The 142,919-nt window shown below is 51.0% G+C and overlaps 1 protein-coding gene across 2 annotated transcripts; it reads right to left on the reverse strand.

The window, feature by feature from the left end:
* Positions 1-17,160: 17,160 nt before the first annotated feature.
* TP63 (tumor protein p63) lies at positions 17,161-114,320 on the reverse strand. Of its 2 annotated transcripts, XM_088131715.1 has the most exons (13): positions 114,247-114,320; positions 112,784-112,916; positions 78,346-78,600; positions 42,341-42,527; positions 41,072-41,187; positions 40,017-40,126; positions 39,346-39,482; positions 36,631-36,713; positions 35,708-35,850; positions 22,077-22,234; positions 19,821-19,965; positions 18,250-18,343; positions 17,161-17,457 (listed from the first exon to the last, which is right to left on the reverse strand). In XM_088131715.1, the coding sequence occupies exons 1-13, from the start codon at positions 114,318-114,320 to the stop codon at positions 17,161-17,163; spliced, it is 1,932 nt and encodes a 643-aa protein (XP_087987841.1). The 2 variants fall into 2 exon arrangements, with proteins under 2 accessions (XP_087987841.1, XP_087987842.1); XM_088131716.1 differs by lacking the exons at positions 112,784-112,916; positions 114,247-114,320 and having other exon boundaries at positions 39,358-39,482.
* Positions 114,321-142,919: the final 28,599 nt, after the last annotated feature.

The raw sequence follows: 142,919 nt of genomic DNA on the forward strand, positions 1-142,919 counted from the left end.
ATGAAGGATTTTTGTTGGCCTTTATTATATCTTTTCTTGAGCCTATGCAAATAGTTCTGAGTTTTGCTTCTGTCTTCTAGACTGAGCTATCCCACACATCTGAGCTATCCCTCCCTTGCGGCTGAAGTCAGATGGGCTTTTGCGGCACTTCATGACTTATGAGTAGATATAGGCAGTTTCTTGAACATCATTAGCAGGATTTCCATCCCTTTTCCTGCTAGACAGACCCAAAGCCCTCCCACTTTAGACTCATAGCCACCCACCCAAAGTCAAGGTGAGCCTGTTTTTCTCCATACCCCACCAAGGCTTGTGCTCAGGTCACTAAGCGTGGACCAACTACAAATGCTTAGCATCTCACCTGGGAAAGGGTCTCACCTGGTGAAAGGATAAAACTAGCCACCATGATGTGGCCACTAAGGTTGGAGTTTGAGCCAAGCTGGTGGGATCTCATATGGAGTCCTGGGAACCACTCAAGATTTCTCCATAATGTTCCTGGATCTTATCTTGGTTCCAGGGAACTGGGAGGAGAAATGAACGTTGCCATTCCCTATGGTAGAGCTATCTATTTAGAGCAGCAGCCCCCCCCCCCCTTTCTGCTTCCTCCCTTCTGGCCTTGGCACAGCGAGAGGGGAGGAGAGCAGTCCTGGCAAAGGCTGTCTCAATGGTGCCAACTCTGGGGTTTTCTTTGCCCTGATTCATAGATTAAACTGGGTGCTGGCTGGGTGGAGGCCAACATTTCCCATTTTCTTCTTGATGTCCTGGTGGAGTTGGCCTTTGTCTATGTTCTCAGAAGAAAGCTTTGCTTTGGGTGTGAAGGAGGGCAGGGCTCGTGGTTCGCATGTCTGTCTTGCTCCTCTGGGATCCTTCAAGAGCTTGCAAGCAGCTGTTGTGCCAAGGGCCAAGCTAAGTCTGTGCTCTGCACTGCCAGGGACGTGGCCACCCACTGGCTGAGGTTGTGTGGTGGGTTTTCGCTTTGTTAACTTGCCCCAAACGCTGAAAGCGTCCAAACAGACGTTTTGGCGCAGCTGCTGATCCTTCTGCGTGGCTACCCTCTTAAGCCCCTTTTCTCCCAGACAAACACAGGCTGCCTCTCTTCTCTGGGGGTTCGCTTGCTATGTGAGCAAATGCAACATTTTCGCCCTAGTATCCACCTCGATCTTAAAGCCAAAAGTACTGACTTTGCTTTCTGTCTGTTTCTGGCAACCTCGCCCCTTTGATGGTTTCCTGCACTGGTTGCAAACACGTCTGCGTCGCTTTTCTTAATGTGCTTCTTTTCCATTGAATTTATTTGTCATGAAGAGCCCAGCTCTAGTTATTTAAGAAGTAGCATTTTGCCCCTTTTTGACTCTAGGCAGCTTGCAAGGAAGTTGTTAGTTGCTTCCACTGCAACTAAAGTGATCCTGCCCAGCCTCATTCTTCAGAGAGTTAGCCAAAATACAAATTAGACACTTAAATCCTAAGAGTGACATTTCTCACCGGCTAACAATAAGTTCACGGTGCAGCTTGGAGTTGAGGATCTGTTGGTTTAAAGCAGTGTTTTTCAAACCTGGCAACTTTAAGATGGGTGGACTTCAACTCCCAGAATAGTTGAAGTCCACACATCCTGGCTGGGGAATTCTGGGAGTTGAAGTCCCCACATTTTAAAGTTGCCAGGTTTGAAAAACACTGCTTATACTTTAAAGCAGTATTTTTCAAACCTGGCAACTTCCTACCTTCCTTGCCCTCTAGTTTGGTCTCAGTTTATTTCATGTTTTTTTAAATCAAATTCTGAAGAGCCATTCAAATATATATAAATATATTCCTAGTTTTCATTCCAAAAAGATGGTCCCTGTCCTACATCAGGCAGAAGGATCACAAGGAGTTGAGGCCAAGTCTAGCAAACGCTATCAATGGAAAGGATTAATGGCTGACTTACCTCACCTGATTGATCGGTGGGCATGACTTGTAGCCTGGTGAGAACTTTTGGGAAGCTACGCCTACGTTGGCAAATGTGCTGGCATTGGGACATCAGCAATGTCAAAGTGCAGCAAAGCTATGTAAGACCTCAGAGCCCGCACATCATGTGCCTAATTACCATGGATGGAGAAATAGGAGCTTCTGGAAAAGGTGGAGGAGACTGCTTTTATGTTTTTAAGCTTGAATTAGGTCACTGGTGACTCCAAGCCATGAGTCCTTGTGTGTCAGCCCTGGCAGGGCACCCAGTTCATGAAGGTTATTTGAGCCTGCCAACTGCAAATTGCTTGGGGAGCCTATTCCAGCAGACAAAGGGGATGTTGAGTTGCCTTTAATTAGTGTGTTTCCCCCTCCAGCAAAACTGTTATGCCTTAATCAGCCTCTTCTGGTGGTTGAATGCGATGAGGTCAGATGAGTTTGTGATAGGAGTGTTTGTGGGCCTATGTCACCTCCCCCCTTTGGCAAAGGAAGGGTGTTATGCCCCCTCCTGCGCCCAATTCACATTTCCACACTTCAGCACAATCCTTTGGTAATGAGTCACAATTGCTATAGGGGACAGGAGTCCTTGGCACCCCACCCGGCTGCCATTTTGTCTTTCATGGAAAAGTGTTTCTTTGGGAGAGGAGAGGAACCTTTTTTCAGGATCTCAGGACTGTCAGGGCCAGACTGGAGCTCGATGGTCCCTGAGAGAAGATGTGGAGAACAGCAAGAGACGGGAGCAAAGGCAACAGGGATGGGCTCGGCATGCAGGGAAGGACAATGGCCAGACAAACAGACACCTCTACTATCCGTCTGTCTAGAGATAGGGAAGTGGGTACAGGCAGGCGGAGAGGAGAAGATGGGCGGATGGATGGATGGATGGATGGACATAGGAAAGGTGGGTTGGTTATATAGGTAGATAAGCAGGTAGATAGGTAGACAGGAGACATACAAATTGACAGACAGACAGATGGCATAGAGTGGATGGAGAAGAGGGTAGGTGACGGCTGGCTGGTTGGTCGGTTGGCTGGATAGAGGACACTGGATGGCTTGTGATGTGGCCGGGTGGTTAGAAATTGAGTAGATAAGGAGTAGGTGGGACAAATAATAATTAAATGGAGCCGTTTTGTAATTTTTACCTTCAAATATCATAACCTTTTCTACAACTAATTGGTGCCTGCATACAATTAGGGCCACCACAGAAAATTCCATTTTATCCACGTTGCTGGGACAGTGCTAATGAATTCAGGGAGTTTCAAATGGGAAAGGCAGAATGGACACAGTCTTATTCCTTCCCTTCCCCTTAAAACCGGGGATAGCAAAAAGAATTATGTTACTTCCAGCAGAAAAGCCATCAGTCAATAGCAGGGCTGGTGAACATTTTCAGGAAAGCCACAAAGCAAATTTTGTGCAGCTTGGCAAAAAACAAGAATCAGGGAAAGTGGGCAGGATCTGGCCAGATGGAGCGGTGCCACTGAAATGAATGGGCAGTGGAGTGAACAGACATCCAGAGTGAAATGTGAGTCACTGTCCAGTGTCCATGAGAAATCTGTCCCCATCACAGCCACTCTGACAGATAGCAAATATTCCTGAGTTAACTAAATGGCAATCCATCCATTACATGCACCGCATTGACAAGTCCATTTATAAGGCTGTAGAAGTGCATTTCTAATTTATTTATTTATTTATTATTAAACTCCTTTATTTACACACACCCACACACGGGGAACATCTACAGAGTTTCGAAGCCCCTGCTTAAGGAATCAGGCGCTGTTCCTTTGTATACCGTTGTGTGTGTGTGTGTGTGTCCCTGGGTGTGTTTATAACTTGTGATTTGGAAGGACCAAGCTCTAAATAATCTTGCTGTAGAAACCAGTACTTGTAGCCTGATCATCCAGCTATTTTGAATGCTTCTAATTAAAGGATAAGGGAAATTTTGCATACTTCAGATATTTTCCACACACACAGGGTTTGGGGTCTTCTGGAAATGTTGAGATGAAATGTAATTTAAAGTGTCATATTCTTGACTGTCCACGATGGCTGAGTACCCATAATACGTTCACTATAAACTGACTGAACAGGTCAGGCTCACACACCACACTAAGCCACAGAAAACCTAACCAAGGTGAAGCTTCACCCAGCTTAGCTTGTGGTGTAGATACAGCTGTGAGATCTTGGCCTCACCTGGTCAAGCGTGTTGGGAGAACACAGCCAACAGGTCGCACTTGTGCGCCATGCAGCTCTCTTCTGGGCCACAGCCCTCTCTGACACCGCAGGGTCTGCAGTCTCCTTGCTGGGGTGTGGTTCCAACCTCATCCCTCTTCCCAATCTGGGGAACTGCCATGATGCTGGAGAGCCTTCTGTATGCATTGGTTCCAGTGACCCAATTCCTCAGCTCTCGCAAAGAACTGCCCCAGACCACGGCCGGCAGATTGTTCCAAAAGGAGGCCTTCAGAGCAGTTATGCCTTGCGTCTTCCAGCTTCTAGGCCCAGGCATGATGGACTCAACATATTGCAGAAGGGAAGCACTTGCTCAATGGGATCCTGGGCTGGAAACGTCAGGCGCCAGCAATAATTTGGCATTGATTCTCCGGAATCATAAACTAGGTAGCCAGATCAGCAGTTTGCCCTCTGCATCTCGGCTATCCTTGAATGCCGTATCCCTTGCCTGTATACAGTCCTTGCACTTTGACAAAAATACCTCACTTTTCCTCTAAAAGTTCAAGTTTCTCATCAAAGCAGCTGGTTTTTCAACCGCCCCCCCCCCTCTGTCTCACACGCAGACGTTTTTGTGTGTATACATAGACACATACCTAGAGAACACCACTTGGAGGATGCAACATTATGCAAAATGCAGAAAAGGAGTTTAAAAAAACAACAGGCAGGGGATAAAAGGAAATATAGCTGAGCCTAGTTTACACCAATGCTATTTTGCACTGCTTCTCCATATCTTTCTCCCCTTGCAAGCCATCCTTGCTTCCATCATGTCTACCCACCATTTACTACGTTGACTTTGTTCTTTAAACTTCTCACCTCTTTCTGTTTTTCAGGATCTCATCCACCCCCCCAACCCCAACTTTCTCACCATTTCCCTTTCTCTCTTCACTCCATCGATACTCATTTTGCAATTTGATTTTCCTTTATTCTTCTATATGGTCAAATCACTTGAAGGTGCTTCTTTTCTACGAATCCCTTTGCTATTTGATGCATGCTGTGAGCACCCATTCATTAGGGACGTCATCTCTTCCTGTTTTCCCACACACCTTTCTTAAGTACCCTTTTCCCACTGCGTTCAGCCTGCCCTTCCATGTAATGAAGTGGGCAGAAACACGCTCTTTCGCACAGCCCGTTTTACTTTTTATGATATTCATGACTCCCAATAGACCACAGAGTTTTCACTACCTTTCTATCAGCATTTGCACATCTTAAAATATCTTCATTTCCCCACTTGCAGCACACATTCCACTAAGAAACACAAATTCATCTACTTGCTCCAAATGTTTTGCCATGCTGGTATAATTTGCAATTGTTCACTCCATTTTTTCTCTGTTGGACACAATTATCTTGGTCTGTAGTATATTAATTTTTAATCCATGCCCACTGCTGCATCATACAATCGACCTGATGTTTGCTGCAAATCGCTCAGGTCCTCGGCCAACAGCATGGCATCATTTGCACCAAAATATACCCATCCCCAACCCACACCCCTCTGCCATCACCGGAAGCATCTCCTATATTTATCCGTGAATGCAGTAAACCATCAAGGGGATATCGTGCTCTCACTCCCTGCTCTACGTCGAACCATTTCCATGCTTCGCTTCCAGCATCTACAGCTGTTAACACATTCCGCAACTAATCTTTAACTCGACACTTGTGCAAAACAGCCCATAATTCAAGCCAATTCGCTCTATTTAACATGCCATTAACTTCTTTCTCATATCTCAACAACTTGCCAAAGGCAAAAATGTGGTTTGCACACTCTCTGCTGAGCGTTGTCATCCCGAATTGTGTTCGCTGTCACCGGTTGTTTTGCTTCAGTCAGAATTTTGTTTCCCAGGCATCTTCCTGGGCACACTTCACTGACGATAATGGCATTTTTCCAGCCCTCGGGCACAGATGCAGCCTTTGGACAACACCTTAAACAAGTCGCGTAACGGTTTCTCCAAGCATTCCCTCACTTCAGTTTCATCCCAAATCGTTCCATCGTCTTTACCTACATTCTATTCACTCGGCTTGCTTAGCCTTCTTCACCCTCTCCCAAAACAGTTTTTATTTCTATCAAAATCCTCCTGCTGTATTTTGTCTGTTTAGAAATTTAACTATTCCTTGCTCCTTTTGACCGCATTTTTGCAACAAACTTTTTTTTGCTCTACACGCTTTACATCTTTCTCTCAACTCTCATTTTTTGCAGCAGCCCTTCTCTTTTAGGACTGTTATTGTCATCCACAGCCTCTTTCATTTCATCATTCCACCAAATTTTCTTTCGCGTACTTCCCGTTAGTGCAGTGTTGTGCAAACTTGGCCACTTTAAGATGAGTGGACTTCAACTCCCAGAATTCCCCAGCCAGCCATGGGAGTTGAAGTCCACTCATCTTAAAGTGGCCAAGTTTGGACAACACTGCGTTAGTGTAACACTTTGGGGTGTATCAATTCTGTCCACGAGCAGCTCCCACGCCCGTCCATTCATTCTCTTGGGAGATAAATCAGCCTACTAATCTTTCACATGAGATGCAGACTTTCTGTTCCTGAAGTTGCTCTCCTTTCCCTGCCATTTCTTTCAGTTTCCTTTTCTTGAAGGAGGAGAGACAGGTGAGTCGGTGGGGCAAAGAATCAGGAGGATCCGGGAGCACCTTTTCCAACTAACAATGTTTATTCCAAGGCTTAAACTTTCCTGAGCTGAAGCTCTGTGCATTTGTAATTAAACTGATTAAAGCTTTTGTTTTCGAATAAAACATGTTGGGTAGAAAAGATGCCACTCGCCCCTTTCTCATTTTTTCCTCTGCCTTTTCTACCCATTTTTTCCAAAGATGCTGTCAAAAAATGATTTGCCCCAAGGGTTTGTAGGAACTTCTCGTCAGCCTTGCATTCTTTGCTGATGCTCTCAACCTTTCGCCATAACCCACCAAACCAAAATCAAACATACTCCTGGACTAGATTTATTCCTTTGTCCTGTGCACATACAAAGAGATTTATGCTTAAGCCCTGTATTGGAAACCAAACATTGTTTCCTCATCCGAAGCTCTTCTAAGAGTCCCCGTTTGGACGAGATCTCCAAACCGCCCCGCCAGATTTGCTGTACAATTTCATTTTACTCTTATCCACCCATTCAGCTCATCTAACAGGATCATCTTCCCCCGTGCTGCATTCATCCAGAATGCGTTCAAGAAATTATCCTCTTTAACTAAGGCTGAGTTTGCACTGACACATTGACTAGTGGCCATATTTGTGTCTGGTGTGTAACATGAACCCAGCCTGTGCAGCTAGTTTGTAGCTGAGGGTCATATCTGCCCCCAACTGGATTAAGCTTATAAATCCCAGTTAAGTGAATAGTGGAGTGTGTGCATCATGTGTGCACCGCCAGGGGCAAGTAGGCATCCCAAAGCACATTTCTGTGAGTGCATTAACCACATTGTTACCTGCGCTTCTGAAGTCTTGGCAGCAGAGATGTTGCCTGTCAGCTCTTCTGAGCCATGTGCTGAAAGCCCAATCTTGTGCGTGGCAGCAGGTACAGACCACACCCTGGGCGTTGCCGACCAAACACAAGTTTTCCAGGAGCATTTATTACATGGATGTCATGCTCGAGGCATGAGTAAATCCCTCCCCGTCTTTATTGAATTCCCACCACTTAGCTGCTTCCTTAAGGGCATCTGTTGCTCCACAGAAGAGCTGATGATTGGCTGATGGCTTCCCAAGAGATGCAGGCCTGAAGACCAAACATGGAATTGAAGCGATGGTTGGCTTGAGGACAAAAAAGCTCCAATATCTGGTTCTCCGCCCGGGGGAGCCAGAACAGGCAATCCTTGGGGGAGAAGGGAGTGTCAAAGCTTCAGTCAGAAGAGCTGGTTCTGGACAAGCAACGCATCCAGGAAGATGAAGAGGGTGAACCGGCTACTTGAAAATGTTGTTCATCGATGAGTTGGATTTTTCAATCAAGGAGGCTTTGAGTGGACTTTGCAGGGGGAGAGCCGTGCTTGTCTGTGGCAGCAGAACATCAGAAAGACCCTGGGAGCATTTTTCCAACTCACTAGTTTTATTCCAAGGCAGAAGCTTTCATGAATTTTGGAATAAAATTGGTGAGTCGGAAAAGGGGCTCCCAGGCTCTTTCTGATGTTTTTGAACAAACTTGTCAATGAAAGTCCATCTTTCTGTCTTTCTCAAGAGCAGTGTTAGCTTTTCCCAAACTTGAATATGGAAGACTCCAGTTGGTTTGCTTTCCTGAATAAAAATTGGAGTTGGAGAACCCACAGCTTACTCAAAGAGATGGATATCTGCCTTTTCTCCCACAACAGCTGTCCACCCTTCCACGGCTGGAGATTCCAATACTATTGCATTGACCAGCTCTTCTCCTGTAACCTTCCACCCCAGCACTCAGGAGATCCTGAGGTTCTTTATGCCTGGGGTCCCTGCCCAAAAGACTGGCCAAAGGGAGGGGGTGCAGCACTGCATGAACCCCTCTGGGCCAAGAGAAGAAGGGGGCTGGCAATCATGGAGGTAAGCTACAGGGTGCCTTTGTTTTTCATGGCCCACCGCAGAATTTTCTCAGGTGCTTGGGTGTTGGGTTGCAACATGAGGTGCCGCTCTTTGGGTGTCCTTTTCCTTTCGAGCTCTCAACTTTTTGAAAACCAGGAATGATGGCCATTGCCCACTGACCCAGATGAGAGAAGAAAAGGGGAAATGGTTTGTAGGTGTGTGTGGGGTTTGCATGATCCCAAGCCAAACGCGAGAGGAGACACCTCTGTTCAAGGCTGGTGCAGTGGGAACCAAATGTCAATCAGATATGCGGATATATTGCTATGTGGTTTTATTTCTCACCAATCCTCCTGCAGCTTAAGGTGGAGTGTTTAGCTGTCCTTCCTTCCTTCCTTCCTTCCTTCCTTCCTTCCTTCCTTCCTTCCTTCCTTCCTTCCTTCCTTCCTTCCTTCCTTCCTTCCTTCCTTCCCTCCCTCCCTCCCTGTCAACAGTCCTGTGAAGCAGGCTGGGCTGAGAGTGTCACCCACAGAGCTTCCCATCCAGGACCTTAACCACTGCACTGAACCAACAATATGCTTTTAGACTTCATAACATGAGTAACTCTCTCTCCATGTCAACAGTGCTCAAGGGCAATGGGATGACTTTGATGTTTAATCTACAGTTCATCCATAGATGCAAATTATGACCCTGGGAAAGTTCTCGGGCAGCTTTATCCAAATGGGATGCACTCCAGAGTGCTGGGAACGCAACACCCATATGGTAAAAGAAGGCAGTCCTAGAAGGATGGAAAATATATAGGATTCCACCCAAGTCTGTCCTAAACAAAGTAAGAAAATGGCTCTTTTGTGGGTCATGCCAGAAAAAAGAGGATATTTATTGGAGCTGTTCTTCCAAGTCGACACCAACTTGATGGCATATAATCAATCATCAGCCACTCTTCCAAGTGGTCCCCTGCTCAGAAACTCCTAGAGCCTACAGAATTGATGGTGGGAGCCCTGGGCCCCTTGTGGAACATGTAACCAGGCACAGCTCTCACCAAGCTCCTTCAGGTCCAAAGGGACAGTGAGGCCACCTAAGATCAAGGAGGGTAGGAAGGCAGGTTGTGTGAATTCAGATGACCCCTTGAAAGCTGCATCTGCAGCTAAATAACAAGATCTTCTTCATGGGATCTCTGTGAGTCACACACACACACACACACACACACAGGTGAGCAACAAACTTCTTAAGTTGGAGGAGGTGGTGGTCTTCATAAGGTGACAGAAGAAAAGGAGGACAGTCCTTGCAAAGATGGCCCTAACTGTAGTTCTAGGTGGAGGTGGAGGGCCAAGCACACATGGCTGCTTAGCGCAACTCCAATAGGAAGACTGCTAATACTCCCGTTGGTCTTTTGGAATGAACGAGGATCAGAAAGAGGCATGGCTGATTCTCCAGGTCATGGCGGAGCTTGATAGTTGACAAGACCACTTGGAGACACTGGGGGAAGAGCATGCCCTTCACATGACCTTTGAAAGGCCAGAAATAAACAGTCAAGCAAAGCCACATGGTGTAGACATGAATGAAAGCATCCAAAATATGAATGTTCCCAATGCCAAAGTATGAAGACTTTTCTCGTGAGATGGGCAGTGTCCAAATTTGAAATATAAATACATTAAATAAACAAATAAATAAATGTTCCCAATGGTGCTGAGAGATTGGGAAAACAGGAATGTTTTGGTTCAAACTGAAGGGTGATTTTGGAAGGGAGGAAGGAAATACCTTCTACTTTGTCACTACAAGAAATAAGAAAGGGACAATCCTAGGATCATCTAGTTTAAACTTCTGCAACTTGCAGGAAAACCAACTAAATCATCTTCAGGAGGTGACTCTCCAGCTTCTTCTTAAAAACCACCAGGGAAAGAGAGCACACACAACCTCCATAGGTAGATTGTTCCACTGTTGGACAGATCTTGCCATGAATGTTATTTTCATTAAATTCTAGATAGCTGCAACTTATCCCTGCTATTTCTGGTCCTAGTTTCTGTGGCCATAGAAAAAAGGTCTTCACCATCTTCCCCGTAGCTTCTATTATATCTCTGAACCCAGCTATCGTGTCTTTGCCTTTTCTCCAGACCGAACATCCCCAGTTCCTTTAGCTTGTCTTCATAAGGAAGATCTCTTCATAAGTTGTTAATTCTTCAGCTCAAGAACTTAACATTATCTGGCTATTATGAGAGGAAGTGAATCAAGATGGTAGCCATGGGCATGAAGTGCTTGAGCTTTAATCTTGAAAGAACAAAGGAGAGACTCCAGGCTGGAAGTGGCAGAGACAACAGAAAATAAAGATGTGTTAGACCTTTCATGAAATGCTTCACTAGCAGGCAAAAAAAGGAGAGATTTGCCTCCCAACAAAGGAAGAAAGGAGATTATGGCCACTAGGTACACTCTTGTTTGAGAGCCCAGCCTCACTGTTTTAGATGCAGAAGAAAGGCCCAAAAAGGGATGGATCTCATACTGCATGGAATAAAGCTGCAGATCCTGAGCAAATGGATTTCCAACTATTGATACAGGAAGTTGTATGGAAGGTTTCTGAGAAGTCACCAAGATCTGTGCTACCTCCTCCCAGAGGGACACCTAAACTGGGTCCTCCACACTGTCACAGAGGGAAATGAGGTCTAGATAGAAGACCTACCCATGATAGATGGAGAAGTGGTCAAGTTGTCTTGGTAGAGGAACCCCCAACAAGGGAGCCAGAACAACAGGGTGTACCATGGTTGCTGAGGACACCAAGTGTGATGACAATGCAGTCGGTCAAATTCCGGTTGATCTTCACCAGGACCTTGTGCAAAATAGGAGTCCCCTCTAAGAAAAAAATGTTGTCCTATGATTGGGTTTTCCCAGATTTTAATAATGTAATGGTATGTGGGAAAGACCTTGGGAGACTGTGCAAAGAGATGCTGCCAAGGTAACAGTCAGATAAGAGATAGCATAGCCCCCAGCTGGATAATGGGTGGGGCAGGAGGCTCAGAAGGGACCCTCCCTAGTTTCTCGGGGGCAAAGGAGATGGAGGAGAATTATACTTTCAGACTTGCAAGATTGATGTCAGCCTCCTGGGGTAAACCAGATAGGAATCACAACCAGATGAGCTAATTCTACTTTATTGTAAAGCGACATTGATAGAATCTTGCAAGTATGAAAGTACAATTCTCCCCATCTCCTTTACAGCCCGAGAAACTAGGGTGGGTCTCTTCTGAGCCCCTTGCCCTGCCCACTATCCAGCTGGGGGCTATGCCATCTCTTATCTGACCACTCCCTTGGCAGCATCTCTTGGCCCCATCTCCCAAGGTCTTTCCCACATATCATTACAAATAAGGATCACCACGAACAGAAAAACCTACTTCCCAAACTGAGCACTGGGTGATGATGTTGAAGGAGACACTGAACAGACTGAAGATTCAGCAGAGGCATCGTCATCATCGTCGTCGTCATCGTCATCAGGTTGACATTGCTGAGGATGAGCTCCACTACAGGATGAACAAAATGGGTCCTCTGGGTAGATGACAGGGGACAAATCCTGAGACCAAATGCAGGCCTCACCGATTGAGGGAAGACTAAGGAATTTGGGCAGGTGGCTTTCCGAGGCCAGATCTGCCTTGAAAGGGTATCATGGAGGAGAAATGAATCCTAAAGGTAAGAGACTCACTGCTGCAAGAGCTGTCAGGTGATCTGATGGCTTGGGGAGATGTAGACCTTCAATAAGTGGACTAGCCTGCCATGCTGCAACTTCAGTTGTTGCAGGAAATCCACCGATTGATGAAAAGAGAGCCAGTGACCCTTCCTAGAAGGGGAGGACAGACTGGTCCTATCTGCTGGCCTAGGACCATAATAAAATTGACTTATTTGAGGGGTCTAATTGGGGAGAAATGTCCCTTAGAAAAAGAATAGGTATGAGGGGACCAATTATAATTATGTAATCTTGAGACAGACTGTCTGTTTCGACTATCCTCATGGGCAAGATGGCAGCATGGAGGAATGGATCTTCAGGAGGATCTGTCCTGAATCTTCCCTTCCAAGATCCACTCCCATGTCTGAAGAGGAGCATGAAGGACAGGAGAGATTGGAGAGCCAATCAAAACAGGGCTGGCCAAAGTAGAGATGGCAGTTGTTAAGGGAAGGAACAACTCCACAACTTCAGCTCCATCAGTTGTTGACGCTGACGGAGCTGGAGCTGTGGCGGAGACATGGCATTTATCCTGCTTCATGCCATACCACTGAAAAACTGGGAGTTGTGAAATGGGGCCCTTAGAGCAGTAATTCAACAGAAGAATTACCCAGATAAACAACTCAAGGTGGTGTAAGGGGTTGAGCAAAGAAAGGAAAAATAAGGACACTTGATAAGCAGAAGGAAGATCAACCCAAAACAAATGTCCTAGCACTGTGATGTAGGCATCCTAGGTGACTAAATGCCATGCCTCCCAAATGACTTTAATCTGAAGTCATTTGGCAAGCATGGCATTTAGTCACCTAGTATGCCCACAGGCTGTCTCCCATCACATGTAAGTTCTGGGAGGTTTAAACAGGACTCTGCACAGGCCCATAATCCATGCGTGCAAATCACAGAGACCAGAGAAGAACTTCCATCGTTCTAGGCTGGGGTCAGGTTTGAACTGCTTTGTTCAGAATTGAGATGTTAGGATTCCCTGCTGTCAAGCTCTGTGAGGCTGGCCAACCTGGAACAAGAACCACCTGGATTTCTGGAAGATCTGTATTGGTAGTACGGTATCCAACAAGATCTTGAAAACTTGTGAGAGCAATTCTCCAGGTCAACTTATACCTAGCATAATTAAGGTGGAGTTACTGAGCCTTTTTTTCACATTTCCCCCCTTCCCTGGGCTAAGGACTCTCTCCAACTCCCCCTTGTAATGGTCTGGCTCCCTCCTCAGTGTTCCTGGTGTCTGTTAGACATTCATCCTTCTAACATTGGAGGGAGCTACGATGCAAACCTCAGATGGCGCATAACTACATGCAAGCAACATCTTGCTCTGTGATGTGCTGGCAGAAGCTCTTGAACCTTTTTGTCCTCCTTGGTGTTCCAGCTGCAGTTATGGTCCCCCAGGAACTAGCTTGGGCAATTTATGCAGTTGCGACCAATCCAGCATAGAGAGTGAGATGACATGTGCCTTAAAAGTTCTACAATTATGCCAACTTTGTCACAAGTCTGCTGCAAACAATCCTTTTTGTTTGTTTGTGGATGCAACTTTCCAAGTCTTGGAAAATGATGATGAGATGGAGCCTGCAGAGGCAACAAATATCACAGGAGACTTTTTGTCCTAATTGTGGGTTCTCAGAAGTATCTGCTTGGCTAATATTGGAAGCAGAAGATGGACCTTCAGTCTGACTCAGAAGAGCTGACCTTATGAGCTTTTATTTCTGATGCAGTTTGGAAGGCTCAGGTTAGCACAAACTGCTCTCTTTAAAAGCATTTTGGGGAGTGCCACCCACTGTGGGCCAGAATGGTGCTCCTCAGCTAAAGCCTGTGTTTTCTATCTAATTAGACAATTGCTGAAAAGCTCACTGGTTCTTTCTCCATTTTATGCAACTGGATTAATAGTCCAAAAAGTCACTGCTTTTGGGGGGTGAAGGCGGGGGGGGGGGGGAATTCCTGGCCTAGTGCTGTCTGATGGTCAGCTCAAAATGTCTCCTTTTTGTTCCTGGAAATGAACATTGCAGAAGGTCCAACACGATGAAAGAGAGTTTTTGTAGAAGACCTGTGCTCTTTCCTCCAAAGGGACAGAGCAAGAGAGCCTCCAGCCTCCATAAAAGTTGAGCTCCTCTTCCCTCCTCTACTAGGAGTGCTCACTTGACAGTTTCTGAGCCCCCGCAAATCGCAAATCAGTTTTCCCCACCATTAGGAGGTACAAAATATATGAAAACTGTAGCAGAAGCCTTGAATTAGGCTTGAGAGTGTTTTTCCAAGTCCCAGCCCCAGCCTGCCCATCCCCCTCCACAAGCTCCTGCAGGCATTAAGTGTACCCACCCCCCAAAATAAAATGACCATCTCAAACACTAGGAATATTTAATGTGGCTTTTATAACGTGGTTTATTTACACTGGCATTGACAACAGAGTGGCTTTTGTCAAAAACTTCTTACAAGTCACGAATAACCTGTAGATACAGTAGTTTGAGCTGAACAAATAAAATTACTTTGAAATCTAGGACTCTTGAAGTCAAGTCAACCCTCCCCTTCCCTTTTCTTTCCCTTCCCCTCCTTTGGGGTGGGGTTGTACTCATTTCTCTCTCCTGATCATGTTTTCATTATGGCAGAGACAGTGCTAAGATGTCCATCCATAGCAGTTTGCAAACAAGCCTTTCCCATAAAAACAATTTAATAAAAAAAATGCAAACGAAACTGTGGTTCTGAGAGGCCCCCAAATCCCAAAGAGAGACAATAACAATACAAAAAGGAATCGATGTATGAAGGGCATTACCAAAAAAAAAAATAATAATACATAGAACACAAATCTCTACTTACAAAACTTTACATCGCACTGACAACATGTGAAGGACCTAGGTAGGCAGACCTTGTGGAGAACTGACGGGCACACTGTTTGGCAGCAGGCAATGGGAATGGCAGGGTGAGGGCATCACTGCAAGGCTGGCAGCTAGAGAAATGCCAAGGAAGTGGACAGTCAATGCAGAATTTAGGGAAGACATGAGCACGGAGGAGCGGAAGGCAGAAAGTGCAGGCTGAACAGGAAGTTGGACACCACATTTTTCAGAGCCGATATACAGTATTTTCTTTCACAACGCCCCTGATGTTCACAACCAACCTACAACTGAACATTCAATCTTGGAAGGAAGGAAGGAAGGAAGGAAGGAAGGAAGGAAGGAAGGAAGGAAGGAAGGAAGGAAGGAAGGAAGGAAGGAAGGAAGGAAGGAAGGAAGGCAGGGAAAAAGGAAGGAAGGAAGGAAGGAAGGAAGGAAGGAAGGAAGGAAGGAAGGAAGGAAGGAAGGAAGGAAGGAAGGAAGGAAGGAAGGAAGGAAGGAAGGAAGGAAGGGTGGGTGATGGGGCTGTTTTGCTGGAATCCAAGCTCAGCAGCAGCCAGAGCGTCTTTGTGTCTTTGAAACGCTGCCCACAAAGGAGCAACACCAGAAAGAAAACAGAAAGAGGGCCAGTAGTGGAAAAGAAGGCTCGGTCTGGCTCAAAGACCCCCCATTGAAATGGTCCGGGGAAGCCAAGGAGGATGCAGCTGGTGGTGGGTCCCCCGGCTTCGAAGGAAGATCTGGTGGGTTGAGGTTTGGGGCCGTTTTAAACGGAAGGAGAGGAACCAAGCCCCCCATCTAGGCCACCGTCCTGTTGGGCCACAACTCCTTATCCCCCACCCAGGAAATACAACATGACCTTAAACTCAGAAATGGTGCCAGGCCAGAGAAGAGGAACGGGGAGAGCTGATGCGAAGGGACCGTGACTGTCCCTCCCACCCAAGCAAGACCAACGGAAGGGCAGAGTGCTCTCCGGGAACATCGAGCATTTCCGGACAACTTGGGAGATTCTGGGCCACTGCGAAAAGCGCCTTCCCACCAGGCGTGGGCTGCCTGACATTGTCCCCAGTGATACCGGCCATCCGGAGTGGGCATCGAACATCTCACCCCTGCACTGGTACTAGGTGGGTATTGCTACTAAGGTAAAAAAGAAGCAGAACACCCCATTTTTCTGGTGCACAGCAGAAATAAGAGGGATTGCAGGAGCTGAACAAAACTGGACGCACATCTTGCATCTGCGCCCCTCGCTTTTCAGCTGCCCAGCTCCCAGCAAGTTCAGGCGGGAGCCTCCTTAATGCGCAGAAGGGACCATCCTACCCATGCGGCTGCCACCAAAGGTACCAGGGAGCTGCTAAATCGCCTGCCAGGTGCGATGCACGCCCCACCCCGCCATCTCATCTGGCAAGTCCTCGTCCTCGAATCCTGTAACTCTCAAAAACGAAGCATCGCCAAGCACAGGTTGCTTGAGGCCCTAAGCGTTGGCGGCCAGAAGCGAGGATCCCAAAGGCACCGGAGACCGACCGATCAGCAAGGCGTTCACCGAAATGTTCTGGGAGAGGTCTGGCCACAGCTACATGTGGTGCGTGAAAACAACCAAAAAGACCCAAACTAGAAGGCACGCATCTCCCACGAAACGTGCACTCAGGTCAGCAGAAGAGTGGTCAAGGGCCAGAAATGTGGAAAGCCGTAATTTGCCAGACATACAATCTCTTTTTCAGGGTGCCTGTCTTACTGGACGCAACCATAAAAAGCCACACAGCTCGCTCGCTCACACACACACACACACACACACCCCAGCTGTGATTTACAAGAGGAAACACAAGGGCCACCCTTCAGCCAAAGCAGAGAAGCCGCAGACCCCAGTCGGCAGAGATCCCCCTGCTAGGTGCAGCCGTGGGACGTGAGTCTGTGCCGTGCCCCCTTGCTTTCCCTCTTTCCCCCCCACCGTGTCGGGGTCACAAGGGAAATCAGAGCCGCGGGGAGTGCCTGGGGGTCGCTGGGGCGGGGGGGCGGGGGGGCTCACTCCCCTTCTTCTTTGATGCGCTGCTGCTTGTTGCGACGGGCGTCCAGGTCGAAGTTGAAGTCGCTCCACTCGTCCCGGGGAGGGAAGGAGATGGTCTGGCGCAGCGTGAAGCGCACCGCGTCGATCACGCGCTCCCCGCGGGTTTCGCTGGACCCCACGCTGACGGTGGAGGCGCCGCTGGGCGTGCGCAGGAGGTGGGGAGGGGAGGAGAAGTCGTGCAGCTGCCGGTGGTCCATGATGCCTTTCCAAATGGCGTGGCGGAATTGCTCTGGGATCTTGAGGCTCACCAGATCCTGGGATGCAAGGAAAGAGGGGGAGCAAGAGAGATTCAGCGTGAGGAGGAGCCGCGGGGGAACTAACGCACGTGCTTCCTAGCGCTGGCGGCTGTTTCCCGCGTGGCCAGGGCTCCCCTCCCACGGACCGACAGCCACGAGCAAGAGCATCTCAGCCAGAGCCAGGGAGGAAGCGCAGAGACCGTCAGGCTGACAGGCGCGCCCAGGCTGAGCCCCAAGACACCCCCCAGCAGCAGAGTCCCAGCCAAGCAAGCGATTTCAAGGGGAAAGTTGCAGAGGCACAAAGGAGTAGGGGGTGGGCAGGAAGGGCTGCAGGCCGGCCACTCTCCGTCTCTGTTGCTGCTGCGTTTGCAAGGCAGGGCACTTCCAAGGGCTCCCGAGCAGGGCAACGCTGTGTCTCAAGGCCCCCCGAAGTTCTGCCCTGACTCCGACAGGACCTTCCCTCCCCTCTAAGAGCAAGCTCAGTGCTCTGCTGCGGCTGGGATGGGGACCGGCGGCCGCACTGCGGCCTTGCCCGGGACGGCCTGCTCAACTCCACTGCCTGAGGTCCAGACCCACTTCTTCCGAAGCACCCTACCGCTACACAAGCTGCTCTGGAGAAGGAAGAGGCTTCCGTGGATGGTCCCCGGCAGGTGAGGGGCCGTGCTCCGTGCCCTCCGCCCCACACGTCTCCCCTCTTGAGGACGTCTGCAAGGCCAGCAGGGCTCTGCGACCCACGCCTGCTGCCCCATCTTGGAGATCCAGGGGTCCCCCAGCCCAGGAAGCGAAAGGGAGCGTCGGTTGGTTACTTACATCCATGGAGTAGTGTTCAATCTGATAGATGTTGGTCAGCCCTTGCGCCGTGAAATAATCCACACAGGAGGAGCAGCCCAGCCTCGCTAAAAAACTGCAGGGGGACGGAGGATGGACAAAGAGAGGAAGAGGAACAAGGAGGAAGAGGAGGAGGAGGAGGAGGAGGAGAGAAAGGGAGAAGGAGAAATTGAGATGAGGAGGTCACCCAGAGCGCAGAGCCCAAACGTGGCAAGATCCGCACCAGGCACTCTGCTAGGTAAAAGCAGAGGTGGGGAGGGGTGGGGGTGGGGGCGCTTCCTGGTGGCCTCATCAGTCGGCAGCAGGGAAACTGGAGAGACCCAGCAAGGGGGGCAGAGGCTCTCCCCAATCGGTGGCCTCCCCTGCCCCTCTCCAGAGATTGTGGAATCAGCAGGCAAAGTGGTGGGGCTGCAGACTGTCCCCACAGATCCACTGAATGGAAGGGGGGGTCTCCCCGGAAAGAGGTAGCCTGAAGAACGAATCAGTGCTGCTCAAAGGGTGGGGGCTTTCCTTGGACCAGCTGCCCAGTGGAGTCCCTTTGCCGGAGCCCCGAAGGCTGCCTTCCCCAAGCTCCAAGCAGCACAGAAGCGAGGCCACAGCCTGCCCCCTGGAAAAACCAGCCGAACCAAACCCCGGATGCAGAAATCGGAGCCGCGAAAGCAGAACCACCGCCTTTTTTCCAAGAAGAGGTGCAACGGCGTCGGGGGAAAGACACCCTGACCACGCAGAGGAGGAGGAGGAGAACTCCTGGCCCTGGCCGCGGGGCCCTCCGGAGCCAGCGCTCCTGCCGCAGCAGTCCCGCTTGGGCGAGGGGCGCGTCCCTCGTCTCTAGAGGAGGCCGCGGAGCGAGGCCGAGTGCCGAGAGGGAGGTCCGTGTCCGGAGTCTTGCGGGCAGAGACCGTCTCCGAGGCCTCAACCCTGAGCGAGGCCAAAGGGTGAGAACTAGTTCCTTCAAGGGGACGTTGACGCTTATCCGCAACCGAGACCCAGGCGCTTCACTTGTGACCAATGCGCTATCTCCAAGGGCCGCCCCACAGACCGAGAATTACAGCAGTCAATCCCGGAGTTCAATAGCCCAACTCAGCAAAGCAAGATCCTTTTCCCCTCCGAACAAGGCAAACAAGGCAGCTGAGGTCCAAATCCGAGACCAAGCTCAAAGTCACTGCTAGGCCCAGGGGGGTCCCCAGGATGTGGTCAAGAAAGTCAAGATGGTACGGGCAATGCACCTAACAACCAGGCGAAGCTTGGGTCCCACCGACCTTTTTGACCACACCCTGCGGATACCCCTGTGCCTAAACAGGTGAGCAGGTCCCCTCCCTTCTCCTGCAACCCTCCTGCCCTCCTCCGTCCCCTGCTAGAACGTGTGTCCGCAGATAGGTCGGCCCCGCGAAAGCGACGGGCTGAAGGCCAAAGGAAACAGGCAGGTTGCTAAGCCAGCGGAAGACACTGCTTCCACGCAGGACGCAGCACCGGATTCAGGACGGAGCCGAATCTCTCCCCCACCCCGTGCCAGGCAAGCCGGGGGCGGAGGACTCTCTTGCTCGCTCACTCACCTGACGATGCTGCAGTCTGTGGGGTAGGGCGGAGGCGGGGTGCAGTGGGATGTCGACGGCATGGAGAGAGGAGGGGGCAGGGTCTGGGTGGGGCTGAGCCCGTTCATGTCGCCCGCCATGGTCATGTGGCCTCCCATCATGGGAACTGGACGGAAGGAGGGAAGAAGTGGCAGGTCAAGGAAATGCAAGAATGCCATATTTTCACTTTGGTTCACAGCCAGAACGATGGGAGAAACTCGTTATCATTTATTTATGTCAGTGTTTCTCAACCTTGGCAGCTTGAAGATGGGTGGACTTCAACTCCCAGAATTCCCCAGCCAGCTAGGAGCTGAAGTCCACCCATCTTCAGGCTGCCAAGGTTGAGAAACACTGATTTATTCCACTGATTTACGTAGCTGCCCATCTTAGTACATAACCCTGGGCGGCTCACAACATTAAAACAAATAAAAATATATACCAATGCAAAAGGAGCCTGGGGGCGTCTTTTCCAACTCGCCCATTTTATGCCAAGGCAGAAGCTTTCGTGAGCTGTAGCTCCCTTCCTCAGCTGCAACGGAGGAGCTGGGCTGGTGCAGGATTTCAACTGTTCTTATATTTTGCTCCCCTGATTGTCCTTTTGGAATAAGAGTTCCTAATGGTTTTGCAAACATCAGGAGGAGTCTGGGGGCAGGATTTAAACCGGGGCGAGGGAGAGTTGGTGAAACGGATTACGCGTGAGACAGATTACAAGTACCTTATCAATGAACCACTGTCAGGTTTTTGCTGGATATTTGCAAGATCTACAGCTTTAAGAGAGTTAACTGTAGAGTTAACAAGAGATTGCTTTTTGGCTGTGAACATCACTGAATCAGGTGGCGAACTCTGTATAAGAGACGTATTCTTCTTCTTCTTACTTGTTCTGCCTTTTCTGATTTTTCCTTTTAGGCTCACTGCTTAATTCCCTGCTGTCTTGGTATATTTGTATTATGTTATTTATTTGTTTGTTGTTACTTTTATGTATCGTTGAAGATATATTTTATGCCTAATTTTTCTCTTTTGTATATTTTGAAATAGATATAAAGGTTGATATTTATATTTCTTGTCTTCTCTTAATCTTATTACCCAACAGTTTTAAGAATCCACTAAGAGACCTTCTGAGGTATCTTTGTAGGAGGACAGCTGTGTTGGTCTCCTGCACCCAAAAACTAGGAGTCTGGTGGCACTTTTGCCAAGTCCCAAATTTTACTGAAAGTCTGAAACCTTCCGTTGTATGAGTTCGGCAACTCTCGCTCAGTTTAATTTATCTGATTTGATATAGCCACCCACTCCAGAAGATCCTGGGCAGCTCACCAAATCCAGAAAAAGCAGCAAAACATTTAAGACATATAAAATGCGCCCGACCAGGCCAGCCAGACTAAAGCAACTAGAACAAATTACGCTTTTAAAAAGTCAAACTGTTTGTTGAATTCTTGCATTCAACTGGATTGGATCCTAACAATGCTGTAGTGTGGTGTTTCTCAAACTTGGCAACTTTAAGCATGCTGGCTGGGGGATTCTGGGAGTTGACGTCCGCACATCTTAAAGTTGCCAAGTTTGAGAAACAATGCAAGTCTGATGTCACAGAAGATTGTGTCTGATTTTGTGTGATTCCTTAAAGTCTTCCAGAAACACATTCTGTAGCTTTGCACAGGATACACAAACACACGAGCCCCCCCACACATGCAGTGCCAACTATCAAGACAACCCAAAACCCACTCTGAAAAATAACAATACTGTACATTATTTTATGCCTGGAGCCAGACCTCAAGAAGAGTGAAAAAAACCCTCTAATGTTTGTATCATTTAGACTCCAGATTTCCAAAAATGTTAAGGTTGCAGGTGGCCTTCCAAAATCTGTTTGTTTGTGGAAGAATTACTAAGTCAGAATAGATGCACGTACCAAATGCTTCGCAGTCCAATTTTAAGGTTTAATTTGCCTCCCCAAAACCACCAATTTGCCAAAAGGTTTGGGGATGTGATCTCAAACCTCACCACTATGCCCTGGCTGTATTTAAGAATCCACCTGGCACCCTCTCCCCTGTTTTCCTCAACAGGGAAGTGTGAAAATCCTGGGATTTGAACTCCACAGTACTAAGATTGGAAAAGGCCCGTGTAATCCATGCAACAACCTTGCTTCCAACTGTGGTGGGTGGGCTATTTTGTAAAAACTGGGTCTCCATTCGTAACTGTTGATTTGCAGACTAGAAGGAGAGAGTTGGGAAGGAAAATATGCCTTACTGTTGGCTCCCATGCTGTCAGGAATGCTGGTGGGTGTCAAGGTGTTGCGCTGCTGAGGGTTGATGAGTTGACTGACTGAGGGCAGCTTGTTCATGCCGCTGATCTTCCCGAGCGGAGGAGAACTCGACCCATAGGATGGCTGAGTCTGGATGGAGTTTCTGGAAACAGACGACAGAGAAGTCAAGGATACGCTAGAAAGGAACACACGGATGCCAGTTTCAGAACCAGGGTAGGAAGGCCGGTGGAGTTTCCTCCGTGGAGGCTAGGGTCTAAGTCAGGCTTGATCCGAGGCTCCACTGGGCCAGGGAGCACGGGACCAACACACACACCACCTCGTCATTGAACTAGCCAATTCTGCCCAACTAAACTGCATAAAGCAGTGTTGTCCAAACTTGGCCGCTTTAAGACGAGTGGACTTCAACTCCCAGAATTCCCCAGCCAGCATGATGTTAACCCTAGCCAAGCTTAGCACATAGATGTATAGCTTTCGGGTCTTTATTGGGGTGCGACAGCCACCTGCTTCTCTGTTTCACACTTTGTCTGGGTTCATACAACATAGCAGACTAAGTTAGAATAGAGTTGGGCAGTCACGTGCCGTGAAACCCAGCCATGGTCCTCACGCGTTCCTGACGGAGGTGGGTCTCCAAGCGAGGGGTCCCGGTGTGGACCCAAGAGCTCTTCTGCACTGTGGCCGATGCAACCGCTTGCCACATTCTCCTCCCCTCGGCCTTGGCTGCCGGCAACCAGACCGGAAAGCCGCCTCCATCAGGAATTTCAGAAGCCTTCAGCTGGGGCATCCAAGCAGGGGGGTGGCAGGTCCCAGCTTGAGCCAAGGTGCCCCTTAACAAGCCAATCTTCCACCCGCCTGGTGGGAGGGGAAGCCCCATCTCCTGCTGCCCGTGCTGTAACCCGCAGGTCTTCTGAAGGCAGCCCACCCGCTGTTGCCAAGCGCATCTTGCCCCTTCCCGCTGACACCACCCCACCCTCTGGCCACAGCGAGGCAGAGGAGCGCAGCACAGAGCCCGGGCTGGACACGCTCCAAAGTGGACCCAGAAGAACCCTTTTGCAGCACCGCCCGGCTCTGTCTTCAAGCCGCCTGGCCCTCTTTGACTTGGCTGAAGACCTGCTTCGAGACCTCCTTTATCTCCCTTAAAGCAGCAGCGTTTTTCTTTTGGGCTTGCACCGATGCCGAAGAAAAGCCGCTGCGCTGAGAGGCGCAGTGCTCACACGCCCCGAGCCCCAGGTCTTTCTAAAGCCCTGGTAGGAACCCAGAGTCAAGCCAGGTCCTGCCCACGAAGCTGCGGGGCTGCAACCACTGGTCCATCTCGCCTGACCAGTGACCTTTGAACTTTGCACATCATTTGGCTGGATAGCTAGGGCTTGTGGGAGCTGAAGTCCCACCCACCTAGAGTGCCCAAGATGAGAAGGAAGGGGGAGGTTATTCTCTGGCTGTTGCCAACCCCAAGCCAGGTGCCCAAGATCAATATCCTGACCCTGGTTTCTGTTTTTTAAGGGCTGCGTGGGCTTCATGGAGACAATCTTCACAACCTGTCCAGGACCTTTGAATTATATCCCATGGGTCTTGTCTGGGGATGGTGGTTCTTTGGACCTGGCAGTCAAGCCCACAGCCCTGAGATTTTGGGGGGCCATGGAATCCTAGAACTGCACAGTTGGAAGGGACCCCAAAGGTCATCTCGCCCAACCCTCTGCAATGTGCAGGAAAACCCAGGAAATCATCCTTGGGAGGTGGCTCTTCTTGTACGCCTCCACAGATGGAGGACCCACCACCTTGGTAGGCAGGTTGTTTCCCTGCCAGACAGTTTTTACGATGAAGAAGTTTTTCCTTCTGCTTAAAAGAGATCCGCACGGCTGCGACTTCTGTCTGTCTCTCTTCGAGGGCTGACTGGGCCTGATCCTGCTTAGCTTTCTGCGCCTGACGTACCGCCGTCGCTTCCTCGATGAGCAGCAGCCAAGTGGGGGGGCTGGCAAGGGTCTTCCCCCGGGAGTTCCCAAAACCACCAGAGGGAAACGGAGAAAGCAGGGAAAGCCTTGGGCCGTCTACATGTCTTGAGGAAGATGAGGGGGCAGCTCCGTCTCCGAGTCTCCAGTGAAAACAAGGTTCTGGTGGGGCCTTGAGAGGGACCCCTGCCCTCGGGCTGTTGAGCCTCTGGAAGGAAGAAGGAAGCACCAAGTGCTCCAGGACTTCTCGATGGCTGCGTTCACACACAACAGCCTCAACCAGCTTGGATGAAGATAAGGGGCCACGGGCACCCCATACGCCAAGCGCGATTCCTTTACGCTGCGTGGCACGGTTTGTGGCTCGTTGCGATGCAGGAACAGAGTCTGCTTGGTTACTATAAGGCTCCCCGTATTGTGCAATGCCAAGATGTGGGCAAGTTCCCTAAGTAGGTTCGGTGTATGGTGTGAATGCAGCCAGGGCGGCCTTTGCAGAGTCACTGGGGGGGGGGGCTTTGCTGGCTTGAGAGATGCGGGAGGCCCCGGGGCCTTCCTGCCAGGTTCCCCCAAATCAGCCGGGCTCAGGGTGTTCAAAGGCATTAAAGCGACCGGCCTGAGCCAACTCGGGAAAAGGGGCAAAACTGCGGGTGGGCCTGCGGGGGTCTGCAGAGGAAAACAAAGGTGCTGCTGAGGACAGGAAGAAGAATTTTTGGCAAGAGGAGGAGGAGGAAAAGACACGGAGTGACACGGAGAGCAAAGCCAAGAGGAAAAAGTTTATTGAAAACCTGGCACCACGCTTTGGGGAAGGAAGACAAGCGAAGGGAGGGACTTTTCTGCCCGAGTCTGTTCCCAGTTGCTCCAGTTCCCCCAGCACACCCAGCGGCGCCCTGCTGGCTAATGGGCTCCAAGGAAGACGAAGCGGCGGAACGGCTCACCCTCCGGACGGGCTCCTGGTGGCTCCGTCCCTCCGTCCCGGGGGGCTGGGGAGACGGCTCCCTGTGAGGCCAGCGCGGGGAGGGGCACACCAGGTCGGGACAAGGACTTGACCCGGGACCAAGGGAGGCCCTGGCACCGTTCCCTGAGCAAAGCGACACGAGCGGGACGGGGGGATTTCAGCCCCAATCTGTATTTCGGGGCTGGGGTTCCCCAGCTCGTAGCAAACCCGCTTGGTAGGTTGGTTTACTGGAAGGGGGGAGCAGAGGAGAAAATGCCACACCTCAGCAGCCCCCTCGCTCCAAACGCAGGGCGCCTTGGGATCGGGGGCAGCCCAAGCCCAAGCCGCAAATTCCTTCATTCTCGCATCACCCCGACTCGTTCCCAGGGCCAGCGCTACCTGATTTATGCTGGCTGATGGCATTAGCCACTTCTCTCTGGCCTCTTCTATTCAGCCCAGCACACATCACCTGGGCAAGGCATGTGCCAGTCTCCCCATATTAGTCTCGTTTCCTCTGGGCTTACCTCTAAGTGCGGCACGAGCCTCACGGCACCACCACCTGGTGAGGTAGGTTGGGTTGAGAGGCAGAGGGACCCAGGGCCCGAGGTCGGCAGGAAGCTTCCATGCCCGGGGGGGGGACTAGAACCCTGCTCCCCGGCCAGCACCTTCGCCACTGCACCCCACTGATTCTTGGGGACTGATGTTTTGGCTATGTTGACCCTCTGGAGAATCATTCAATGCAGCCGAGAAGAGGCGTCCCCTCTTGTACAAACACAGCTTTCCTCGGTTGCAAACCCTTCCTCCGTCTGAAACAGGCCCTTAATCTCTCCGTGCTATTCTGTCCCCAAACGAGAGACTCACTGGCCCATTTTTCCAAATTACCGATTGGACTTACGGGGGCTGAGAAGTCATACTGGCCAAGGACGGAAAGCAAAATGGTCACTCGTAGATCTGCCCCGCTTGCCCCCAAAGTCTGAATTAAACATACAGAGGACAGCATCACAACCCATCTTACTGCCCAGGCCAGAATCCAGACCCATCCCTCCAACTTCCATGATGCATTTTTAGGGCTGAAAATGATCTGGAAGAGATGCATGAGAAGTGCCTCGCCCCTTTAAAGCAGCAGGTTCCAATGAGCCCCAAAGCAGATGCGGGCCATTAAAGACACAGCTGTTTTAATGAGATGGCTCATTAAAACTGCTGTGCTTTTTTTTCAGGCTTGTGTGGAAGTCTAAGAGGCGTGGCTGTTTTAAAAAGAGGTGTTGCACTTGTGCTACAAAGCTCCCTTCTGAACCATTTTTGAAGCATGCACAGCCTTAATATTTTGGTAGCTCTACAATGTTTTTGTAGCTCCAGGGGGTTCTCCTGATCACTAAAGACCACATCCAAAGCATAGCAGGGCAGAACTTCTCTTCTCTCTCCTGAGAATTACAGCTTTCCCCTCCCACCCCCCAGGTTCAAAGCTCTTTACTCATTCTGGAGTGGGCAGTTGGCTTCAGAACCCAGATCATCAGGAATAAGGTTCTCCAGTAAGGACCAGGATGCAATCTGGGGGCGACAGCTTAATCTTTTCTATATTTGCGCCCACTGCCAGCTGAAGGGCTCTCCACCCATCCAGACCAGTAGAATGTCCATGGTCGATCCCTCTCCTGCCTCTGTTCCCAGTCTCTGCCACGCCCTTGACTTTCCTCCAAGCTGGTAGGTGGCAAAGCCTAACAGGTTCTCCCCACCTTGGGGCTACCACTGGATGGTGTCTGAGGAAGAGGGAAGGTAGGACTAACACCAGTAAAGCTAAGGATGACTGAAGCCTGTTTCCCTCTGAGGCTGGGGATGAGATGAAGCATTGTGGCGATGTGGCAGAAGGCAGGCATTGCCAGGGCGAGTTTGTCTCCTGGTCGGGTCCCACTGGGGAGAGACCCTGGGCCACCATTTCTATGATATGGCTCTGGCCCTGAAAGAAAATGAATTCTGACCCTTCAACGCTGCAGGAGCGTATGCAATCCTGACTTCTCTCTGGATTTAGGGAGCTGAACATCTTTATTTTGTTTCACAACCAATGCCTCAGCGATCAGAAACACTGTGCAAATTCTGAACTCTACCGCAAAAGGTGTTCTAGGCGTGGCAGCACATTGGGGAAAAAAATGCCATGACAGCACATCGAAAGCCATTTCTCAAATTTACTGCAGCACCAAGTCTATGAAGTTGAAACCTTCAAAGGACACCTTTGGTTCGCTGTCATAATCTCGCTGCCTTGGAGGGGCTGCTAAGACTGGAGGCCAACTGTTGACGGCAGGAACATCCCGCGTCCAAACCCAAGACGGGTCTGCAAAAGCTCTTTGCCAGCAAGGCAGAAGAGCTGCGAATTGCGCGCAAGAAGCCACCAGAGACGCCGAGAGAGAAATTTCTCTCTCTCTCTCTCTCATGCTTCCATTTGTCTGCCAGCAGAAACGGTATCTCAACATTATATATATTAGCAGGCTCTGACCAGCATTTCACCCGTGTACAGATTTACAATCCAAGTTTCCATTCCGATGGTGTTTCTCAAGTCCCGTTTTAAAGAGTTCTGTGAAACTGAGTCCCGCTCAGAGAAAACTCGTTGGAGTCGTCACGCATCTAGCAAAAGGAGTTTACGTCGTGGGATGAAGACAGGGCCGATCCAGATCTCGTGTTACTGAAACTACCGACGCAGAAGCAAAACAGGTACTGGGACTCCGCGAAGGCACCGCTGGCCGTCTGCCCAGACTCAATCTGCCACTTTGCTTTGCTACACCCCAAACTTTCTTTTTTGTCCCCCTGTACGAGCAAAGAGTCGGACAAAAAACCTCCCCCCCAGCAGGACGGCTTAGGAATGGACCGCAGAGTCGGGGGGGCTGGAATGTCGGAAAGTGGCTTCACTTCTTTTGGGGAGCTCCCTCCTGGTTTCTGACCCTCTGCTCCTGAAGCAGGCGGAGAGGAGACTGCAAGGAAGGAATCGGAGAAGAGACAGGAGTGAAAACGAAGCCGGGAAAAGCACAGAGAGGAGAAACCGCAGCGTGATCACCGGGAGCTGGCGGGGCCGCGTCTCGGCTTCGAAGCCGTTCCTGAAATCGCTGCTGGAAAAGGCAGGAATGGCTGAAAGGCCACCTTTTCCGTTGCAATTGGGGGGAGCTAATGCTAAAAACACATTTCCATCACACCCAGAACCCCGAAGACACATCCATCTCCTTCTTTGGAAAGAGAGAAGTTAGTTAAATCTAGCAGAGTTCTATCAGCTTTGGATAAAAAAACCGGGATCTGACTCAGTTCTTGGGTGACCGCAGGGTCACGATACAGACACAGGGCGCCACTGCTTTCTTCTGGGGTCTTTCCTCACATCTCATTCCACTGTACAACCCTGGGATCTCCTAGTGGTCTCCCATCCGAGTGCTAAGTCCGCCTCATCCTGCTTAGTTTTTTTTGAGATCAGCCAAACATGAGAGTTTAGGCATCACTGGGGGGGGGCGGGGGGGCGGGGAAGAGTTTCAGGGGATGCCTACAGGAATCTGTCCTGTAAGTCTGTGGCGATGCAGAGAGATGATGTTACGTTCAAAGTCTCTGTGGGTGAGAAAAGAGGCAATATCTCTTCTTCCAACCCTGGGGTATCTGCAGGGTATGGTCCAAAAGTCAAGATGGTGACCGTGACAGTGCAATCGAAGCTCTGCCTGTTTTTTATGTAAGTCCCATGTCTGATGCACATAAAAAGCAGGTGGAGCTTTGACCACACCACATGGCACCATCTTGACTTTTTTGACCACACCCCTGTGGACACCTCTGCTCTAACCTGTAGCTAATTTGGAGCGGGGACATTATTTGGCACTCTGAGCTGAGTCTGAAGCCATAATTCAGGCTTGCAAGAGCCTGGAACCATCTAGCAATCCTATACTGGCTTAGTTCCACCTTGCCAAAACATGTTATTTGGGTTCAGGACGGGATCCAGAACCAGAAGGGCCCCAATGCCAGGATTATCCCAGGCTCGGTCAGCAAGGAAGGGCTGACGGAAGCTGTTGACCCCTTTCAGAAACGAAAAGATTTCCAAATATGTCCCTGGTTCAGGCTGGCACCTGGGTTTGTGATTCTTGCAGGCCAGCGGGGTTTCCACGCAGCCCCATTTCGGTCCTGGTCAAGGGACTGGACTGGCCCAATCAGCCAAGCCCCCTCAGCCATGGAAACTCAGCGCCAGTCCCTTTGTTAGGGTGGCTGGGTTGGGGAAAAACAGGAGGAGGAACCACTAAGTCCGTGTAAAACTCTCCAAGAATGCCAAGAAAGGAGTTCATTTTCAGCTGCCTGCGTCAGTTGCAGCACGGATGCCCCACTGAAGCCCCCTTGGATGGCCTGAAGCCTGGGAAAGGGATGTTCTGCTCCCCCCTCCGTGCAGCCCTGGGCAGCTGAGGGGGCCCTGCTCCCCGGGAAAGACAGTGGCACCCCAATCCTGCCCCTGGATGTTATACCAGCAAAAGGGAGACCCCCCAATGGGGTGAAAAGCGTTCCTGCGGATGTCCCCTGATGGAAGCAGGGTCTGTGCTGAAATACGAGTGATTTGCCTTTGGCTCCCGGTGATCATGGAGGTATCGGAGGTGGAAAGAGTCAGGAAGAGAAAACCGAGAGAGAAACGGGCCCAAACCCACCAACGTCAACTGCTCGTTAGGAACGTTAGTGCCCAAAACGCTTGGACAGAGAGCTTTGTTTTTTCACCCCAAAGCGAGCATCAAAGTGCACAGACGCAGGGAAGCGTCTTCCAAACGCCTCGCTTCCCCCATGCACAGGCCTTGCATGCAGGAGAACATCACCTTCACAACACTCGCACGATGCCACTCCATGCCAACTGCCCAAACAGATGCCGCAGACAACAGCAAGCCATTTGCAAGGTCGGTTACCTGCCTGGAGCTCGGGGGCATGCTCAATATTTCCATGGAGAAGAAAGTCCCAGGGAACGGAAGGGAGCTCTCCTCTCGGGCTTCAGAGCGACCTGGATGACCAAGAGGGGGCAGCTGAGAGCTTCCCGGACCTTTCTGGCCACCATCTAGTGATGGTTTGGAGTCTTGCAGCCCAGATCGGGCAGCCTTATGGGAAGTGGGCGCAGGAAGCCTTCCCCAACTCGGCGCATTTCACATGTGCTGGCACATAATGTGCCAATGCAGCCTTTTTCATGATCTCAAGCTTTTGCACCAGCACATCTGAAGAGAACCAGGCTGGAGGACAGGACAGCGACCGACCTACTACAGACAGACCCGTCACACGGTTACCTGTCAGGGGAGAGACGTGACGCACCGGGCTGAACGGAAACACGGCCAAAGCAACCCAAGGAGTGAGTTGAGGGGAGGAAGCAGAGCTAAAACTAGTTCACAGCCACCCCATTCACTCCATGTTTTGCTCTCTTGGCAGACCATCCTTGCCTCTGCCGTGTCCATCCCCCAATTCACACACTGCCTTTGGTACTTTAAACTTCTCCTCTTTGGCTTTTTGAGGATTTCGTCAACCCCGTCCACCAGGCACAACTGTCTTCACCTTCACCTTCCCCTCCCTCTCAACGCCTTCACTTTTCTTGCAAATGTTTGTTTTGTGATTCAACTTTCATTCCTTCTCTCTACATCAGTGTTTCTCAACCTTGGCAGCTTGAAGATAGGTGGACTTCAACTGGCTGGCTGGGGAATTCTGGGAGTTGAAGTCCACCCATCTTCAAGTTGCCAAGGTTGAGAAACACTGCTCTCTAGGACCAAACCACCTCAAGGCATCTCTTTTGTCACAATTACACCCTTTTGTTTTCAAACCATGTTCCTTCACTCTTAACTCTCTTTTCTTGTTTGCCACACCACACATTCCCACTGCACTCAACTTATACCCTCTTCTATGCAGTCAGTATTCATTCTGCTCAACAGACCACATCTAACTCTCTACTTTTTACCAGCTTTTACAAAGCTTAAATTTCTCCATCGAGTTCCCATTTTATCAAGGACCACGTTCAAGCCCACGGCTGCCCATTTCCACAAAGTCATATTGTCCAATACTTTTCTTTAACAAGATTTATTGATTTATTTATGGATGGGGGGGGGAAGATTAGAATCCAATTGATCTCCCAGGTTTCTGGGGCTGAGGCCTTTGCATGGCCTCTGAGTCAACCAGGGAGGAGGCTCTTCTCTTAACTGATAAGCAAGGAATGTCCAGGTGGCCAGAAGGTGAATCAGGCTCTGAGCATACAGTATAGTACAAAAATTCATCAACTTCCTCTAGTTGTTCACCATTTATGTATAAATGCAATTGTTCGTTTTCCTGTCAAAACCCAGCTACCCAGGCCTTCAACACATTCATTTTCAGATCCATACCCCTCGTTGCATCACACAGTATGTCCCATCCATCCATCCATCCATCCATCCATCCATCCATCCATCCATCCAATCTACCTATCTTCCTTCCTTCCTTCCTTCCTTCCTTCCTTCCTTCCTTCCTTCCTTCCTTCCTTCCTTCCTTCCTTCCTTCCTTCCTTCCTTCCTTCCTTCCCTCCCTCCCTCCCTCCCTCCCATCATCTATCCATCTATCATCTATTCATCCATCATATCTACCATCCATCCATCCATCCATCCATCCACCCACCCACCCACCCACCCACCCACCCACCCACATTCTGCAACCAACCTTCAACTCCCTATTCATACAAGACGTTCCATAATTCAGGCCTGTTCACTTTACCATACACTTTCTCTAAAGCCACAAATGTACCACAAATGGTCTCGTTTTCATGCCTTTCTCAGTGAAGAGCAACAAGCCAGTCTGCACATTCCCTGCCTGCATGAGGCTGTGCTGCACATTTCAAATTTTGCTCACTGCCCCTCCTTCTGAATGGTGCAAAGCACCTTCCCAGGCTCCCTTACCAAGCACATGCCTCTAGAGAAGGTAGAATAAGAAAGCAGTTTCCGCATTCATTCTTGCCCCTCTTCCCTTTGCTGAGGAACAAGCACAGCGTTCTCCCAATGACCAGGCCCAGATTCTGCCTTCACACAGCCACCCTGTCAGCAAACTACATCCATATTTTAGCATTTGCACCACCTGCAGCCTATCCTTTTTTAAACATTGTCACAGCATTTATGACTTCCTTTTCTTGGAGACCGATGTTTCGAGCATTTGAAAACATTCCTCTCTTCAGCCATTGGCTTCCATCCCCACACAAAGCTCTAACGCATGCCCTCCAGCTGTCCCCCACTTCAGCTGAATCCCAAATCATCCATTTAGCAGACCATTTGGAAGGAGGGGTCTCTGTTACCCCTGAATGCGTATTGAATGTACATCATTTGCCTCGATTTACACCATTAATTTGACGACAGTAATGTTGATCTCCTTGACCCACTGGGGCTACTTCAGATACAACGGACGCTGTCCTTCTGAAGTGGTATCTGGGCACACATTTTGTCCTCTGCATCTGAAGTCCATTACACTGAAGCTTCCTTGCCAAGACACCAGTTCTACTTGGCTGCAATGCTCACCCTTCTCCATGGGCCCTGGGGTTCCTTGTCCATGGCTCAAGATCTACACGAGACCCTACAAAACTCGGTCTAGGTGGCCTTCCCTAATCTGTTGTCACTGATATAAAATGGATCCCCTTACTCTCTCTGTAATACCTTCATCCGTTACTCTACTTGCCAAAGGCATCCTTCTGTTATGCTCCCTCTGAATCCTGCTCCCTCTCCTACTATGCCTCCTCCTCCACCTCCTGGCCAGAAAGGGGAGCCAAGAGAAGAGCAAGCTAGACCACAGCCAGCCCCATTCGGAGCTGATCGATGCAAGAGAGGAAACGTCCCTCCATCTGGAGTGCCCAGCTGGTGCTAATAAAGAAGGCTTCATTTTTGTCGGAAAGGAACCGAAAGCGCCAAGCGAGGGGGAAACCGCCAGGCTGGGATTATGTGTGACCTGACACGGATTGTGAGAACCAGCCCAGGGCAAGGAGGAAGCTGGCTTTGCCCCCAAAGAGCTCCTTGGCATCTCCGGGTCCCTTGACTCCCCCTCAGCAAAGGGCGCCTTCTTCCCTCCTTCCTTTTTCCTTCAGGTAGGGCTATTCTGGGGGTAGGAATAGGTCTGTCTGCAGGGTCTGTTCTCATGAAATACAGGTAGTCCTCGAGTTATGACTGCAAATGGGACTAGGATTGCCATTGCTAAGCAATGCGGTCGTAAAGCGCAATGTCACGTGACTGCATCACTTAGTGACAGCAATCCTGGCAGTCTCAGTTGTCATGGTAACCCAAGACATATGGGTTCTTAAGCAGGAAGCAGAGGGAGCCCCAGGTAAGCAGCATTCCAGGTAAGGAGCACGGGGGTGCCACAGGGGATGGGGGAGAGCCTGGGAGCCCTGGCGCAGGCCACTGGGGAGGGGGGCTCACTGCAGCATGAGCTCAGAGAGGCTGGGGAATGAGGGTGCTGAGTGTGCATGTGCAAGCACAGGGAGGCCGAGGAAAGAGGGTGTGAGGTATGTGTGACCGAAGGGGAGAAGGAGGGCAGGGTGTGGGAGAGTGAAGAAAGCTTCTGAGGGTCTGAGGAGCTCAGACATCAAAACAGTTTCCCTCTTTTCAGTTACAAGGGCCTCCTTGTGCCATTGCAGCAGAAAACAAACGAAGCATTCACCAGACTGCTAATGTTAGCCCTGCAAGGTAGTCCAGACCAGAAGCACAACCAGGAGTATCAGCTCTATCTTTATTGTAAGGTGATATTATCTGGCAAGACTGAAAGTCTTTCTCCCGCCTTTCCTTTTACTCTCCTGAAAACGAAGGAGGGCCCCTTCTGAGATGCTCCCCCCACCCCTTTTCCTTCTGTGGGCTGAGCTGCCTCTTATCAGACCATTGCCCCAGCTGTGGCTCTCCCTCCTGTCTCCCAAGGCCGTTCCCACAGACCACTACATCTAAACCAGGACTGGCAGGCATTTGCAAAGCTCTGCATGAACCCAGGCACATTTATCACACCCGTGTTTTTACGACAAACGGGAGCTCCCTCACCTTTTGCTGCTGGTGCTCTGGTTCTGAATCGTATCCTCCTCCCCTTTATCAGTTGCAGGTGCTTAGCCGGAGTGGCTAGTCAGGGGGGTAGGGTGGGGTGTTAACATTTTTGTGCCCTTTGAGAGGGTGGGGAAACCTTTGGACCCCCCCTTCTCAGAAAAAAGTATGTAAATGGCAAAATAAAGCAAGGTTCTAAGGTTAATCAAGGAGGGGGTTGAGGCAAGGGCTCCCATGAGCTGGGCTTAACTCCTGGTGACTTCAGGAATGTGACTATGTTGTTTTCTTGGCAACAAGAAGAGGGTGTGGAGTTATGCTCCATACAGGTGGTCCTCACTTAACAACCACACTTGGGACTGGCAACTGTCACTAAGCGAGACATCACGTGACCACACCTGACTTATAACGTTGCTTTTCACCATGGTTGCTAAGTGAGACATTATGTGACTGTGACTTGTGACTTCCTGCCAGCTTCCCCATTGACTTTGCTTGTTGAAAGCTGGCAGTGAAGCTCGCGGAGGGCAATCACATGACCACGGGATTCTGTGACAGTCATAAATGCACACTGGTTGCAAAGTGCCTGTATCTCAATCACGTGACTGTGGGACCCTGCGACCGTTATAAGTGCAGGGACTGGTCGTAAAGTTACTTTTTCAGCACTGTTATAACTTCGAATGGTCGCTGAACAGGGCAGTTGTTAAGTGAGGACTATCTGTAGTGCTAGAGGGTAGGACAAGAACTAATGGGTAGACGCTTTACAGAAGGAGATCCAAACTCAAAACAAGCAGGAATTTCTTGATTATGAGAACTATTTAGCAGGGAAACGGCCTCCCTCCTGGAGTCATGGGGGCTCCATCGCTGGCAGTTTCAAGCCAAAGTTGGACAGTCATTTGTCTGGGATGGTCTGAGGATTCCTGCACTGGACAGGGGGTTGGACCCAGAAGATCTCCAGGCCCCTTCCAACTCTAAGGATTCTACAGATCTCAGACAGAAGTTCTTTGCTTCTGTCTTCTTCCAAGATGCTTTCCCAAATTCCTAGTCTAGCGTACGGCTTTAAGGTCTCCTGGTGGTTTCTCATTAACTAGGCCTGACTCAGCTCAGCAGGAATAAACAAGGTTGCTACTCAACCAGTGCACCTTTGCATACGACAGGCTCTTGCCCTAATTTCAAGCCAGTGGTGATGGGGGGGGGGCGGAAGTCACACAACATCAGCTGTGGATACACGCACCTGTTCCACACAACCCAGATGGCAAAAATAAAGGTTTGGGTTGTCTTGGGGGAACCAACTGCTCACCATAAAGGAACAGTTCAGTTAAATATGGCTCTGTAGGAAAGCATTTGCCTGGCCCTGTGGAAGGGTCCTGATTTTTCCCGGTGCCTTGAAGCTAAGAAAGACCCAGAGAGCGGATCAGACCAAACAGATGGAAGCGCAGATCAGCTGAGCAAACCCAACTTTCCTCAACAGATGCTGAAAAAGTAACCTATTTCTTCAGGCTGAAGACCCAACAGCTGAAAAGCAGCCTGTTCCGGGCCACTTCCCCGCCCACATGCATGGACGTGACCTCAGTGGATCTCAGCCACACACAAGCAAGGGAAGTGGGACCCTCTAGCATCTCCCTTCCAGGAAGGATAAATACATCACCAACAACAAGCACATTCCATCAACCCCCGCTTCAAGCCACTGCTAGTAAGGGAAGGGTGGTCCTCGTGCAGGGGAGGAGTAGCATGAGAGTCGCAGCTCCAAGACTCACTGTTTCTGCATCAAGTGCTGGTGCTGTTGCTGCTGCTGCTGCTGCTGCCGGTACGTCTCAATCGTGTGCTGGGGGAGGAACTGCATGAGCTCCAGGGATTCCTTGATCTTCAGCAGCATCTCGTAGGTCTCCCGGCCTCGCACCTGAGCCAAGAGGAGAGGAAACACATGAGTGAGGAGCTCAGGGACACCAGAGCAGTCAGACTGCAGAAGGGCAAAGTTCAACCCTGTCTTCCTGACCACACACTAGTCTTCCCCAACATGGTGTCCTCCAGACTTCAAGGGGCATAGTTCTTTTAAGGGGGACTGGCAACGATACTAGGAACAGAGGTGGAGGGTACTACGTGGAAGAAAAGAGCTGCAAACAGATCCTTCAATTTGAGCTTAATTCCTGGTGACCTCAGGTCCACATCTATGTTGTCTGCTTGGTGGACTTATGGAAATGGTTCTCCACTGCCTTCTTCAAGGACGTTCTTTAGACTTCCCCAACATACTCACAGCCCTAAGATTTCCTTATCTCCTGTCCGAATATTAACCAGATGTGGCCCTGATTAGCTCTTGAGAGCAGGCAAGTTTAGCCAGCTGTGTCCAAAAGTTCAGAAGACAGCATTCTAATTCAACAGCCAAAACCTGTGGTTCCCACTAATCTTCATTCCTCCTTCCCTTCAAATTCTCTAGCCAGGAAAGAGGTATGCCACATTCTGGAGACCCCAAGCATGGAAGGAGCTCTTGCTCCCAACCTTCCTGAATTCTGGGCACAAACTGGCTCAGAAGCACAGGAGAAGTTCTCACTCTTTCTGAGGGCTGTCAGGCTGACCCCTCCCCCTGTTTCGCCAATGCCAAAAACCTCACTGGAAGTCAAGCTGTCCAACCAGAAGTAAGTGAGAATCCCCACCTTTTTGCCCAGGTCCTGGACCTACTTACTGGGAGATACAAGAGCTCATCATCTGGGGTGCGCCTCTTCTTGACAGAGGTCATCTGAATGCCATGTGTGCTCTGCCGGAAAGCTGCCAACGAAGGAAAAAATGGATGAATGTCACAACAGCCCCAAGGAACCACTTGGCCAGCTTACATCTCAATTCAGAGAATCTGTTCCAATTCCGAGTCCATATCTGGAGGCCCAGCCAAGAGAAGACTTGGGGTCTTGGCCAACTGAAAGGCAATCAGGAAAGAAGGACTCATCTTGGCCCAGATGGGGCTCATTCTTCCCCAAGGACTTAAGATGCTCCAGGCTTCTCTGTAGCAAGAGATTCCAGCTGGAGCGAGCCTTTGGAGAAGACATCTGGAGACAAGAGCACAGCCCACCCAGTCTAGCAGACCCAACTGCCATTGCTGCACCGATCCCCAGCCTGAAGGGCGGAAAACACCTGATCTGTGTTTCTTGACCTTCTTTAGATTGGTAGAGGAGTATACCAAGTCCTGCTCGACAACCATTTTGGCATTGTCAGGATACCACTTCAAGACATAAATGAACCCTGCAAGAAGTATTACCATCTGCAACTGCAGATGGTGGACAACTTCCAAATGTGTCCACAGCTGATTATCATAACACAGTTACTTCAGGCATCACTTTGCTGCCCATTGGTGAGGAAATCTTGTAAGAGCTGTGAAGAATGACCCCCCGCCTCTGAAATGAGCAGCACGTGGTCAAGACCACAGGCCTTCTTTGGGGTGGCCCCCACATTCCTGAGATCCTTCCCCCGGGATCTGTAAACGTCCCTCTCTCATGGTTGGAAAATCTTTAAAGACAGATTTGTTCGGCCAGGCCTTCAACCTGAATTAAGTTTTGCTGCCCTCCATCTTCGAGATGGCTTGATTACTTCTTCCTGTTTTTTTTAAAAAATAGTTTGATTCCTTTGTATCATTGCTTTTATACTTTTAACATGCTGTAATCTGCCAAGAATCTTTTGATTTGGGCTATAAAAAAATTAAAATTAAATTAAAATGGAAAGTAAAAGTGAAATGAAATGTAAATGAAAAATGAAGTGAAATGAAATGAAATGAAATGAATCTGGGGGACTTCTCAGCTGCCCTGATGTTCTCGACAAAGTACACATTTTCAGCAGACCACCAGAAATTGTCACCCCTGCGTAGCCAGAACCTGCCCTTTGTGATGGAAAGATGCGTAACCTAATTGTGGCTGGTGACCTCCTGCCAGGAGAGGGTCAGAGGTTGCTCCCCCGCACCCAGTGCGCCCAGACTTGTAGCTGAAGTCTGAAGGCCATCGTAAAGGGGGGGGGGGGCTCATTCAGGATTCCCAGGGGAAAAGACGCTTTGGGGCGCTTTGCAGCTGCAGGGCAAACCCAGGAAAAGCCGGGTTGGGATGAAGGAGCCGCGGAAGGGTGCTGCGGACCCCTTTTGCCCTCCGGCCCACCGCACGGCCCCACCAGCGGGAGAAGTGAAGGGAGGGCGCAAAGGCTGAGCGAGAGCCGGAATCCCCAGAGTCAAAGCCGGGAGCCGCATCCATGTGAAGGAGAAGGCGATTCCACAACTCTCTGGAAACCTCCCCAGGCCAACCCAGGTGGTGGGATTGGGAAAAGGTTCCAGGGGGCTTGCGTGCCGTCGGGAAGCGTCCGTGTTACAAACACGGGAGCAGCTCGGCTGCCTTCTGCTCCTGATCTACTTGATCCCCGGTGCTCAACTGGGGGGCTTGCTCCTGGCTACGTGAAAGTAAGGCTGCTCCACCCGGTTGCCAATGTGGGCTGCCGCAAGATCAGGAAGTCCGTATTTCCTCCACCTGGGAGCACATTTCTTAACTCTGAGAAGGCTTACCTCTCCTTTCACCAGCCAGACACTTCTAGGAAGCCCAGAAAGGTGGCAATTAACCCTGCAACTGGTAATAAGCGGTAGACTGCCCTGACCATGGAGGCTCCATTAACGTTGCCAGCCCTATTTGTCCCCATAGTCTGTCTTTTTCAAAGCCCATTTCAAACCACAGGTATTTTTTTCTTCTGACAAGGAAGTTGGCTCTATTATGAACAGGAAGATGGAATTATTTACATTCCCCTGATCGAGTCTGTCATCCGGCGTTTAACTTCTAGTTATTGTTTCTGGTTCCACTTCAGTGCGCACAATCCGACAAGTCTAAATGGGTGGGGACCTTCTATCTCCATCAGGCTACAATGCCGACACCCCAGTGGCATTCACATAGCATGCTTAACCTGGTTAGGGAATTGCTCTGTTTTCTATTTTTGCAAAATACGCTGGACAATTCAAGCGGGCGAGGTTCGCCCAACATGAAGCCATTCAAAACTTAACCAGGCTCAGCAGGTTGCACGAATCCAGCTGTTGGGGACCAACCCGACCTGGTCAAGCAGGTCGTGCGAACCAGCCACAAAACCTGCTTGCAACTAGGTTTCTCAGGGATGGTGAGATGGGGCAATCCATGTTGGTGAAGTCTGCTTGGCCAATCTGACGTTCCCCTAAAGCAGTGTTTTTCAAACTTGGCAACTTTAAGATGTGCGGACTTCGACTCCCAGAATTCCCCAGCCAGCATGGCTGGCTGGGGAATTCTGGGAGTTGAAGTCCGCACATCTTAAAGTTGCCAAGTTTGAAAAACGCTGCTGTAAAGGCTACCAAAATCACGTTTGCAGTGTTTCCAGCCAGAGGCTTGAGCGGCACCTGCTTCTGGCTACTTACGGCGCTTCGTACCATCACCGTTCTTTGTGCCCTCGGAGACCTGCTGTTTCCGAATACTGTCTTCGTCCGCTTTGCGGTCCCGGCCCGGGCAGGCGCAGATCCGAGCCTCAAAGCATCGACGGCCGAGGACTTGCCCGCTGCGGAGTGAAGAAAACGGAAACCCGTGAGCTCTTCCTACAACGGATGTGCCCACTCATCGGTTCGAGAGGGCACAAACATGGGTCACCTGGCCAAGCCACCTTCAAAACAGGGATTCACGCTGGTGGGGCAAGTGAAGTCTTCAAGTTAGTGTGTTGCATGAAAGCCAATCTGTACGTTGCATGAACCAGGTCATATTATGATTGATTCACCCAGGGGATGTCTTTACAGGACAAACCCCAGCATCTGTGCTTTGTTAACCTGGGTTTACCAAGTTGTGTGAATCCAGCCAGTGGGAAGGATGTCATACACTCCAGAAGGTGAAAGGCAATGTGCCAGAAACCCTGACATGGAGTGGATGATGCTCAAAACAAGACAGACGTGGATGTAGCAAACATCCAAGATTTGACAGCCCCAAAAGAAGCAGGGTGCAAATAGAGGCTAAATTTAGGGTTCGGTGGCCTTAGTTTTGTTTGCAATCCGTTGTCAGATCTTCCCAAACGTTACGGGGACCTCCCGCCGTTGTTACTTACTCTCTGGCTTCGAGGGTCACGATGATGAGGATGGGGCGCCTGTTCATGCCCCCGACACAGCTGCTGTTGCACATGAAATTGTACAGGACGGTGGTGAACTCTGTGCCAACCTGGTTGCACGAGAAAGAAGACTGTTTTGGCTGAACTCTGAGTTACCTAGGAATCTCAGCTGTAGGTCCCATAATTGTTGGGTGTTGCGAATGCTGATACAAGACACAAAGAAGGTGGTTTATCTCTTCCCCACCCCATCCTGCTTTCCACGGGCTCCTGGGGTTCTCCCCTCCTCAGCCGCCTTGCACCAAACCAGGCCCTTGTTCTAGCTAGCCCAATACTGACGACTGGTGAATTTGCAACCTTACAATTCAGCTGCTTCCTAATCTTTTCACTTGGCAGCGGCAGAGATGGGAATTTGGAATTTCTGCAAGACTCTTGCAGCTGAAATAAGCTACTTCTTTCCAACCGGGAAACAGGCATTACGACCACACACGGGGGCAAAAACATCTCTCTCACACCTTCCAACTTATCTCTGGAAATCTTTAAAATCTTATCAGCCTGACTTATGGGGTTGCAATACTACAGTGAGCAAACACTTCTGGATCATTTAAGAATCAGCTTCCCATTGAGTAGGCCTCTTGAAAAAAATCAAAACCCTGTTATGTATATAAATATATACACATTTAAGGATTCTCTCTTTACAGTTTACTTATCTGAACAATATTCTGCTTTGTGCCAAATGCTCAAAATGCTTCTGCTAAGACGTGTTTCAGACACTTAAAACAAGGCACGGTGCATTTTTTTTTAAGCAGCTGTATCACAGATACATATCGAATGACAATCCTGTTTAAAATCTGTTTGTGAACACAGGGTGCTTCAGGACAGACCCCAGAGAATCTGTCCTGCGTGACTCCATGACGCACCTCGCATTTTAGACGGCACTTTTCGCTTCCGCTTTGCAACAAGCCTGTTTCCCTGATGCATGGAGGAGGTTTTTGGGTGGCCTCTGAAAGGAACTGGCAGCGACACTTACAAAGCCCCCACCTGCCCTCCCAGCTCACCTGGGGTGGTTCGTAAGGAACAAGGACGCTCTGTCTCCCAGTGATGGGATCTTCCACGTATTGAGCGTGACTGTTTCCTTCAACTCGGATGAGATGACTCGGAGGAGCAATTTGGCCTGCAAAAGCATATGGAGATCAGTCAACGACTCAATATCCATGCCCTAAAAAAGGGACTCGAAGAAATTCCCTTTTTGCAAAGCTTTTCTCCAGCCTTGAGGTGAACTGGGACTGGACGCCGGCCAGAATTCAAGGAGGGTTGGACCAGGTTATGCTGCTTTCGGCGAATTTCTCAGAGCTTTTAAGATTCCCTGTCAATCTCCAGCTGAGGAAGTATCTCTTAAACCAGTGTTGTCCGAACTTGGCCACTTTAAGATGAGTGGACTTCAACTCCCAGAATTCCCCAGCCATTCTGGGAGTTGAAGTCCACTCATCTTAAAGTGGCCAAGTTTGGACAACACTGTCTTAAACCAATGCTTCTCAGCCTTGGCCACTTTAAGAAGGGTGGACTTCAACTCCCAGAATTCCCCAGCCAGCATGGGAGTTGGGACTTCTGGGAGTTGAAGTCCACAGGTCTTAAAGTGGCCAAGGTTGAGAAACACCGTCTTAAACCAATGAAGCGAGCACCTGACACGCTTATTTGTGTGTAAGCTTGTTGCAGCAATAAATCTGTTCGTCTCCACCATGAGACGAGTTTGTTTGTGCTGCAAAAGATCAATGCAGATGTTCCTCCTCTGGAAATGACTCTGTTGGGAATTGGAGCCAGCCCCTTCACCTAGTCACAGTACTTAAGAATAAAAATCATTACCCATCGATCATGAACTGCACAACTGATCCAAGAGCAAGTGAACGTGTCCCTCAAAATCCTACGCTTGGGACTGACGAGAATGCTGGGAATTTAAGCCATTGCTAAGGAATCAATGAAAACTTTTGGGGTGCCTAAACATTCCTAAGACTGTCCAAGGGAAGCTGAACCTTTAGACCAGTGTTCCTCAACCTCAGCCATTTTAAGATGGGTGGACTTCAACTTCCCCAGAGCTGGCTGGGGAATTCTGGGAGTTGAAGTCCACCCATCTTAAAATGGCTGAGGTTGAGGAACACTGCTTTAGAGACTGCTGAGATACACCTGTACAAAGCATTTAAAGAGATCCCCAAAGACTCAAGGCCATCGCCCAGCGACATCAGAGAGGTTCATGCCGCAGAGATCCAACCCTTCCCACTCCCAAATTCTCATAGCTGAACCTTAGCAAAGTGCCCCAGCCGAGGACTCACCCTCGTTAAATTCCCGGCTGAGTTCGTGATTGGGGCAGCGTTTTACCACCTCGGTGACGTGTTCGGCTTTCTTGTAGACCGGCATGGCCCGGATGACGGCCCCTTGGGGTGGGGGGGTCATCACCTTGATCTGAATGGGGCAGGTCTTGGCGATTTGGCAGTAGAGCTTCTTCAGTTCGGTGGAATACTGTGCAAAGAGAGGATAAAATGGGGGGGGGGGTCAGCCACCCGAGGGCCATGGACAGGGCGAGTCTCAGGCTGGCCTGGTTGCCCCCCCCCCCGGGAGCCCGTTCACACAACGCGGGATTTTGCATCCACACCCAGGATCCCAAGGTATTCATTCACACTGCATTCATGGCGCACAAGTGGAGGTCTCCCCCCAGGGCAAGGCTTTGCAAACGCTTCTGTTTTTATGGAATTTGAAAAGAAGTACTTAAATATCCCAACAGCCAAAGATCGCTGGGCAGTTCACAATATCACACTGTTAAAAGGTACACAATGAAGCCCAATAAAGCGGAAAGCAAAGACCCCATTCTTCCACTTGGGCAGCCAGAGCAGAGCAGGGTCTGGAACCACCACAGCCCTCCTGGGGCACAGAGGCTGTAAAGCTGAACAGTCAAGAGGAACCCATGGCTACGCACACGGCTACGAGAGGGGCGGAGGGGGAAATGGCACAGAGGGGGGCTGTTTCGCAATCCTGGTGGGATTCCTGAGTGGGAAGGAGTAGCTCATTGCCCAGAGAAGCTGCAAACGTTGCTGGACAATTGCAAATCCAAGGAAGGAAGGAAGGAAGGAAGGAAGGAAGGAAGGAAGGAAGGAAGGAAGGAAGGAAGGAAGGAAGGAAGGAAGGGAGGGAGGGAGGGAGGGAGGGAGGGAGGGAGGGAGGGAGGGAGGGAAGAGAAGGGGTGGGGTGGGGTGGGGTGGGGTGGGGAGGAGGAGGAGGAGGAGGAGGAGGAGGAGGAGGAGGAGGAGAAGGAGAAGGAGGAGGAGGAGGAGGAGGAGGAGGAAGAGTGGAGGAGAAGGGGTGGTGGTGCTGAAGAAAGAGGAAAAGGATGGTGGGGCAGAAGAGGAGAAAGAAGAAAAAGGAGGAGGAATAGGAAGAAGCAGCCCCAACAGCACTTTATCTCAGTATTTTGAGTATCAAAGGTTTTCTGCACTTGTGGAAGGTTTCAAACCTGGCCATACAGAACGGGAGTTCTGCATTTCACAAACATGCCCTCCGCCCACCCCCTACAGACGATGCCAAGCGTTTGGAAAGCCCCTGGCCCCGCACCCTCCAACTAGCTGGCATGCGCTGCCTTTCAGCCAGCTGGGCCTTTCAGAGAACGCCGTGTCTGTTTGCTCAAGGATGCCAGTCCCAGACCAGACGCTGGAACAAAAGGGCCTGCAGGAACGCACATGCCGCCCAGCCAAATGGGCCCCGGGCATCCTGTCCAGGTAACATCCCTTGGCAGGAGTTGGAGTGGGTGGAAAAGTGGCACGGAGAGGGATTAGGGATGGCTAGGGAAGCAGGGAAAGCTTCGCCCCATGCCAGGGGTTTTGGAAAAGTGGGGGGGTGTCCTTGAAATGACAGAAGAACCCCCCCCAAATAAGCGCCCCTTGCTTACCTCCCCATGAAAAATCCCCCCACACCTTTCTTTCCCAAAGTTTGAGGGCGTGGCTGGCAAAGGCCCACGTCTCCCCCTCCCCAAAGCCTTAAACCCTCTTTTTAGTGTGACAATGTCGGATTGTGCAATCTCCTCTTGTGTGTCGTGCCCGCAGGCTAAGGATTTATGCACACAAAGGATTTACACAGCCTGCGGAAACAGGAGCGTGCCAGGCAAGGCGATTCAGAGGAAAAAAACCCAAGAAAACGAAGAACGGGGGAAAAACAAAGATGATTGCGACACGAAGAGGAAGCTGTTTCCAGAAAGTGCTTTCTGAAGACGTCGGTTCTCGGAGGGTCCTCCTTAAAAAGTGAATTGATAAGAGTGAATACGAACGTGGGTGACGTTTGAGGAGCTCGAGTTGGCAGAAACGGCAATGCTCGTTTTGTCTTTAAAAAAAAGCATACGATGCCCCACTGTTTGGTACGAAAGGAATATGACCAGGTAGCCTGTGGTTAAAAAAAATTAAAAATAAAAAGCAAAGCCAGATGCCGGGTGGAAGGATTGGTTAGGTCTGTGCTCCCAGAGAATACTTTGATTTCTCTGTGCCCTTGTCACTTAGGGAGCTGGGTTCGTCTACGGTTATACCAACTATATTTTCTTGGAAAAAATAAAGGGCAAACCTGAAAAAGGGGCAAATCTGAAAGAGATTCATAGAAATATAAAAAAAAAAGTTTATGTTTATAACTTTGGCTTTACAAAGGAAAATTCAAGAGCAAAACCAAGAAAAACTTCACAAAAACATATATTCTAATAAAAATATCTAAACTCAAACAGGAGATGTAAGTTGATTTTAAAAAGACCATTCCGTTTCCATTACATTTTCCACGTGAATGTGAAAGGCTGTGCCTTCAGGGTTACCATTTGTATGGGTAAAAATTAAATAAACAAAATAAAGGGCAAAGGTGAGTTTTTGAAAAATATATCTAAAGGACAGCTTTCTGAATTAAAGGACCATGCATTCAGATGGTCACTGCATCTATGGTGGCTAAAAATCAGAAGAAACCAGCAGCTCATGAAAGCTTCTACCTTGGAATAAAATTGGTGAGCTGCAAATGGTGCTACCAGGTTTTTGATTTTTTTTCACCATTAAGACACCCCCAGACCCAAAGCTACCTAAAGGAAAACTTACACAGATCTCTAAATTGTGCACTTCCTCCCACAGAGTCACTACCAGCTGCTGCACCAGGAAACTGGTCTGTGGATTAGGGCTTGAGGTGTGGCGTGGTGGAGAAGGGGTTGCACTCCAATGGGGGACACCAAGGCTGCAGTCCACCCACTGCCGGAGAAGCTCCTGGGGTGGGTGGGTGGGCTTTGGGCCAGTCCCTCCCTCTCTCTCTGCCTGACCTATCCCACAGGGTTGTTGTGGGAGGGGGGATGTGAGGAGAGGTCTCTATGTGTGCTCCTTGGAAGTCAGGCGGGATGACCACCTCACCAACCACCCTTCAAAGCTTGATTCTACTGCTTCCCAGGTCCAACTTCATTGTTGGATTAAAACCTCCTGACAAGACCTCCACCCTGGACCTTCCCCACGTCGTGTTTTGGGGTTCAGAGGAGCTTCAAGGGCTCAGCAGGGGAGAAGCAGAGACATCGGGGATGTTCGTCCGCAAAGGGACGGCTGGCTCCCTCCGGCCGGTATTCAGACGAACAGCGCCAGCCAGGTGTCTGTTTCATGCAAGCTGGGGGGGGGGGGGACACAGTTGGAGGGGGCGGCCAAAAGCCACCTTGCACATCGGGGGAAGTCAGGGGCTGCAAGAGACGAACACTGATTTTCTGGGCTTCCCCAACTGGAACTTGGTTCCCCAAGGGCTCTAGTTTCCCGACCACCCAACACACCTAACCAACTTGGCTGGTCATCAGGAAAACTAGCCAAGCTGAGCCTGTGTGAAAACAGCCCCTTGTGCATGACACAAATGCAACCCTGCAGTGCCCTCTTTGCACCCAAACCTCTTTTGCCCCAGAACAATTTAGTCCAAAGAGCCCAACTAACTCCAACAACAGATGCGGTAACACACCCCAAAGCTGGTCCTGTTCTGGAAAAGTGGAGGCTGTTTCTTTTATCTTCTACGAAGGCACACTTTTACGGTTCGGTGTGACAGATCTGCACGCTCATTTAAACACCAACCCCCCAACAATACTCCCAGTTTGTACACAGCTTTGCCCCAATATCATAGGGAGAAGACAAAATAGGAGATTTAAAATTCCTTTCCAGGGTTAGAAGTGAATCTGATTCTAAAAGCACTGGACTGAGAAGATACGCTATCCTGGGGCCATTCAAAGAGGGTCTGTCTAGACAACAGGATCTGAAGCTACCCATGCAGATGTTTATGGTTGATCCTCCAGCTGAGTAAAATCTCAGGGCTGCAGCCAGTCAGAGCAGATCACAAGGAGAAAAGAAGGCCGTGAGCGTTCTCTATAGAAAACTGGCCGTGGGAAAATGTCCCAAGTATATTTGGAACCATACAGCTGGAAGACACCACTAAGGTCATCCAGTTCACCCCACTGCCCAAGTCAAGCATCCCAAAGAGATGCTGGAACACGTCCAGCCAAGGGACCCCCCCCCCCCAAAGAGGAGTCTTTGCTCCTCTTGTCCAACTGCTCTTTGTCTTAGGAAGACCTTCACTGAGACTCCACCTTCCTGGGTCTCCCTCCCTCCATGTCCTTCACCCTGGAAGGAGAGAGAAGAGGTCTTGAGCATCTTCAGATATCTGAAGAGAGCTCTCTTAAACCATCTCTTCTCCAGGCTGAACCTTTCCTAGGACTTAGTGTCTTCTCCCCTGACCATCCTCCTTGCACCGCTCTGGACCCCTTCCTGCATCTCTCAATCCTCCTCCAAGGACGCTGCCCAGAGGTGGACCCAGGACTCCAGGTCAGCTCTCACCTCTGAAGAGGAGAATGGAAACATCTGTCATCCACCTCTACACCCCACTCAGGGGTGTCCGTAGGGTATAGTCCAAAAATGTGCCTTGCACATTAAAAAAAAACAACAGGTGTGCTTCAATCACACCACCACAGCTGCCATCTTGACCGCTTTGACCACAGCCTGCAGACACCCCTGCTAGGCGGGAGGGGTCTTTGGCCCGATCCAGCACCAATCTCCTTTACAGGACAGGAAGCTTTCAAGAAACCTCTCCCATGGATGGGAAATAGATCCATGGCAGAGAAAGCCAACAGTGGGGCAGTCAGATGACAAGGGGACAGCAGCTCTTTGGGCAAGGCGTGCAAAAAATGGACAGAAAGAAGAGATTCCCCCCCCCCCCCGCCCTGTTCCCTTCCACCCTGTGAGTTTGGAGAGAGGGTAAACTCTGGCCTCTATCAGAGGCCTCTGCAATCTTTTCGAGCCCTCGGTAAATATTTCCACCCTGACCCTGATGTTGCAAGACTTTTGCAATAAAAAGGCCTCTGCAATCTTGGACGTGTCAAGCGGGGAAGCTGAGCCCACCACATCACCCAGGAACAGGCCCCTGTGAGCAAGGCTGGTGGTGCGTTTGCCAGAGGAGACAGGACACACCTGGCGTGCAAGAAGAATCACAGCCTCTAGGACAGGGCTTCTCAAGCTTGGCAGCTTTCAGAGGGGTGGGCTTCAACTCCCAGAATTCACCAGCCAGCCAATTCACCTGGCTGGCTGGTGAATTCTGGGAGTTGAAGCCCACCCCTCTGAAAGCTGCCAAGCTTGAGAAGCCCTGTCCTAGGAACACATCCCTTTCCTTGCAGGGCCCGGTGCTCATGAACCGTGAGAATTTTTAGGAAACACGTATGCCCAACGGGTCAGAGGTAGTACAGAGTTTCTCCCAACTATAAGACATATTGCGTCCAGAACTGCAAAGAGACCAAGCAGGTGGCCCCTCTAGCAACAGATGCCACTGGGGTCGTCCGCCTGATGCAAAACCCTGCACACCACAAAGTGGCGTGCGCCATCTCCACTGCGAGGAAAGCGAGCCTCCAGAAGCAATTAAGAACTTAACGCAGCCTGACGCAACAGGACGGGATCTGCCGTGTGCTCCTCCGAGAAACTTCTCCCAAGCCTTTGGCTGTTGCAGAAAGCCTGTCCCGTTATTGCTCAGATGCTTACCGTAACTATGGGTGGAAAGTGTCGCCTTGCAAGACGGGATGACTAAATCGCTGGGTGGTTTCCTTTCTCCGTGTGGAATGCGGCCGGGCTGGCTTGCTAGAGCTACTGACAGTTGGCAAGCAGGGAGAGAGGAAGATCTCGCTCCTTTGGATCTGCAGAAAAAACTGCAGCTCGCGGCACACTGCATCCCAACCCATGTTGGCCAGGGCTTCTGCGAACTGCAGCCAGATGATATCTAAGATGCCACCCTTGCTATGTAACTCCATTCTGACAACTCTGACTATCTTGGAAAAGAAGTGGGGTGGGGGGTGCTTTGCTGCCCACATTACAATTCAACAATCCTAACTGGGTTCACACGAGCACTTCCCCTATTCTCACAGAGGGCATGCTAAGCTTGGAGAGTTTGAACATGGTTTGAAGTTGTTGGGTTTTTTGCAGCTGAGCATGTGGCATGCGCAACCCCCCCCCCCCCCGCAATTTGGCTGGTGAACGGGTGCAATGTCTTACACAAACTATAAAAAAAATCTGGGGGAGGCAGGTAACTTTTCTAACACGTTTTATTAAGGCTCACAGAAACTTATGCCTCGTGATAAAACGCCTTCGCCCAAAAAGATGCATTTCCTGCCTCCCTTGAGGTCTCTCGGGAATCTCCCACCCCAATGTGGACCAGAGCCAACTCCGCCTCACTTTTTTTCCGAGACCATCAAGACTGGAGAGATGCCCAGCGAGGCCCCCACAAATACAGCTTTTTCCAGGCTGGCGCCTAAGAAGGGATCACCCGCAGCCTGCTTGGCTAATTACGTTCTCCAGGAGACGACACCCACGTGCCACCGCTCAGCCACTGTGCCCTCCCCACCTGCTGGGGGAGACAGGCCACGTCACATTCTCTTGGCACCCCGGCAAGTCCCGCAGCCGCTCAATGCGCACGTCGCAGGCCCACTGCCCTCGTCTCACACCTGCCGGCTTTCTCAGCAAGCCGCCCCTTCCTTCCTTCCTTCCTTCCTTCCTTCCTTCCTTCCTTCCTTCCTTCCTTCCTTCCTTCCTTCCTTCCTTCCTTCCTTCCTTCCTTCCTTCCTTCCTTCCTTCCTTCCTTCCTTCCTTCCTCCCTCCCTCCCTCCCTCCCCTCCCCTCCCCTCCCCTCCCCTCCCCTCCCCTCCCCACCCACCCTTCTCCCCACGGCCTGTTGACCAAAGTTTGGAAAACTCACACTCAGGGCAACTCTAGGGATTAAAAGCCCAACCGAGCGGGAGAGGCGGTCAAGAAAGCCAGGCTGGCGCGGAGCTCTCCGAAAGACGGGGAGGGAAAAGGGTCGCCTGGGAGGAAGGGATCGGAGGCGGCCACGGAGCAACCGTGATCCTGCCAAGGGATCTGGATCAGTTTTGCAAATGACTTCGTTTGTGCGGGTGGTGAGGCCACCCCGTTCAAAGCAACTCCGAAACCACAAAGTGCCCCCCAAACATCTGTCCAAGGGAAGCCGGACATCCTCCGTGTGAATTGCAGCAGTGTCTCCTGCCTTGGGGAAAAAGCCACGGATCCCAGTGGGAGCATTCGCACCCAGGGAAAGGGCCCCCCACCACAAGAGGACAACAAGCAGCACCCCGGATGCCTTTCCATGCCCCCCTCCCTGGCATCAGAAAGGTCCTGTTGGCCCAGGCCTGGAGGGTCCCTCTGGATCACACCTGCCCCCAAAGAATTGCACAGAGTCCCCAGCCAGCCTCCTACCCCAAGAGTCTTCCAATACCCGGGGGGGGGGGGGACAAGGAGGCGGCAGGTCTTCTGCAGCCTCAGAGGTGGGCATGGCCAATGGTCAGTATGGTGGCTTCTTCCCTCTGCGCCCGGCAGGCTTTCTGCCTTGGGGAGAAGTCCTCCAGCTGCAGGAGAAGACAAGAGCCACCCCATCATCTCTGATGAAGAGACAACCATTTTGGGGCCTCTCTTCTCCCCACAGGGTTTCCAGCCAGGACTGGAACTGTTGCCCCAATTTGCTTTTTTCCTTCTCCCTCCACACCTGTTTTTCCTTTGGTGTCATATCTTCACAACTGGAAGGACACCCAGACCAGGACTCTGCTGAAAGACAGCTGTTGTTGCATCCCCGCCCCCGCCCCCATGCCATCCAACATTGAACTCAATTACTGAATTAACCCACATTCTAGGTTTGAACATTATCTTGAATGGTCAGCTAACCAATCCAGCTGGGTTCACCTCATGCTAAGCCACCCCCTGGCCCCTCAAACCTCAGATCTACACTAAAAAAAACTTCCCCAGCCTTGGGGATCTGCTTGCATCAAAGTTCAATACGCCCCCTGAAATGAATTTAAATATACATTTACCCCATAAAATAAAGGTCCAACCCAGCTTGGAATACCAGAAAGGGGCCAGAAGGTGAATGGAAACTTCCCCAAACTTATAGACCAGTGTTTCTCAACCTTGGGAATTTTAAGAGGGGTGGACTTCAACTCCCAGAATTCCCCAGCCAGCCATGTTGGCTGGGGAATTCTGGGGGTTGAAGTTGACCCCTCTTAAAGTTCCCAAGCTTGAGAAACACTGATTTAGACATTGTAGGAGGAGAGCTGCATTAAGTCTTGTTAATCAAAATTTGCAAGTCAGAAAAGGGGCTCCAGAAGTCCTGATTTCTGCAATTTCTTCTTAACTCTCCCGGCTCCGGTTCCCCGCAAGCCTTGGGGGCTCCAGGCAAGCGCGCGGCCCAAGCCCCCTCTGGGTCAGCTCAGGAGCCGCCTTTCCAACGCCTCAGCCCCCCTTGCAACGCCACCCTTCCTGCAGCTTCCGCGCAGGCCCACCCCCAACGCCGCCTGTTGCCACCTGTCAGTTGTGGGGATTAATTACCTGGCGAGAGCTGGGAGCGGCGCATTCCTCCCCCGGCCGCGCCCAGCCGAGATGCTGACATCAGGCCTGGGGGCCCCGGCATTCGAGCCACCGCAGATGGGGGGGCTGGAGCTGGGGTGGAAGCCCGGAGCCGGAGCCGGAGCCGGAGCCAGGAAAGGCGTCCGGGGCAAGAGCAGGGCGCAAGCAGGGCGCACGGCTTCTGCATGGGCGAGGGACTCGGGCAAGGGGGCGGCTGCAGAAAGGGGGCTGGGGAGGTGGGTGGCGAAGCGGCGCTCGCTCGGAGGCAGCAATTTAGACATCAGTTCCTTTGGACTCTACCACATCCCCCCCCACCAAAAATAATAATAATAATAATCTACCCAGAAGCCTCTTTCGGCCCCTTGCTGCTAAGGCTCTTTACTCCGAGTAGAATCGAGGAGAAGTGTAAATTAGAAGCCAATTAGGATCAAGAGGCTTAGCGAGTCTCCTCGGCACACTGGATCTCTTTTAATCAAGGCCAAGAAGCCCCCCCCCCATTGCCCCCATGCAGATCTTCAGACAGGAATTCGCTCCTGTTCTTGGTCTGCGCTTCCTTAAGGGGGGGGGGAGAACAGTGCGCCGCACCAACGCGAGCGCGCTTCCCTCCGCGTTTCAGCCAGCCCCTGCAAATCTCAAAAACGGGTCGATGCGTTATCACCCAGGTTCAGGGTGACGTGCAGACGCAGCCACGAAGAGGGGCTTTAGTAAGGAAGGAGGGCTCGAGCTGCGTGTGCCCCGACTGAGCAGTCTGAGCCCGACCTCAATGACAGTATTATGCGGAGTCTTAAATCGGGGAAGCCCGAGTGCGCCACAGAAGGTCACCCACAGGGCAAGACGGAAATATTTATGCCCTGATCTGTTTCCAGCCTGTGAGGAGCTCTGCTCCTCGGGCCATTATGCCGAGGGCTGACCACAGGCAGCGTTCGCCATGCCTCCGCTTAATCCTCTGCCAAGCCCCACGCTCACGGCCGTGCCCAGGATCCCCCGGGCCTCGTCCGACGCCAGAAGTGTGAGTCGAGGGCAAAATGGGAGCGAGACCAACCCGGGCGGTCCAGCAAGAGGGGGACCGTCCTTGGATCTGAAGCGGCTGGGTCCAAGCTCTGCGCCCTTCCCTTCCCGCGCAACCACTTCCGCGCATCAAATCTCCTCCCTTCGAAAGCCACAAACGCGCACCAGCTTCTCCCAGGAGGGGGGTCTTCGGAAGAAAAGGTTACGGCCCACCCGACAGCTTTGTGCAAGCGGTAAGGATGTGCTCACGCCACACGGCTTCCCCAGATCAGCCAGAACTTGGGTTTCTGGATGCACAACAGGCCAAACTTGGTTCTCCTTGTAGCCAATGTGCTGTGCAAACCCAGAATGTAGGGCAATTCATTAACCAGGTTAAAGATGCTGCACAAATGCAGACAGGCGATTCCTTATTCCAGGTAGCCCTCCAGTTCTTCCATGGAGGATACATGGAGGGGGGGGGGAGTTAGCAATAAACAGCTGTTACTTTTCCTCGCTCCCATTTCTTGCTTTGCACACCTAAAGTCCATTTTATCCCATTCTGCACCAGAATTATGCGTGGAAAATCGTACAGAGAGTTCAAGAACAATCACTAAAATTGTTCCCGAACTCTCTATATGCTTTTCCATGCATAATTCTCCCCATGAAACTTTGCCGAAGTATATTCTCTGGCACCGTTTCCTAGTGTCATGCGCTGTTGAACATTATTTCCACTAACATATGCAATTTACACATGTGTTTACTACAGGAAGTAAACACATGTGTAAATTGCGTATGTTAGTGGACATAATGTTCAACAGCGCAAACACACAACTGATTTTGCAAAAACAAAAAGACACTAGAAAATCTGGAGATGCACCAATACTGAAAAATAAGTATATTTCAGCTCAATGAACTGTTTTCCGAAACGTGATTCAGGCCGAATTTTGTTCTATCCCAGTAAAATAATATATAAACAATCCATGTGTGTGGTTTTCTTTTTTTTTTTACAGGACTTCTTCATCATGTTTTATATGCACTGCCCTACAGAGAGATGAATCATTGTACATTGACGCCTGACTGCAAGGCATTGGGGGGGGGGGCACGCAAAATGACCCCCTGCCTTTGAGTCTAACTAGGTTTGTACACTAATCAGATTACTTGCAGTTAGAATTCAGAATCTTTGCGTGGCTAACACTGAAGGAAACTCTATATCTTCCAGGCCATTAGACCAGTGTTTCTCAACCTCAGTAACTTTAAGGCGTGTGGACTTCAACTCCCAGAATTCTCCAGCCACCATGTTTTAAGATGTATGGACTTCAACTCCCAGAATTCCCCAGCCAGCCTTGCTGGCTGGGGAATTCTGGGAGTTGAAGTCCATACATCTTAAAGTTGTTGAGGTTAATTCACATTCATAAGCAGGACATCTAACCAGCCCCACTTCTTTTCTCTTACTCGTCTTCTTGGACTATCCAAAGCAGGCCTTTGGGGCACTAAAGGAAGACTGATGGAGCGTCAGAAAAAAACGGGGTATCTGCAACAAGGCTGTGGGACGCCCTGCTCCAGGAATTCCACCCACCATGTTCCCCAGCCATGATTTGCTACCCACGGAAGGACCTCACTGTTCAGGCCTGATCAGAGCTCTACATTTTTCACTCCTCCCTCCTTCTTTCTCCTTTTTTACACCCTCAACGCAAGCTGTCTGGCAGCTTTAGCATCAAAGACAGAAATGATTTTTAACCGTGATAGGGAATACAATCCTGGATTTTAAGCCTTTCCAAGTGGACCGCTGCTATCTGCAGGTGGTGACACTTCCGACCACTTTGTGCCACGTCGGGGCAGCTCCAGATAGAATTTGTTTTGGGGGGCTGGCGTTTTTTTTTACTCTGCTCCCCTTCCTTGGAAGCGGCACTTCCTTGGGGCTCTGCAGTTAATCTCACTTGGCTCCAATCAGGCTTCAGTGTCCCTCTCCCGCCCTCAAAGCTCAGCATTTCCTCCTGTACGAATTGGTTCGGACGTACGGCCCCCTCCCCAATCCAGCCACCACACCAACAACGAATTGGGACCAGAGAGGTCATCTAGTCCAATCTGCTTCTCGGTGTGCAGATCCAAGCCTCTTCTGTCCGAAGGCTTGCAGGGAAGGAGAACTCTCCACCTCACGTGGCAGCAATCGCCACGCAACCACACGCCCCACAAAATGTGGGCAGTTCCCCCACCCAACTCAGAGGGGCTTCTAAGTGCAAGGGAAGAATGGTGGCAAGGCAGCCGGGAATGCTGACGCCTCTTCGTGTGTTTTTGCCACTGACCTCCTCTCTCAGCAGCTTCGGAGACCGCTCGAGGAATGCATACCAGTACTTGCCCTGGAAAGGGTGGAGGAAGCGCGGCACCCCCAACTGCATTTGCAGAAGGGAAAGGGAAGAGCTTTGCTACTTACTGGTAGCTGAAGGGGCAGGACACTGTTTGGAGGAGTTTCTGTACCGTGATCAGCTCAGAGCGTTCCCAGCCTGCTCTCTGCATGTCGAGGTCAGAAGAAGCTAAGATAATTGTGGGTCCGTTTCCGACACTTTGGTCAGGGACGGAGAGGCAAAAACAGGAGCGATGCAAAAGGGGAAACAGATGGGAGGGCATCTTTAAGCATCCCCTCACTCGGAAAATCTCTCTAGCGCCGTCTTCCTTGCAAGATGAGCAACAGCTACGCACCAAGGCTCTGTTACAAGCCACGATGGCATCACGCACATCATGAAATCATGGATCGCCTTACCCGACTTGTGGGAACCCAGGCAGCCACCACGGGGAGCATTTTCATTTGGAAATTAGATCCTGACCCAATCTCAGCCCTCGTTTTTTCTTTTCTTTTTTACTAAAAGTGACCATTTGCCATCATTCATCGTGATTCCACTTCATCATAGATTGTAAAGATTATGGACAAACAAGCTTGGTTCAAGACATCCAACGTTTTTGCTTTGCACTTGGACTGTAGAGTGTCAGTTTATAATCACCTTTTAATTATGATGGTGCTGAGCCAATCAACAGATATAAATAACTTACATAAATAAAAAGGAAACGTTTCCCCAAAACTCTATAACCTAGTATCATTCTGGGAGAGATCATTAAGCCTGTCACCCCTTGCACGAGTGAACTCCAGTGATGCCAGGAGTATTTTCTGCCCAGTAAACAGCACCAGGGAATTGGGCTGTGAGGGTTTAAGTTTGCTCCACAAATAGCAAACAAGAACCAAGGCCACCCTTCAATTCATGGAACAGGCTGGGGTGTTACTGCACCATTAAATTCCAGAGCAAAAACCTCTTTCAGCTGATCCCCAAGACCCAGACCCCCCCCCAGCTGCCAAATTTCTAAAACTTTTCCAAGATGCCAGAATGGGTTAAGCTCAGTAGACCAGCCCTCTCCGAGGTCACCCAGTTTGGAGACAGCAAACATCTCCAGGTGTGAACAGCTGCAGGTGGTGGCTTCCAGCTCTCAGCCACCCTGTGTTGCAACGTCTCTGAATCTCTTCCCAAGAAAGGTGGGGGCGCTTCTCCATCTGGATGACCGGAAGAGTCACTCCTTCTCCACCTGGCCCTCTGCCATCGCCAGCTCTCCTTCAGGCGTGGGGTTTTCCCAGAGCATGCAAAGGAACTACTTGTGGGAGACCCGCGCAATCTGGAGTCACGCCGCAAGGCAAAAAGGGTCTCAGGGAGCATGTGCCACCCCCTCCAGACCGGCTTGGTAGCTCCGGAGCCCTTCTGGAGAGTAAAGCTTCCCCTTGCGGTAATTTGTGCTGGGGAGGACTTGGTTTGGCCCGGCGTGCCAACTCAGCTTGCCAATGGGCGCTGGCACTCTTGAGAGTCAAGTCTTTTCCTCCTATGTGCTTCTTGTGCTAAGCCCCGAGAGACCCGTTTGCTTTGGCCTTTGGGGCCAACCCAGCCAAGAATCACAGCTTGGTCAACAAACCACTGTTAAGAAGCCATGGCCTAGCCCAATGTGTGAACCCAGCCCGGGCGTGCAAAGAACACTAGGAAAACCACCTGCAACCGGATCGCTAGCTGGACCGCCTTCACGCACACTTGCCCGCAGGACTACCTCTTCCAGCCCGTAAATTTTTGGTTGACTTCAAAGATACTAACCCTTCCTCCCCGCCCACCCCCCTCCAGCCCAGAGGATGGGCCACGTCAAACTTGGCTTCAGAGCGAGCGAGCAGCAGCGTCCCCCATTTCCTCACCACCCCTGCAGGCTACGAGGGGAAGGCAAGTCCCAACCCAGCCCTCAGCGTCTTCCAAGCGCGCAGCGCCTCTGGTCTTGTCTTGGTACATAGTTTGCAAGTAGCTTCATGCTCCCCCCCTGGCCCAATTCATCTGCCTGGCTTACATGCCAGCAACCCCGAGCCCCTGCTTTCATTGCATAAATCAAACTCCTGGGGTGGAGGGAGGCACGTGCAGGGAGCAGACCTGCAGGGTTTCCAGCACCGGGTTTTGCTGCTCTGGTTCTGGGTGTTTTAGGCAGCGACAGCTGGGGGCCTGCGCCAAGGAACCTCTTCCACTTTCCGTCCACTGGCTGGATTCCTGAGCGGCCCCAGGGAGACCTCTGCTCCCCCACCCCAGATTTTGCCCCATAGGGATAATGAAAAGACCCAGAGGTGTTTCCAAACTTCCTTTTCCCACTTGCACTGTCAATAAAGCGATGCCCCCAAGATAAGGGAGCCGGGAGAGTCGCCCCGCATCAGAAGAGGGAAACCTGGTCTCACCCAGGCCAGGACCGCACATTCTAACAAGCCAGAAGCCTCTCTGCTTCAGCTGCCGCTCATGATAAACCACGATTTCAAGCTCGGTGCATTGTATAATCCCTGCCGGGTGTTACTCCATAAACCAACCATGGCTTAGTGCACATGTAAATCCAGCCGCATGGTTGATTTACATGTGTTTGTGGGCAGAGTCCAGACTGGATCAGCTCCAGTGGTTTCGGGCCACTGTTATTAATTTTAATATATTTAAGTCTGTTCTTTAGCCAAAGCTGGATCCAGAGGCGAGATACCATCGCCTGAGATTAAATCATACCTTTGATCTGAAGCAGTTGCCCTGTGGTGGGCACCAGCCCACTCATCCTTCGGTGCATTTCTGCACAGGGTCTTGCGTCATTCCCAAGGGATCATTCCCCTGCGCTGGATGCCCTTGGATTTTATGTCCTTATCTCCCAAAGCTCACTTCTGATCTGGTGAAGCGTGGGACCCAGCCTGACTCCCTTGACAACATCCTGTGTGCCAACCACGCTCCAGCCCGGATGCATCATCCCGAGTAAAGCAGACGAGCCGGTGGGAGCCAGGCAGCTTCCAGATGGAATAACGTAAACGCAAACATGTTGATAAAGCGAACCTCCCACCCTCCCACGGCTCCTTCGGGGGTCCAGACTGAATGATGCTGAGTGCATTGGCAGAACAGGGACCCCTGCCTTGGACCGGTCAAAGGGGGCTAATATTAACCAGCGCTGGACCTTCAGACGGGACTTTTCCCACGCCCAACTTCAAGAGGCTCACAACTGAAGCTGGGTCTTTGGTGTTCCGAGCTGATTCTCCCCGAAGGAATATGGTACGAACTGTATGCTGGAAACTTGGCTAAAAGCGCGTTTTCCCCTGCAAACGGCCTCTGAGCAACTGGGAACTTCTGAACCAGCTTTTCTTACAGCGCACTGGCTGCGTCACCAATAGGCAGCAGTTACGAAGGCACGTGGGGTTCAAGTGCTGGCACATGGTACAGGTAGTCCTTGACTTACAATTGGGACCGAAATTTCTGCCGCTAAGCGATGTGGTCATAAAGTGTGACCACATTGCTTAGCCACGGCCATTCCTGCAGACCCAGTTACCACTGTTAGCCGAATCCCATGGCGGTTCAGTGAGGCAATTTCTGGCTGGCTTCCCGCAACCAAAGTCAGTGGGGAAGCTGGCAGGAAGTTTCAAGCCCCAGGCTGGCAGGCAGATGTGGCGGCTGCTGGTGGGGGAGGAAGTGAGGGGTGTGTGGGAGAGTTGGGGAGGGTGCGCAAGAGAGTACATGAGAGGCACCATTCGGGTCAGAGAGGGTGCGCAGGGGTGTGCGAGTGGCTGGCGCAGCAGAAGCACAGGGGGGTTGGGGGAAGGTGTGCAGGGGGGGAGACATCCCCTAGTGACTTGTGACCTTCCCTGCTGGCCTCCCCGTTGTCTTTGCTTGTGGGAAGAGGGCAGGGAAGGTCGCAAATGGTGATCGCATGACTGCGGGGGTGCTGGCACATCTGGAACTCCGAGGACCAGTCCTAACCATTTGTTTGGCTCTGTCTTAACTTGGAATGGTCACTGACCAAATGGTTGTAGGTCAAGGACTACCTGTAATCCTCCCAAACTTTTAAGGAAACCAATCCAAGTGTCCCCGCAGAGACTCCATGTTCCTGGTGCAGGCGGAAGAGACCCCTGCAACCCATCTGCCAAGCCTTCCTCCACCGCAAGGGCAAGCCGGGCCACAGACCCCGGCCACACGACGGGCTGGGCTCTATTTCCTCCCCAGCATCCAGAGGGGGAAAGCCCCGGTTCCGAAAGCAGCTTTTGCCAAAGGATCGGTTGGTTCACACACCCATGATTACTTTAATCTTCAAATTGGATTGCTGTACAAAGAGCCGTAAGTCACTCACACACACACACACACACACACACACATTGCAAACCCGAGAGCCCCACCACTTCCTCCCAAGACCTGGAAAAACAAAACAATGGCTTTTCAGGAGAGGGAGGGGTAGGCAAACCATCCTTTTACAAGCACGGCGCAGGCGACAAACCAGACACGCTTCATCAGCAATTGTTTGTCCTGGGCGGAAGCCCCTGATGGCTCAGCTAGTTTCTAACCCCAGAGGACACTGATTCACCCCTGGCGAGCAGCAAAGGCGTTCAGATGACCAGGCAAGGGGGGGGGGGGTCTGCCAAGGTTACTTTCTGTGACTAAAAGCTGAACTTGCAAGGTTTTATTTAGAACACCATTTTCTTGGAGACTCATTCCAAGTCTCTTCTGATATCCAGCCAATTAAATGTCTTCTGCAAGCTCTCTGGAGATTACTAGGGGGAGCGTTCAAAAATGGCACTTTAGTGCTTCACTGGCCTAAATACACAGAGGTTACATGACCTCATACGGGACACGAACCTGGAGACACTGCAGCCCTGCACAGAAGCTGAGAAATGTATGAATTAAAACAGGTAATTGGAAGATGCCCATGGAATCCATCTGCTGGTCTCCATTTTATCGCAGGGAGTAAGACTGGACTCGGCGAGGAGCATTTGCTGAACATCAACTCCCATCACGATACAAAACAGACTCTCCCTCCCCTGATCCAGCCATCAGGTACGTATTTTATCTTTCTTTCCCCAGAAACAAGATTCCCAGAAATTAAGACCAATCTTGGTCACGAGGTGGTGCATTATGGGACGAATGCTCCTGAAAGTATCTGGACCCACCTGTCAAGTTAACCAGGACTGTCCACTCCAAATAATCCTTGATCAATAGAAACTCTTAGGTAACTTTGGCTCCACTGCTCCACGGAGCTTCTATGCCAGCTACGATTCCATGGTAAAAGGCACATGGACTGGAACAGGGTTCAAAATGCCCCAAAGCATTTTGAAGTGGAGATGAATTCCTTCTCAAACCCACACTAGAAGATTATGTATTTATTTTGCAGGGCTTTTACACCGCCCAGCGCAGAGGTTTACAACATACAACAGCAAATAAAAGAGTGCAAGACAATATAATACACACAAACACACACCCCTAAACGCCTAAGGCCCCTTAAAAACCACTGTTTTAACTCATCTGTGGAAGTTGAATAGGAAGAGGGCTAGGAAAAGCTCTGCAGACAAGGTACAGGAAATCCTCGCTTAACAACCATTCAACGATGGTTCAAAGTTACGATGGCCTTGGAAAAAGTGCTTTGCAACCTGTACTTGCACTTACAACCGTCGCAAACCGTCACAGCACCCCCTGTGGTCACATGAATCACAATTTGTGACTTTTTATGATGGTCATTAAGCAAATCACGTGGTTGTTAAGTGAATTCTGGCCAAAAAAAAAAGTCCATTGGAGAAACTGGATTCGTTCAACCACCATGTGATTCACTTAATGACCATGGTGATTCGCTTAACAACATCATAAAAATGGTCGTAAAATCGAGTCCAGTCATGTGATGACTCAACTAATGACCGCCCAGCTTAATAACCAATTTTCCAGTCCCTATTGTGGTTGTTAAGTGAGGACTTGTGATGGAATGGAATCATGAAGGCCCGACTCAGGGAGAAAAACATTTTCTTTCATCGCCTGAGGTGCGGGGGAGAGATAAGAGGATGAGACTGGCACCTCCCTGAGGAATTCACAATGTTGTGGCTGGCATTGCTTGGGAGCTGGGGTTTCAGTCTGGGAAGATTCTTGCTAGAGGTTGTAGCTAATAAACATAGCTGGACTGAATTTACTTGGTCTCTTGGAGTTCCTTGGGCTAGGCCTGACAGGACTACCTATATTCCAAAGAGGGGGACCACAGAGGACTGCCTCTAAGGGGTGGGACCTTCAGGAACCCTCCATGCAAGCCTGCCCTGATTGGGCAGTTCCCACCTGGAGAAGAGGTCCCTGGAGCAGAGCCAGGTGGCTTCAGAGGCCAAAACCAGCACCTGAATTGGACCAAAGGGGCAGTTAAAGAACAGGTGCCGTCCACCCATGGTAGCTCTTAGCCGGTGGTAGGCTGCCTGCTGCATTTTGTCCCAACTGAAGCTTCCAAACTGTTTTCAAAGGCAGTGCCACATGCGGTGCGTTAATGTGATCCGGACTGAGGGTGACAAGGACTTGAGTCACTATTGCCAATGCATCCTCGTCCAGATTCATCCTGGTCCTGGAGCAGTAGGAGGAAGCCATGGCTGGTACAGCAGATGCAGCCATACCTATGGCTTCTGCCTACTGCTCCGAGAGGACCCCAGGCGATGGACCGGTTCCTTCAGGAGAAGCATGATCCTCTCCAGACCTAATACTGAAGCCACATTGGTCCATCCTGCTTGTTTCTATCTATCCAGAAACTTCCAGCGACCAGATACCAGGTGAGGACTTCAGTAGCACCTCTGGTTGAGTCCGGGGTGGCAACATAATGTTGAGTATTTTCAGCATGTTGATAGTTCCTTGCCCTAAACTGGTGGATGACTTCTCCCGGTGGGTTCATGTAGATGTGAAAGAGTGATGGGCAGAGGGCCCTCTATGATGGATTAACTTTGCCCCAAACTTTCCTAAGATGAGAACCAATAATCCTCAAATAAAGCTGGATCAAGAGATGACTCCTTCAAGAGGGGCTGCACCACCACCTTTCTCACCTTTCCTTAAAGAAGTATTACCAATCCCCTCTCAAATCCAGCCATGTGATTCTCCCTTGGATGCCCTGAAGAAGCTGGGGGAGATCTGCATCTAAACAGAGATAGTGGTGCTCATGCTACAGATCTCTTCCAAATAGTTGAAACAAATCCCTAGTAACGTTGCAAGGCAGTACCCCAGTCATCATATCTAATGTCTAACTCCCAGCAAATGTGAACAATTTTATCTTCAAGGAATCTAGCAAATGCATTTCAGCGGTCAATCCAAGCAGTGACTCCATTACTTCTACCAAGGAAGGTGCAGACTGCCCTGAACCCAGCCACCAGATGAGAAGCTGTGTTTGCAACCAGGGTGGAGAATTGTCCTAGCTTCTCTGCACTTATCAACACAATATAGGTCCAAATATATTCACTGCAGTTTAGAAGCATATTCACTCCTTGTTTTATGCCACTGGCAACCTACATGTCTTTTCATTCACTGTTTCCTGGAGCACCCTGATAAACCAAGAGGCACCCTGGAATCTGCACCTCATGACACGCCTCTTGGGTGTAACGGCATGCAGGACCATGCCCACCTCTTCATTCCAGCAGATGGTCAGAGGCAGGGCATGGCAGAACCCCTAGGCCAGTGTTGTCCAAACTTGGCCACTTTAAGATGAGTGGACTTCTGTGGACATGCTGGCTGGGGAATTCTGGGAGTTGAAGTCCACTCATCTTAAAGTGGCCAAGTTTGGACAACACTGCCCTAGGCAGATGGTTGGGAAACTCCCCAAGTGCCACTGGAAACCTTCTAGGCCCATAAGGCCACTTGGGGCAGACCATCCAAACAGATCTGCCACTTGTGGAGAAGTCTCAGATGAAGGTACAAAAGAAGGCACTAAAAATCCATTATAAATGTTTCACCTGCACACACAATTGTTCCATATTTATTTGTTTACTTATTTGCCCTCTGAAAAATAAGGCAAGAAGAGTATTATGGAAAAATGGGAAGTTATTTCTCAAAAGGAGAAATCATACAGATTTTGCTTTTCTCTTATTATTATATGGAAGAACAATTCCTAATAAAAATATAGTGGAGCCTAAGGGAATTTAGGAGGACAAATTGATTGATTAGGTGCCATCAAGTCGGTGTTGGCTCTTAGAGGCCACATAGATCGACCTTCTCCAGATGATCTGTCCCCAACCTGGTCCTTCAGCTCTTCCAATGGTGCCCCCATCACCACTGTAGCTGAGTCCCTCCACCTTACTGCTGGCCGTCCTCCTCTTCTCTTTCCTTCCACCTTTCTCAGCATCAGAGCCTCCTCCAGAGAGCTGGATCTTCTCATCATGTGTCCAAAATATAACTTGAGCCTGGTCATCTGTGCCTCAGGTGAGAACTCTGGATAAAACTGCTGAAAATCCACAGTTCCCTGCTTATCACACCTCCATCAGAATGTGTTGCACATTTTTACTTGTTTGGAGTCAGCAAGAATTTAATTCTGATATCTAACGCATTAAACTCTTCTCCAGTTAAGCTCTTAATCACAACCTGGAACAGCCTTTCTCTGTGTCAGCTTCCCTTTCCAGCATATGTTTTTCATTCACAATGTTATGTCTTTCAGCCCAGCCTGGGAGATGTAGCTACCAGCTCCTTCTTACATCCTGAAGCCCAGAAGTTCATCACTGGGGGAAAATCCTTCTGCTTTCTTAAACAGACCCACCCATGGGCCCTTTGGGCAGAATATCTACAAAACTCTCTCTCCTGGCTCTTGGACTTGCACCTGACCTACAATTCCCAACCATTCAAGCATTCAGCCCCTTCCCTCTGAACACTCCAGGACCCAACAGCATGCCAGCCAACCAGGGGCTGAGCATGCACGCTAAGTAAGGGCTGCAGCTAATGGAATTCTTCAGCCAATGGTTGATGGATGCCAAGTCCATGATTCCCATCTTGATTTCAACACCACAAGGAGCATCTCTGATGTCCCAGAAATGGCTATGCCCCAAAAGCGACTTGGAGGGCTGTTTTTGTTGGGCATGTGATGAAAGCCATGAAGCTGGCCTACCCACTTCTGCAGAACCTACATCAAAAGTGTTGGAGCTACCACCTCCTCTAACTGTCACAGAGCGAGGAAGAAGAAAGGAACAACTGCTCCAGATGCACCAGACTTTGGATTCCAGAATGCCCAGCCAGGGTTCGATCATACTGGCTGGGGGCTCTGGGAGCTGAACATTAAAGCATCACAACAGACCTACAATTTTGAGATTTCCTTCCTGCTACCTCTGAGCAGGTCTGTGCCTCTCTTCTCCATCAACTCTGAATTCTCACTGACATAGGAAGACTCTTTCTACAGACACACACCCAATGTCCTTTGGCTGATAAAAGGTTATTTAACATGTGCTAAGCCACATTTAACACTCAATCATGATTTGTTTTAATTATGGTTTGTTGAACAAGCTCATGTCCGAAACCATAGGGAGCTGCTCTTAGCCAGTGGCTGTCTTTGCATGCCATCCTTAACCAGGTTCATTGCAAACTTGGCAACTACATTCACACAATGTGCTAAGAAACCCTGGAGGAAAATGCCATTTTCAACTTCTTGCATTGTTTCTGGGGCTCCTATAGGCTTTGCTTTAACCACCCCTCCAATCAATCAATCAATCAATCAATCAACCATCCATCCATCCATTATCTACCTACCTACCTACCTACCTACCTACCTACCTACCTACCTACCATCTTTCTAATGGCAATGACTTGCTATCCAGAGGCCACCCACTCCCATTTCCACTCTTAATTTTGTAAAAACAGTAACAACAACAGGCTTACAGATGGACAGGCTACTTGTTGACCACTCCTGACTAAGTCTTATATGGTTCAACAAGGAAGGAAAGGGCTTCCAACAACCCAACCAAGATTCTTGGCTGGTCTCTTGCAAGTCTTTGTTGGAGTCTTACCTCTGGACCTGTTTTCTCAACGCCCTCCCTCCCAGGGTCGGGGGTGGGTGGGCTCCTGTCAACAAAGGATGCTCAAGCTGGACCCATCCAAATGCCGTGGATTACAGCTTCCATCATCCCAGACAGCAGACCTGCTAAGGTGCCTTGCTGAGTTTACAGCGTCTGGGACGGTGACTCTCAACAACAGGGCTGCTTACTGCATAAACAGTAACCCTTTAAAGGTGTCTTCCTGGCACTGCCAAAGCCAGTAAAGGCCAAACGTCAACGGATGGAGGTTGAACAAATTACACAGCCAATATATTACGACCGCAAACTCAGCACAGTCCGGGCCCCGGGGCCCGGGGCCCATCACTGATTCCACGGCCAGACAGCAACCTGCAGGGAAGCCCAGACCTCAAGGGGGTCAAAATTCCAAGGTCCCATCGGTGGTAGACATCCAGAACCAATGGAGACCGTTCCCCAGACAGTTGTACCTCCCGCATCTCTAAATGCAGATTTGAGCCCTTGAATGATCGTACGCAATGCGCCAGCTCACCCCATCCACCAAGCTGTCAGAGAAAGAAACGTACCAAGAGAAGCAGGGCTATTTAAACAGATTGGCTGACAATCCAGGGGAGAAGGCTGTCCAGAAGGGTGGGGTTATCTGGGACAGGCATTCGAGAAATCCCACTTATATATAGCATACAGAAATGCTACATATCTGTACTATATATAAATGCATTATACCAGGAAGAAGAATGAGAGCGGAAGAAGAAAGCCTGTAATTCAGCCGAGTTGCTTGCTCAGGACATCGCCCTTCACCCGAAAGAGGTTTCTCCCGAATGAGACAAAGAGGAGCCCCATTGGTTCAAAATCCCATCAGCCAGATTTCTTGAGAGGTAGGAATCCAGACTGTTCCAGGCAATAACATCAAAACACCGCCCCTCCCCAAGTTCTGGGAACGAACACCCCTTCCCCATCTCCAAAAGAGGTGGGGGTACAAATTGTGCAACAACTCCAGTGCAGATTGAGAGCTGTTTGGAGAACAGCAATGCTGGAGAACTTGACCAAGCCTGCAACGGTGACCCTGTTTTCCCACAGATCTTTAGTGAAAGATCTGTGGGAAAACCCACATAGTCAGCAGGAATCCCTTTTACGTGGACCCTGGCGTTGTCCCCACCCCTCACTGTAAGTGGAAGGATGAGCAGGGGAGAAGCCACTGTGACATGGCACTGTTCCATCTTGGGGCAGGGGGTGCAGATGCCAGGGGCAGGACCAAGCAGGAGTGCCACCACTGGGACCATGCCCTGCTCCACAGCTCCAAGGAAGTGCTGCAGAACTGTCCTCGCCTGTGTTCCTCTGGATCTGGTCCAGTTCACTCGCAGAGGCCACCATCTCGGCTCTGCAAGGCGTCTGGGAGCCGTCTCTGGCATGCGGGAAGGGACAGAAGGAGGCCCACAGCATCACCCTCTCACACTTCTTCAGTGGGGGGGAAGTGGGGCCATTCATTCGCTAATGTCACAGTGCAGGTCACTGTGGCCAGCCCCAGACCCCTCCGCAAAACGCTCTGCCTCTGGAAGGACAAGCCAACGGAGCTGCTTTGAAGAACTGGGCAAAATGAGACTGCTGCCTCCACCCAGGGGGTCTCTGGAAGGCCACCATCAGACAGGAAGGCAACCCAAGGCTCTAAGCTGGAATAATGAAGATTTACGACAGGGAAAAGTCAGCAGGACGCTTAATTGGAGGCGAGGAGGAAGCAGTCGCTCAAACGGTGCTGCGAACGGAGCACGCAGGAAACACAGCCCTGGATGGGCCCAGCGACCAAAGACGTGGGGACGCATCCAGGTCTCTTCCCAAGGGAGAGCCGTTCCAGCTCTGCCGATCGAGGGCAGCGCTGGGCACAAGAACCAGCTTCTCGGGCGTGCCACCGATTGTCTGAAAATCTGTGCCAGTGACTAGAACAGACGCATGACCGGGTAGCAGGCCCGTTCCCTTTTTGTATCAGCTAAAGGAAAACTTGGGTCCTTCCCCCAGCCTATTTCTATTTATTTTTCCCATTTTACAGTGTAAATATTTTTGAAGCAACCCGAGGAATGAGTGCCCTGAAAGCTCCTGACCCCAAATCACAGCTCGGCAGCCGACGTTCAGCTCCCTTCCTTCCCCACTTAGCCCTTTCTTCCTGGTCCTGCCACCCCACGACATGTTCAAGCAGGCTCCAGAACACAAACACGTCCCGTACAGAACAGGTTGGCTGCAGATGTTCCCTGCAAGCTCCGTCTTGCCTCCTGCAAGAACATTCATCTCCAAAACACACCGTTTCACCTACATTGCCTGCAGCGCAAACGCAGAGGATTTTTAAAAAATTAAATCTCTTCTCCTGCCTTTGTTTTTTAACTCTTGATGAACCCCTGACGTGTCGGAGAGGCAGAGAAAGAAAGGGCGCCTGCTTCAGAGAAAGGGAGAGATGCGGTGGGGGACCTGGGTTGATCTCGCGTCCTTTCAGCTCGGCCTGCCTCGCAGGGATCTGGAGAAGACGGGCGGGGAGGGCAGGAGACAATACCTGAATTGCTCAGAGGAGGAATAAAAACTATGGGAATGATGACACGTGAAAAAGAAACCCACCTCCACAATGAAGCATTATCAGTCCAACATCATGTTCACCAAACAGTTTCGTTTTCAAGAGTCCCTAAATCAGTGTTTTTCAACCTTGAGCACTTTAAGATGCGTGGACTTTAACTCCCAGAATTCCCCAGCCAGCATAGCTGGCTGGGGAATTCTGGGAGTTGAAGTCCACGCATCTTAAAGTGGTCAACGTTGAAAAACACTGCCCTAAATGTTTCACACACTCTGGAGTCTTCCCTTCATCAAAAATGGCTCACCTGCCCTTTCGCTGTTAACAAAACAGCAAAAACCAATCCATAAATATAGCTTACTGCTCTATCTCATGGCTAGAATTTATTGTTAAAGAGGTTAAGGAGGGTACAGTTAAGCACAAGGCAGAATCAAGCGTTCCATTTCATGGCTCGGAATAAAAACAATTTGCACACTTTCGGAAAATGCCTTTTTTAAAGTTAGCCCATCACACACACACCAAGAGTCCTGCAAAACACACACACACTGGCCCTTAATTTACAACTGAGTGCAGCCCTTTCCAGCCTGAAGCCTTGGGGCTCTGCTGAACTTGTTATGGGACACACAGCCACTGTGTTTCGCTAACCCGGGTTTGGTGGGTTTTGTGAATCCAGCTACAGAGTTGGAATGGACCTGAGATCATCTCTGCAGGTGGCAATCCACCCTAGAACATCTCTAAATGCTTCACTTGAAAGACTGCTTTTTAGCAAGTCTCTTTTGAGTTGAGTTCAACTGATGGTGGCTTCATGATAGGTCCAACTTCGCACTCTTACACTCCCAGGAATCCCTGGTGCTCTCCCATCCAAGGATGAACCAGACCCCAACCTGCTTAGCTTCTCATCCAGGCAAGGTCAGCCTCTGCAACGACGAGAGTCCACCAATTTAAGCTAAAGACTCTAGCTCCTAGCCTGAAGTGAAAGCTTGATCGGATGAAACCCAAAGCCCTCTCTTGGTCAACAAAGGTCTCAAGGAAGTCAACCAAGTCTCCTACGGTCCCTTTCTGATCAACAGAGCTCTTGGAATTTCTTGGCTGCTGATTTCAGAGATGGAGCCACTTCACAGGTGCTGTACGATCTCCACTGGGAGCAGGAGGTACAGATCCCCAGTTGAACACCAATCCATTAACATGGATCTTGTATAGCAAAGGGGAAGGAGTGTCCTGCTCCCCCTCCAGAAACACGCAGGAGACAGACATTAGCTCATAAAAGACCAGGTGAGTCAGTGGCCAAGTGGAAGAGAGCTGGTCTCCTTCACATACCTTTTGGAACAGGATGACTAAGATGTCATGGCAGGGAAATGACACCATTTGTCATCCTCCTGAGATCCTTCAGCACTGCCTTCCCCACCCTGGAGCCTTTCAGATATGTTTTGGGAGGGGCAACCTGCAAGATGCTTAACATTTGAATCCCCGTGTATCTGGAGTACACCAGCTTGGAGAACATCCATGGTCAACGATGGCCTCACTTGCGTCCTTTCACACAGCCTTGCTGCCCCCAGTTTAGTTGTGTGGATAAAACTGTACCTATAGCATTTCTCATTTAAACTGTATGCCCCCTCCTTGAGGGATAAACCCTCCCTGTAAATTCCCTTGAGCTTTCAAGTGAGAGATAAATCTCAGAAAATAAATTAATAAACCCAAGCATGCACTCTTACACACATCCCCCCCAGGCCCTATTTAGATAGAATAACACACTACAAACACAGGATCCCATTTGAAGGGGAGCTGCATCCTGACTCCTCTGAGCCCAGAAACAAAAAAAATTAGCTTGCTACAAAAAGTAGACTGAGCAAAACTCTTCACCACTGCCATCCTGAGCCGCAGAATTTGATTATATTACATTTGGAAGCTGGTTTGATTTCCACAGACGCCCTCCCCCTCCCCAAAATCTCAGGCACTGTCACTTTGGAAGACTTGGTATGGCAGTCAGACAGCTAAACTCAACCAAACTCAATTTCTATTTGTGCAGGAGACGTGGGGGAATTCCAGTCTGGAAGGATTTCACTGACATGCTTATTCCACAGAACAAGTTCAAATTTCAGTCCCTCGAACACAAACAAGTTCTTCCCATTCAAAAGGAGCCCTGCCATAATTACAAATTTCTTTTCTCCATCCACGGCCTCCTTCTATGCTGCAGCTTCCATGATGATGCTTTTTTGGAAACCGTAATGAGGATTTGGTGATGATGGTAGGAGGTTCTCCTAATTCTCTGCAAAGATCCCAATTCAGGCTGAAACTCTGAGTTTATATAGAGATCTCAACCCAGTCTCATGAGCTGAAATCAAAACCTGATAAGGAAGAGGAGGAAGAATTAGAGGTGACAATAGTGGAGAAAGAAAAGAAGAGGAGGAGGAGGAGGAGATGATGATGATGATGATGATGATGATCATCATCATCATCATCATCATCATCATCATCATCATTTTGTGGCTCTTTTGGTAAGCCTACAATTGCAGAACAACAAGATAAATCTCTTTGTGAAGACAAAGTCCAGTAAAATCCAACCAGGAACTCAATGAAAGCCGCAACAGCACAATTTGTCCTAGCAACCTACTCTTTCAAAGAGGCAGCGGAAACAGGATCCTTGAGCGTGCAAGAACTGCTTGCCTGAACCTAAACCACCCTCGATCCACCTTCCCACTGGTCCTCTCCCGTCGCCCTGGAGCCCGAGGTTATCCAAGGAAGCCGATTAGCGGAAGACGGAGGAAAGCGAAAACAAAGTCCTTCACTCAACACGATGTCAATTAGGGCAACTCATTGCCACAAGACGCAGAACTGGCTAAGCAGCCCAGCAAGCTTTCACAGAGGTTTAAGAAAGTAACGGGCTAACCACCAGATTTGTTCCAACAAGTCCACGGCAGAAAACCGTCTGCCAGCACCTACTCAATTCTCCCGGCTTGGTGCAACCTCCAGAGCGGAAGAGCCGTTGCCGAGGCAGATGTCCCGGGCCCTGGTGGAGGACGCGCATCTTCTGCGTCTGCTAAGCTTTGGAGGAACCCGCGAGATGGTCCTGCCCTGACTCGCAGCTGCTTCCAGCTCGGTTTTCTCCTGGGACGTTGGGTTCCAGCTTCCACATCCAGCAGGACAGATCTGGGAACCTTTCTTTCAAGGGGGGCTTGCCAAGGACAGCCCATCGCTTCCTACTTCGGCCCCCACCTGCCAAGAGTCGTCAGGCTGCAATAAATCCAACAACTAAGCCATCTTGGTTAGTTCTTCCTACTGTTCCAGGGAACTATGACCCAATTATAGAAGACCCCACCTGGATTTGTGCTAAATCATGCTTTCTTTTGGCCACCACAGGTGGCTGTTCAGCGGCGCCAAGCCATAAGCCACCCGATCCCTGCTCCACGTTTTGAACACCCCCATCCCGCAAAACAGGACTCATCTGAGAAACACTGTGTGGAAAAAAATGTCTCAACGATGCTGCAACCAGACTGAATATCTTGGACACAGACCTGGGACTAACGCATAGAAATCTCTCCTGTGACTCTAAAGAGTTACATAAATAATAAAGCCTTATAAATGCCCGTTTTAAGAAGTAGAATTGTGCGCTGCCAGCTCCAAAGACACCCTGACAGAAAGGATGAATGCTCTGCGATAAAATCCCACTATTTTAAAGGGAGCTGGGGATGGGGGGGGGGTTTGTAACGATTCAGGGGTTGCACTGGCACCAGGGGATGCCAGGTTCAAGTCCAGCTTCAGCCCCAAAGGTTAACTGGGTGAACTGGGGACTGCCTTGAATTCCTGCACGGAAGACGAGATGTAAATCTTACAAATAAACATCTTTTCTATCCGGAAAGCGCCCGAGTTAATTTCTGCTTCCTCTCCAACTCGCTTTTTAACCAGAAAAAATCTAACACAACAAAAACATTGAAGCGTTTGTCGGTCTCCTCTCAGAGCCAGCGAGAGAAGTAACGCAGAGAGAAATGCAGCGGAGGAGGGCAAAGGACTTGTCAGTCCCACACCGAGGCCCTAGGATGGGAGAGGATGAACTGCTGGCCTGATCACCTACTTCGGGTCAGAAGGTCCACGATGCCAGCATTGCAGAGGTGAAGCGTTTAGTTTATCCCCAGCTCAGGTAATGACATTACTGAAATCCCCCCCAAGCCAAGTTTGCTTTTGCTCTTTCGAGGTAGTTTCACTTCCCCCTTGGCAGGAACTCTGGCCTTTCCTCTCTTCCCAGCTCCTAAGCTTCGGGTCCTCTAAGGGGAAATTTGGCTTGATGGCTTTGCAGCTCCTCCTCAGCAGCCTGGATGCTCCCACCAAGTGCTGTTTTCTCTTCAGTTGGAGTCACGCTATGGGCAAGAGTCTGAACTTTGTCCTGTTTTTTCCTCCCCCTCTCCCTTTCAAATGGAGAGTGCTTTTTTGAGGTGGGGGAGTTGTTTCCGCATCCACGCAGCTCCAAGCAAGGCCGCTATGTCTGGTCCTCGGCACTGCCACCCATTTCTCACGGAATGCATCTGCCCCCCTTTTTAAATTGGCAATTAAAAATCTTTCATTCCAATTTGCTTTGAAATGCAAATGCTTTGCAACGGGTTCTGAGCTATTGCCAATCCAGGGACCACGTGTTTCATGTTTCTATCTTAGTTTGGCTCCATGCATACTTGCACATGTATGTTAAATGCTTTTACACTTATTTACCCCAGTTTGACTCTTTCATAAGGTGCTTTGTAGAGGCCTTGTGTCTGGAGAAGGGAAGGATAAATGAAGTGCCTTGTGGCACAAGACACACATCCGCATAGCTTTTACAAAAGGGACTGACTAACCCAGTGTTGTCCAAACTTGGGCACTTTAAGATGAGTGGACTTCAACTCCCAGAATTCCCCAGCCAGCAGGAAGATGAAGTCCACTCATCTTAAAGTGCCCAAGTTTGGACAACACTGGACTAAGCTGTGAACATCAAAGCTAAACCTGAACATTTCAGTCCAAAAAACAACACAGCCTTCTAGAGACAAAGGCTGGGATAATACGTCATCATGCTAAACCATGGTTTCTTAGTCCTTAAGACTGAGACAGCTCAAGAAAGTGAGCCAAATAACATAACACAGAGCTGACAACATCATGACCCTCCAGAACCACCACTTTTTTCAACTTTGAGGCAGGAGACCTCTCAGCTTCTGAGCACAAAATCATCCCTTTCACCACACCTTCCTCCGCAAAATCGGGGGGGGGGGGACCCTTTGCTGAGCTTCTCCCCAGCTATCTCCTAAAAGCTGGAATGACTTCCCAGCAGCAGAAACACGGTAAGATGGAGCCAGATCCAGCAGACTTCAAAAGATCCCAAGGGTTTTGATGGGGAAATACAGAGAACCCCAGAGGGTGTGTCCTGAAAACAGCTTCTCCAGCTCAACTCTCAAGTGTCGGACTGTTTAGAAGGTTACTGTGATCCAACAACAGATGGGATGTCCGTTTGAGAGCCGGGTGCCAAGTTTTCCTGGCTCACCTGTTTGACAAGGAAGGTCTCAATGATTGTCTTCCACCAACACCCTGACCTCACTCTTCCTGGTCAAACAGGGCTTCCTCCAACAAGCAGCTGGTGTTAGCCCTGCGAGGTAGTCCAGACCAGAAGCACAACCAGAAGTACCAGCTCTATCTTTGTCGTAAGGGGAGAGGAACAGAATCTTGCAAGACTGAAAGTCTTTCTCCCCGCCTTTCCTTTTACTCTCCGGAAAACTAGGAAGGGTCCCTTCTGAAATGCTTCCCACGTCCCTTTTCCATCTGTGGGTTGAGACACCTTTTACACGCCGGTTCTCCTGTCTGCAGCTCTCCCTCCTGATCGCACAGACCATTACATCTGGCCACCTTCTACACCATGGAAACATGGCCCTGATGGCAAGGGGGTGGGCAGCAGGTTCTCTTGAGTCGGGCCCCCAAACAGGCTCTCCCCAAAAGAGCCCCTTTACTCTGGAGATCCACCTACATCTTCACACATCACGGCGCCCCTGAGTCACTGCGGCTTCTCCCGTGTCTCCTGAACCAAAATCCTGATGTCTTTGCACTCGATGCAATTAAACACACACACACGCACGCGCACACACACGTTGGGTTACTGCACTGTCATTACGCCAGCAGAAAATTCAGAGTGCCACCGCCATGAAAAACATGCTGGTTGAATAACATCCCCAACTTTTAGAGTCAACATCTGTAACAAGGGGGAATGTAAGACAGCAAATCCTATGAGGTCCGGTCTCACCCCACGCCCCAATGGGGCAGTTTTATTTCAGAGTCCCAATGGGGGTGGTGGGTGGGGAACGGTGGTAGCTACCTGAAAAGATTTGAATTTTTCTCCTGGGGGGGAGGCATTACCTTAGAATAGCCGTGTTTTCAGCCATATAAGCAGGCAAAGCTTTTTTCTCACTAATACACCCCCCCAACAGAATCACTACCCAGAAGTTTCAAGTCACCACAACAGAGCAATCCCAAAGCCCACCAACGCCTCCTCCGGGCCCCTCCCAAGTGAAATGAAAAGTGCCAAAATCACGCCAGATCTTATGCAAGAAGATTTGGGTTTGTTTTGTTTCTTCCAGTGCAAAGGCTGGGAGAAGTTGCCAACCTCTGATGAAATTCAGGATTCAAATCGCACTGTTCCTTCTCCAGTACGGAACACCCAGAGGAGGGGACCAGAAGTTTGGGTGCAACGGGGGAGGAGAAGGCGAATCTTCGTGCACCCAGACTCCTGATCTGCTTCTCTGGGTGTTCTGTACAACTCCCCAAAGGTGGGACCCCATAGAAAAAGGGGGAACGTTCCCTTGCCACTCTAGGACAGTCACTAGAATTTAAACCCACTGCCGCTGTCGATCAGCCTGGAATCCTAATGCAGACCTTGACCCCAACCCTGCATGCCCTGGAGAACGCCCCCCCCGGATCCCCCTCCCTGCAAACCCTAAGAGCTGGATTTCTGCACCACTCAGGAGCGTGGGAACTTCACTTCACCTAATCTAACCATCAGAAGAGAACGACTGGTCCCCTTTTGAAACTGGTTCTCATCGACTAGCTGAGTTCCTTGGTGTGTGCATGTAGGTGTATGCACGTCTGGGGAGGAAGGGGGAAGAGGAGACAAATATCTCTCTTTTTTTTTTTAAAGCCAGCCTTACAACTTAAGGCAGGAGATAAATCTTGTAAAACCTTAGGAGACAAAGCCCAATTTTTCAGAAGGGTGTTAATTTTGTGAACAACGGGCAAGGCTGCTCTTCTAGAAAGCGTGGGGGGGGGCAGGGGGGAATGGGAGGCATGTCTTTTAATAAAACCTCTGCAAATGAAGCTTAACTATTCATTTAACAGGAGGAAAGAAGAGGCACTCTGAATGGGAACAGCAAATTTTGCTCCTCCTAAATTGGTCTCGCCTTCAAAGTCAGTGCCAAGAGTTATAACCGAGACCAGCAAAATGACTCTCCTGGTATTCGGTGCCCCCCCTTCCCCATTTTTAAAAACGAGAATAAGCTCAAATGTTATAGGATGGCAAAGTCTTGCACCAAAATCTCAGCGAGGCTGAACCTGCGCCCTGAAATGGCTGAAATCCTGCAAGCTCTTAGAGAAAAAACTGCCACCGTGTTTAAAACGTTCGTTTGGAGGGGCCCAGCCCCCCAGAATGGCCAACCCTCGTCCCATACAGGTTTCAGCTGTGGAGTCCTGGGTGACCCATAGACATATAGTCTCTTCTATAGGTTCCAGCTGTAACTCTTACTTACTCGGTGCTGGTTTGGGGCACCAAAACGGCGGGGTTAGGCGCAAACATCTTGCTTTTTCTCGGGGGCAGGGAGGGGAAGAGGGAAAAAAAAGGAGAGGTTTTCCCCTTCTTTCCACATATTTCCCGCAACTGGTTCTTCCAGAGAGAAGCAGTTGCCAAACCATGTTCCCAGGATACGACAGGGTGAGTAGGTGGGCGGCCGGCCTATCACTCTTTCCTCTCGCGGGAATGAAAATCGCCACACGAGTGGCGGGCAGGTGCCCTGCTCCCAAACGGCCTCGCCAGAGAAGGCGCAGGAGGGAGAGGTTTCATGTGGGAATCCGGCAAGTCCGAAGATCTCACAAAGGGATGACGCCATTTGGGGCAGGTTGGGGCTTTGCTGCGAGAGACCTCACACAAATGGCTTGTGAGGAACACACCCTTAATCTATTTATGGCTGAGCGACCGCAGGATTCTTTGCTGCTGCTGTTTTCAGACTTATTCTTTGCATGGCGTTCTTAAGACCGTTCGCATCCCGAGCGAGAGCAGCGGCCTTCGGTCGCCGTCAAAAAAAACGGCAGCTGAACAGGGCAATCGAAGCCTTCTTTCTTCATGCACTGTGCATGGGGCGCACGTACAGAACTGCCCAGCTCTGATGCGTCCTTCATTTAGATCTGTGTTTCTCAACCTTGGCCGCTTGAAGATGGGTGGACTTCAACTCCCAGAATTCCCCAGCCAGCCATGCTGGCTGGGGAATTCTGGGAGTTGAAGTCCACCCATCTTCAAGCAGCCAAGGTTGAGAAACACTGATTTAGATGTTTCTGACCACCCACAGGGTGTCTCTAAATAGGACATCACTTTGGTCATCCTTTCCACATCCTGCTTCTCTCTCCCAGAAAGTGCACACGGTCTGCTTTGCAAGCCTTACCCAAAAAGGCCTGAGATTCATGGCTTCCCTGCTTCTCCTGCACTCCCCTAGACAAAAATTATACTGAGCGGTTGCATCCAACGAGCAAAGGATGATTTGCACCGCTTCTGATACACCCCACAGGCCGAGAGTAGGAGAATTGATGCAAACATCTTTTAGATGATTGGACATTAAATTGTTCGGGGAAAGACAAGGTCAAGAGTGGGCAGCTTTCCTGATCCCAGTGTGTGTGTGAATTCTCTTAGCTACCTACATAAAAGATAAAATATAAGATAAAATATAAAACAAAATGAAGCCCCGGTTCCGTTGTCATTTTCTGTTCTTCTGCATTATTTTTACATCTCTTTCCCCTTCTCAACAAGAGTCTGGTAGCACCTTTTCCAGCTGAAATGAAATGAAATGAAATGAAATGAAATGAAATGAAATGAAATGAAATATAATATAATATAATATAATATAATATAATATAATATAATATAATATAATATAATATAATATAATATAATATAATATAATATAATATAATATAATATAATATATAATGCCTTTGAATAAAATTTGTCAGCCAGAAACGATGCTGCCAGACTCCTGATCTTTTTGCTATCACAAACTAGCACAGCTTTCCTCCTGCAATGTCTACCCTTTCTCAGGTCTTGAGATTGCAAAAAGGGGCCTAGGTTTCCACAGATCTTCATCACCAACGCAAGATCCGGGGTCGCGTACTCCAGAAACAACTGGCAGAAACACCCATCGCTCAGCCCCGCAGGGTTAGGGACCAGCTGCAAGTCAAAAGGCCCATCCTTTGGAAAATAACCCAGCGCAGACGGGCACCCGCTGCTGTTGCGGTCTGTGCTTCAACAGGCTTTGGGTTTGCATCTGTTCCCCTCTCCCTCCAAGAAGGGCGAAACGAACGCTGGAGAAGGTCTGCAATAAATTTTGTAGCAGCCGAGCATTGAATCTGAGATAGGAATAGGGTGATTAACTGTCACTCTTTTAAGGATTTAACGGAACCTCTTGGCCAAAGTTCCCATTCAGCCATTCAGATACCAAAAATTCCTGCACTGTTCCTTCTCCTGATCCCCTTAAGCCTAGAAAGAAATTATCTGGAAGACACCGTTCCTCTATCTGGAATGACTTCACCCCAAAATGGCCCATCTGCTTCTGCCTTCCTGACCTGAGATGCGCCAAATTTGTTGGGAATCCTGGAAATTGCTGCCCCAGTATATCTACCCAGGTTGGAGATGTCGGTCTCACCCACAAGAGAAACCAGGAACACCTAAATCTTCTGTCACGTGTCTCTTCCCTCTCTCTCTCTTGCTAAGAGCTAGGAATTATTTCCACTCAGCTCCCAACACCAGGAGCTAGATGTTGCGTTACTCAAGAAGCAACTGAGCTTCATTTTCCTCGGTGGCTCTGCTACCTGTTGAAAAAAGCCAGAGCATTTCAGTTCCCAACATGCTTGCTAACCCACAAGGGGAAAGAAACGAGGTCAAGAGAGAAACCTCAGTGAAAACAAAATCCCTTGTTGCAATGCAAATCACTTTTGGAGGAGCCAGTGGAAATTGAGAGAGGACTTTCAAACTTTGGGACTCTTTGGGTGGAGCACTGTGCAATTAAACTTTTAGTAGGTCATGGCAACCTAAGAGATACTTCCAGTTGGGTTGGTTCCTAACCTGTCATTAGGGAGAAAGGGGGATGACAACTGTTTGTTGAAGAGCCCTGAAGTCACATCAAGAGGCAAAGTGAAAAGAAGAAGCGGTCTACTTAAGCAGTCCAATGATGAGATCTTAATATCTTCTGACTTTGGGCCAAGTAAGACAACCCTGAGAGCCAAGGGTGACAGTACCAAGGCAGGCTGCTGAAAGCAGCAGAGACAGTCATCAGGTTTCATGGAAGTCCTCCAAGAACTTCACCTGCACCAAAAGTTGATGTTCCACCACTTGGACAAGTCATGGGGTTAACCAACATTCAGGAGATTAAGGATGCAGGCCAACAGATCTGGATGGGGCTGAAAGTTTCATACATGATACAGCCCTCGAGCAATGAGGTCAGGCCTCCACTCTGTTCTTCCAGATTCAGACAAATGCATCTACTTAAATTCCAGAAAGATGCAGCCATCAGGTTCTGCTTGGAGTCCACCACACATTCTCCTCGAGCTCAGGAAGAATAATTTAAACCAACCATACATCATGTTCTCAGCCTGAGCTGATGAGACACCAGTCTGGGATAGAAACTGGCTTCCAGTTGGCAGGGACACTTTTGAGAAAACCTTTTTCCTTGCTCTCTCATCTATCTCCAGATGAAGCCCCAACTTCCCCCCAAGGCAATCATTTTCAGAGCTTTAGCTCAGAGCAGCAACCATGGCCAACATTCTCAAAATCAGATGGGATCAGGAGAAAAACCAAGTGCAATTCCACCCCACGTCCTTCCACGTCCTCTCCTACCATCAGGTTCAAAAATACATTTCAGTGGCAATTTGGGGAGAGGATCTGGGTTGCCTCACGCACTCTCCGGCCTGCAGGTGTGCTCCCCTCCCTGCAACAACAACAGCACCGAATCTATCCATTACTGAAGCTACAAGATTTGGAATAAAAATGACCTTAGCATTTCAGAGGTGCCCAAAGGACCTGCAATTTGCATAAGACCTATGTGAATAAGACTCTGGAAAATTACCACCTCTTCAGGGTAATTGTAGACCAAGCTTCTAGGAATATGGTCTGACAGTGTGTTGACGCATCGCCTTTTATGCTCTGCCCTGCATTCCCAACAATCCCCAACCCTGATGTTGCCTTATGCAATCCCATGAGAAAACAAGATTGGGAGTGATATGCGGCCTCTCTTTTTTAGCCAGTTCCCTTTGCCAGAGAACCTCTTCCTTGCAAAATCTAGCTGGCATCGCCTTCCTCGTTCCCAGTGGCCCAAGCCAGACCCGGCCCTCCCCCGAAAGCTGACTTACCGTCCATGTGGCCGATTTTGCAGTGCTGGACTGTTGAAATGAGACGTCGAAGCTGTGAGGCCCCGGATAATCTGTGTTGGAGGGGATGGCGGGAGAGGGGGAGAGCGCATCGAAAGTGGAGCTGGGCTGGGCGTAGGGCGAAGGTGCCGTGACGCTGTTCTGGGCGTGCTCCGTGTTGTACGGGCTGGTGGAGGAAGAGCTGTTTTGGATCTGCTGGTCCATGCTGTTTAGAAGCCCCAGGTTGGTGTACTGTGGCTAAAAGAGGAGAAACAGAGGGGGCGCAGGTGAGTCGATGGGACACAGGTGCAGATCAGCTGCCAGGATCTGGGGGGTTTTTTAGGCCAAGGAGCCACCTGGGACATACCAAGGTGGCCAGCTTCTAATTTATCTCTGCAAAGAGCGCACCATGTGCTTGTGTTTCCACCCAGTGTCCTACGGGGACCATACATCTCCTGGAGCACAACGAGGTGGTCAAATTGGCAAGTCAGCCATGAAGTCTTGCAATGCAACCCCAGCTTCCATGTGCCATCTTTTTTTTTTTTTACATTTTTTATCCCGCCTTTATTATTTTTATAAATAACTCAAGGCGGCAAACATACCTAATATTCTTTCCTCCTCCTATTTCCCCCACAACAACCACCCTGTGAGGTGGGCTGGGCTGAGAGAGAGGGACTGGCCCAAAGTCCCCCAGCTGGCTTTCATGCCTAAGGCGGGACTCGAACTCACCGTCTCCTGCTTTCTAGCCCGGTGCCTTCGCCGCTAGACCAAACTGGCTCTCGTATCTTGCCGAATTTGAGCCCACCCTGCAGAGGCCGCTGGAGGGAGCCACCCTGCTGGCGCTCAGCAAGCTCCCAAACCATCATGGCCTGGGACATCTGCTTGTCCCCAGAGCGAGCTGCCCTGATTTCCACAGGCTTGCAAAAATGTGGGATGCAAAGGCACTAAATTAAATCAATTCTCCGTTACATGCATGTTCACGCCTGATCTCTCCTCACATGAGAGAGAAGAAGAACTGAATACGACTCCAAGGCCGCCAGCTACAGAACTACACCGATCTCTTCCTTCCGTTGGCCTTCTGACATGTCACCCACAAACATCTGGAGAACATCTCACTGATTCCAAAGCTTGCGTTCAAACGTCATTTTAACCCTGGGCCAAACGCACAGATCCCTGCAGTCCCCTTTTTAACAGAAAACGGAGTTGCGTGCCACACTCATCTCTACGTTCGTGGAGGTGAAGCGAAACCTTCTGCAACATCCGGGGCAAGTATGCACACGCGCCTCACTCAGATCCCACGAAACGCACAACAGAATTCAAGAAGTATAATAGGACTGCCGCTTTTCTACAAAGCTCCGAGGCAAGATAAGAACAGTGACCGTTCACAACAGGGGGGATCAGCAATAACACTTTTCTTAGCTTTGGTATGTAATTTCACAACGCATGAGAGAAAATCCCCGGTTTCAAGTGCAAGCTGAATGGAAAGTATCAAGTGTGCTGGAAAAACTTCCTTTTGTTTTCTTTCCAGAGTCGCTCTCCATTTTTCCCAGCCTCACTAACATTCAAAGACGTTTACCTACCTGCTGCTTGAAACCTCAGTCAAAACTTTGGGATCCTGATTAAGCAGAGATCTTTCTTGCCCTAATCTGTCAATGCGTGTTTGCCCGGATATTCGTATCTGATAGGGAGGCCTAACGAATGAATCTTAAAATTCTTCCAGTAAGGCAGAACTGTGATTGCCATATGCCTCATCATGTGTTCCTAAATCCAACAGACACGTTTAAGGCAAGCAAACATCAAGAACAAGGAGAACGTCTAAAATTTTGCTACCAAGCTGAGACAAAGGCATTTCGGTTGCAACTACAAAACTCTTGTAAACACAGAGAAATATCTCCAAAGGTAACGTCTGTCTGGAAGTCAGTGGAGGGACACCCTCAGCCTTCAAACCAGGACTAAATGGGCCGGAGGTCCATAATTATAAATGGAACACCATCTTCATGGAGATCCATGAGGTCCTGACCAGCTTTTTGAAGGCGTGGATTCTCCCTCAGGTGTGGCACCTGGAGGACAAGGGAGTTTGTGACAGTGAGCTGTGCCTTTTTTTAAAAAAAATATTGGAGTTGGATTATTATCATTGAGTTGGGCTTGGTTTGAATCCCGTGTGTGCCACCCAGAGTCACGACTGTGAGGTGGGCAGCTGTATGAATTGACATAATAAATACATAATAAACAAGCTGAGATGGCGCAAGAAATGGAGCCAGAGTGAAAAAATGGGTGTACGTGCCTTCCTAACAGCAGAACGGTTCAACAGAGGAGCCATTAAGCAGGGAGGCTCAGCTTTGCCATGTTGGCAATGCCTGAATTGGGATCCTTGCCCCAAGAAGCGGGTGGCACTGGAGGACGTCAACAGCCCCCTCTGGCTCCCTGATTCAATGGAGATGTTAGCACTGACTGAAACAATGGCACGCAGAAGGAGGCCCAGGCCCACCTCCATCATCCCAGAGAGCCTGGCATGGAACAACTGTCAGAGGAACAGATTCCAGCTGAAGGCTGCAGAACACTCACCGTGCATGGCAAGAGATGGCCAATTCTGCTTTGGCTGAGAAGCTGTGATGGAATGGAATTATGAAGGCCAGACTCAGGGAGAAAAACATGTTCTTTCATCTCCTGAGGCGAGAGGGAGAGATAAGAGGATGAGACTGGCACCTCCCTGAGGAATTCACAATGTTGTGGCTGGCATTGCTTGGGAGCTGGGGTTTCAGTCTGGGAAGATTCTTGCTAGAGGTTGTAGCTAATAAACACTGCTGGACTGAATTTACATGGTCTCTTGGAGTTCCTTGGGCTAGGCCTGACAGAAGCTAAGCAGGGGCCAAGCAAGGCCCCTTCATCTTTTGGCCAACGAAGTGCACAGCACACATCTCTGAAGCAAGAGTGGAGCTTGACTCAGAGGAAGAGAGCAGGAGAAGAACAACTGGAGAGGAGAACCAACGGCCAAGAGAGCAGGTAACATCCCCTTCGCTGGATGTATTCAAGCAAAGACTGGAGTGGACAATTGTCTTTCCAGGAAGATTTAATTTGGACCAGATGACCTCGACAGCCCCTTCTGTCTCTCGGATTCTATGAGAAGGAGTTGCCTCTTAGACTTCTCCAGCCCAAGCATGCTGACCTCCGAGCAGAGCCACCTCTTCCTCCAGGGACACACCCACAAGGGGCCCAACTCTAACGGAGCTGCAGAAGAAGACAACATCTTCTCTCCAAGCCGGGCCAACTGAGCCCAGTTCTCTAACTCCTTCCCCAAGGAGGAGGTCCCACTGAGGAGTTCCCACAGGGTTACAGTCACCCCAAGGCTCGCAGCTTGTGAGAATCCTGCAAAGGGCGCTGCGTGAGCACAGATGGCCAAGTCTCAAGATGGGGATCCATGAGAAAGAACAGCAAGATCCAAATGCTGATTTCTGTTGCTTTGGCCAATTTGGGGACCTCACTCCTACGGGAGCTTGACTCAGTCCCAAATGGGGAGAGATCTGACATCAAGTCCCACCTCAAGAACCCACCATCACTGCCCCCATCAGCCACTGGCCTCAAGCCACAAGCAGTCGAGGGCCACCACAGAAGGGAAGAGAGGGGACAGGTTCAGCCCACTGCCAGAATCAAACTTAAAAAAAAAAAAAAATCAAAGCAGGAGGTCCCTTTCCAAACTTCTGGCCCACCCACCCAAGGACCCAGCCCCATGTCTAAGAGGGGGAATTCAGCAGCCCCTGAACGGCCCCGCTCAGCCAACCTGGGCTGATCTTGGGCGACCAAGCAGGGCTGCCGACCGGCTATATCCCGGACATGAAGGAAGGAGCCCTGCTGTTTGCATCTAGCACAGCCCCTTCCAGGACCGTCCCGACAGCTGTCGGTGAGCCCCGCACGTCAAGGCAGTTTGGTCGACATCTCTGGCTTGGCAGCCAGGCACACGCCGCTCTCTTTTTCAGATTTTCCAGGCAAACATCTTCGCGGCTCAGCCTGAGCCACCCTGATCTTTCCTACTGAGCTCGCCCACTTCCTCGAGCAAGTGGTGCTCGAAAGAGCCACCGAGGCATCTCAGAGAATCGGAGAGGAAAACAAGCTGTGCGCAGGGCACCCGCGGCATTCCATGCGCGCCACAAGCCATCTGTCTCGGTGGCGGAGGGCCATTCCTCGGCACGCATCCGAGGCATTCCGCGGCCGAACACCACCTCCTCGTTGCTATTTAAATAGCAATTAATCCTCTCCTTGACAGGAGCAGCTGGGAGACTTCTTCCCTGGCTGCTCCTGTGATCTCCTAACCCTTCTCCCCACTCCCCGAGCCCCCCCCCGACAGGTGCAGCCCAAGTCCAGGTGATCGGAGGTAGGTTAAGACACACGGGCGCAGGGGAGGCCGAGCCTCGGGCCAGAAATGCTTGGAGGAGCTGCTGGTGACCAGAGGTCAGCGTCTGTCTGAAGCCTCTCCCCCACCCCTCCACCAGCAGCGCCCCGGGGTCACCAGCAGATAACTCTCTGGAGGCGTACGCCTCCTGACAAGGGAACAATTAGAGGGGGCAGCTAACCCGGGGGGAAAAGCTGCACTGGAATTTGACTCGGCAGCCACCCCTGGCTTCAAATCAAAACAGAGCTGGCTCCCTCTCCTTCCACAACAAAGGAGCCTGTGGTCCTTACACAACCAAACACGCGTCCGAGCCACCGAAGGGGAAGCTCCAGAAAGGGGACGAACTGCAAAATTGGGGTAGCTCCCAGCTCTGGACTTGCTTCTCACCCCATCACACCCACCCACCCGCCCCTGGGCCTCTAGGAGAGGCCATGTGGCTTGGCAAACAAACGAGGACCAGGGGCTGCTGCCCTCAGTAAGACCACCTGAGTTCCTCTCAATCTGCCAAAGTTTGGAGAAACCTTTTAGGAATTGTGGCCCAAGGCTCCTCCAACCCAGCTGCCTTCTTTGAAGGAGAGCGCTCCCGTCCTTCAAGTCCAGATCCTCAGATCCACACTGTAAAGGAAGGGGTCTGTTGCCCAACCCCACCCCCTGCCCTCAGGACTGGGGAGTCACACAGATTCCCACAGCTCTTTGGGTCACTGCATGACGTTTTCTCCTTCCACAGCTAGGGCATCTTGCAAGAATGTGTACTCCACTGGTGAAATTCTAGATAACCCTCAGAGCCCATCTCAGGATGCAGAATTACTCCGAGCACCCCCAGATACGCGGAGGTCAACCCCCAGAATGCCTCAGCCATCGGCTAAAACTTCTGAGAGTTGGAGTCCACACATCCAGAGGACTCCCAGGTTGGGAAAAGCTGGACTTAAGGTTGCTGTTGCCTGAACAAAATTGCTGAACCCCAAGTCCACCTTCAGTGGGGTCCTCCAGTGAACCTGTCAGCCCTTCAGAGAGGGGAAGAACCTTTGCTGGCAGGCGATCTTAGGTTCAATCCTCAGCAACTCTAGGTCCAACCTGCAGGTTTGGTGTTGAAGCCCTGAGACGGACTGATGGCCTCAGCTGTCAAGAACCACCTTCCAAGGTTCCTTCACTAAGTGCCTCCTTCAGAACTGCCTCAATTCTAAGTCACGTTTCACACCTTATTTTAAGTAACACAAGTGCTGCTTTCTGACTAGAGCGAGTGCTGTTGCTGAATGTGCATCTTGTTCGACTGCAGTTAAATGTGAAGCAATGATACTGATGCAGGCAGAGGGAGAATGCAGCAACCCCTTCCAGGTGAGCGGAAATGCTATAGGAAGCTAAGGATAGGTGCGGCAGGCCCTGCGTTAGCCTTCCACCTGGCCACACGAGACCCCAGATGCATCAGGCAACAAGGAAGCCATCAAACCCTCTGGCCACCCCGCGATCCAGGGAGCAGCACCGTGGCTGAGTTCACACACTGCATGATGCATAAAGTTGCATGCTTGGTTTCGCTTTGCATAATAGGTGAACCCAGCCAGCTGTGGCTTATTCAACAAACTACTGTACATGTAAATAACGGGCACGCCAAGGGAGAGTCTCAGAAGGTCAGAGCAGGTCAGCCTGCTTCTCGGAAACCTTGGCAGCCTGTTGTCAGTTGCTTCGGAGCCCGGCAAGGTGCAGAATTGCAGGTGGTCTTCCAAAGGGATCACCCAACTTCATGCAGGAGGGATCCACCCCAACAGACTTTCCTGGTCGGGAAACTGACCGTCCACAGATGTGGCTTGCCAGCTTGCTCCCAGAAGCACCTGGAGAACTGCTGCGGGGAGCCGGGGTCTCTTGACGGGCGGGGGGAGACACTCATTGCCCTGTTCTGGATACAGGTAGGGCTGAAGAAGCCCCCTCCCACGGCAAGGCTCACCTAGCAAGCCCAAGGGTCTGGCTCCATATGAACTAGCTCCCTGCGACCTCCAGATTTATTTCTGAGCCTCGAATGAGGCTTCTTCAAAATCCACCATTCCCTCCAAAGGGGGGAAAAAGATCTTTTGAAACCCTGAGTCCCAGTGATATAAACACGTGTAAAAGGGGACATTCCTCCTGCAAAAATGGTTGCATTCCATCCAGAGCAGTGTTTGTCAACCTTGGCCACTTTAAGACGGGTGGACTTCAACTCCCAGTTGAAGTCCACCCGTCTTAAAGTGGCCAAGGTTGACAAACACTGATCCAGAGACTGAAGGCATGATTTAGTTGGATTCTGAAAGCTGTAGCAGCCGGCCACTTGGATTTATCACGCCATCTGCACATACACACACACACACACACACAAATGGAGTTCCTCCACGGCTCCCAGGGTGCAAATATCAAATATTTTAAAGGAGGCATGACAGATATTGTAGCCTCATGGGATTTTAAGAATGGCTGTGCCCATTCATCAATTTCCAGTAGATTTATCCTGTGATAGCCGGCAGAGGCCCTTTGACAAATGGAAAGAGATCCGTCTCGTATTTGCACTCCAAAAGCTAAGCACCGGAATATTAGCCCAACGAGAAAGCAATCCCGTAACTTTAGAAGGCTTTCTTCCAACGAAGCGGCACGGATGCCCATCTATCTCTTGCACAAACACAGGCATTCGTGGCAGGAAAACAGAAAGGAAGTTTCTCTTTCCAGCATGCACGATTAAGCCGGAGCACCGGGAGAGCTCTCTGCAATGCTCTTCAGGGCTGCGACAACCGGCCCAGAGAAGGGTCCACCAACTTGTCCGGAGTAAGTTGACCACTTCCCCATCTCAAGAAGGGGAAGCAGCCTGGATTAGTCCTGGGAGGGGAGCCCACGATGCTGACCCGAGAGCGAGAAGAAGCCGTAGCAAGCCACGACTCCAAGGCTGCCAAGAAACCAGCGTGGATGGGTCCCCGAAGTCAAGCCCAAATCATTTTTTAACTAGATAAAATCTACTAAAAATACTTCCCTACGTCAAAATGCTAGTCCAACAGGAATAAATATTCCAGACCGGGAGGCTGGTTCACAAAAGGATGGTTTTTTTAGTGATTCAGATGGGGGAAGACTAGAAGCCGAGTCCCGTGCTATTGCCAGGACCACCCTAACGTCAAGGCACTCTGCACATCCTCTGCGCACCCAGGCCCTTTCCATTTTCTGCTGGTTGCGTCACGCCTTCCTCTCCATCCACCCTCTGGTTTAACTGGAAGGATTCCTAACTTTAAGAATGAAATTTGCCGGCTTAGTAATTCCCAAAGAGGACGCTAATATCCGTCAGAGGCGACGTGTCTTGACCACCACACAAAATTTCAGGGCAAAATATTATACGAAAATATCAAGAATCCTTAACTGGCTGTGGGTTCTGATTCATGCACGCTGATTAATTAAGTATCAAGCAAGAGGCCTACAACGATAAATAAAATTTCACTTCAGTGAACATCCCGGCTAATTGCAAATTTAATGCCAATTTTATAGAAAAATATCACTCATTTTAAATAATTAAACTTCAACAGACTTAGTTAATTGGAAAAAGAAAGCTACTCAAATCCTCCCAAGTTACATTAATTCAGTCATAATGTATCCAAGCAAAACTTCTGTTACACATTTTACTAATCCATTTTTCAAATCACATTTACTGATTCATTTATATTCTTTATTCTAAACTGTATCCTTCATACAACGATCTGGGTTATTTTAGCAAATTTGGCTACCTTTGTTAACACCGACTGATTTTTAAGAAGAAAACTGTGCTAAAGTATTTCAAATTATTTGTCGAAGAATTCTGAAATTATTTTTAAAATCCTCTCCCCTAATATTGCACGCATATACTGGTAACTTGTAAAGAAAAACAATATATTTGTGAGCAAACAGCAGGTGTGGAAAGCGCTGAACCAAGAAAAATTTCGGAAAATGACCATTAGAGGTAGAAAAACAAGGAAAATGCACAACACCAGAAAGAGAAATAATTATTCTTTATTTTTCTTTTTGGAGTCTCCTACTGCAATTTTTCTGCAAGTGAGAACATCAGAGGATCACTACACAATGTGCTTCAAAACCTGGGCAAGCTATTCAAGTCAACAGGCTCACAGCAGTTTAAACTGAGAAGGGAAAAGTTAAAATTCTCTAATAGTGAAAGCAAACTGGCACAGTACGAAACAGAAAGCAGCTTTTCAATGCAAGGCAGGTGGGAGCGTTGCAAACAGTCAAATCAATGCATCTTCTAGATTCGCTGTTACACCAAACCCCGGGAGGAACCAGCCGTAAAAGCTCAAAGTTACACCCAACCCAACAGTTTGTGGAAAGCGTTTAGTTGGGCGAGGGAATCGAAAGTGAAGAGGAAAATGTCTACTGAAGCAATTTTGCAATGAAAAAATGAGCCTGCTAAGGTATTCCTGGAAGAAATTGGGCTGGGCAGAATTGCACGATCTAACTTTTCTTTCCTAAACTCTTGAGGTTCATCGTCCGTCCGTCCGTCCGTCCGTCTTCACACAAGAATCTGGACCATGTTCTCTCCAGCCCCTGTGTTCCTTCCAAACAACCTCATTCTCTTGCTGGAAATGAAATGGTTAAAGTTGGGGATGAGAAAATCTCAATCATTTAAAGCAGTGTTTTTCAAACTTGGCCACTTGAAGATGGGTGGACTTCAACTCCCAGAATTCCCCAGCCAGCAGACTGCAACAATTCTGGGAGTTGAAGTCCACCCATCTTCAAGTGGCCAAGTCTGAAAAACACTGATCTAAAGCAAGTCACCCAGAACGCTTCTGTTCCCCCTGAAGAAGTCAGTTCACCAACATTTAAGAAGAAATGGAACACGGGGTGGGGAAAGCACAGGATTTCATAGTTTACCAGGGAAAGGATACCTGTTCTAAGATTGCGCACAAGCCTGGGATCAGTGTTGGGAAAACAAGATTCTGCCGGTTTACAGCAGGCGCTGACGGTGCACCGCTCCGAACGGCTAGTGACGGGAACGTCACCAATCTCCCTCAATTGCAGATTTGGCAATTTCAGACTAGGAAGGAAGGCCTGCAGAGGAGGACTTCTGCAATTCTCCCCCACCCCTTAAAAATTAGAGCCGGGAAGAGGGTCCAACAGAGCAGTCAGGAGCATCCAAGCGACTGCCTTTCCATAGGATACACCATTAGGGTGCACCGTTCAGGGTCTTTCTCTCTGCAGACCCCAGCTGGATCTGGCCCATTTTCAAACTGGATGTTTCTCCCCACCCTGTGGAAAACCTGAGCCGGTTCTGCTCAGCTGTGGGAGTGTTACCTTTTGGACAGGTAGAGTCCCAACCCTTTTACACTATTTTTTTCCAGCTGGGTTGGGAAGAATCGAAGTGAATCACACAGCATTTCAGAAGTGTTTTTCTTTAAGCGGACAACCCGCTACAAAGACAAAGGAGGAATCAATGCATCGATGTTGGAATTGCGCATCGCACTATGAATCAGAGCGGCTGGGGTGGGTAAGGACACATTTTCTCCATGGGAGCCAACCCGGGTTTGTGCTGCTTAAAAAGTACCTTTGCACACAACCCTTTGCCTCTAAGCCACCCCAAAACTGGCAAGATCTGAAATTTCACACACTGGGAGGGCTCCAGGTTGAGCCACCATGCTTTAAGGGGACCTGCTGGGGGCTGCCCAGGCCCCCACCCCCCATTTTTCTCCCAGGCAAGAGACTCTGATGATAGGCTTTCACAGTGGTAACTCCCACCCTTGGAACCCCCTGCCAGTTACAATCCTTAAGCCCTTTATTATTCCACAAAACTTTGGGGCCCTGATGGCAAAAGGACTCCTTTTCCCTAGTTTGGGGAGGAGTCATTTGTGGTTTATTCTTCTGCTATAGTTCTACATACCATAGGCAGTAAATCCTTGGACGGACAGACGGACAGATGGATGGATTCCTGAAAGGGCTCTTTTGGCCAGCTCGAGGGCACCGTCTTCCCCAAAACAACGTTCCATTCCAGGTGGTCGCCCACCCTGGCCTGCACTTTTAGCATCTTCTGGGGACACAAGGAGAGGCCCTCCCCTTGGCCCCCCTCCTCCAAGCCCCCAGGAGAACCAGAGACTGTGCTGGACGCCCAGAGTAGTCCAACAAGGCTTTTCTGATGCCACACGGGACAGTCCAAGCCACAAGGACACCGTCATGCAAATAAATCAAGTGTGTGATTGGCATTATTTGTGCAATGGTGTCACAACGCGTGGGGTGTCACTGTTTGCACCCTCACATCTGTCCATGGATAGCAGGGTCCGCAGGGAGGCCAAAACAGGCAAGCTGGTAGCCACGCTGGCACGATCCAAGCCCCGCCCCCGAACGTGCATCTGTGTTGCATGCAGGTACACAGGGAAGGACTTTGCGTCGCTGTGAACTTGCCTGTTCTGACTCCCCCTGCGGATATTTCTCCTGACAGACAACATTTTGTCCATAAATATTTATTTAAGGCATAGAGCAGTTGCAACATCTAGGGCAGTGTTGTCCAAACTTGGCCACTTTAAGATGAGTGGACTTCAATTCCCAGAATTCCCCAGCCAGCCCCTGCTGGCTGGGGAATTCTGGGAGTTGAAGTCCACTCATCTTAAAGTGGCCAAGTTTGGACAACACTGGTCTAGGGGATCTGTGCTGAGCTGACCTTAAAAAGCTGGGCAGCGTTGGACCTGGTTAATACTTGGATAGGAGACCACCAGAAAATCCAGAAAAAAGGCACCAGCACTTCACTTCCATGCTGCTTCCCAGAGAACTACAGAGAGACCTCAAGTCTCTTCCTTTGCTTACTTCCTACTTTCCCTCGAAAATACTCAAAAAAACAGCAGTTGATTATCACGCCAACCTGCAGCTTGCCCAAATTGTGCCCTAAATTGATCTTCCCGGCACACAGCGTTCACAATTTAAGACATTTTCCAAAAGTTTTCTGGGTTTTTTTTCCCTGAATCTGAAGGCATCAAGAATCAGGTCACAAGAAGGGAGAAAGGAGGTAAATTATCCATCTGGGATGGATGGATGGATGGATGGATGGATGGAAGGAAGGAAGGAAGGAAGGAAGGAAGGAAGGAAGGAAGGAAGGAAGGAAGGAAGGAAATGGAGAAAGCAAGGGAGGGAGGGAGGGAGGGAAGGAGGGAGGGAAGGAAGGAAAGAAAGAAGGAAGGAAGGAAGAAAGGAAGGAAGGAAGGAAGGAAGGAAGGATGGATGGATGGATGGATGGATGGATGGAAGGAAGGAAGGAAGGAAGGAAGGAAGGAAGGAAGGAAGGAAGGAAGGAAGGAAGGAAAAGAGAGGGATGGAAGGAAGGAAGGAAGGAAATGGAGAAAGCAAGGGAGGGAGGGAGGGAGGGAGGGAGGGAGGGAAGGAAGGAAGGAAGGAAGGAAGGAAGGAAGGAAGGAAGGAAGGAAGGAAGGAAGGAAGGAAGGAAGGAAGGAAGGAAGGAAGGGAGTATTTTTACCCGGATAACCCAACTTAGACTTCCTGAACACAGAGATGGGCTGAACTACGAGGGCAGCCCGTCTACTGAGTCCTGCACTGCAGCTTACAAGCTCAACAAATACACACGCTACAAACACTAGGAGACTATCTACGCAAATAAGACGGCACTCACAAAAAATTACACGCACAAGTTTCACTGCGTTGAGGGAAGCCAAGTTCATAAAAAGCAGAGGTGAATGAAAAGCCTCGTAAAGATTACAAAGAATCGTCTTTTCCTTTAGCTAAGTTCCACCACGATGACTAACAGCTTTTTATGAGATTGTGGAGAAGCGAGGCAGATGTTCGCCCATCTTCTGTCCCTGCAGCAAACAGCCTCCTCCCCAAAAGACGGAGACTCTCCTAACAAACTCAGAAAGCGCCTGTAAGCCAAGCCGATCCACATGGGCTGTTTGTCCATCCAGGAGTCCAGGAAGTGACCTGGAGGCTCCGGAAACCCGCGTCCCTCCAAAGGTGGACACGCTTCAGACTCCCTGGTAGACGCTACAGTGGTGCCACCACGTCACCGTGCAAATGACCCAGGATCAACTTCCCATTACAGGACAATGATAAGGAGGAGGAGGGAGACAGAAAAAGCAAAGCAAAGCAGTAGCCGTTATTTTAACACAGAAAACGGTTCTGAGCTCTCGAGTCCAAAGAATCTCAACACGCCCATTACAAAAAGCTGCCTTATTTGAAACCACGCAGATGAGATCTTTCACCATCTAGATCTTAGGAAGGATCCGATAGTCAAAAGTACCAAATCCAGCCAGAACATCTGGCAGGCAGGTGCTGATAGCGATGATGATGATGATGATGATGATGGAGGAGGAGGAGGAGGAGGTGTAGAGAAGCAGGAGACTTTTAAGCCACAATCCATCCACAGGGTTGAACGGCTGAGACTTTCCTAGCCCGCTTTGCCCCTCCAAAAACTGCACGGTTCGTGGCACTGTCTTGGATTCCCACCCTCTTCCTTCCCAGCAAAACGTGGCCCATCATCTTCCCTCTTCCTCAGGTCTGCAATGAGCACAAGGAGAGTGAAAAAACATCAGGAATAAATGGGCCTTTCGATGCCTTTAAGGCCAGGAACACCTGAAGGGTTCCCGGCGCGACTCTCCCAGGGCCAACCACGGCCAAAATCATTGGCGTAACCAAGGGCTGGACCCTAAGAGAAGGGAGGGTCTCCCAGAAGCCCCCAACAGGCTTCCCAGGCTGATCAAACTGGAAATCGGCCACTCCGGATTCTGCCACAGGGCAGGTGGCGATGGACCCTTTTCTTGGCAAGCCCCCCAAAGGACCACCTTCAAGTGCCCCGGGAGAAATGCCCGTCACTTTCTCACTCTGTAATCCTTTGCTCTAGCTCGACCACAAAAAAGACCCAGAACTTGTTCACAAGCTGAGAACCACGCGCACACACCAACACACCACGTCCCCGGTTGAGAAGGCTGACTGACGCTTCATTTGCAGGAGAGGACGACTTAGGAGTAAACCCTGCAGGAGCTTCTCCTGCACGCTGACTTCTTTTTGCACTGACAGAAAACCAGAAGCCCCTTCCAAGGGTGGACTTGTGCAAAAACCACAGGTAAGGGGTGATCCCTAAATTTATTTTCTTGTGTGTTTGGTAGGGTGAGTTTATCTCAGTGTTTCTCAACCTTGGCAGCTTGAAGATGGGTGGACTTCAACTCCCAGAATTCCCCATGCTGGCTGGGGAATTCTGGGAGTTGAAGTCCACCCATCTTCAAGCTGCCAAGGTTGAGAAACACTGGTTTATCTAATTTATTTTCCTCTCCTGTCACCATGCGTGCAAAGCAAATGTTTAGGGTGAGAGAGAGGTTTTTAACCTAACCCTGTGCAAGAACCAGCACAAGAACCCGTCCAGTTTCCCTACAAATAACCACACGGGCACTTCTAGCTGCGTATTTTGACTATTTCTACAGGGTATGGTCAAAAAAGTCAAGATGGCTGCTGAGGAAAAGGAACCCTCCCGAATCACCACCTCAAAGTGCAAGTCTTCTCATCTGCAGACCAAATTTTAAAAAGCAAATGTTTCACTCTTTGCACACAAGGATCAAACGAACATTTCACCTTTGTTAAATGGGCCAAAAGTTCAAATCCCTGGGATCATCTTCCCAACAGCTCCAATAATTTAGAGCTCTAACACTGTGGTTTTCTAAATGTCCTTGGAGGAGGGGGTGGAGGGGGGGTCCAACCACATGCTACCAAACATGCAGTTCCCCCCAACTTTGTTTTGGATCACAGCAGCTCTTGCAATTATTTCAGACAGTAATGTGTCTGTCATCCTAAAATCCTGCAATACATATAAAGTTCCTTAACAAAAAATTGGATGTCCAGATTCCATCTCCCCACATCTGAATCTCGTCAAGCTACGCTGCCTGTTTTTTGCGATTCACACATGCTTTATTTATTGATTTCTTGCAGGCTGTTTCAGTCCTAAACTAGCCAGCCATGAGGACTGGCAACCTGGGTTTTTTTAAAGGCAATGCTCAAGCGGCTGAATTCCATGCACGACCACAGCCCCGCTTCGAGGTAAGAGGCAAAACAACCTGAGTCCAAGCAAACAACCCTGGTTTTTGAAACACGCCAGCCACAAGTGGGCCTATTCACATGTTTATGCGGGCAGAAATGAAAATGTGATCTCGAGCCTGCCACCTCTGTCCTGGACTCGTGAAGGTGAAAGCTGAGTTCACAGATCTGCACGGCGGTCAGGGCTGGACGGGTGCCGCCTCGCTTCCCATTCACATTTTTCCTGCCACCCAGACGTCCGTCCGAAGACCGCCTCAATTAGCAGCGCAGAAGCCAGAAGACAACCGAGTGGTCTCCAATTTGAATGCAACACTAAGCACCTGGAATGCATAAAAGATGATTTTCCTGGACGTTTAAAAAAAAAAAAAAGCAAAGCGAAGCAATCTTTTGTCCAAATCCAGAGAGCAGAAGATGTCACCCAATCTCTCCAGAGAGGGAGAGAAAGCTCGCAGGGTAAACGCCGGACAAGAAGCTGTTTGGGGTTTTTTGCAAAAGGAGCAGCCCTGTCAGAGCTCAGAGGTGGGAAAAGGCGGGGGGTGGGGGGGGACCCTGATGCCACTGGCCTGTTCCCCTATTCCTGCGCTTCACTGCAAGGACGATCACTTCGCTGCCTCGCATTTTACTGCCAAGAGCGAAGCCCACCGGGGTGCGGGCCTGGGTCCCCCGAAGAGGGGGAGGTGAGCGGAAGCTGCGACGGCCGCAGCACGGCCTATGCCCGTAAGAAGCCCCCGCACTGCAGCCGGCTTGGGGGCGCATTTAAAAGCGTGGCCCCCCTGCCAGGCAGCCTGATAAAGACAGGCCTTTATTTCCCTCCAGCACCACGTCCACTACTAGGGAACTGCAAACTCCTCTCCGAGCCTGGGCGAACAGGAACCAGTGGCATTACCAGTCTGGGTTCACACACGCCCCAACGCCCCCAAGTTGCCTCACGAAGCAGGCCCTTCGCGAGGGCGTGGAGCCAACGCCGAGGATCGCCAGGCATAACGCTCCGACGCTGGGCCAAGCAGCACGTTCGACGCTGCTGCCACAGCTGGTGGGTGATGTGCTCCCCCGTGTACCCAAGACAACATCTCAGATCCGCTAGCCTAAATCAGGGCCTGAACCCCACCGGCCCCACTTAATCAATAGGCAGTGGGACGTCCCTTCATCGGCGCTGCTGCGATGATGCAAAGACTTCTCCTAGTGTGACTCACAGGAGGAGGTTCCCTTTGCAAGCCAGATGTAAATCACAACCAAGTCCATCTCTTCAGGTTTCTAGATCTCATGGAACAAGGGAGGGAGGATCCCACCCTTGTTCCATGTTAGACGTCTGCTGCTCTTGCACACTCACATTTTTCAAACCTACCTGAATTTTTCCCCATGTCCTTTTCATCCTACACTAGGAATCCTCCAACTTTTCAACATTAGAACAAGCTCGGCTCACGCCTAAGGTATAATCCCATTTAAATCTACAATATGTTTGCATTTTCCGATGGAAAACTCTGATGCAGAAGTCCTGGGCACTAATTCTTTTGCCAGCCTTCTATAATTGAGTAACATGGAACAGAGAAACAGGTCAAACTCCTACTCCTCCAGGGCCACATTTCGTGATCTTGAAAGCTTCTCCAACCTGTTGTCCTTCAGACATCTTGAATCAATAGTTTCCCCAAATCCTGGCCAAGTAGCAGAGAATTTTGGGAACGGTAGGAAGAACGCATCTGGAAGGCCACAGGTTGGGGGATGCTGCAAAGTAGCACAGGATGAGAACTGAGCAAGCTCGGAGGCCTCCATAGTGGCTGCCAGACCTCCCTAGCATCTTCACAATACTGCAGTGTCTATCTTGGCGTTGCAGCAGAATGCTTTGGGGCAGTTCCAAAATGGGGGCAACAGATGTCAAAGTGGTGGAGAGCTTCTGTCTTTTAGGATCAACCATCAACAGCAAAGGAACCAGCAGACAAGAAACACGCCACAGTTCAGCACTTGGTAGAGCAGCCATGAAGGCCTTGGAGAAGATCTTCAGATGTTCTGATGTGTCTCTACCTGCACAGATCAGAATTATGCAAGCCATGGTATTCCCTGTGACACACTATGGAAGTGAAAGTTGGGCTTTGAAGAAGCAGAAGAGTATTGACACTTTTGAACTTTGGGGTTGGAGAAGACTCCTCAGAAGACCACGGACAGCCAAGAACACAAACCAGTGGATCATCCAATAAATCAGCCCAGAGTTCTCCCTTGAGGCCCAAATGGCAAGGCTCAAATGATCCTCCTTTGGACACATGATGAGAAGACCCAGCTCTCTGGAGAAGGCTCTGATGCTGGGAAAGGTGGAAGGAAAGAGAAGAGGAGGACGGCCAGCAGCAAGGCGATGGAATGAATTACAGTAGCAATGGGGGCACCATTGGAAGAGCTGAAGGACCAGGCTAGGGGCAGACTCTCCTAGAGAAGATCTATCTATGTGGCCGCTAAGAGTCAACGCTGTCTTGATAGCATATAATCAATCCATCAATCAATACAAAGACCCAGCTCCTCTGAGAAGCCCATAATGCTGGGAAGGGTGGAAGGAAAGAGAAGAGGAGGATGGCCAGCAGCGAGGGGGATGGACTCAGTGACAGCGGTGATGGGGGCACCGTTGGAAGAGCTGAAGGACTAGGCTGGGGACAGATCATCATGAAGAAAATCTATCAAAAATGACTTGATGGCACATAATCAATCAGTTGATCAGATACCAAGCAAAAGACTTAGCACTAATGGGGGACTTTCTCAGATGGGAATCCTCCCGACATGTTTGGAAACGTCGCTCCTGTGACTTGCAATTTCCCGTGGGCAAATTCGTGTCTCAAAACCAAGGAACAGATAATACCTCCCCCCCCCAACCTTCCTCCGGAAACATCCAGCGATGAAGCTCCCTTGTGGTGCCTCCCGGTTGCCCCCAGGGCCTGCCTGCCACCGCCCACCCCATCCTCCTCCTCCTCCTCCTCCTCCTCATAGCATTACTACCTGGTGCAGCGCCCCAGAGCTTCTCCCAAAACACTCAGAGACCGGCTTTCCCATCATTTCTAGCCAGCACGCCCAAGGGGTGATGCTGGCTGTGGAAGATGGGGAGTTGAATCCAGCCTGGAAAAGGACTTTAGGCAACAGGAGGATTTATTTTCAGGGCCAGAAAATGCGTTGTCAGGACATGAGACTAAAACTTTGGGAGACAGATGATAAAAATGTTCCCAGGGTAAAGCAAGTGGCGAGAACAGCCCAGTGGTTTTCAGACCAGCTGCTGCTGCTGCTTCCAGAGGTGCGGTTCCTGATGTTTTCAGCGCCAAACATCTGATTATGCAACTCCGGCCGTGTGCAGAACATGGCGCAAGGCCGCCTTTGGCGGGTAGTGGTGTGCAAAGCCCTAATCCCCGCCGTGTTCTGCAGGGGGCATCTGCGTCGCTACAAACGCCTCAGTGCCCGGCACGGTGGCCAGGGGAAGCGGGGTCGACTCCTGCCCATTTTCTGCCCTGCTGGGTGCAGGAGGCCGAGCGAGTCGGCAGCTGCTCAGTCAAAGAGGGGAAAGGAGCAAGCCAAGAAGCCGAGCGGGGCTGTGCCCAGGCGCCCAGGAGAACAGACACGCCAGAGCTGCACAACCAAAGAGAAACTGGAGAAACCACAAAGACCAGACTCCACAGCCAAGGGCAGGAGAGGCCGGGTCCCAGAGCTCTGGAGCAGGACAGCCAGCTGCTCTGAGATTTCCTAGGGGTCTCCTGTCCGAGGACTAATCAGACCTCGCTCAGCGGTCAGAGATCCAAAACCATCCGCCTCCTTCCCGATCAGGAACAGCCTTCTGCGTACCCTTATTTCGCCATACCGCCTTTAAAGGAGAGGACATTAGGGAAAATAAAACGTTGCAACGTTTTGAAAGACCGGAACTGAGAACCGCGCAGGAGCTGGGCCTTTCTAGATGTGCGGGAGCCCCATTGTCCCAAGCCAGCACCCAACGGCCAACTGAGTGAGGAAGACGGGCTGGCGACGCCGGACATCTGGAGACCCCCACTGGGGAGAGGCGGCTCCAAGCCAGCTGGGACAGCCGCCTTGGCCGTGGGGGCTGAGAAGGATGGGACTGGTGGTCCAGCCCAGAGAGACAAGGAAAGACCCACCAGGCAAACATGGCTCTGAGTCTAGGCAGATGGCCCCGTGCCACTTCTGGAGAGCATGGCGGGCAAGGGAGAAGATGAGGCCATGTGCCAAGAAGGCCCCGTACCAAGCCCTCCCTTGGCATGTGCCAAGGGGCAGCCCCTCCCCACCTGGGGCTGGCTTCAGAAGCCAAGCAGGCGCTCTGGGGTTCAGCCACGGGTGGGAGGCCACAGGAGAGGGGCTCCCGGGGCTGCAGACCAGAAAGGAAGAAACAGGGCGACCAGGAAGCCACTTCCACAACGCTGCCAAGAAAACTGTGGGAACGTAAAGTCACCAGAAGCTGAGCTGAAGGCATCTTTGCCCTCCTCCTTTTTTTTTAGATGCCATCCCATTGGCATTGACTCTTAGAGTCCACAAAGACAGGCAGAGTTTTAGGAAGCAGAATACGTCAAATATGCAGAGGCAACCTCTGGAAACGGAGGCTTCTTTTAATCACCAGGAGCGTCCAGACTGAATGTCACTGTGCTTTTTAAAAAAACTCTTTGACCTGAATCCTTCCCTTGAATCCTATTATTTTAGAGCAGGGTTCCTCACCCTCAGCCACTTTAAGGTGGGAGGACTTCAACTCCCAGAATTCCCTGGCCAGCCACTTTAAGGTGGGGGGACTGCAACTCCCAGAATTCCCCAGCCAGCCACTTTAAGATGGCTGGCTGGGGAATTCTGGGAGTTGCAGTCCACCCATCTTAAAGTGGCTGAGGTCGAAAAACATGGTTTTACAGCATGATCTGCAGAGACTCTTCCCTCTGGCCCTGAGCAGACACTTTTGAACACATTCATGGGAGCTCTCGGGAGCCGAGTCATTCAGAAAGCTGGGACGCATGCCCCAATCCCACCAGGGCGCGGCTGCCCAGAAAGGCTGATGCTCCAGCCAGTGTTTCCATGCGCAGGCGTCAACAGGGAGGGGGAGCCAGGGCTTCCAGGGCGTCCCTCTCCAAAAAATCAAGGCTCAGCACCAGCTGGCCCTGCGTTGCCTCACCACCCCACGTCGCGGTGGGGTTGCCGAGTTCAGCGGCCCACACCCTGTTCCCAGCGAGCACCTTTCCCCCTGCACCAGCGGCTGCAATCGGGGAGCTGATGCGATGCGCCGGGTGAGTCAGGGCAGCGATGGAGCCGCAGTCTGCCTCTCGCCTCCGCAGGGAGCATCGTGACGTCACCCGCGCTGCAGGTTGGCGCGCCAGCCCTTCACAAGCTGGGTCAAGGAGGCCATGGGCGGCCCCGGGTCGGCTCCTGGGCATCGCTTGGGTCGAGGGCTTTAAATGGAAACAGAGCTAAGAAGGACCAGACGCCTTCCTGCTTCCCAGGTGGAGAAAGTTCTGGAAAGGCTTCCTGGGGTTTGCACAAGATCCCGGGGTGGTGCTCGCAACAAACCCAGCCAGACACCTGCCTGCAAAGCCGAGGCGGCAGCAGCCGAGCCGAGGAAGGAGTTACGAAAAAGAAACTGGGGAGGGATGGGGGGAGCCCTGGGCCCTCCACCCCCTCTTCTCTGCCACCTTGCAAGAAAATCTTCCTCCACTCCAGACACTTCCCCGCCACGTGCCTCAACTTCCCCGCTGCGCAGCCTTCCACCTTTCCACCCCTTTCACTCCACAAAATTGTAAAGAACTCTCTGGCCTTCCAGGGGATGCCTCCCCGGTGTGGCACCAGCATCTCCCATGCCCAGCGGCATGGAAAACATCCTTGCAGGTCTTCTGTTATTTTGGAAACGGGTTGAAGCCAAATTGCCAGGACCATTAAAGGGGCCTGCCTGCTGGGCGTCTGGCCCCGGTCAGGGACGCTGGAGTGATGCCAACTGTCTGGAATTATGATTTTCACGTTTTCCCACATTGCAAAGAAAGAGGAGCCCACGCCAGCACCGTGCAAAAACAGCGCACAGCTCCACAATTCTCCCCGCCGTATAATTTACTTAAATCTGCCAAACAGCTTTTCCTTTTTAATTATGGATAGGACAGTACGGGGGGGGGGGGGAGAACAAAGCTGGCTTTTTTTTTAAGGGGAAAAAAAATCCTCCTCTTGGGGAAGTTGTGAGACCCAATTTTTCATGAGCTGTAGATAGGCTGAGAAGACACACACACACACACACACACACAGAGTTCAAAGTAAATCTAAAGCTTTTGTAAGAAAGGCTGTTGTGATGTATACAACTTTTAAAGCGTGTGAATGAAGGCTACTGAGCAAGCTGTCAAGCAAGGCAGGTGAAGACGCCCAGTAAGAAATATCAAAGGTGCCTCCAGTCCGAAAGCTGATCAGCTAGATCACTTTCAGAGGGATTCCTTTCACACAGGCCGCGGAGGTGGAACCCATTTGGCGGAGAGCAGGAATTAGTGAACAAAACACAGCAGAAGATCCAGGAGAAATAACCAGCCGGGCTGTGTCCACCCCAGAGAGCAGATCCCTCAAGACCCACCGTGTCGGCAGGATTCCCGGGGCCCCGAGGACGAGCGCTACGCCCCTGCCCAGCAGAGCCGGCTCCCGTCGGGCGGGCCACGCCACGCCACTGCTCCTCCATTTTATGGACGGGCCACACAGAACACGAAAATCACCACTGGACAAAGAGGCATCAGGCTGGCCAGCCGTCAGAACACCACCTCCTTTGAAGCAACCCAGCAGAACCGTCCAGACAGGACCTAAGTCTGGCCGGTGGAATCTGCACAAAACCTGGAAAACTTAGCCAGAGGTGAAATTGACGAGGTTCAACGGATGGAGCGTTTCTCTTCCATCAAAGCACCCCGAGCAAATATCCTGCGCACCCCCTTGTCCTATTTCCAAGTAGGGTTCACTGCAGAGTTGGGGCCAACCATGGAGGGGAGCCCCCCCCCAAAATCCCAGGGCTACAACCCTTGGATTTCGCCTACAGCATCAACGGTTACCCTCTGCTCTGGAACGGACTCTCATCTTGCTGCTGGATCCCCGGGCGGGAGGTCCAACGTCCACCGAAGAGAGCACTTTTTCTAGGTGGGACACCCCCCGCCAAAGCTTGCATCAGTCCAAGCCTGAAGCCTATTCTCTGTACCCACAGCAGCTCTTCTGCATCCCAACCGAAACCAGCGCTTTGGGGATCCAAGCGATGCTCCGCACACACGCATGCTTCGGCCACATTAGATGCAAGGTTTGTTGACAGAGTCAGAGAGGTGTTTCCTGGCTGGGATGCAGAGAGGCCAGTGGGTTCAAGAAAACCCATCCACTCATCTCCGCTTCATCGTTTCACGTCTGAAGACCTCCGGGCATTGCCTTCTAAAGCCGCCACAGCCCTCCGCAATGGGCTTCTTTGCCATAGCTATGCGTCATGTCCCCCCGCCCCGCCAAAAGAGTTACAATGGTTTACAGTCAACGCAGAGAAAAGTTCATCGTGTCTCAAAACCAAGAGGTGTTTCCCCGAGTGTGTTTCTTCCCGAGCCCAACGTCACTCCGCCGGCTGAAATCACGGGAGGTGACAAGTCACAACCGTCGCATCCACAGCGACCGAAGCAAAAGAACGAAGCGCTGCTGTTTGGACCGCATCAGTGGGGGGGTGGGGGGCACCTTGGAAGAGCAAAGCCCGGGGTCTCCTCTCCAGGGAGCGCAGAAGTGGAGGAAGGGAGGAACTGGCGGCGAGGGGGACTCGAGTCTCAGCTTACCTCATTGTATTGGGTCTGGGTGTTATTCTCAAGGTACAACATGTTAGCAGTGAGGTCAAGCAGAGCCGCTGTCCTCTCTTCAGGCTCCACGGTGGATCTCCTTCCCACCAGACCCCCCACCCCCAGAGAGACCCTCGAAGGAGGAAAAAAAAAACCCAACCAGCCACCCACGGGCGATGCCACTCGGACGCTCTCGGGACGGAATGTGCCTCTCGCCTTCGCTCCGGATTCCCTTATATACCTGTCTTTGGGCGAGGAGGGGGCAGGGCGGGCCTGCTTGGCTCTACCTGTCAAAACTGTTGCGCACACCTGGACTCCTCCAGTGGGAGAGGCCTCGCTCCCAGCTCATTAAGTGGTTAAGGAATCCTTATCGCCAATCTTGAAAGAGGGAAGGGGGGAGGCACACGCGTACCGCCGCGGCGCATGCAGCCGGCCAGGAAAGAGGGCGCGAAAGAGGAGCTCCGGGGTCGGGGAGGGGGGGAGGCAGACAACGTGGGGGGTTACTCCCCCCGTGGACCAAGGCAGGCAGGGTCTGCATGAGCGCTGCAAGGCCTTGGGCTAAAAGGAGGGCTCGCTCACCCTCTCAGCAGCATGCCACGGAATCTTCTCCAAGAAAAGGCACCCATCTTGCCCACCTTTTTTTCCTGGGGGGGGGGGATGCCAAAGCTATTGATAACGCTTTACAAAGAAAAAGAGTCAGAGGCAGGGTACCTCTAAAAATCAGCTGCTGGGGAAAAAGGGGATTTGCTCCTTTCCAGCCTTGTGGAGGCCTCTGGATGGTCACTGCTGGCCGTCTTAACCAGGGCTGTTCAGAGTTTTATGCACAGGTATTCAACGACTGGATGGGAAGCGCTTTTACCCAGTTTCTAAGACTGGAGCATCCCTCAAAAGCCAAACTATCCTTGACCCCTGGAAGATGCAGCCTCCCCAAAGGAGAGATTGATTCCTGGTGATGTTATGGACACACCTACAGATCTTTTGGAGCCACAACTCCAAAGCAGCTGGTCACTGCCTTCTTCTGAGATGCTGTTTCACTTCCCAGTCTAGCCTCCAGCCCTGAGATCCCTTGGCGGTCTCCCTTCCAAATACTAACCAAGTCTAACTCTGCTTAGCTTTTGGCAATCTGCCAGGTTCATGCAAGAGCAGCAGATTCCAAGTCACACTCAATGACCTCACGGAAGATACACCCATGCAGTGTTTTTGGCAACATGCAGACATCCTTTGCTGGTGCCTTCTTCCAAAACGCTTTTCAACTCCCCAACCAGCTTCAGCTCTAAGATTTCTGCCCATCCAAGGATTAACCAGGCCTCATGAAAGAATTCTTTACTAGTGGGAGCACCCCATCTGCTAACCCCCAAAGGAAGGGGGCCCTCCATCACTCAAAACATGACCAACATCCATGACAAGGGACACCTTCTGCAGACATACGTGGCTTTGCCTATATGCCAGACGTTACTACAGTGTGTGCATCTCTCGAAGGCACACCTCCCTGCAGGCATTAGTAAGAGTTGGTGTGGCCAAGTTGTGAAGGCGGTGAGCAAGGAGGCAGGAATTTCTGCCGTCTCACCTTGGCCTTGACCAACTCAGCTGGCTTCAGGAAGTCTCCCTTAGTCACCATCAGCTTCCCAACTGCAATACGGGAAAAATACTCATGGCACCTTCTCTGCTCCCTTGCCAACGAGCAGGGAACCGCCCAAGTCAACCAATGAACAGCTGGAGGTTGGAGGAGTCCAGCCCCCCTTGAAGTCACCAAGGTGTCTCGAAGGGTTTCTGGATCAAGCCATCCGCTGACTCAAGCTTTCACCCCAAGCCAACACTCAACTCTCTTTTCAACACCACTGGCTGGCTGATCTTGAGCAAGCACAGCTGGTATCCATCAAAGCCTTGTCTTCCCCAAATTCTTGGACTGAGGGTTGTGGGGGAAGGGGGTTGGAGAGCCCACTGTGGGTGCTCTTCCAAAATGGCTGCCTGGGTGAGTATGGCTGATCACAAGCTCCCATTTGCCAGAAAGGGAATGGGTGAGGCTGCCTCACACCACCTCCTCTAACCCAAAGAGGCCTCCCCATCCTGTGGACAAATGAGCCTCTCTGCATAGCCTGGACCAACATTCATGCACCATTCTTATGTTTCCCACTTATTCATTGGTTGGGCACACCCCATTTTGCAGCAACCCTTGACACAGATGTATAATGAAAACATGTTTGTGTGCACCCCTGCACGTGTGTATGCAAAGATGCCTTTGCCTTCCACTTCCTCCTGGTTAGAGATGGTGGGGCTTGAGGGTGCCAGCTTGGGGGAAAGCTGTTCTCCTGCTTGCAGAGCTACAGGGGGGAAAGCAAGAGACCTTTTTTTGGCAGTTCCGGCCAGATAAAACTCCACCCCAGTCCCTAAAAAACAATCATTCCAGCAGTTCCCAGATGTTGGAGAGGAAGCCCCTTTCTCTCTTTAGGAACACCCCTTCTCCAACCTGGTGATCTCCCTGCTGGCAAGGAATTCTGGCTACTGCACTCTCAGAAGACCTTGAGGGCTCCAGGTGGAAGGAGGCTCTTGGCAGGCAGTCCTTCCATTTTATCACAGACTTCCATCCCCATAGGATCCGAACCCTCCACCTAACTTTGGATAAGGCATTAGAGAAGCTCATGGAGAAGAGAGGTCTACGTGGCAATATTAGTTCTATGGCACCACCATGCTCAGGAGCAGCGCACCCCTAATGGGATGGAAACAAAAAACAAGGGTTCCGTTTTCAAAGTTCTAGATTTCACTCCCTGCAAGAAACAGGAGGCTGGGTTGGATGGATCCACTGGGGTCTAATCCCTTCAGGGATTCTCTCAAACGCAGCCGGGATCTGTCCAAGGATGAACCTAAGACTTCTGCATGCAAACCATAGTAACTTCTACTAAGCCACACAGCCATGCTTCTGGAGACTACACAATACTTTTTTAAGATACCGGCTAGGTTCATACGTATGAAATCTTAAACCCATTTTAACAGAAAGGCTGTGTTTGCAATGCATGTGATGCCACCCAAAATAACGTCTATGGGCCTAGGATGGCTTAACCTGAGGGTCCTCTTCAAACAACCCACGAACCTCTCAGTGCTACTTTAGCCAAGCAGACTGTGCAGGCCTGCCTATTACACTAGAGGGTTGGGTGAACCAGTCAAGGACGTCTCTTGAGAAGTCTGGACCCAACAAAGAGCTACTAGCAGCAGAGAGAAAAGGTTAGAGGCTGACAACCCGGAGGAGGAGGAGGAAGAGAAGGGAGATAATGGAAAAGGAAGGAAAAGGAAGAGGAAGGACATGATGGAAGAAAAGATTAGGAAGAAAATGATAACAATGCAAGGAGTAGTAGTGGTGGTGAAGGAAAAGGTGAAATAGTGGTGCTGGTGGAGGAGGAGGAGGAGGAGGAGAAATAATGGTGGAGGTGGAGAAAGAGAAAGAGAAGAGAATGGTGGAAGTGGAGGTGGTGGAGGAGGAGGAGGAGAAGTGATGGTGGAGGTGGTGGAGGAAGAGGAGCAGCAAAAATGATGGGGGGAAGGAGAAATAATGGTGGTGGTGGTGGTGGTGGTGGTGGTGGAGGAGGAGTCCTTACCAACTGAAACTTGATTGAGAGAAAAAGAGACCACACAAAACGGAAAGGCTCCGGGAGATGGCAAGAGGGGTCATTCTGCTCACCGTGGATGGGCCAAATTTCACTGAAGGGGGCTTCTGCAGCCCCACCCTCCAACTAGCTGGCCCAACCGTCAGGGTCCATGGCCTATTACCCCGCAGCTGCACACCCACCCCAAAAAGGGCTACTGCCAGTGCTGAGCCAGGCTGGGCCCCCTCCCCACCCGGGACTCCTTCCTTCAAGGGGATGGACCGTGGCAAGCGCCCAAACCCCCGCTGACCCCTCCCGGCTGGGGGCAAGGGCCCTCGAGTGGCAGGCCGGGCGGAAGCCGGCCTCCCCGGGAGGAAGAGGCCCTCTGGAGATGCATCGCAGCAGACGGCAGCCCCAGCTGAGGTCCTGGGACAGACTGGACGCCGACCCTCCCCCAGAGCCCCTCATCGGCTGCAATTTGGCCAAGCTGAGCCGGAGAGCCACGAAAGGTCAGCAGGAGCAGCTGGTCAAAAGGTCCCCGGTGATTTCACCCAAGAATGTCGGCGTTATCTTGATGGCGGAGCATTTCTCTCCTGCTTTGGGGGAAGATGACCCTCTTCGGAGGGCAGAGTAGGAAAAATACAGCCGGGAGGAAAAGGCGAGGCTGGGACGGAGGGGAGGGGCTGCAGGCGAAGGACACCAAACGGTCCCTCCTGAAGCCCATCACGCCCCTCCAGGAAATGGAAGCACCAACCCCCCCCAAAAATACGAAGGCTGAAGGCCCCATTTTCCTTGCAGTGCGCAGCTTGCTCGAAGCAGTGCAAACTCCAGGAGCAGCTGGGGGTGGGGGGGACACGCCAACAAAGGAGGCTCTCTGCGCCGAGCAGAGCGGGACCCAGGGCTCCAAGCAGACTTCAACTCTAGGCTCACACGGCACAGAGTTTGCCTTCGAGCGGGCAGGCGACAAAGGGTTTGGATGCGGCACTCCGGGGCTGGCAGCCTGGCACTGCCGCGAGGCAGTCGAAAGGAGCCCCTGACTTGTCTCCGCCGCAAAGACACCCAGGCCGGACCTGGGACATACGGCAGGGCCGAGCCCGATTCTCAGCCTCCGAAGCCGTTTTGCAGGATCGGGATTCCCGGCTCCGGCTCTACAGGAGCAGCCCAGGAAAGGAAAAAAACATCTTGGATTGTGAAAATGCAGATTGTGAAAGTGCAAGGATTGTGAAAGTCCCGTCCAGCCAAGAAGCTGCCTGTCTTTCTGCTCTCCCCTTGCGCCATGGCCTCCCCATGGAGTAAAAGCCCCCCACCACGAAAGCCAGGCTGCAACGGGTGGGCAGAAGCCCTTTCTCCCATCCGCTTCCTCCAAGGGGGGTGGGGTGGGGTGGGGTGGGGGGAAGGGAGGTCCCCTGCAAAACCCAACCGGGGCCTGCAGAGCATTCACAAAGCTTGTACTTTTCTGCCACCCCACTCCTTTCATTAGGACGTGCGTCTCCCCAGATCGCACCCTCTGGGACTTCTGATCGGGGCTGTGAAACTCAGCTTGGCCAGAACCAGGAGCGGGCTTCTCTGAATCCTGGCACCACAGCCTTTGCCAGTCTGGGCTGCAAGACTCCAGTGGACCAGGAGAGGCGCCAGAGCTCGGCGGTTCCGCATCTCCTCCCTGCCCCCTAATGGCTGTCCAGAGTTTGCAGTCCGGATCGGAGAGCCCTAGAAAGAGCCCTGGGAATTTTTTTTTTTTTCTTTTTGTTCCATCCAGAATCTTGCTGACTTCGTTTTGGCTCCCTTGTTTTATAAATTCTCCCAATCTGCACTCCAATATAGTATTTTCATTCTGATCCCTGCACCTGCAAGAGTTTAGCTCCAAAAGGCAGGATGAACCACCACTTTAAAATACAAATAATGACAGATAGTGAGAACGACGGGAAACTTAACGGCCCAGCCACCCACCGACCTCTCTAACCAAGAAGCGATCTTAAAAACCAGAGGATTTTCAAAACGACGCTTTTTATTGTTCTGTGTATTTTTAAGGAAAGGGAGAAAGGAGTAGCGGTCGGATGCTGAACATCGCTCTCGCCTAAGCAACCGGAAACACAACACCTGCGTGGTCTGCCAATTTCTTCCCATCTTGTGTGTTTTGCAGATTACCGACAGGAAGTGCACAGCTGGTATATTAAGAGCATTATTAGAAACTTCTGAGCACTTGGCCAGGCTCCCCCAGACAAAGCGGTTAGTCACAAAAAGTCACTCCAAGGAATCGCTCCGGGCCAGCCCTTCCAGCCTCGCCTCTTGCTCTAACGGTTTCGCGCGGCTGAAACGAGGGTGATTTGGGGCAAGCCGAAGCGCTAAGCAAGGCAGCCTTTTCAGAAGGGAGTTCATGCAAAACAGTTTGCCCAGGAGCGAAATGACGCCGGCACGTAAATCTGACTCTCTGAGCTGCACGCGGGGAGAAAATAAGGAATGGATGGGAAATGCCGCCTTGGGCCCCTTGTATAGCGAGATGGGCGGCATGTCTAAGTGTGGTAAATAAATAAATAAATAAATAAATAAATAAATAAATAAATAAATGCAAATGAATAAATAAATAAATAAATAAATAAATGCAAATAAAATGGCACCAGAGGAATGGAAGGAAGGGACAGTGAGACTCCAAAATGGGAGATCTCCCACAAGCATTCTCGTGGCACCTGGAGCGGAAAATTTTTGTAATTTTCACATTGCCTGTATTTTTTCCTTACCGGTTCTTATTCTGGATCAGTGTTTCTCAATCTCAGCAACTTGAAGAGGTGCGGACTTGCACTCCCAGAATTCCTGGCTGGGGAATTCTGGGAGTGGAAGTCCAACATCTTAAACTGGGCAAGTTTGGAAAACACTGGCTTCAGCCCTCTCCCCCATCCTGAGGCCAGCAGACCTCGAGCGCCCGGGCATTCACAGAAGACCCGAGCGACACCCCTTTGCTCTAGTTTCACGGGGTGACCGCTGCCCCCCCAGCTGGACGCTGATACCAAGCCAATGAGAGACCAGGGTGGGTGGTCCTTCACGACCATACCCAACGGGGTACTGTCATGCTGCTTCCAAACGCCGTTGTGCTTCCAACGTTTCTTGGCCTGGCACGGATCACGCCTTGCCCTCTGCCCTCGGTGGGGGGCATCTAGGTTTGAATCCAGCCTCTTCCATCTGCAAACTGCAGTCTGTGGCTTGGCGCAGGATGGACCTCCAACCCAGCGAGACCCATTCAATAAGCAAGAGTTAACCCGCCTCTGCTGAAGGCAACGCGTCAACTCGGACCCCGTCCGGAGGGGAAAGTGCTATTTTTCTGCCACCATTTCCTCTCCGCCCTGAACTCCTTCCTTGCACCACATTTTCCTCACCCGGGGCTACAAAGACCTCCTTTGTAGTGCAGGATCAAATGCTTTTAGTGCTTACGGAGGCTTCTAGCAATAAAGCTGACAGGCCCCTTGCCCTAAAGCAAGTTTGGGGGATAAGGAAAAGCATAAAGGAAGGAAGGCTCCAGGAAAGGCCTCCCACACCGAATCCAACTTGCAAAAAGTCAAACCTGGCCTTTTTTTCCTATCCTGGCCTAACCGTGGGCTGTTTCGGCTTTCCTTCCATCTCCGCCTGGACGAGCTGTGCATCTCTGCCACGGCACCCAGAAATGGCCCGTCCAAACTGTCTGGATAATGCAGGTTATTTCCTCCCCACTGCATTCCCTAAAACAGTGTTTCTCCACCTTGGCAACTTTAAGAAGGGTGGACTCCAACTCCCAGAATTCCCCAGCCAGCCATGGCTGGCTGGGGAATTCTGGGAGTTGGAGTCCACCCTTCTTAAAGTTGCCAAGGTGGAGAAACACTGTCCTAAAATCACACCCCTGGTTTTCCATAGCCCACCACAAACTTCCCCCCTCTGTGAGTCAGAATGCCCCATGCACGCCCCAAGACGTCACCGCAGGTCCTCCAGCGGCGAAAGACAGGAAGGGAATTATTTACAAGCCAGCATCCGGGCTCGGTTGATTTCCTGGCTCTGAACCCCCCCACCCCCCGTGTCCCAGATTATTTGGTCCCATTCACGCACGCACACAGAGAAGGTGCCCGCCAAGGGAAGACGTCCAGCAGCCTTCCCCACCCTGGGAATTCCGCAAGACGAAGTTCCAGCATCTGTGCAGGAAACCCAGCTGGGGAAGACCAGGCTGGAGCAGCCTCTGTGGAGCAACAGGGGCAAAGTAGCTGCCTGCACCATGCAAATCTGCTCCGCCTTTTCCCAGCAGGAATGCATCGGTGCCTTGCATGAGGAAAGTCCCAGTTCTCCTCTCGCTACTGCGCCTGCCTCCTCCTCCTCTGCCCCCACGGCACTATTTTTTTTTTTTTTTGCAAAAGGCTTTGTTTGCAAACGTGTGCATTTCCACCCCACCTTCGTTTCTTTGAAGGCTGCTTACGGAGTGGCGCCGAATCTGCAACGGGGGATCCTGCCTTGCTCCAAACCCATCGAACAAGGAAAGGATGCAGCCACGGACAGAACGGGGAGTGGCATCTTCTCCTGCCCACGGCTTGGCTCACTTGAGGGGGCTCCATCTCTTGCAAACGTCTCTCAGCTCACGACCCACTGAGCCAGAGTTGACGCAGAGGTGCCCCACACAAAATGATTACCCGTTTTGCCAATGCTTCTGGGCCTTGTAGGAGAACAAGGGAAACCAGCTTTGCCCCACATTACACCTTGATCTCTAGATGGTTTCATTCTCCTTGTGGGCTCCACGGGTCTGGGTATCAATACTGAGCCGGGGGCCATCCTATCCCCACCTTGAGAGACAAGTTGTCAGGCCCAGGAAGAGCGACCCACTGCAGTGCCTTTCAACACAACCAAGTCCCAGGCACGGGGGCCGTTCAGGCTGTCTGTCGGTTGGCCAAAAGTGGGCATCCACCATGTGCCGGACACCACGGGTGAGCAAGGAAGCCTCTCCCAGCAGAGCAGCTTTGCAGAGGTGTCGGGGTGGCCAGGATGGATTCCAAAGACCATCTTCCACCCCTAGCCTCCCCAGGTGGGAACGGAAGGGCTCTCGGACCAACCGAAGCGCAGCCAAGAATTTCGGCACGGCTGTTGCAGCAATCCTCCTCCTTTGCTCAACTTCCAACCCCCGAGGGCCAAAGCGCTGTAAGCATCTTGCGCTCAGATCAAGATCGTTTTTAATTAAATGTTTACGCCGCACTTTGAAGACACGGAGCCAAGCGCGAAACAGAATCACCGGGAGCTTGCTTCATCTTCCGAGCCAGGAACATGTGCTGTGGGTTTTGCAGGCAGCCCCGTCTGTCCACTTCTCTGCCTGCTGGGGCGGCATTTCCAGATTCCAGAAAAGGGGCAGGACCCCGGGAGCCGACCTGGGACCAGATCTAGGTTGCAAAATTCAGGGCCCAAAAAACAGCCCCTTTCCCAGGGAAAGACCTCCCCCCCCCAGATCTTCAGTGAGAAGAGGCTGGGACTCCACATGCCCTGCAGATGCCACACTCAACCCTTGGCATTCCAATGGCACCCCCATGGGCACCTCCCTCGGTGTCCGGCAAGCCTTGTGCCACACCTGACTTCCAGCCCCAACAGCCACGTTAATTTCTCTTTGGGAAAGGGAAGCGTGCGTGCTGTAAAGCTGAAAGCCCATCTCCAGCACTCCGTTTAATTCCAGGGCAGCCCCCAGACCTTACCAGCGCCCTGGAGGCATGCTTCAAAAATAAAACCGGCAGGTGGGTGGCTACTACTCATTCCTCCGCTCGAAGGTATGCGCAGGAGGAAAAACAGCTCTTGTGCATTCCGGAAGAGGCCTCACCAGCCGACCCGGCAAGCAGGGAGCTGAGGGGCAGGCGAGCCCCCTTCATGGCTGCCATTTTGTGAAGGCACCCCCGACTAACACTCAAGCCTCCCGATGTGTCTGCTGGAAACCCTGCAGACTTTCAGAAGCCCAGCCTTTGCCAACCTGGCGCCCTCCAAATGTGCCTGGCAGCCAAGCTCCACCCATCGGAGGTGCCACGTTAGGGCCACGGCAGCTAACCTAAGCGCTGGGCTTCAGGTTCTGGACGCCAAAGACGGGGGGGGCCGGGGGCTTTGCCAAAGGACCCGAGGAGGGTCCAGCCATGCATGGGGGCGGCCCCCCCGGCTGGCTCTCTGTTTTCCACCACCAGACCAGGCCCGGATACTCAGCCTCGCTTCCTTTTGCAGCTTAAAAAAGACATATTTGATCAAACCGGGAGTTGACTTAGGAGGGGAGCAGAGAGGGAGACGGAGCTTTTCCACAAAAAGGCATTTAGTCAAACTGGTTGAACCAGGCAAGGCTGCCTGAGGGTGATGGGAAGATGAGCGGGGAGGGGAGGGGGCCAGACACCCAGCCAAGGGGCTGTGTCTTGCGGGGAGGGGGAGATGTGTTTCGTCCTGGGCTGCTGTGCACAGACTCAGCCGGGCGGGTTTCCCCCGAGGACCCGAGAGCCGATCGGTCAGGATCCCTTTCGACACATCCCCCACGAGCATCGGTGCCCCGCCTTGCAAAAAGCAGAGCCCCCGGACCCTGGCAAGGGCCAGGGAGCGACCACCCAGTTTTCTGAGCAAGAGGGAAGTGCTTTGGCTTCTGTCTTCGGGGACGATGGTCCTCAAATCTCTGCTCCTGTCTACAGCTTGAGGAGGATTCCCTCATGGCCTCCCATCCAGGGGCTGACCTGACCCTTTCGAGGCCAGCCAAGAAGAGGCAGGAGCTGGCCCTCAGCTGGACACCGAACTCACTCCCCGCCCTAACGGGCAGAAGCCATGCCAGGGGGAAGAAAAGAACAGAATAAAAGGGGATGATGCCATTCCTCGGGCCCGACGTGATGGCCAGGAGTCCAAGCACAGCCTCAGATCCACAATCTCAACTGTCCCCTACCTGGTGCTGCCAAAGGCATGGACTTCGACTCCCAGAATCCCCCTTCTGCCACGGGGCAGGGAACTCTGGGAATTGAAGTCCCATGCACTTGGAGGGCACCAGCTTGGGGAAGGCTGACCTCTTACCTCTTCACCCCGGAAGGCGAGGGCCTGATCCATCCTCCAGCTGTGCCTCCTTCCCCCCAACCGCTGACCCATCCCTCCCCTCTGCCCGATAGTTTTGGACGGAGGCCATGCAGCTCCCACCTGGGTGCCCAAGTCTTCCCCCCTGCCAAGGCAAACAATCCAAAATTCCTGCAAGAAAACCAGGGGCAGAGGAGGGGTCTCTCCATAAATCCAGGCTGCACCCCTCAACAGAGGCACTTCCACAAGCAGCCCACGCCTGGACACCCACACTACAAAACCCCCGGGTCACCTCTAGCCCGTCTAGCGCAGCCCAACCGAAAAGAGACCGAGCTTTGCCTGCCTGCTCACGGATCCCACCTTGACTTTCCTGCCCCCCAGGAGCCCCGGCCTAGGGGCAAGCGCCGGGTTCCTCCACATCCAGCAGCCCCCTTGCCAAGCCTTCCCGCCTGGGCAGAACGCTGCCTCCCCCCAGGCAGTCTCCCCCGGAGGGCCATCGCAGGCTTGCTGGAGACAGGTGCTGGGCGGGCGCCGGGCCCTGCGGCTATGCAGGGGAGGCGCGGGGGGGTCCGGGGGGAGGAAGCAGGCTAGGAGCTGGCTGCCTTTCTGATTCCACACAAAAGGCCTTCCCCGGGGCCATGGGCTGCGAGGAAAAGCAAACAGCAGGCTCCTGCGGGGAGGCTGGGCGGACACCTGTCAAGTGATGTCTGACAATTCATACAAGGGGGAAAGACAAACTTTGCCCTGTTTGTGCAAAGTCCCCAAAGGAACGGATTCTGGCCGCCCCCGGGACTTCTGCGAATGCATGAAAGGACGGGGGCGTCTGCCAGAGCCGCATAGTTGTGTCAGAACACGGAGGCCGAGAGCTCTTGCGGCGCGGCTTGAGTCAACAGCAGATTAGAGCCACACGCCACAGCGGCAACCAACGGCGCGCGACAACGCAGCACGCCCGGGAGGCGCAGTGGGGAGGCTGGGCCCCATGCCCCACCGACGGCGGAGGGCCACGGGCCGCCCAGGCGACCACGCTCGCCTTGAAGCCGCTGAACCAACGGGCCGACAGGGAGGAAGGGACCTCTCGTTCCGTTCTGCAAACGTTTGCAGAGAGGCGCGCCTTCGCCTCCCGCAGATCAGAAGCTTCTGAAACACAAACCTGGGGAGGGGCGTTTCGGAAACCTTCATCCGAACGATTCAGGCGGGATCCCCTTGTTGTATTTTAAGAAGCAAATCCCCACTGAATTTTGGGGAAGGAATGGTGGGTGACGCCATAGGAGAGCCGTGTTAGTCCACGGAAGCGAAAAATCAGGAGTCTGGGATTCACCAATTCTATTCCAAGGCAGAAGCTTTGCGCGGATGCGGAGAGGCTAGACTGGTGCAGCGTTCAACTTTTATTTCGTAGTTATTTTGTTCCCCTGATTGTCCTTTTGGAACAAGAGCTCCTAATGGTTTGGCAAAGAGTCTGGGAGCAGGCTTTCCAACTCACCAATTTTATTCCAAGGCAGAAGCTTTCGTGAACTTCGGAATAAAATTGGTGAGTTGGCGCCTTCTGAATGGTGGGAGAGAAGAAGATCTCCACCTCTTGCCTTTGAGCACCCAGAAGCATCTCTTTGGCCACTGCAGGAGAGAAATCCTGGACCAAGATGGCCCTGCCCTGCAGCAGGACCGCTCCTACCCCCTTGCCATTCCCACCTAATTCTACTTACCCACATGGGATCGCCTATATCCGAATCCTGCACGCGAATGCAGTCCATGCTGATCTCAATTTTGTTGGTGGGGCCATTCTCCGCGGTCTCCTCCACGAAATTCAGGTCAATCGGTTGAACAGAACACAAAGGCCTGGAAGAACAGAGGAGAAGCTGGGAGGCCCCGAAGAGATCTCTTCCTCTGGAGAAACCCAGAGAAAGCTCAGGGCTGCTGTGACTTAGTTTCCCCTTAATTCCATCCCAGTCTGGCTGGTGGTAAAGTTATCTGCAAGTTCTCCACCCGGGTAACCCCGCTTTAGGCGTCAGGAGGTGACCCATCCGTCACACCAGGCCACGCTAAGTTGGCAAGTTTCTGAACTTTTCATGGTGCACGGAGAATTTAAGAGGAGGCAAGGGTGGGACTGATGTTTTTCTTTAACTATGAGGACTAGAAACTTGATTTCTTTTTGGCTGTTCTAAGGAATAAACTTCTTTCTCTGGTTACTTCTAGAGAGGCATGGACAGGAAGCCAAAGTGGGTAGCTCACATAAGCTTTTGGGTTCAGCATGACTGCTAGCGGGCTGCAGTGGGAGGTCCCCATTTGCAAAAGACGTCTAATTGTTTAATGTGAGCCAAGCCAAAAAGCTGGGGGGCCGGAGGGGTTTCCTTGCAGGATACTCAAGCTTTGTTTTTCCCGGCAGAGGATGGGCCTTTTCCTCCTGCAGAACTGAGCCCTCCCCGCCCATCCTGCAGAAAAATAAACTGGCAAGACGTTTGCCATGCACTGCAGATCCCACTCCTGCCCATTTCCGGCCCCTCCTGGATGGCAGAGCTAACTGGTTTCCCGCACGCTGGGGCTGCCCTTCAAGTGGGAAGAAAAGGGAAAATCCGCTTGAACATCCAGACGGCCAAAGACGCCTCTGTGTCCTGGGCTGGAGGAAGATGAAGCCACCGGGAGCAGCAGGAGGAGGAGTCTGCGCATTTATGGACTCGTTGAGACAGTATCTGCAGCGTGCCCCAATCCCAGCATAGCCTTAAAGACCCCGAAGCGATGAATTAAAACAGGTAACACTCATCAACATAAAGCATAAAGGCCTGGTACATTACAGGCACCTTTCATTTGACCGAAGGGCCAAGAGGGAGCCGGGCGGAACAGGGCTGGCTTGGCCCGGTTCTCAAATAGCTGCCGAGCAGGACCCATCTTTCCTCGGGGGTGGGGGAGATGCTCCAGAAAACAGGGGCTGCCGCTGAGGAGGCCAGTGGCCTGGCCGTGACGAGGGGTTAAGAGGGCAGATTCATTTTGCAAACCATGGTTGAGCCACGGTTAGGTGCACAGGGGAGGGGGCCAACATTGGCCAAGTGATAAAGAATCAAGGCCTTTCTGGAAGGCTGGACATCTATGCTACTGGATTAAAACAGGGGACTGGGGAAACAGCTTGACCGGGGAGGTCCTCAGCAGCCCGTCGCCCCCTCATCCCACTTACTGCTCCAAGATGTCCCACAGGTGCTCAAAAACCTCGGGGGGGACGTATTCCCGCGTCTGGGAGCCTTGCGACATGCTGGAGCGATAGAAGCTCTCCGTCCAGGAGAAACGGCCGGGGGGGTCCACAAACCTGCAGGAGGCATCCAAGCAATTAAATCTTCTCCCCCACCACCACGGGGTCCGTATGTCCATTAGCAAGCGATTCCCAAAACGGGGGACAAAGACGAAGTTCAAGAAAACATTAAAACGGTTCAGACCTCCTCCAATGCCCACGGAGATGGGTTTTCAAAAGGAACCCAAAGAGATTAATCCATTCCACATACTGGGCTGATATTTATATGATACCTTTGGGGGTTAGGAAGAAGAGGAGCCCAAACATTTCTGGTGTGGTGGGATTAGCCATCGTCAAAACGTCTGGAGCAGGTGCTCAAAACCCTAAGACACAGCACCACTTCCAGCGAAAGGTGGAGTGCTCTTGATCATGGAGGTCCACTGCTGAGCAAACAGTCATTCCTCCCTTACTGAGCATTTCTGCTTTCAAATGGGCTGCTGAAAAATCCTCCTTGCTCCATTTTTCTTGTGTACTTATTAAGCATTTGAGGAAAAAGGAGTAAGAAGTAAATACAAAGGAACAAGAGATTTAGAAACGTCATAGAGCAGTATTTCTCAACCTTGGCAACTTTAAGACGGGTGGACTTCAACTCCCAGAATTCCCCAGCCAGCAAAGCTTTGCTGGCTGGGGAATTCTGGGAGTTGAAGTCCACCCGTCTTAAAGTTGCCAAGGTTGAGAAACACTGTCCTAGAGGTTGCAATTTTCCAGTATAACCGTGAGTTGTAAAGAACGGAACGAATTCTACCACTTTAGCAGGCTGAGACTATTTTAAAGTCCAAGGAAAAAATATTGAGAATATGGTCAACCCCTTACATCCTTGCTCCATTTTTTAACCCTTGAGACCTTTCACTTTTGGGCTTTTATTTCCTCTACGGGGAGGCTGGACAGCCACCCGCTGGAGATGTTGCATTTGGGTTCCAGCCCGGAGCAGAGAGGGGTGGACTGGATGTCCTCGAGGGTCCCTTTCGAGGTTAGGATTCTAGGTTTCATGAACCACCAGGATCTCTAATATGCAGAGCAGAGGGGACATGGAATGGCAGAAGCCAGGGACGGGAGAATTACTGGACTAAATTCGGACTCGCCCACAGAACCCGCATGCCCTCTTAGCACACCCCACGGCTCCACTCGCACAACATAGTAATCTGGTTTCCGGGTGAACCTGTTTTCCAGAGCCACACGCTGAATTAGCCATAAACTGACCACACGGACCAGGCTCTCCTTTAAGACAGCAAAGGACAAGCCAAGGTCCACCCAGCTGATCGCGTTCTCCCTGATCCGGGCAGGGCGGCTGTGTGAACGCAACACAGCAGCCCATTATGAGACCGGAATGATCAAATGCATGATTGAGTAGAACTCAGCGGAAAGGCAGTTAGCATGTATTTCAAAAATACAACACTCGGCCGTTGGCAGACAAAGGGCTTTTAAAACTTTACTTTGCTTTTTAAGTTTGGAAAAATCCCCCCCAGAGCAACCGTGCAGACGTGCTGCAGGTCCTGGCAAGTGTCTCCTTCCTCCGTAGCGGCCTGCGTCCACGCAAGGTACTTCCCTGGTTACCGAACTAACCCTTTTTCTGGGCGCGCGCACGGCGCTGAACCGCGAAGTCTCCCCACATTTGGGGTCTGCGCAACGAGAGGCTGTTGCTCTGCAAAGGCAGGAGCTGGACCTTGAACTAACCAGGTTAAGAGCCTGTGTGCGTGGCACGGAGGGGAGGGGAGGGGAGGGGAAGGAGGGGCCGGGGGCAGAAACCCCCCAAATCCAAGATCCAAACTTGCACCCATTCATTCTCCCGGGCCCCTTCCCCGCCAGCAGCAAAAACCAAGCACAACGGGGAGAAATCAATTATTGTCTATTTATACGGATCCCCCTCTTAACAGGCTAAGAGGAAACGGGCCCGTTTGCTCCGAATTTTTTTTAAAAAGGTCCGCAACTGTCCAGAAACCCGCGCCCTACCGCAGGCTGAGACACGCGTCTTTTCTAGGCAGGTTTTTGGGCCTCCCCGCCCGCATCGCTCCAGGGGAAAAGAAACCAGAATTCAGAGTTGGGGGCGGATAATGGCAACGCACCTACCCAGCTCCTTCCCACGTGCTGGCGGGCTGGGGAGCGCGGGGCTCCCGCAAAGCTCATTTGCATATGCTAATCGGGTTAAACACCTGCACGTCGCCGCCTCCATCCCGCTTCCCCCGGCTGCGAAGGGCCGCTCGCCCCCCTCCAGCGGGGTGGGAGCTCCCAGAATCCTTAAGCCAGGCCGCTAGGAATCCTGGGAGTCGCGGTTCCGACGCAGCCGGAGGCCCCCGGGTTGAAGGAAGCTGGCTGAAAAATTGCACGTGGCCCCTCCGGTGCAAACGGAGGGCCACCGGGAGCGAGGCGCCCGGCGCCCTCCGCTGCCCCCCAGCGGCCGCGGGCACGTTTGCAGCCCAGCCCGTCCGGCGCTCTCCCCGGGTGCAAAGCGCCTCGCTTCCCACCCCCCGTTCTCGGGCCCCGGAGGCCGCGCGGCTTTCCCCAACCGGGCGCCCCGCAGCCTAATCGAACCCCGGCCAGTGCTCACGGCCGGGAAGAACCCCGGTGCCCGCTAGGGGGCGCCGCGAGGCACGGACAGCAGCCCCTCTTTGCTGCCCCCGGTGGCCACCGCGGGTATTGCACACTGGTCCGGCGGCCCCACTTCTGTGGTCGCTGGCCGAGGGAAGGGGCGCCTGTCCCTCCGCCAGCCGGGCGCCCGCGATCCCCAGGGGAAAAGGGGAGACGATCAGCTGCAAAGGTGAAGCCGAAGCTTTCTTCCTGGCGCAGAACCAAAGCGTGCAACGGCTTTGGGGGTAGCAGGGCGTTCACACAACGCCCTTGCCCAGCTCGTTGAAAGACCCAGCAAACGCTGCAGCCCACCCTGGCAAGCTTGGCTAGGTTGAATCCCGGTTGGTTTTTCTAATGGCTTGTCCACCGCACGCATCTCCTCTCCCACCAAGCATGACCCTCCAAGACAGACCGGTTAACCGAGCCAGGTTCAGGGTGTTGTGTGAATGCAGCCACGGGGTTGCTGGAGAAATCCCTCCCTGTTCAGCTGCAGGCAGGCATCTCTGGACCCCCCGGGCAGACCATCCTCCTCCTCGTCTTCTGCCCCAGCCTGGCCGAGAAATTGCCAATGGTGGCCGTGGGATCTCCCTCTCGCTCTGCCAGCCACGCCGTGGTGGGGCAGAAGTTCAGGAGGCCCAAAAAATCCCTTTTTCCCTTCGCAGCCGCATCAGGGACAGCCGCCGGGGGAATCTGGGACCTCAGCGAGGCAGGTTGAATTATAGCAATTTTATTCTGGGGATCGCAGCTCCTTTAATTTCCCGGGAAATTCCCCACTCTCCAAACCTCACCGCGTAGGAGGGGAATGGCCATTGGCCGGGCCCCCCCTGTGGGGACCAGCCAAGGGGTCCCCCGTTCCCCTCCCCAGTCTCCTTTTGCCCGAAAGGCTCTGCAGGGGGCAGAACTTCACCAGGCGATGCTCCCCCAATTGCTGGAGTCTCAGCTGGGGCTCCCCCCAACCCGCCTCCGTGCCCCACCGATGCCCCAGGTGCAGCAGGGCCGTGGAAGAGGGCCTTCCTTCAGCCCCAGCGTTTGCCAGCCCCCCCCCCCCGATGCCCGTGTATTTTTAGCCCTTTCCTCTTCGGGGAGGGGGTCCCACCGCCTCCTGCTCACAGCTTCAGGCGCTTGGCGAGGCCCGGCTGCCGGAATTCCCCCTCGCTGCCTCTTTGCGTGGCGGAGGGCTGTTGGCCGGGCGAGGAACAAAATTCGCAGCTGCAAAAGGATGAAGAATGTTCCGGGGTGGGGGCAGAAGGAGAGTTGGCCGGGAGGCCCAGCCCGTCCGTGGCGGCCTGGAATTCCCCTCGCCTCTCCCTCCACGCCACCTCGCCTGCTGGCCGAGGGCTCAGTCCTCACTCGCTGCAAGGCTCTGCCGGCCGCATCCTCCTCCGAGCGGTTTTCTGGCCCGTGGGACGGCCCCTGCTTGCCACTTTTCACCACCTGGTGGTCTCCCATCCAAAGATTAACCAGGACCAACCTTCCTTAGCTTAGCCAACGCCAGACAAGGTGTGCTGTCAGCGTCTTCTGTTCTGCAGTCTAGCCTACAACCCCGGGATTTCCTCATGGTCTCCCATCCAGGCACGTCATAATGCTTATTCTCATCCTTGCCAGATAATGGTTTCAATCAAGTATTACATTTTGCAAGCCGCCAGAGTCCACTGCAGCGGGCGGCTATTATTATTATTATAATTATTATTAGGAGTAATCTACAGTTAGATTCACGAAGACTGGTAAAAACATAGTAATTCAGGTCCTAACCAAGGACCTAAGAAATATTAAGGTAGAGTCTAAGAATATAGGCAGTTCTTAGCAGGATGTTGGTTTTTTTTTGTAAAATTAGGGTGTTCAGGTCCGATAAATTCAAAATTTCCAGATATCGGGGGAGTCCTTTAGATATCGCTCCAAGGGCTCCAGTCACGACTGGGTTATAACAGCGGGTTTCTTTTTCCACAAGTGTTCAACTTTGATCTGCAAGTCCCGGGATTTTGTAATTTTTCCAATTGCTTTTCCTCAGTCCTTGTTGTTGTTGTTTAGTTGTTAAGTCGTGTCCAACTCTTCGTGACCCCATGAACCATATTGTGCCAGGCCTTCCTGTCCTTCACTGCCTCCCTGAGTTGGCTCAGTTTCATGCTCATTGCTTCAGTGATGCTATCTAACCATCTCATCCTCTGCCGTCCTCTTCTCCTTTTGCCTTCAATCTTTCCCAGCATCAGGGTCTTCTCCAAAGAGATCTCTCTTCGCATTAGGTGACCAAAGTATCTGAGCTTGAGCTTCATTATCAGTCCTTCCAATGAGCAGTCAGGGTTGATCCTCAGTCCTAGTTGTTATTATTTCAAGGCAGCACCAAAACTCCTCCCCTTTTCCATGCTGTGCTCACAACAACCCTGTGAAGTCAGCCAGACTGAAGGAAGATGCTCTAAACGTATCCAGTGTCTTGAATTCCAGGTTTCATTTCCCCCCCATCCTTGGACTCGGATGCTTTGAAGACCATCACCGTGATTCTGCTTCCTGAGCACTGAGACCTTCCAGACAGGGAAACCGCGGTGGTGCTAAATCCTCAACCCAGGATAACCAAACACAGTTGCTGCATTCAGACAACACCCAAAGCCCGGCAGAACCAGGTCTGCTTGTAAGGGCAGCGGCCAGCTTTTCTAACAGCAGACTTAAAACTTAGCAATAAAACCTGAGTTTGAAAGGAACCTCAGATGTCAAACCTGTCAAATGCAAACGCAAACCCAGTTGCCCAGAAACATCCTGGTGTTCAGTAATCATTTTAATTCTGACAAGAGCCTCAGCGCAGGAGGATCCATTTTCAACCTGTTTGGACAGGTATCCCCCAGTGAGATCAATAAATCGCGGGTGGGTGGAGTAATCCGTGGTGTAATGTGCCATTTAGAAAAGTTGCACCTTAAATACCTGAATTCTGTTCTGTGCTGGAAATCTGCGTTTCCAAAAGCAAGAGGCTGAGTCTGAAAAGCGGGGGACGAGAAAGGAGCCAGACGGCTGCTTCTGCCTTGTGAGCTTCAAGGCGATGTGCAACTGTTTGCAGTAGAAGTCGGGCGGCATTTTTATCGCCTTTCCCCTTGCTGCATATCGCAGGTGCCTGGCGGCTTCTGCATGCTGTTTTGAAGTTTTGGACATGCGCTTGTAAGATGCTTCTGTGGGGGGGAATTAGACCAGACCATTTCGGTTGGCTGAGATCAAGCTGGGTCAAGCTCAGAGGCAGCACACTGGCTGAAGCCAATCACCAGAAATTTAATAAACTCACCCAAAGGATTTTTTTTTTTTTTTGGTCCTCTCCATTAGTTCTTGAGGTTCTGGGCATTACAGGCAGCTGAGAGCACAAGGCCTTGCACTCTTTTGGGAAGCAGGTACCCTGGGGCTCCAAGGCATTCCCCAAGTTCACATGCCGGACCGGAAGCAAGAGGGATACCCCATCTGGATGGCCTCATGCAGTGGAGAGGGCAGAATGAAGATGGGGCTCAGAGCTGTGAAGAAACCCAATGCCAGAAGCCGACAACTGCTGCACTGAAAGCTGGAGGCTTGAATTTGGAAGGATTGCAGCCATGTGGTCCAGATGGGAAGATGAGGGGGGTACATGGCAGGGGGAGAGATCTGGTGGTACAAAGTATCCAGACTTTACACTGGGAATAGGTAGCACTAGTTTGCACCCCCCAGCACTTAATGGCCGTGAATGAATGACTAAATAAGGATACTGGTAGTCCTCGTTTAGTGACCACAACTGGGACCAGCAACTTGGTTGTTAAGTGAAGCGGTCACTAAGTAAAACCACAACTGGTTTTTACAATTTGACTTCAGCTTCCCTTTGCTTTGCAGGTCTGCGAAGGTCATAAATGCAAGGATGGGTCGCAAAGTTACTTTTTCATCACCATAATAAATGCAAAGGGTCGCTAAATGAGGCAGTTGCTAAACAAGGGCGACCTCTATTTCCCACATCTAAACAAGGTTGCAGCAGTGTGACTGAAGACCCACAGCACACATAAAAACGGCCGAGGCTTTGATTGTGTAGCCATCCTATCTGAAACACCCCACTTCCCACTGTAGACACCCCTGCCAAGAGGGTGTGTGTGTGCATGAAGAAATGTGCTTTCCTCACACAAGCCGCTTCTCTGAGCTCGCACAACCTGCTGGACCAGAACAGAAGGAACTATAAGGGTTCTCACAGCATCCTGGGCCAAAACACGGCTGACAGTTTATGGTTCGGTGGTGTGTGAACCCAACCAGTGAGTTTCTGCACACTTTTTCTCGACTGATTGTCAAGAACAATCAGGAATCAATTAGTTATATAGAGAAATCGAACTATGGTTGTATTCACCCAGCGTGCTTCACCAGGGCAGTTGAACTCCCAGTAGTTGCCTTGCACTACTAACTAGGCTAAACTTAGAAATCTCAGTTACGTCGTGGTGGTAGGCAGGATAGTTTAGGGTTCAGTGTATCAAGGGAGCCTGGGTTAATTCAATAACCAGCTTAATCTTTGGTTATTTATTTAAAGAATTTGTAGGGCTGCCCATCTCACAGCAGTGACTCTGGTTGGGTGAATGCAACCCTGTGTGCGCAAGCACGTGATAAGAGGGAGAAAGGTCCATGGACTCTGAGGCACCTCTGTTGCAAGTTTACATTTCCAGGATCGACCTGCCAAGCTGAGTTGGGGAGCAGCCTCACCTAACCTAAACCCTGGGGAAACCTAAGTGGGTCATCAGCCCCCTTTGGAAAGAGGAGGTGCACCAGAGGTGCTGTGTGCATCCTGGGGCATCTCCAGGCAAAGCCATCAGGAGATGGACAGAACTTGGAAAGCCACTGCTGGCCAGAGGGCACCACCTCATCCAGAGGGTCTTACGTTCCCCCATCACCTCTGGCTTTAAGCCCAAGAACCTGTCCCTTTTTGCATCCGCACTGCCCCACTTCTTTCAGCATTTGCCTCTCACAAGCCAGCCAGTCCACAGAAATTTAGATTTTGCCCTAAAATCTGTGCCCTGTAAACTCCAAAATCTCTGCAGGTTCAGGATGCCCTGTACTGGTCCTGTCGTAGTGCAAAATCTACCTGTTCATTTCTTTATCCCAGTGTTTCTCAACTTTAGCAACTTTAAGATAGGTGGACTTCAACTCCCAGAATTCCCCAGCCACCCATGCTGGCTGGGGAATTCTGGGAGTTGAAGTCCACCTATCTTAAAATTGCTAAAGTTGAGGAACCCTGCTATCCAGTCTTCCGTACACACGTTGATCTGATTGCATCAAGTTAGGCCTGCTGGATAACTTGATAAGTTATCAAATAAATTGTGATCACCTGTCTTTCTCTAAATGATAGGCCCCCACATGGTGCATTTTAAGCATTTAGTTGCACCCTGGAAGATTGCAACTCAAGAACTTTGCTCTTCAAGGTGGCCTCAGAAGACCTTGGCGCTAGTTTCCGTTCCTCTGGAAACACAAGTTGTGTTTATCTCAGATAATGTTGTGGAACCAATCCTGGGCAATGGTGGTATTGTGCAAAACCGGTCCGTTTCTGCTGCTCCTGCTTCTTCCCAGAGTCCCCTTCCTCAATTACTGTATCTGGACCCTCTAAGATAGGAGAGCGCGTAGCAACATTTCTAACCAACCGCTGACCTAGATTAGTTGCAAAGCTTATGATTGCATTTGCGCAACAACTTGGCTAGTGTTAATCTTGGTTCGTTTTGGGTAGCTTAGAAGGTTGTACAAATCTAAGGGATTTGGTGAGTTTATGGTTTAAGGCAGGGTTCCTTAAAGGAGTTTATGGTTTAAGGCAGGGTTCCTTAAAGGAGTTCCTTAAAGGAGTTTATGGTTTAAGCCAGGGTTCCTCAACCTTGGCAACTTTAAGACGGGTGGACTTCAACTCCCAGAATTCCCCTGGCTGGGGAATTCTGGGAGTTGAAGTCCACCCGTCTTAAAGTTGCCAAGGTTGAGGAACCCTGGCATAAGGTATTGTGGAGCTCCAGAAAATGACTTAATTTAATAACCAGGTTAAGAGTGTGGTGTGAAGATGGTTACTGTCTAACCATTTTATGACTTGATTCCGTTTCTCCTCTTCTGTATTTCTCCAGCTTTGCCACATGTGTATACTACAGAGAGGAATCTCTGGTGTCATACCTGAAACCCTCAGGTATGGAAAAACCGTCCTGTGCTTCTGACCTCACCCCGGCCCAATTCTTCAGCTGTGCAATTCCTGGCTTGTGAGATCGGGACTCGCCTGGTTCCTAATCCTGCCTCCCACCTATACATGGAGTTGGGCTCATCTCGGCACCTTCACAGATGGGAAGCCATCATCTTCATCCCCCAAGGGGCGGGGGAACAGCTAAACTTGGCGTCATGCAAAAAAGAAATTCTCTTGCCTTCTTCCTTATCAGTTTCCATTCCGTTTGAGGAAAGATATTTGTTTTGGGAATTTGTCTCAGAGGAGGAAAAAAAAGGGTGACACACCTATGGGTCACGAACAGAAGACTTGCATTTCCCTTCCTGATAAGCTGACCCAGAGGGTTGCATGGAACAGCCTTTTATTGCGCTGCACAGTTTCCTCTCCGGCAGCCGGCAGCCTCCCTGGCTTCCCCCAGTCTGCTTCAATCCCAAGGGAAGCCCGGAGGAGGAAGTTCCTGCCCGGGGTCTCTCCTAGATTTGGAAGCGTGAGTAGCCAGGGAGGCTGCAGAAGGGTAGAAAAACGCTTCCCAGCAAATGCCCCTGGTGGAAGCCCCCTTGCCCCTCCAACCACCCGATCTGCTGAAAAGCATCACCAAGAGGCAGGAGAAAGAGATCCAACAGCACCTTTCCAATGATGGTGGGGGGAGCATCTCCCAGATAGGCTAAAACTCCAAATCCCATCATTCCCAGCCAGTGATCCCCGACCGTAAGGGAGCAGTTACACTGAGAACTCCACAATGCCACGTTTTCTGCCCAGCCTACAAATGCCATCTGAAGCGGGGAACCAAGCAGTGCCTGTTCCTCCCCGCACCCCTCAAGCTTCCTGCAAGGTGAGAATTGGGTGGGGTGCAGCTCTTGGCTCTGCTGTGCAAGGAGCCACATGAAAGATGGTGAGTGGGGGGGCAAGGCTGCCTGTTTCTCCCTTTCGAGCTGAGAAACTGAGGGGCGGGGGGAGGAGAGAGAGAAGAAAGAACTCCAGGGACAATAGAGGGATCCGCTCCAGCGTAATCCTTTAAAAGACGGAGATACGCCTTGCTCAGACAGAAAGCTTAAGAGCCCATTGTGGAGCAAAACCCCCCTGGAAAAAAAACCATATCCAGCAGGAGGAGGAGAAGCAGCAGCAGGAGAAATGATGATGATGATGATGATGTTAATGTAGAAGAGGAAGGGGAAGAAGACGAAGAAGAAGAGGAAGGGAAAGTTCCATTAGGCTCTGCCAAAGATTTTGAGTTCAAACATGCTAATGCTCCAAACACACCACATACATGCACGCACACACACAAAACTGGGGGGGGGGCATATTCAGAGCAAAGCTTCACCGTCTCCTTGCTGTGAGCACATACCCAGAGACAACCGGCTTCGCTCCTCTTCCGAGGGCTCCCAAACTTTCCAGGCTCTCGACCTGCTGGAACACTGGTGCGTCTAAAGGTCCGCATCAATGGAGAGTCTTCCTTGGTCGCCTCTGGATGGTCCAACTTCAACATCCGAATGACACAGTCTCTGAACGCTGATTCTCTGCTGTTCTCGAAGAAGTCACCGTATGAAGATTTGTCCCCTGAGAGAGAAAGTCCGCTGTGTTTCGGGTAGCAAACCCCTTCCTGAACTTCCGTTCACGTCCAAATACTGTCCAAATTTCAACACATAATGGAAGGCATTCTTTCTAGATGAACTGCACTCAGGGCTATCCTCACATGTAACTGAGTCAGGGGGAGGTGTACCAGATGCTTTCATCCAACATGCTAAGCTGAGTTGGGGTTTAATTTGGAGAGGTGCTTCTGCTTGGCTTTGTATTGGGGTCCCAGCTTCTTGTGCAGACCCTCTTCATGCGGCTGCAGATGTTGTGCAAATCCAGAAAATGGCTTCATGGAGTAACGCAGCCAAGGGTGCTGGGCACGTGCAGTCAGAGTATCAGGGATGAGCCCTGAGCTGATTTGCAAATAACTGAACAGACTGTTGGGGTCCGGATGGGACCAAACGGGCTGAGGTGCAACCCCAACAAGACGGAGTTGCTGATGGTTCACGGAGGCTCTCTGCAAATCCAGTTTTGTCTGGGGAAGGGTCCTCCTCGACTCATGCCTACTGTTGGATGGGCAAGTGGAGGCCATGGCCTGGAGGTCTTTGCCCAATGGTGGCTGATGGATCCAGTGACTTGGGCCTTATCACCCCTCGGCTGGACTTCTGCAATCCGCTTTCCATGGGGCTGCCTCTGAAGACCACTCGGAAGGTGGGGTTTGTGCAAAATGGTTGCTGACTAGTGCAAGTCCCCATGTGCACACGAGACCCACTGCAGGCCCTGCGCTGGTTCCCAGAAGGCTTCCAGGCACGATTCTGGGGGCTGGTTTGGACTCACAAAGCCCTGTACCGCTTGGCACCCACCGAGGGACCCTCAGGACTGCCTTCTCCAAACAGAGATAACCCATCCAAGGAGTCCTCTCAGGAGAAGCTGCTGGTGAAGCCCTGTTCTGTGAAGGGGGGGGACGATGGTGGGGGGGCTGTTTTTCCATCATGGCACCGATTCTCTGGAACAGCCTCCCTGAGGAAGCTTGGGTGACCCCCTTGGGGGCGGCCCTCAGGGAGGCGGGGAGGGCTCAGCTCTTCTGGAGAACTTTTGGGGAATGATTGGGAGCCATCTGGACCAGACATTATTATCATAGTATATAAGTAAATATATTAATTAATTGTTGGCCCTATGTATCGTTTAGGGTTTGGGTTAATTTATGCAAGTGTTTTGTATGTTTTTATCTAACTGTGGATGTTTTAATGGTGTTTCTATATTGTAAGCCACCATACTTTTTAGAGATATTGGCATGCTACTACTGCTAATGGTAATAATAATAATAATGCAAACCAGAAAATGGGTTGAGTTATACAACCAAATTAAAGTCACAGTCTTGCATGTAATACATGCAAAACTACATAAATTTTTGACATATTTTCTAGCAGTTCCTGCTGAATTTATGATAGAGAATTTGCTTTAGAAATTCTTTCAAATAAGAATTCCTTCCTTCCTTCCTTCCTTCCTTCCTTCCTTCCTTCCTTCCTTCCTTCCTTCCTTCCTTCCTTCCTTTTCTTCTCTGTCCTCCCTCTTTCTTTTTCTTCCTTCCTTCTTCCCTCCTTTCCTATTTTCCTTCTTTCCTTCCTTTTTTGTCCTCCTTTCTTCCCTCCTTCCCTCTTTCTTTTTTTTTCTTTCTTTTTCTTTTCCCTTTCTTTTTTCCTCCCTCCTTCCCTCCTTCCTTCCTTCCTTGTCCTCCTTCCCTCCCTTCCTTCCTTCCTTCCTTCCTTCCTTCCTTCCTTCCTTCCTTCCTTCCTTCCTTCCTTCCTTCCTTTCTTTCTTATTGTACCAACCAGCCATTAGTTGACGTTTCAGTGTGTTGAATAATCCCAGAATCATTTTAATTCCCTGGCCCCTTTAAGGCACCACACAGACCCAACCTCTCTTTTTTTCACCCTAACTCCCTTTCCAGGGTTGTGATGAGATTAGTGCATGAACATCTGAACATTATCCAGAGCTGTTCTGAGACAGGGAAGTCCAGAAGAGGCCGGACTGCACCAAGAATTTTTCCTGGCCAGCAAGGAAGGAGAGAAGAGGAAAGGAAAGGAAAGGAAAGGGGGGGCAGGAGAGAGCGAGAGAGAGAAGACAGCAGGTGCAACGTTTGCAAAGCCACCCTTAATCCCCCACCATACATCTCGAAATTTCAATGGAGTCTGGCTGTCATTTCCGAAATGGGAGTGGCTGATCTGTAAACATCCCTCCCCCGGCCTAATCTGGGACGGGGGGGGGACATAATTACATACCTCCGAGCATCAGCCCTTTGATCGTAAAGAGGTGTATTTGTGGACTCGGCTGTGGTTGCTTTCAGCCTTAGGGAGAAGCGCTGCTCTGGAAGGCTGAGATTAATTTTTCCTCCCGAGACGTTTGCTTTCTGTCTCCCGCATTCCATCGTTCGGAGGGCAGCAAATCCCACCAAATGCATGGGAGGGGAACTCCCCCAGGGCGGGCTGCACCCCAGGGGGGCAGGTTCTGCAGAACGGCTTTCCTGGGTTTCAAGCCTGGGATGAATTACACGAAAGGGGGCTCGCAACGGAAGGTCTCGGGGTCCAAACTAGGCCAGAGGAATAAATGAAACCCCTTCAGAAAGGAGCCTGCAAAAATGAACCGACAAAATGGAGATGTTCGTGGCAAAAGGGAAAGCAAAGAAGGAGGGAACTGATGTGTTAGACGCTCAGGGCGTTCCCAGATGTCCTGCTAACTTTGGTTCAGCGATGGGTGGTGAGCCGCGCTTGAAGGACACATCTCCCTCTCGTCCCTGGAGCACAGCAAGGCTGGTGAACGCCAGGCTTTCCCGAACCACAGCTGAAGTGGTTTTCCCTGCCTTCTCCTGACCCACATTTTGCTGCGTGGGTGACGTGTGGTGCTCCAGCGGTGACGGAGGGGATCACGCGGCGGGGAGGACTTCCATGCCCCCTCTGGCTTGTAAAGGACAGACGACCTGGTTGGCGTGTTGGCAGGTCACGCAAGGATCTGGAAGGACTCACTTGCGTCCCAAGCAAGGAGGTCAAGACGGTGGGGAGCCCAGCTCAACGGCTCCTCCATCCAAGGACTCAAAAACCATCGAGCTGTGCAAATTATCCCCTTCCCGCTATCGCTGATGCTTAGACGGAGGAGGTATTGCGCAGGGATGATCCAGCCTTGTTGTTGGCCAGGCTTGCACATGCACATGCGCGCACACACACCATGCATATCTTGAAGGACACCAACAGATCCACTGGACGAGGCTGAATTGCAAACGGGGCACAGTTCTGCCCTGCCAACTGATAGCCAGCTGTCAGCCCCACGAGTCAACCGGTCCTGGAAACCCACCCCACAGAAAGACTAAAAGTCCCTTCACTGAGATGGGCCCTAAGAACAGGATCTGGCCAGTCTGACTGGGCTGTTGGACCTCCTTCTCCTTCTCGTAGTTCAGTGAATCTGCCCTGGACTAAATGTTTCAACCCCCTTTGTGTGGGTCAGTGTTTCTCAACCTGGTGCGTGGACTTCAACTTCAAGGCTGGCTGGGGAATTCTGGGAGTTGAAGTCCACGCATCTTCAACTTGCCCAGGTTGAGAAACACTGACTTAGGTAACCATTCCTGCATATGTCCACCAAGGTCATCTTCCTGGCTCTCTACACCAGTCAACTGACAACTCAATTCCCGGAACAGTTTTTTAAAACTGCAAACAGAGGCCGGCGAGCCTAAAATGAAATTGGCACTTTAATGATCGCTTGCCAGTGAAAAACAAGCCAGCAATTTCCCCCCCCACTAGCTGGGAAATCCATCAATGGCCATACTTTAAGTGGCCAGCAGCGAGATTGACAGGCCTTATTCCCAAGGCAGAGGCAGGATTGGATCCTAGCACATTATTTATTTCTTTTCTTGCTTGCCTATTTATTAATTAGTTTATTTGCACTCATTTATGATGCAGCAGCAACATACCAAAAATATAGTAAAACATAGAACAATCATCGATCCTGCAAATAGGACATAACAATAATGCTCCCGTCATAAAAATCCTCATATTATCATCCTTAAAAACACCTCCTCCTCCAGGGACCTCTAATTCCTCCTGCCTCCATCCCCAGATCTTTGTCGAAAAAAAGGGTTTCAGGGGTTTTCTGAATATTAGCAGAGAGGGGGCTGATCTTCTGTCTCTCAGCTACCGTACTCGAATGCCTGCAGCAAAGAGGTAAAAAAAGTCAAGATGGTGGTGACAACCATGTGATTCAAAGCCCTGCTTTTTTGACCTTGGTCATGCGCCTTAGAAAGAGAGGGGGTTTTAATCACATGGTTGTCACCACCCTCTTGACTTTTTTGACCCCTTCCCTGTGGACAAGCTTGTGTGATACAGACTGAAGGACGGCGTATTAAACCAGCCGCCTGGATGTGGCTTCAGCCATATGAGGTTGGGAGGAAGCAGAGCAATCAGCTTTGCAAGTTAGTTTGATCATGCCTGGGTTCCTGCCACACACCTAACTTGGTTAACAGAATTGACCCATTTTTTGGATTTGTGCAATACCCACATCATAAACTAACCCAGTGAGTTTCAACCTGGACCACTTTAAGATGGGTGGACTTCAACTCCCAGAATTCCCCAGCCAGCATGGCTGGCTGGGGAATTCTGGGAGTTGAAGTCCACCCATCTTAAAGTGGCCCAGGTTGAAACTCACTGGACTAATCCAACAGGCTGGGTTCCCACAATGAGCAGAAAACAGCTAATCAAAGCTCACACCAGTTGAGGGTTGCCTGTGGAGCAAATGTCCCAATTTGGATATTAACTGATGCAGTTAAATGTGTTGTGTGCAGTGATGAACTGTTGGGCTGAGGGTGCAAAACCACGTCCGTTTCTGGGGATTTTCCAGTCCTGATTGCTGCCAAGAGCTGGAGGTCTTAATCAGCATCCCTCCACCAGAACTTCACTCCAGTAGCATTCCCTTCTGCCCTGCAGGACAGGGCATCTGCTCCCCCATCACAATTTTATCCCCACGACAATCTGAGAGGCAGATTATCCGGGGCCGTTGTCTCAAGATAGCGTCATGCTTGAGTTAAAATTTGCATCTGGATCCTTCCGGCTCTTCCTTTCAACTTACAGCAGCTAATCCTCAACCGTTCATTTCACCCATCCTGGCAAGACCCTGTTTTGTTTGTTTGCGGCTTAGTCGACAAACCACGCAACAGGGGACTATGGCTTAATCTAATGCTTGAACCCACGGTCGTCCCTGTTTAAAGAAACCACCGATGCTCATCTTACTGAAAATGTTGCCCCTCCCTTTCAAGTTCTCAATGCCCCAAATAACTTAGCAAGTCCCAAAGTTCAAAATGCATTTAAAAAAAAAAATGCAAAAATCAGGACAACCCAGAAATCAGATGATACGGCTCCAGCAGTTATGAACCCACAAACAATTTGGCAATCAAGTGCTTAGAAAAGTCGTTTAACATTCAACAACATTTTTTTCCTTTCATTTAGAACCAAGAAAAATTATTCCAAAGTTGTTCGTTTGGGTGACCACAGAAAAGGAAAGGACAGCTCTTCCCCAACTTCTGCGGTCTAAACAGCTGGACTTCAGCTCTCCAAAGCATCCCATCATTTCTCTGCTAGTTTATCACAGGTTAATCGCTCTTCCTTATTATTGTACTAATATAAAACGCAGTTGCAGCTGGGTGGATCCATTGGGAGAAAAATCATAAAAGTATTACCCGTCTCAGGATTTGGGATTTTGATTTAAGGTACGTATTGCTAAACGTGTCCTGTAAGTTCCACTAATCTATTTGCATGCTATATTTCGCTTTAGCCACCTAGAGCAGTCTTTCTCAACCGTGGCCACTGTAAGACGGGTGGACTTCAACTCCCAGAATTCCTGGTGGGCTGCAGGTGCCCACATTCGCCTCCATGGGCCGGACGGTTTTAATTCTAAGGTCTGGATCCCAATTTCCTGTACTCTGCAAAACAAAAGACGCGCTCGACCTCGGAGCCAAAAGTGCAATCTTTGGCCAGAGAAGGCCTCTGAGGCCAGTTGTCTGGCTTCACTTAGACCAAGTCTAGCCTTGGTGGTTATCTACTTTAGTTTTACCTAAGACAAGAGAGAGAGAGGGAGAGGGAAAGATTTGATACATAGGGGATAGATGGATGGATGGATGGATGGATGGATGGATGGATGGATGGATGGATAGGTGGATGGATAGGTGGATGGATAGGTGGATGGATAGGTGGATAGATAGGCGGATAGGTGGATGGATGGATGGATGGATGGATGGATGGATGGATAGGTGGATGGATAGGTGGATAGATAGGTGGATAGATAGGTGGATAGATAGGTGGATAAATTAGATTTATGGATGGATGGATGGATGGATGGATGGATGGATGGATGGATGGATGGATGGATGGATGGATGGATGGATGGATGGATAGGTGGATAGATAGGCGGATAGGTGGATGGATGGATGGATGGATGGATGGATGGATGGATGGATGGATAGGTGGATAGATAGGTGGATAGATGATAGATAGATAGATAGATAGATAGATAGATAGATAGATAGATAGATGGATACTAGATGGACATAGATGAATAGATAGATGGATAGATAGGTGGATAGATGATAGATAGATAAACAATAGATAGGTGGATGGATGGATGGATGGATGGATGGATGGATGGATGGATGGATGAATAGATAGATGGATAGATAGGTGGATAGATGATAGATAGATAAACAATAGATAGGTGGATGGATGGATGGATGGATGGATGGATGGATGGATGGATGAATAGATAGATGGATAGATAGATAGATAGGTGGATAGATGATAGATACTGGATGGATGGATGGATACACACACACACATTCACACACACACACAAACACAGATCAAAATCTTTCAAGGTTTATCTAATCTAGCTTCCCAGAAAAAAACACCGCAGAAGGAGGTCCTGACAAGCCACTTCCACCTTCTGGTCAAGAAAACCGAACGCCACTGGGATCTGAGACTGATGAAGGAAGTTTACTTTTTCTGCTGGACCAACAGACACCCCAAGCGGAGCACCACGTTCTGGATTTCCGGAGTATTTTGCCCTTCCACTCCGACCATCCGTGCACCTGAGCCACGGCATCTGCGCTGATTCCACTCGGATGACCGTCAGATACCGACTGAGCCTTCTCTTTCTCCGTGAGAACTTCCATTCTGGCTCTTTTTCGCGTCCATCTGGAAGCCGATCGTGACGGCCTTTGCTGGCAACTGGGGGCCTGCAGACTTGCTTGACACGAGCATCCTAATCCAGCCCAGGCAGAGCCGCTCTCTCCTGTCTGGCCGGCAGGGGCATCAGATACTCGTTGGCATCCCGCTGTAACGGGTCAGGAAAGGCTCCAACGGTTCTGTTTCCTTTCCGTTCTGTTTTCCTTCTCTTGGCTTTCCTTCAGGGGCCAGGGAGTCGCTGCCGCCGATGGCAAGGGGATCCAAATGCCTTTGCAATCCGAAGCAGAGGCTGTCAAACATCCATGGCAGCCTTTGACATTGGGGACTTGCAAGGAAAAGGCGCTGCCTCCCAGCGTCCCCTTTCCTGGCCCTGCTCCACATTCCCCCGGCCCAAGGAGCTGAGCTGCTGAGACCGCCTGCAATTTCACACCGCCCGCCCGTTCCCTGCTGGACGTCAGCCTTCGCGCTTTCGTGCAGGCTTGCAAAACAAGAGAGTGCCAAGGCACCCGGAGAAGAGAGATGACCAGGCTGAAGAAGGCCAGAGCAGCAAACGGTGCTTCAGAGACTCCACTGCAGGGTTTGGGGCTTCCATGTCTAACCCTAAACCCGCAGGTTGCCTTAAAGCAACACAGGGGGCCGTGATACTATATTTACTGAGCCTCTAAGCAATGCAACGTATCAAGGCGCATGTCAAAAATGAGGTGAGGCTATCATAGCTTGGGGACAGCCACCATCTTGACCTTTTTGTACCCATCCCGCAGTTGCCCCTGGAGCAAAGTCCCACCTCTGATTTTGGACTCAAATCTAGACACCTCCCAGCCCAGCAAACTGATTTATTTATTTATTTATTTAATTGATTGATTGATTAACAGAACATATAGGTTGTCCCAATCCATAGGGACCCAGGGCAGTGAACAACAGTTCCAATATACTATAAAGTAAAGGTGGTAAATAACAAGTTACTCATGACAGACGTCCGGACATAGCTGAAAACCTGCTGAAATGGTCCTGCGGTCGCTCGCTTCCAAAAAGCAAGGAGGACTGGGACCTTCTGTGCTTCCAGGAGGGGGATATGAAATAGAAGGGATCCACCATTGAGAAGAAGGGTCTGCCTCCCAAGTTCCTTGTGAGCAGGAAGGGCCTTCTCCACTCCCTTTCTAGATGTCAATCCTGGATGGCCAAATTTGGATTCCACCAGCTTCTCTAAGGCCATTTCCCAGCTCTTGACTTCTACCATCTTCTAGTATCCTCCAGCCATGGTTGGGGTGATAGGAAACCTGCCTGCGATCTGCCCTTTCAGCTTAACGGGGGCTGGAGGACTCCAGAAGAAGCTAAAAGGACCATTGAAATGACCTGGACAAAAACTGACTGGCATGAGGGTTTTGTCCTTGTTGCCAATCCCCCTCTTCCCTGCATTCCTGTGACTCCCCCCAATCAGGAAATGGGTGGTTAAGCACATCAGATTTTGCACACCTTGACTCTGCTCCTGGATGGTGGTGGAATAAGTGGGAAAATTCAACTCGAACATTGGTACAGTTAATCTCTCTCATTCCTGGGCTGGGGATGAGAGGAAGACAATGTGGAGAGGACTTGGCCGAAAACAGAGGTGGCCAGGGGATATTCACACCAGGTAACAGGCAAGTAAAGAAAAGCCTTCATCGTTAGGGGGATTCCCACCCCTAAAGAAGAAAACCAGATCCAGATGTCAGTTTTGCTGCAGGTTCTGTCATCAGCAGGGAAGCTATTCTGAAGTCCAGTTCAATCATCCCAAAACGTACACTGCGTGTTTGCCCTGCTATAAAAACCTACAGCCAGAATTTGCCACACTTTAACGCCCAGTGGGAAGAACAGCGTTCCCAAACATGCAAACGTTGTATTCACACAACAGCCTTAACCAGATCAGGTCGACTTAGGTTCCCCTTGGTGGCTGTTTTCACTTCTTTCCATAGATCGGCAAGAGGAGGGCGCAGGTAGGGCACAAAGATCGTCACACTGCGCCTGCCATCTTGCAGGCTTTGACACAAACTCTCACGAGGATACATCGGTTTGTTTTGTGGTGGTGTTAAAGGAACTTGGCTTGATAGTTCAACGTCGTGTAAATCCAGAAAGCAGGTTCTGGACACGCAGCCTCCAAGTCCTTCCTCTTCATTCCCTCCATGCTCTGGGCAGGCCTGAACCCCCAAAATGTACCTTATTCTTGGCACTCCCAAGGGGGCCACAAAGATGACGACAGCAAGGAGCACCCCAAGAAATCCAGATGCTTTCAAGGGGAAGATGAGCAGTTGCTTGGAAGCTCACCAGGGGTCAGTTCAAAGGCCAGCCATGCTCCTGGGCCACGTTGAAAAGCAAAGATAAACGCATCTGCTCTGGATCACGTGCAGAGTCCCCTCCATCACCAGGGACAGCCCCACCCAGCAAAGCTGTGGGGACTCCCCTCGCGTTGGGGCTATGGCCGCCCAGCTGAGCGGAGCCGCAGTGAATTCAACCCCCAACCCACCTGAACAGTGCCAAGCTGGACACGCCGCATTTTGACTTTGGGGCTTTTTCACCAGCCAGACCCTGCTACTTCTCGGAAGCTGAGACCCAGAGTTTCAGCCTTGTGAAATATTTGGGCAGAGCTGAAGAAACATCCTCATTTCATCCCGCACAAAACCCCGCGCCTGTTCAGGGAAGGATGGAGTGGCTAAACTGGGTAACTCTTAACCTTGGTTAGGGTTTGGGGGCACAGTGTGTTAATGCATTAGCCTGGCCCATGGGGTGAACTGAGGAATCAGTATACTGTACAAACCTAAAAGGTAGATTCATTCTGTAACCAGATTCATCATGCAGTGTGGATCCAGCCATCCCATGTCTTAGACTGATTGATTGATTGATTGATCCATCCATCCATCCAATTTGTATCGCCGCCCATCTCACCTTTGTGACTCTGGGCAGCTCACATAATTAAAACAACCCCCCAAATTTGATTAATTTGCAAATGACAATTTGAAATGACGGCCATTGCTTAAATTAAAAAGAAAAAAAATGAAGACGTTGCGGAATATAGCCCATGGCCAATGACTAGCCATCAGAACAAAGCAGAACCTCCATATCCAAGAGCAATGTACCTTTGAATGACAAGCGAGGAGGACCATCATGGACTTGCCTATGAGCCCTCCCCTGAAAACCAGACTAGACAGATCTTGGATTGGCCTGATCTCACCAGACACTCCCTGAACCCTGACACTGACTGTGGAGGTGAATCTCTGCGTGCCAGAGCCTCAGTGGAAGAACTTCTGTGCCCGTCCTGATGTGGGCATGGTCACCCACGGGCAGGGAATCCTTTCTCTCCACCAGTGAACTGGCCACTGGGACCCGCAGGAATTCAGTCAACTGCACCTGGCCTTAAGAATACTTACGGGAGGCCCACAGAAATCCATAGGGCTAAGCTAGCCCTAAACCAGGGCTGAAGCCCAGACAAACACAACCCACCTGGATTATTGTGAGTCTGCTGAAGGAAGACCGCACTTGGATCCCAGCTGTGTGAGGGCGTTGAAGGGACCCCAGCGGTGGCACTATTTCTGGGTTTAGCAATGTCGCTCCACGTGGATTCTCTTCATACCACATGCTGAATGGCCCATTTGGGGTTGAGGGGATCCTCTGAACCACCCATGAACCTTGCAGGCTCCGTTCACACAATACACGAACCAGCCAACCCCCGACTCTAACCAAGTTTGATCCCAACTCGGTTTAGCGCATTGTGCAAATGCCTGGCTCGATCCTTGCCACCGGGGCTACGGAGGTTGCCTGAATACAGCAGGGGTCAGGACCCAGCCGGGCAAGGGGGGAGACCTGGAGGGGCGGGCATTCCTCAGCCTTGGCAGCCTGGAGAAACTTCCTCGCCGGCAGTCAGTCGGGCCGGAGGCTTGCCCAACCACCTGGCACCTAAACGGCGCCCCTCCCTTGCCAAAGGCGGAGAGGCGCTCGCCAGGGACGAAGGAAGAGGGACAAGGACCGGGGAGCCAGAGGGAACCCCCGCTTTGCGGGGCGCCAGGTCAGGGCACCTGTCCTCCCCCAGAGACCCGCATGCCCAGGCTGCCCGGCGCGCGCGCACCCCGGCCCGGGGCAGCGGGAGCAGAGCGGCGCCGCCGGCGCGCCCCGCGGGCAGCCAGGGCGCCCGGCCAGGGCACTCACCTCTGGAGGTACGCCTCGGGGCAGCATGGCAAGGCGGGCGGGCGCGCCGGTTCCAGGCTCATTCTCTGGCCACGCTCCGGTCCGGAGGCGCGCGGCAGCAGCCCGGCGGCCAGCATAGACGGGCGGCGGCGGCGGCGGCGGCGGCGGGGTCAGGCGGCGCGCCGGGCTCGGGTCCCGAGGCTTGCTCTTTTCCACGGGCGGCGGGGCGGGGCCTCCGGGGGCCTGGCCAATGGGATCCCTCCGGGGACCCCCCGGCGTTGCCCCCGGCCCTGCGGCCGGCCGAGCATCGGTGGCCCGTCCCTCGCGCCCGCCGCTCCCCTTGCCGGCAACGCCTCTGGCCGCGCGGCCGGCGGGTCCGCGGAGGAGACCCGGCCATCCCCAGCCGCCGCCTCTCCGCCGGGCGATCGGTCCTTCCCGCCGGGTCATAGCCCGGCTGCATCCGCCCCGCTCGGCCCTTCCGTCTCCCCGGGCCCCGGTCCGGGCTCGTCTCCGGGGCCTGCGGGGCACTCCGCGCCGTCGGCTGGCCTCCCCGGGCCTCTTCCAGCCCTCTGGGCTACCCGCCGTTAGATTCTGTGGCTTTAAAAGCCGGGCGTCAAAGCTTCGGGGAATCCCTCGCGGAGTCCGAGAGTCAGCCCCTGCCCTCCGCTTCGTCGGTCTGGCCGGGTCCGCTCAGAGATGGTCGCCAGGAGGCTTCGTCCTCCGGAGAGGCTGCGGTGGCAGAGCTGGGCCGCTCGGTAGGCAGGTGCCCCGGGCGGCGCTGGCCGCGAGCAGCCGCTTTTCTCGGGTCGCTGTCCCCAGATCTTTTGTCGTCTGCATCGGTGCGCCCTTCAGGCGTTCGGAGGCTAGGCGGGTGCCCTCTAGGTTCTGCTCATGCCCGGCGGTGCCAGGCTGCGGCTCTGCAGAATCTCCCGGGGCAGCAGAAGCAGGTACCAAGCGGAGCAGTGAGCCGTTCGTGCCCACTTGTTGGGGACAGAGCTGTGTGCCTGCTCTGTGCCCACTCAGCTAGCCTGCTGCCCGCTGGCCCAGGGGGAGAGCAGCCACTCTCCCATAATGATCCAGCTGTTAGCGCAGGCCATGAAGGTGGTGGGGAGCGTCCCCTTCCCTCTTTCACGCCCAGGCCTCAAAATCTGAATTTCATCCCTGACTCCCTGACAAATACTTGGCATCTCTGGCTCTTTTAACATAATTCCAAAGGAAGAAAAAATAAAAGTGTGAAGAAGGACCAAACTACCAGCATCTCAGATGCCATTTAAAACAGAGAAAAGGGGGGGCGGGGGGCGCTGAGAGACATCAACAAGTTTTCCAATAATAAACCGGAGTTATAAATATATCAGATCAGACATCCAGCAGGAAACCATTTTCAGGGGCCTGTTTTGCTGTCTGATCACAACACCTTTGGCGCATCCATCTCTGCCTGAAAGGACGGGCTGTAAACCTAAACCGCTTTTGTGGTTTTGGAGAATGAATGAAGGATTCATCAGGAGCTAAATTCAGATGGATTCCCAGGAGGAAGGAAACATTGTGCCCTGGAATCCACGTTGCATGGAAATCACATTCTGCAGGAAAGCGACGCCCGATGCATTGCCAAAGCTTGCACCCGGGGTGACCCTGAATGGGAGCCAGGGTGCCCGTGGGCACATGGGGAATGGAGGGCAGGAAGAGATCCTTTGCCTTATTCCCCTCCTTGGGAATTTAACGTGGCCCTCGAGAGTCCCCCAGAATAATATTTATTTGCTTCTTATGCCAAGAGGCAGGAGGAAAGTTATTTAAAGCTTGACATTCTCCAGCACCCGCCCTTGGGCCTGATGAGTTCTTAACATCTGTGAGTTGGGAATTGGGGGGGGAAGGGGAGAGAAAGGGGGCTCTTCTTGAGTCTGGGTTCAAGAACCAGGAATGGCTGGCTGCAGTGCGGGGTGGGGGGCAGCAGCCATGGGAAAAAAAGTCTTGAATTCATGGCAAACTATTTCAGTTATCTATATCAGTGTTTCTCAACCTTGGCAACTTTAAGATATGTGGACTTCAACTCCCAGAATTCCCAGAATTCCCAGAATTCTGGGAGTTGAAGTCCACATATCTTAAAGTTGCCAAGGTTGCGAAACACTGATCTCTCTGCTGCCTATTAGTTGAAAAGTCCTTGGCTTGGACATCTGAAGCTAAAAAAAAAGAACATGAATTATTACTGATTTATTTAGTGACATGGATTATCTCTTGTTCCAGCAATTCAGGATGACCCTGTTGAAGGACTAGGCAATGGCTGCTTTTGCAGAACATGCTTAACTAGGTTGCATAAAAATCAAGCATGCATTAAAATTGGCTAGAAGTACGGAGTATTGAGCAAAAACCCAGCCTATTTAGCTCATTTATGATTCAATGTAGTGTGCAGGCTCAGAAATTCTTGCAGGGTCCAAAACGTTAAGATGGTGGCCATGACGGTGCCTGGTGAACTAGTTAAATGTGGTGTGAACACAACCACTGTGTTTACCTGGGAGTGAGGCAGAAATCAGCCCTAGGACAGGTGGGGAGACTCAAGTTCTAACATTCCCCCCACCCCAAAGGGACTCAGCTATCAAGAAGGGGAACTCCAAAAAGTGAAAGTAACCACCAAGGGACAGGGTATTCCCCCAAAGGGTCAGAGCAGAGGGGCTCCCCCCCCCCCCCCGCTTAGAGAGGCTGTTCAAGCACTTCTGCAAATCAACTGGCTGCCGGCAGGAATGGGAGGCGGTGGGAACTTTCTGCTGAAGGACCTAGAGGAATCCACAGTCAGGAAAAAGCTAGCACTCCGTTTTGCTTTCTCTGTGTAGGCTTTGTCCTCCATAGACTGGGTAGGTTGGACTACAGTTCCCAACAGCCCCTGCAAAGGGTCCCAGGAATTGGGGACCAGGCACCAGCCGGTTTGGAGGAGGCAAGTTCCCAGCTTCCACTGAGGAAGATGGACTGCTCTTGAGGTGGCTTCATCCTTGCCTTTTGGACCTGGGCAGCTAGTAGGTACTTTGTAAAGGCCTGGTTCCATCCAGGATCGTGTCCCAAGACTGCTTGCACCCATGGTTGTGGGCACTGGGCTGCTCTAGAGCTGTGTAGCCTTAGTGGTTGACCTCTGGCTTAGCCGGCTGGAAGCCCACCAGACACCATCCTTGTCTGGAGTTCTGGGGAACTGATGCTGATCATACCTGAAGAGGAGGACCAAAAGTCTGCCTTAGGAGTTCTTTAAGTTCAATATTCAGGACCAGGTTGCCCACCAGAGCCTTTGTTATCTATTCTGCCTTCATGTTCTTCAATGAAGATCTGCTAGCTGGGAGATCCAGCCAACCACAGACCTGCCTGACATCAATATCCAAGAAACTTGTAAAGCAGATCATAAAGAAATCCATTTGTAAGCACCTTGGAAGCAGTGCAGCAATTAGCAGAAGTTGGAAGGGATTTATCAAGAGGCCAAATCTTACCAAACTAGTGTGACCTCATTTTTTGGTTAGATAAAATGAGTCATAGATTGTGGGAATGCTATAAATGTAATATAGCTTGACTTCAGCAAGGCATTTGACAAAATATCCAATGACATGTTGATTTGCTAGCTAGTTAAATATAAGCTAGATGGTCTGGCAATTGTGTGGATATATAAGTAGCTCTTTCATGAGGTTACCCTGCATAGTTCCTCAACCAATGGGATTTGTGGTACCCCCCGCCCCCCGTCTCTTCTTTCCCCTGCAACTCCAGCTTGCAAGCCTAGATAACTTTATCTCCTGCTTAGGAACTTTTTCCTTCCCTGGAATCTGTTTCTGCCTTGATAACCTCTGGTCCAGCCCTGCTCATAGGCACGTAGCAAAGCCAGTGCTGGCCCACAGAGGTGACCTTAACTGGATGGAAGCTGTAAAGCCCACTTTAACTGCAGCATTTGCAACTGGCAGGTAGGATGGTGAGCTGGACCCTCTGGGCATCTGGGCATTTCTGCCCTACCTACCTCCTCAGAAAGGCAGTGCCATTTTTCACTTGACGATCACTTTGCATGGCATTTCTATCATCAGTGTAGAAAATGGGACACACCGCTGGCACGGAGGACCCAGTGTTCACAAAGGGGTGCATGTGTGAATGCAGCATTCCGTGACTCAGTGTTATTTGGCAACTTGGCAAGCTGTTTTGTCAGGAGCAGTTCAGCACAAGAAGATGGTTTGGGGATTTTCGCTGCCCCTGTGGAAGAGAAACTGGAGAACAAGAGGCATGCAGGCAGGGTCAGATTTCCCAATGGTTACACCATAGCCCAGCTGTTCTAGAGTCACGGCCATGACACTGGGTGTCCTTCTTTCCTTCAGTGAACCCACCTTGGATGAATGCCTACAAAGCTGAGATGGTGGAGTTCTTACTTTCTGGCCAGGAGATCTCCCAATCCCTCGGCAGCTGGCATCAAAGCCCAGAAGGTCCCATCTGCTGCTGGAGGACAACCCTTGGCGGCGCCGAACTTTAGACCGGGGGCTTCTGCAGCCCTCCCTATTCAGGTGGCTCCAGAAACAGTCTGGAGAATGTGTGTAGGTGGGTCTGAAATGCAGTGAGTCACCCGTTGTTGCCGTTTTTAAGTCGGGGGTGGGGGGACTCAGAAGAACCTGCTGGAAAATTGTGGTTCGCCCCCTTCCCACCCTTTGCCATCCCCTTCACAGTGAATATTTATTCATAGCGGAATCTGGGTGGTATTGAATGGGGTTTTGCATACTTTGGGTAAAGCTTTCCAGTTGAGGGTGATTATTAGGAGAAGTGGGTTTTTAGAATTCAGCCCAACCAGTTGCTGCCTAAAGCAGCATTTCTCAACCTTGGCAGCTTTCAGAGGTGTGGACTCCAACTCCCAGAATTCCCCAGCCAGCCTTGCTGGCTGGGGAATTCTGGGAGTTGGAGTCCACACCTCTGAAAGCTGCCAAGGTTGAGAAATGCTAGTCTAAGACAACAGGAATGAAGGAACAGAAAGTGGCACACCGTTTCCTGTGCAAAATCCAGAAAGGAAACAAAGAACAGGGGATTTCTAAGCCACGGTTTTCACTGAGGGGTAATAACAGGGTATTTTCAAGCATGAGAACGGATTTTAGAGGCTTCCTCCGCTTTTTTTTTTTTCAATAATTTTTCATTAAAGGTTCTCACAGAAGTAGAAGGAAGCATGAAATAATATGATTAAAGAAAAGGAAAAAAATACAAAAAGTGTGAAAAGAGATACAAATCAACGTATAAAGAAGCAACTTCCGATCTTCTTTACAACAGTGAGGAACAAACTTATGCTCTCTCCTCCCTCATTAAAATTACATCATAATTCCCTTCTTCCTGTATTCAACCCTTTTTAATCAGTAAATCCATAAATCACCAGCTCATTTTTTCCCTCCATTTTCAGCAAAAAGTCCAAAAGAGGTTTCTAGTCTTTTACAAAAGTACTTGTTGTCTTATCCCTGATCAAACGGGTCAGTTTTGCCATTTCTGGAAGTTCTGCCATCTTCACAATCCACTCCTCCGTGGTGGGTATTTCAGTATTTTTCCAGCTTGGTGCATATAATAGTCTTGCCGCAGCTACCATGGACCAAGCCAGTCTTCCATAAGTAGGATTTGATCCTTGATTACATGGGTCGAGATTCAAGCTGCATCTTGCCTCTGGATTTCTCAACCCCCAAACGGCTCCATTCATAAGCTGGTTCACTTGGTGATAAAAATGATCCATTTTCAGGATTTGCATCATACGTCGGCCAGGCGGATGGCTAAGTGGCTATGGAGCGGTAGGAGCAAGGGGGCCTGGTTATGTAGCAATGGAAATTAAAACAAGCAACAAAAACAGGGCCCAGCCAGGCAAAAGAGGAGAAAGGCTTCAACCCCTTGGATACAGCCAGCATTTTGACTTTTTTGACCTCCCCAGTGGGTGGCCCTGGATGAAACCTTCTGAGCGACCAGGAAAGTTCACACTCAGCCGCCAGTTTTGGGATTTTCAGATCCAAACCTTTCCTCAAAGAAGTCCTGGACAGTGTTCACCCCCAATTCTCATGCCAGCCAGATACAAAAATGTAGGCTGAAGAAGAAAGAGCGGGCATTCGTGTTTGCACATCACCTTTAAACCTCCTTGTGGAACGAACATATTTCCTGCTTTTGCCCAATACGCAGAACCATCAGCCAACTCAATGGGTGGGGGTCACACTACACGCTAAGCCACGAAAACCTGCCAAAGTGGCTGAAGTCTCTCAAGGGGTCCCCAGACAAACAAGTGTCCAAGCAAAGCCAGTCCTATTGGGGAGCAGAGCGAGGGGGCTGCCTTGGGTGCAGCTGACCAGCAGTGGTGCTGAAGGAAAAAGCAGCCGGGCTGCCATGAGGCCAGTCCCTTAAGCCACCCTGGAGCCTTCAGGGAGAGGACGAGCAGGGGGGTCTGCAGGATATGGTCGAAACACGTAAGGTCATCGGGGCTCCGCTTGTTTCTTAGGCACACCATGGTATGTGTGACACACATCAAAATGGACAACGCTTCAACTGCACCGTTTTGGCCACCATCTTGACTCTTTGGACCACACCTTGCAGACACCTTGCTCGGGCTCTCCTACTGCCCGTGTTGAAGAAGGATTCAGTTCCAGGCCCCAGGTCTGTTCTTTGGGAGAGGATGGGGTTCCTCTTGCTTTAACCTCAAGCACATACGGGAATTGTGCCTGCATCTCCCCCCCGCCCCTTACTTCCAAAGCCACTGAAGAAATGGAGACCTGGCATCAAAGCCTGGGATTAGGCCTCAGTGCTTCAGATTTGCTTTCCAGGTGTTGCATTGGAGTATGCAGAAGTAGAAACCCAGCATCTATGGATGGATCATTAAAGCAGCCGTGTCTGATTTCAGGATTGAAAGCAGTTGGAAAAAGGTGCAACTGCTTTAATGCATTCCAGCAGGTCCTGGGTTGGTGTCCCGGGCACTCCAAAACAACTTTTCAGAGTCAGAT

Source organism: Python bivittatus, unplaced genomic scaffold, assembly GCF_059951505.1.
Source record: "Python bivittatus isolate LINGU-HERP-01145 unplaced genomic scaffold, Pbiv_v1 ctg000980_np1212, whole genome shotgun sequence".
Lineage (NCBI taxonomy): Eukaryota > Metazoa > Chordata > Lepidosauria > Squamata > Pythonidae > Python > Python bivittatus.

Excerpts from the sequence above, each read along its gene's own strand:
- TP63 (XM_088131715.1), bottom strand. The coding sequence starts at position 114,320 with ATGTCGCAAGGCTCCCAGACGCGGGAATACGTCCCCCCCGAGGTTTTT. Across the intron at positions 112,917-114,246 it reads CTGTGGGACATCTTGGAGCA|GCCTTTGTGTTCTGTTCAAC; the intron begins GTAAGTGGGATG and ends CTGTTCTTCCAG. Across the intron at positions 22,235-35,707 it reads CAGCACTTGATGCAGAAACA|AAACTCCATCCAGACTCAGC; the intron begins GTGAGTCTTGGA and ends GTCTGTTTCCAG.